At 41.1% G+C, this 144,179-nt stretch overlaps 3 protein-coding genes across 3 annotated transcripts; 2 read left to right on the plus strand and 1 right to left on the minus strand.

Annotated features, from left to right (window-relative positions):
* Nucleotides 1-12,389: 12,389 nt before the first annotated feature.
* On the minus strand, nucleotides 12,390-23,886 carry LOC307127990 (heat shock 70 kDa protein 12A-like). The gene is made up of 4 exons (XM_079819497.1): nucleotides 23,563-23,886; nucleotides 23,248-23,472; nucleotides 20,079-20,250; nucleotides 12,390-15,588 (listed from the first exon to the last, which is right to left on the minus strand). Exons 1-4 carry the CDS (start codon nucleotides 23,848-23,850, stop codon nucleotides 14,549-14,551), a joined length of 1,725 nt encoding a protein of 574 aa, XP_079675623.1. The 5' UTR covers nucleotides 23,851-23,886; the 3' UTR covers nucleotides 12,390-14,548.
* A 312-nt stretch (nucleotides 23,887-24,198) lies between these two features.
* On the plus strand, nucleotides 24,199-88,519 carry LOC307128008 (uncharacterized protein). The gene is made up of 13 exons (XM_079819526.1): nucleotides 24,199-24,269; nucleotides 32,123-32,188; nucleotides 32,292-32,336; nucleotides 32,817-32,876; nucleotides 40,138-40,194; nucleotides 48,112-48,165; nucleotides 60,570-60,614; nucleotides 79,982-80,029; nucleotides 80,824-81,037; nucleotides 81,130-81,231; nucleotides 81,355-81,441; nucleotides 83,210-83,369; nucleotides 87,904-88,519. The coding sequence occupies exons 1-12, from the start codon at nucleotides 24,265-24,267 to the stop codon at nucleotides 83,366-83,368; spliced, it is 942 nt and encodes a 313-aa protein (XP_079675652.1). The 5' UTR covers nucleotides 24,199-24,264; the 3' UTR covers nucleotide 83,369; nucleotides 87,904-88,519.
* A 32,085-nt stretch (nucleotides 88,520-120,604) lies between these two features.
* On the plus strand, nucleotides 120,605-122,288 carry LOC307136005 (uncharacterized protein; the record flags this gene model as incomplete). The annotated part of the gene is made up of 7 exons (XM_079832751.1): nucleotides 120,605-120,703; nucleotides 120,859-120,978; nucleotides 121,063-121,110; nucleotides 121,180-121,263; nucleotides 121,448-121,513; nucleotides 122,066-122,126; nucleotides 122,238-122,288. 6 exons carry the CDS (start codon nucleotides 120,605-120,607, stop codon nucleotides 122,102-122,104), a joined length of 456 nt encoding a protein of 151 aa, XP_079688877.1. The 3' UTR covers nucleotides 122,105-122,126; nucleotides 122,238-122,288.
* Between the last annotated feature and the right edge of the window lie 21,891 nt (nucleotides 122,289-144,179).

A 144,179-nucleotide genomic window follows, 5' to 3' on the forward strand; every position in this document is an offset into this window, starting at 1 on the left:
ACCTGTCATTCACAACATTGATGCCCTGGTTTCCCTTCTCATTGACCAGTTCACTCAAAATTGGGAGATCTCTCCCCAAAATCATGTCTGCCGGTAACGAAGTGACTACCGCTACATTCAAGAGATACATTTGCTCTTGCACCCCCACTAACACTTCTGCTTTGGGATATCGTTTTACATCCCCATGCACACATTGTATGTCAGTGGTATTAGCATAGTCAACATTAGAAACAAGACATGACTTAATTAGTGAAAGTGAGCTACCAGTGTCCAGCATTGCTTTTATCGAACGTCCATTCACTGTAATGTCCAAAAGCATATTGTTGCATTGCCCCACCCCTACAGAGTCCATCTCATTGTCCTCTTCCCTAGGAGCATAGCAAAACCCTGTCAGCTTTGCCTTACGCGCCGGGCACACAGCAGCTTTATGCCCCGGTTGCTGACATGAGAAGCAAATCAGTTTCTGTGGTGTTACAGTCTTAAATTCATGTGGAGCCTCTTGCGGTTTATCAGTATGTGCATGGCGTATTTTACCTTTAAACGGTTGCGTGCGCGGGCCAGAGCGATGAGCATTCGTGTACTGCTGGGCTAACTTTGCAGCTGCCAGTCCTGAGTCTGGTTCATGCTCCTTCACCCAGGTACGGCTGTCGTAAGGCAGTACTCGAAGCAGCTGCTCCAAGATGACTAGCTCTCCGATCTCCTCCTTGGAATGTAGATCAGGACGTACCCATCGCTGGTAGAGATTCCGCAGACGGTGGTATGTCTCTGTGGGTGATTCACCTTCTGGTACTGTTGCTGCCCGGAACCGCTGGCGGTAGGTCTCAGCAGAGATATTGAATTTTTGCAGCAAGGCATCCTTCAGGTGGTCGTAATCATCTGCAAGGTCCTCATCCATGGCAAGATATGCCTCCAACGCTTGTCCTGTTAGTAATGGCACCAACCGACAGCTCCACTCCCCTCTTGGCCATTGCCATGTTCGGGCCAGTCGCTCGAATCTTCGCAGATAGCTCTCGATGTCGTCCCCCGGCTGTAGGACTGGCACCGGTGTCTCTGCTCGATGTATCGGCGGCCTTGGCTGTGTCGGTGACCTGGTTGCTGCTGTGGATACTCTAGAAGGGCCAGGAGTCGGAAGTTCCATCCGCAGGCTTCCGAGGTCACTCGGGGTAGCTATAGTCGATCTGCCAGAGTGCTGTATAGATTCCCGAAGCCCTCTTAGCTCCTGCAGATATCTCTCCTCCCTCGCTTGCTGCGCATCGAGGAAGTCCCTCATCAGGCTTGCCATGCCTCCGCTGGACAATGTGGAAGGCCTACTGGTCTGCGAAACACTGGGTTTGCTCGACACTCCTGGAAGCTCTACTGATGCTGCCTCCTCTCCCTCCGATGTCATGCTGTCCCATGTCTCGTCCATGTCATCCTCCAGCTTTGCTTGTGAGCGCAGACCAGGCCTCTTCCCTTTCGGTGCTTTCTTACGGGTAGCCATCCCACCGCTGCCACCAAATGTGAAACAGTAGAGCGTTGGCAGGCCCAAACTGGGTCTCCTCCAGACTACTGTGGACGTATTACGGTTCAAAATGGGAAAAAATAAAATAAAATAAAATAAAATAAAAGATGATGGCTCAACCCGCAAGTACTCTTCAGAGTATGGTGGTGTTTATTAACAAGTGCACCAAAAATCCAATAGTCCAGCAGTGAAAATATTTACAAGTGTACAGTCCCAAGAACAAAGTACCAAATCAACAAAAATAAAACAACAAAATAAATGAAAGATAGATAACTATACATTTATGTACACAAAAACTCACAAGTATCCACTATATACGGAGGGTTTCTTTAGCTCACGGCACCGCAGTAGCACGTTTGCTCGACTTGGAAAACAAGTCCTATACTGGAGTCTGGCCACTGCTTTTAAAGGCCAAACTCCGCCCCTTTTGGGGCACTACCATCCACAGGTAAGTGTCAGGAGGTAATATCTTCTACTTTTAAATACCTTAATTTTCCTCCAAAAACCAAATGAAACAAAACCCAATGTTGTCCAATAAACCTAATAACATAATAAACCCGACAACACTAACTCACAATTCCATTTCGTTGCCAGGTTAAAACTTTAGTATCCCCCCACATAAAGACAAGACATGGTTTCGCCGGGTTCCGGTCCACTGTCGGTGCGGCGCAGTATGATGACGTCATAACCGCTCGCCCTACAGCAGTTCGAGTTTGCCGGCCCAGCTCCCAGCAACCCGGTTACACCCACATATAACACGCAATTTAACAATAAAACATGCAACAAACAAATAGTGAGTGTGTGTGATATGTCTGGAGGGAATAACAGAAGGGAAGTATAGAATGTGGAAAAATGTCTAAGTGCTATCGGGATCGCGTGTGCACCCGCTATACCAATAGCGACATCAACAGGTGAGGGAGAGCGTGTGGTGGTTGAGTGTGTGTGTGTGTGTGTGTGTCAGTGCTGCCGCTTGCAGCGGTGAAGATCACTTCTTCACAATTGTCCTTGTCAAATAAAAGAATAAATAAACAGGGACAAACTGAAGTGGAGGGAACAGAACTTACCTTCAATGTGGGAATAAAAACTTAATTGGGTTATTTAAAATAGCACAAATACACTAATAAATATTTCAGTAGGAGAAATAAATAAAAAAGATTAAAAAGCCGTATTTGGAGACAACAGGATGTTCTAAAATATGTTTAAAGCTTCTAAAATTTCACAGATACATGATGATACGATGATCAAAACAACGAGTAGATACACACCCCCAAAGCTTGTTCAGGCCAATACCTCTTTGTGGTTTCGACATTTTCATTAATGTTAAGCAGATTTAAATGCTGTTGAATGTTTGATCATCACATTAGCTTACTTGTGCATAAGCAATCTTCTATATGTTTCTTCCGGTTTATGCAGATCTTCTTATTTGTGTGTTTTTGGATCTGGAGATGCTGTACTGTTTCAAAAGATGCATAACATCGGCCCCTACCATATAAAATCTCATCAATGGTGGGGAAGCGGTGTATCATAAATGACAGAAAAGCTTGTCAACAGATACCCCTTTTCCACCAAGGCAGTGCTGGTGCTAGTTCGGAGCCAGATTGTAGTTTCAAATCAGTTCTTTGTCTTTCCACACCCAAAGCACCAGCTCCGAACCAGGAAAAGTGGTTCTTAAGTATCAGCAAAACATTGCTGGTCTAGAAGTAAGAACCGCTTGCATCAGGGGCTGGGGGCGGGGCTACCGTGACCAACAAGACGAACACAAACTTGAGATCCGCCATTTTTGAAATAGCAGCTAATGGAGCTAACACATGCTGCTCGTTTGTAATCTCCGTCTATACAAATTATGGCGAGCTGCACTAATGCGTTGGATTCGCTTTGTTTTGATGCCGATGTAGGATCGCAAAGCCATGTGAATCAATAGTAACGCAACGTTTGCATTGTTGATGGAAGGCTTGTTCGCAGCGGTGCTGTGCAGACCGATCGCCGTATGATAATGAGTCCAGCGAGAGCACATGACTCCTTATGCTTTTGATTCACTCATGCTGTGTTTTGATATCATACGCAGATCGGTTTGCGCAGCGCCGATGCATCTCCAACAAGCCTGGTGTGTGTGTGTTTCCCGCTGCCTCGCTAGAGTTGCTGAGAAAGATGAGACGTATACAGTGACATAAGACCTGACTCTGTTGTGGCTCTCAGCATGTGGTAAAGCAAACGGTTCTTAGAAGGCTCGTCAGTCGAACCAACTATGAACTGGGACTAGCACTGGCTCTGAACTAGCACCCGGTTCATTCTGGTGGAAAAGGGGTAAGAAAGGTTTAGTTTCATTGTACTTTGTCTTTTTTGTAATACAGCCTTTTTAGTAATTTTCGCAGATTTGTATCGGTGGGGATCATTTTGACAACATTGTCGTCTACTTTCAGTACATCCTTGTCCTGTAAACATTCCCTAAGATGAATCATTTGTTGTATTCCTCAATTGTAAGTCACTTTGGATAAAAGCGTCTGCTAAATGAATATATGTAAATGTGAATTGAAGAGCATTTCTTAAAATCCATCACATCTGCATGGGTCAAGTACCACAAAAACATTTTTACTTTTCACACAGCATGACTTTTTTTTTTTTTTTTTTAACAATGGAGCCATTATGCAAAACTGTCACATGTTCAGTAAACCAACTGTAAATATGAAAGCAAACCTGTTCTTCAGCATGCCGATTATGTATGGCTTTCAGCTTGTTTTGCCACGTCAAACCTAAGACCTAATGTGTTTTTATATTCAAGCAATTCTACTCGTATGAATATTGTTTTTCATTTTTAAAAATGTACAACACAGTCAGAGTTGCCTACTCAAGGTGTAGGGTCATCGTCATATGATTACTGAGCTCATCGTCTCCACCTGCTACCCTCATTAACCAGCCTTCTTATACATGCCTCTCACCTACACCTGTTGTCAGATCGTTTCAGTCTGTTTCCCTGTGCTGTTTGTGTGTGTTTGTTCTCCTCTGGTTCCTGAGTGACTTCTCCGTTCCGGTCTCTGGATCATCGCTGATCTGTGTTGCCCGCTGCTTCCCTTCGTCACAGCCTTTCCCGGACTGACCTGCCTGAGTTTGTGTTCACATCGGGTGGTTGCCTGTCTGCTTCACCTGGGATCTTCCTGACGATACTGCTGTCTACCTCCTGCCTCTGTGTCATCGTGTTTATTATAGTCTACGGACTATTATTGTTAATTCTCGCAAAGACTGCAAGAATAAAGAGTTTTCTGAATTCGCTATTGGATCCTCCTGTCTCTCTTTCAGTTAGCCTGACAGGCTCGTCTGAGCTCTCATTTTCTCAAAGTCAGAGCAGGACAGCCAGAACTTGGTTTACACCTATCAACATTTCTAGCCACTTAGGGACCATATAAAGGCTAATATTAATTTCTGAAACTCGTCTGAGACAAACTGTCATCCATTATCCGCACATATCTGTTCTGGCAACCTGTTCCTGGAGAATGTTGTTCTCAACACAGAAACCGTCTCTTCAGATGTAGTTATCTTCATTGGAACAACTTCAGGTCATTTAGAATGTTGTGTGTCCACGGCGATCAAGAACATGGATTCCTTGAATGGTCCAGAAAACGTCAATGTAGACTCTTTGCCATGGTGTTGATGGCCATTCCCAGGGATGCAAAGGAGCTAATGGTGGACATTTTTGGGTTCTTTGACATCCAGGACAAGCCTTTGCTAGATCCTCAATCTGATTGTCAATTCCCAGCCACCACATATAACTACGTGCAAGGTTCTTCATTTTTACAAATGTCCTTCATGCAGTGTGTCCATCATCTTACTATGCAATTTGGGGGGAATGACAACTCGTAATCCACACATCAGAGTTCCTTGACATACAGAAAGCTGTTCTTTTCTCGCTGAGAATTCTGGATATAGTGAGTTTCCATGTGCTAGCCATCCGTGTACGGTGATGTCATAGATTTTAGACAACGTCTGACAATCTGACTCCTTAATATTGTACAGTTCCAGACATGAAAGATCATCCGTACCTGAACTTGTGTTCGCTTCATTTTCAGTTACTTGATGTCCAGTGGCAGATTTACATTTCACTTTGTACATTTTGCTGCTCTGTCTTCCATTTTTTCTGTTTTGCACACTCTCTCAATGTGCCCTTTTTATGGCTCCTTCTGCACTCTTTGTCCTTGAACCAGCAGTCATTTCCATCATGAGACATTTTTCCACAGTGATAACATTTCTGCTTTCTCTCTGATTTCAGTGACAGTTTATTTGCTGCACATTCCATTGACTTTTGCTGCTGTCTCCATGGATATTGCTATGTTCAGTGCACCCTCGAGTGTTAATCCTTTTCTGTCAGCAGTCTTTTTTTGTGTGCTTTCATTGTGCATTCCACACACAAGCCTATATCTTAATGTACAGTATCTGCTAGTCCAGCTCCGAATTTACAATGCTCTGACAATCTACTTAAAGGGTTAGTTCACCCAAAAATGAAAATGATGTCATTAATTACTCACCCTCATGTCGTTCGACACCCGTAAGACCTCCGTTCATCTTCGGAACACAAATGAAGATATATTTGTTGAAAGATGATGGCTGAGAAAGGCCTCAGATAGGCCTCCATTGGCATTCATTGGCATTCATTGGCATTTTTTTTTTGTGCACAAAAACTATTGTCGTCGCTTCGTAAAATTATTGTAGAGCCACTGTAGTGAGATGGACTTTGTAACGACGTTTTTAGTGCCTTTTATGGGTCTTGTGAGTGTGAATGTACTGAATGCCAATGGAGGCCTATCTGAGGCCTTTCTCAGCCATCATCTTTTAACAAAAATATTTTCATTTGTGTTCCGAAGATGAACGGAGGTCTTACTGGTGTCGAACGACATGAGGGTGAGTAATTGTTTTATCCGCTGGCTTTTCGGGGGTTAACAAACTACGAAGTAGTCCATACGTCTTTGCTCCCATCACGCTCACCAAAACGGCCACTTTCTTTTTCAACAGAATTAGCCTCGCAGTATAGCTCCACTCTTTCCACATAAGTTCCCCAATCCTCAGCATTACTGTCAAATGCAGTGATAGTTCCAATCATTGACATTTGGGGAATGAACTGCCCACTATGCCACAACGAACCATGCCTGCCCTAGTGTGAAGCTGGAACCCAGGCACACTTAGGACGAGAGCACCCTAGCGCCTGGTGTCGCAGGGAGATGCAGACTATAGAACCTGATAAATGTGTGTGGGGTAGCCCAGCCGGCTGCCTCACAAATCTCCTGAATCGGGACCCCCATATGAAGGGCCCGAGAAGAGGCCATGTCCCTGGTGGAATGTGCCCTTGAGGCCAAAGGTGAAGGCAAACTACGCACCTGATAGACCAAGGCAATCGCCTGAACGATCCAATTACTGATCGTCTGCTTGGACACGGGCAGCCCCTTCTAAGGAGACCCGAAGCACACTAACAGTTGGTCCGATCTTCTCCACTGCAAAGACTTCTGCTGATAAATTTGCAGAGCTCCGACCGGGCAGAGCAAATTAAGTCTCCCCTCTTCAACCAACACATGAGGTGGAGGATGAAATGCCTGCAAGACCATAAGCCGTGCCACATTAGATGGCACCTTGGGCACATAGCCTGGCCTAGGATGAAGGATGGCCTAACTCTGCCAGGGGGAAAACTCCAGGCAAGTCGGTGTAATCGCCAAGGCCTGAAGGTCACCCACTCTCCTCAGAGAAGTGATAGCAAGGAGCAGCACCACCTTTAGCGTCAGAACTCGATCTGTCACAGACTCGAGCGGTTCGAAGGGGGCCAAAGCCAATCCCTTGAGAACCATCGCCAGATCCCAAGTTGGAACTCTGGAGCGAGTCGCAGGCCTCATCCTCCAAGTACCATGGAGGAAACGTACTATGAAAGGGTGCATCCCCAGAGGCCCATCACTTACAGGAGTGTGGAAAGCCACAATGGCAGCCCCGTACACCTTAAGTGTGGATGGGGTAAGCCCCGCAGAGAAACGATCTTGGAGGACTGAAGCCACTGGGCAGTTAACTGGGTCCACCTCACGCTCCCTGCACAAAGTGGAAAACACGTTCCACTTTAAGCTGTACAACCTTCTCGGGGAATGTGAGCTGGAACTGAGTATGGTCTCCACTACACCTGCCGACAAGTACTGAGTCCCCTCAGGGGCCAGACCCAAAGCTTCCACAGCTCTGTCTGTCTGGAAGTCTCCACTCCCCGGGCCTCAGCCCCTGCCTCGACAGGATGTCTGCTCCCTGGTTCTGGTCCCCGGGAATATACATCGCCCTGAGAGACGATCATTTCCCCTGGGACCACAGGAGGATCTGATGCGCCAGTCTGCATAGAGGGCGAGACCGCAGACCCCTCTGATGGTTCAGGTACGCGACCACTGACATGTTGGAGTGCACCAGAGAGGAATCTCCTTAGAGCCCTGAACACAGCCAACATCTCCAGCCAATTTATATGCCATAAATGATGATGGTCCTGCCACAGACCCTTGGAAAAGCGGCCGTCCATGACCGTGCCCCAACCAGTGAAGGAGGTGTAAGAGTGGACTCCTGTAGATGGTTCAATCTACAGGGTTGCCAGAAGACTAAAGAAACGTTATCAGAAAGATGGAAGAAAACTGTACATTTCTTGACTATTTCCACCCACTGCAACTTATACCAACGACGGAGATAAGCGCAGTTACAATAGCAAAATATGTGGGAGAGCGTTGCTATAATATGACTATATTGTATTGCAATAGGGAGCACTTCAAAGTCAATACTAAATCAAAACTAGTTAGCACAATATTCATAATAGAAAGGATTTAATGACAAAATCTGGTTATGGTTACACTTAAAATAGTTTCAAAATGGATGAATGAGATTATAAACTTATACCATTAATCGTACACAGCATGAATACAATGTTACCTGAGAGAGAGAGAGAGAGAGAGAGAGAGAGAGAGAGAGAGTGAGAGAGAGAGAGAGAGCAAGAGGGATAGAGAGAGTGGGGGAGAGAGAGAAGAGAGCAAAGCCAAGAAGCCCAGATGACTTCAAGAGCCAGAGGAAAAGAGAGAGCAACAGTTCCAATCCTCTTTTATCTATTCCTTGCAGGGCCGTGCAGAGAGTTCTTCAGAGGCAGGGGCTCAAATGTAAAAAAGGGGCAATATGTAAATATATATATTTTAGGGGTGTAACGGTAAACAAAACTGACGGTTCGGTACGTACCTCGGTTTTGAAGTCACGGTTCGGTACGGATTCGGTACAGCAGTTTTACAAAATTGCTTTTTATAAATTTTTATTCAACAGTGGTTTCATGAAAAAAAATTGTGTCTTTCCTTAAAATTAATTCAGTTATAACTAAAAGTTTCTTAAAGATAATGCTGTAAACTATATAGGGAGCCCTTACATATTGCTATTAAAGATTAACAACAGAGCCCAAACTATTAGCCTATATTCATTTGCTATTTATTTTTAGATATAATAATCAACACTCATAAGCTTCACATAAGGCAGTTTTTGCATTAATATCTAAATCTAATTATTATTATTTTTTCTCCAATTCGTTGTTGAAACATAATAATTTAGTGGCTGTAATTTTCATGACAGGTTTATTTAAACATACATTAAATAAACAAGACATCACTAACAGGCTAAGTGGTATATAATGAATATATATAGGCTAATATAACGAATATATAGGCTAATATAGTGCATGTATTCAGTGAAAGAGTTAATCTCTCTAGTGAACTCACAGCTGTGGACACTGAATGACTTCTGAGGTAAATGTGATTCTACATGACATTGTTTACAAGCTGTTTTATTGTCTTTCCGCGGTTGAAACACTGATTTAGCGATTACACAACATATGATACGTTTCAGTAAGTTGTAATGTATCCTCAACATACCTTTAGATATTAACTTCTTTAGGAAGAGATGATCGCGTTCACTCGCGCTGCCACTTGAAGTTGAACTGTAATAGATTGCATTCATAACCGTTCGGTACACGCGCGCACCATACCGAAAGCCCGAAACGTTAGTTCGTCTGTCCATGTAATTTTCAACCGATTTATGAATAAGAACAGAAAATTACCGCTCCTCTTCACATCGCCCAATGGAATTTGAACTTGCTTTGCCAGATCACGATTGGTTGGTGTATATACATGATGACAAACAGGCATTGGTGAATTGTGTAATACTTTAAAGGGGTGGTAAAACACATGCTTTTGAAGGCTTGACTGTGTTTGTGGGGTGCACTGTAACATGTGTTCATGCTTCGTTTAAAAAAAAAATTGCCTTATTTTTCATATATTTGACCTTTATTCTACACTGCTCTGTCCCTCCTTGTAAAACGGTCTGATGCTTTCCGGGTTGTATGAAGCCAGTCCCTCAAAAATACGCAATGGGCTCTGATTGGTTAGCTGGCCCAGTGTGTTGTGATTCGCTAACCGCCTAGTGCACGTTTGTCAGAAAAAACGTCACGCCCCTTACCTGGAGGCTGTGCTTTGGTCAGTATTAGAAACAACGGCGTCAATAAAACCATATGAGCCCGAATCAGACCCAGAACATTTGAGTGAAGATGATCGAGCAGAACCTGTTCAGTCCTCAAGAGTAAAGACTCGGATCTATAATCGCTACTGAATGGCACTTTAACTTTTGTATTTTTAGAACGATTATAGCCAAATATCTGTCACAAGAACTAACCCAAAACGAACACTAAGCACTGGCTTTAACTAGTAAGTTAGCCAAATCACACACAGAACCATGTTTAGCATGCCTGTAGATAAACAATACATAAAAGCTCTAATCAAAGAATCATTTACACTAATGCCAGGTTCGCTGTTGAGATTTTAATGTTAGTGTTTGTAACGTTAGGTGTTCGTCGGATAACGTTAAGTATGAATGAGCATTTAACAGACTGGTTTGCAGAACAGCGCTGTCATCTGTTTACTTCCTTGCTACAACGTACAATTAACCTATTACAGGAAAACACATCGATGAAAAATAAATCAGACTTACAGGTTGTGGCCCGTAAACAGCTTCTGTTTGTAAATCCAGCTTTCAGGACAAGCCGTTGTGCATATCCTGTATTGAACTCGCGAAGTTTGTGGAAGTTGTCCTCCGTGAAATATGTAGCGCGCGCGTCGTGCATCCACGCACCGGCAGTGTTTTTTTCACGCAGCTGAGGTTGTGCAAATCCGGCATTGAAATCGCGAAGACGGTGGATGTTTTCCTCTGTTAAATGTGCTGCAGGGAGCCCCGTGCGCGCCTGTTCCCCGCTGTCTCATACACACGTGCAACATGTTGTATGTTAAACGCTCTGCAACGCACCCCCGTCCCTATGAAGGCTGAACAGAGCAAGTACCCCAGACCTGCAATCCGGATGAAAATAACAGCGTTTCCTTGGCATCGCGGCAACAACACTCCAGCCTAACTATACCACAACAGCGCCGCGATACAAAATGGCCTCACCCCCCCTTATTTAATATTCTCGGAGGAGGGGTTTATGTAAATATTGAGCCTGGTAATGTCACCAACCCTGGAGGAATGCCTATAGTCGCCTACTGGCCGTTTGCTGTAGTTCTTGGAAACTGATTTATTTAAAAGCAAATATCTCCCTTTGCTTTAAACTTTGAACGTTGTAACTTTGCAGATGTTGTTTATGCTCAAGCAGCAACATTACACGCTAGCTAAAGTTAGAATAGTGAAATCGTGGTTTACCACCCCTTTAAAATATATAATATATACATTTGTAATTCAACACATTAGCTTTGATTATGGAAGGAAAAAAATATTGATTTACTTTTTGTCCCGTAAGGCCACACACTCTCTGAAAGGACCATATTTGGCTCGAGAGGCGCTTCCGAACAGTGGAAAATCAGCTGTCAATCAAAACGCACGCAACCCATAGCAACGCGTTATGGCAACGCCTCAACAGAAATTGTCCGACTTTTGAGCCATTCGTTACTATTGTATACATTTTCATCAATGTCATGTTATAATAATCACATTTATTTAGTTTTATTGACCACGATATTATCATTGATGTGTCTGAGAGGGGCACTTTTGATTAATTTTGAAAAAGGGCAGGGGCTCGAGCACCCAACCCCCCCCCCCCCCCCCCCCTGCACGTGCCTGATTCCTTGACCATGTGACTGAAACCAAATGTATTCTTTTAAACTGACCAATCAGACCAAACTCACACATAACATTCAAACTGACCAATCAGACCAAACTTCCCCCACTGTAAAAGGTGTGGCACCACAAAGGTGTGGAAGTCTTTTGTCTTCCAGGTCCTTCTGATAAGCAAATGTGTTGACAACAGTAAAGCAATTTCTTTGTTGGATTTCAAATATCAAATATCTTTGATTATTTTCAATCCCTTCAGAGGCGTCTCTCGAAACGGATTTCTGGCGACATTACGCTCCTAACACTGGCCCCTGGGACCAAAGTTTCTTCCATATTGATAGGGCATTACTAAACTAAGGCATCTGTGCGTTACCCTGATCATACGGAATGGATTTCCCCTCGGGGAAAACCCCTTGGCTTTCAACCACCACTGCAGGGGTCTCATGTACAGCAGGCTAAAATTTATTACGTTGGACGCAGCTGCCATGAGCCCCAGGAGTCTTTGAAGAAAAACCTCATAAAGACATAACTAATTAACCAAACTGGGTAGAAACAGAGTAACAGAATCTTAATCAAAACACACAAGACAGGGCATACATGTAACAGAATGGTTTCTGACAGTCTGTTCCAACGGATTGATCATTATGTGTTGCTCATCTATCAACTTTGTGTAAAGCGTCCTTGGATTCTTGAAAGATGCTATATAAATAAACGGTATTATTATTATTATTGCCAGTCTCAGAGCTTCAATAAACGAGTCTCAGTTGAGTGTACGCAGTATTCTCTTCCTTTATTTCTACCTGTTACACCCACATTGTTTTAAAGACTTTCTTTTCTTGTTGAAAATGGTTTCAGCCAGTGTCAGAATTAAACTTTTCTGAGGGTGATGTAACCCCTCCCCACACCCAGTAATGATGTCCATGTAAATCCAAAAGCATGTATTTGTATTTTTACACACGCTTTATTTTATTAGGGTTTACAAAAAGAAGAAATACACACCAAACAGATATATATCAAAACATAATTGACGTATATTAGCTTTAATCCTTGGTTAAATGATAAGTCCAGGTTCCATATTCAAATTAATAAAAAGGTAAAAGGATTAATGACTAGCCCAGGGTAAAGTAAACTAGTGTGCAATGTGGCCCAGCTGTGTTCTTCCACATTAAAATTCAATGATTTAAAAGAAGGACAAACAAAAAGAAAGTAAAGACAAATGTGAACAGCAACCTGATGAGAAACAGAAAATTTAACTCTGCCTTGTCAAATATTACAAATCACTGAATTAATCTACAAATCACTAATCTTTTTTTTTTCATCATTTTCACAATATTTGAATGGCAACCAGAACATTTTGCTGTACATACATGTGAACTAATATTATATAAAAAGAAAGAACAGAGCTTCTACTTAAAAAAAAAAAAACATGCATTATTTTTTATCAACACTTGTGGGCAAGTTTCATTAAAAAAGCAACGTTTTTAACAAAATGCTGAGAACATTTCTTTTTTTGTCAGATTATGGACTATGTCTGGATCAAGGGGCGTATTCACAAAACATTTTATCTTACCACTAAGAGTTCTCCTTAATAGCAGTAAAAGTTCTTAGCTAGGAGTTTAAAATAAAACTAAAGATTAAAAAAAAAAGGTTGCCATATTCAAATAAAGATGTATCACTAATTAAACAAATATATGTTCAGCTAATTGTCAGCCTCTTATATGTGTGCATCTCCAGAGATTGCAGAATTCAAGTGACTAATGATGTTTTATAAACAAAGTTCGGGAGTTTACTCGTTGACTCTATTCAATCATTTGTAAGTGTGAACTTTTGCTGTGAAAACAGCTGCCACAGGTAATCAGACATTATTTACTTATTTATTTATTCATTATTTATTTTTGGCGTATTATTAAACTCTATAAATCATAATCCCCCCGTTTCACAGACAAGGCTTAAGATAGTCCTAGACTAAAATGCATGTTTGAGCTGTTTTAACTGAAAGCAGCTTGCACTGGCATATCTTAAAATACGTCAGTGAAATTGCTTTATTCAGTAATGTTTTTTCTATGGCACGTTTATGAAATATTAATAAACTAAGGCCTAATCCTGGCTTAGTCTAAGCCCTATCTGTGACACTGGGGCAGTAGGCGGATTGTGGCAACGTCCATCAGGATTGTTTGTGATGTGGTCTTAGTGACTTAGAAGTCCTCTTGACTACTCCTAGCGTTTCACAGATTTAGGAGCTGGTTTTAACGCTAAAATGCTTTGTGAAATACTCTTAAAGCAAAAATGTAGTAAAAAATTTGGACTGTCACATCCATTATTTTTAAGAGTTTCTCCTAAACCTGCAAGTTAGGAGCTACTTTTAGCCTTAAGATGTTTTGTGAATGCACAGCAATGACCAAAACATAGATGGAATAGATTGGGTCCATGAACACCCCCAAAGCTTGCAAAGTACTGAACCTTTTTGTGGGTTCAACATTATTTGGTAACTTTAGGCAGTTTTGATTTAAATGATTGAGTGCGTCATAAATAATGCTTCTATTACTTGTTTGTTGTTCTTTGCCTGTGTTTTGATCCAGAGATTATGAACTCTAAAAAAAGAAATACAACTTTAAAAAGTCAACCATTGGTGGTTTTGTGTCAGTAAGTTGTAATGTATCCTCAACATACAGTACTTAACTGTACAGCGAGTCCAGAATAACAGTTCACCGGAAATGCCCAAGCTGGCTTATCAAAAACCATGAAGTAACCGTGCATATGGTAAATTAAAATATTAGATGGGTTCACTCCTACAGAAATGTAGGAACGTCACCTGTACTATAGGCTGTTATATATGTTTGCAATAATGCGATTTTTTAAAAACCTAAATATGTAGAATTGCAGTAGACGCTAGAGCTGCCTTGATTACTCTTTGTTTCAGCACATTCAATGTTGCTTGCTCATAAAGTCAAGTTTGATTGATTCTGTTTCTTCAGAATCAACATCAGTTGCAGTTGCCTTCATTTCAGTGGAGCCAAATTTGATTTCTAACCTGACCTCACGACTTAAGCCACCGCAAGTTTTGGGCATGCCCAGTATAATAGAGCCAATTAGCTCCACCCCCCACTCATCGACAAATTTGACTTTTTTATTGTTAGTGCTGTAAAACTGTAATGTTACTGCTGTTTGATTTGTGTCTGTTGGGAAGAAAGTGAACATTCGAACTTCTTCAGAGAGAACTGATTCTCCCTTGCCAACAAGTTTTTTAAAGCAGACATTGCAGTGTTCAAGTCCTTCACTGTTTACATATTTGCTCTTGCCCTTGTGTATAGATTCATCAAAGGGCGAAGATAAACAGAGCCCATACGTAAGGCCACTTACACGTGATTTCACCACTTTAGGCTGTTTGCCATACAGGATTGCTCCTTTTATTATTGCTACCTGGGGTTCAGCTGGGCACAGAACTTTGCATTTAGAGCCAAAGTGCTTCTTAATGAAGTTTCTCAGAATTACACATTCAGCATAACCTCCAACTAACAGCATGTACTCAATATTCAGCTCAGTATTTTTCATGATGTGCTTAATTTTTACTGCAGTCGCTCTGAGACTGTCATCAAAAAAGCTCCTCAGTTGCTGCTCTTTAATTAAGATTGCTCCATCATCCCACTCTGCTCCTTCAACACCATCAAAGTAACTTTCTATGCTCTGTTTCTTCCTGGCAAGTTCTTGCAAGGAGACTGGGCATGAGAGCAGCACACCTTCATCACAAGATTTTGACATAGCGATGTCATATTTTAATTTCAGGGCCTCTGCTGGGTATTCATGCTCAAATTTCATGAAAATTTCCTCTGAGAATATATCTTTTAGAAAAGAGATGAACTTCCTGTCTACTGTCTGTCCACCCATGCCATTTCCTGAAGCAGCATGCAATTCCTTCAGATGTCCCTCCTCCAGCACCTCATGTACTGTGATGTCAATAGTTCCACCTGAAAAATATCATAAATTATTATATCTTATTAAAAAAAAAATTAAACACAGTTACATAACATCTACTGTACATCAGTAACATCTGTAATTATGTACTTTAATTATATTTTTATAATTACACAATGAAAGAAAACTCTGTTAGTATTCCGAAATATATAACATTTTAATGTATTTATTATTATTATTATTGCTATAATTATTTTTATTATTAGTATTATTATTTAGTGCTTTCCACTTTATGTGTAACCCTGATTTAACATTCTCACATGTGGAACGTTTGAATAATAATATCTCTCAGCAGAAGCAGAAGAATGTTTCAAAGAATTTGAAAAATCATGATGATGCATTTTGGCTGCAGTTGTCACAATCACCAGTAATTACCACCTGAGGGCACTCCATCAAGGACTACATCTCCCATAATCCTTTGCCCGGACTCATCAGCACTCATTGATTACATCCACCTGCCCCTCATTACCTTGTTAGCTCACACTATAATAGCCTGGTCATGTCTATCATTCATTGCGAAGTCTTGTGTGTTTGTTATATACTGCATTTCAGAGCATTCTCCCTGGTTTTCTTGTCTCTTGGTCTTTGATTACTTGCCTATTCTATGGATTACCCTTTTGCCTGTCTCTCCTGCCTTGTTTGCCTGTTTGGACAGCTTGCCTGTGTATGACCTGTTGCCTGTTTTTTGACTACGATTGTGGACAGAGGCGAACCAACATTGAGTGGGGGCCCCAGGCAAAATGAATCAATGAGGCCCTATTAAAAACAAATTATGTTAATATATATTCATTATTTAATTTTACAATATACAAAAAGTAGTCAAAACACATTTAACAGAACCAATTTTTTTATATGACTTTAGCTTTTTGTTTAATTAACAAAATGTCAATCTTCATCTTCATAATAGAAGATACAATACAATATCTAAATACAGTACAACCATCAAATTTAAAACTAATTGTCACCTTAAAAACGGTGCTTTGTGTGGTGGTGACAGGAACAAGCAATTCTCTGACATATAGAAATATGTGGTTATCACTTTAATTTAATCTTTATTTCATTAGTTTATCAACTAGCCTATGTTAACTCAAACTAATTTAATGTAGAAGAGCTGGATATACTAATTAGCCTACTAATTAAATAATGTCAACTAAGTAAGTGTATTGATTAGAGCTGCCCCACACTTAAGATTTTTCTAGTGGACTAGTCATTCATTTAATCACACATTTATATTAGGCGAATTTAAGCTTGCGAAAAGCACCGAAAGTAATGATTATAAATGTGTCGGAAAAAAATATCAAGGAGCCATTTCATTTGTTTATTATTAAACTAGTATTTTCTGAGTCGGTGTCGGGTGGAGAGATGAAGTTGACGAACTTTTCATACATAACCAGAGAATATTTGTTTTCAATTTGAATTTGTTCGTTTAAAAGTAGAAATTTCAAGCTTTCTATAGGCTAGATATATTTCTCATATATGTGAGGCAAGAAGCATGATACACTTAGTTTCGGTTCATTTATGAGATGTGCTGCAGACTATAGGACGAAAGAAAGCGCTGGTCCTGTTTGTTTTCTTTATTTTACAAAAGCACAACTTTTTGTTGTTATTGTGAGTTTACAGAAATAAATAATGTATTACTCTTATCTGTATGACCATAAATTATGGAGTATTTTAAGTTGTTTTTCGCTGTTGTCAGGAAAAATGCCAGTGACCGCGCCGGAGCCTTCATGTCATGTAAGCGCGTTATAGGCTACTTCTGCTTCCACACTCCACACAAACACTTGGATATGTGCCGAATAATAACGCATATTTTTCTAGGTTAACATTAGAGCGAGCGGCCAAGCCAGACGGATAAGTTCTCTTCATGCTTAACAAATAAAATCCTGCATTTTCTACAGTTCGGCGGCCAATGCGAGGTGGCGAAAGCATTACCAGCGTAACGAGACAGGGGGGCCACTAAGGGGGATGCAGAGATGTCCGTGCATGTTTATATTACCATTTCTGATTGTTTAAATGATCAGCCCTCGGGGCCCCCTCAAAATGCGGGGCCCCAGGCAAGTGCCTGCCTTGCCTGCCCTATTGCGACGCCTCTGACTGTGGATTACCTTTTCAATAAAGCTGCATTTGGATTCTCAAAGCCTTCTGTCTCAGAGCAGTTATGTTACAGCAGTTCACATAGGGAGGACGTTTTAAAACTGTGGGTTCAACATAGTATCATTAGTCTAATTTTGTCTTGCTGATGTTAAGGGATAGATTGTTGTCTGCACCACAACTCAGGTTCCGTCACTGCCTCTCTGTCTCATTGTGTAAGATGAGGCCCATCACTGTTCTGTCATTAGCGAATATGATTAGGTTGTTCTGGTTCTGAGCAGTGCAGCCATGGGTATGTAGCATGAAGTAAGTCATGATCAGCTATTTGAAGCTCTTATTGATGATGGATTCATCGATACTATCGACCACAAAATTCTTTTGAGTAGACTCAAAATTTATGTAGGCATTAGTGGAATTGCATTGGCATGGTTTAAATCACACCTATCTGACTTAATCAGTTTGTAGCAGTAAATGAAGAGATGTCACAGCGATCACAAGTTCAGTATGGAGTACCGCAAGGCTCAGTTCTAGGACCGCTGCTCTTCACCCTGTACATGCTACCACTGGGAGATATCATTAGGAAGCATGGCGTTAGTTTTCATTGTTATGCTGACGATACTCAGCTCTATATTTCTTCACGCCCCGACGAAACTTACCAATTCACAATATTAACCTTGTCTTCCTATTGTATTTTCTAGTTTAATCTTAATATAGTTTAGTCTAATCTTAGTAATGTTAAATTGTGAAGATCTTGAGTTTTCGCTGGAGGGCGTGTGTGTGGCAGCCTGACAAAGTTTGATGTTTCGCCATTAAACAGGAAGTTGTTGTAACGCATACAATGTCCGATCTGCCCCAAACTTCACATGTTTGATAAGAGTCCTGGCTTGAAGACATCTACATGCCAATATTCAGTTACAGTCATAGCGCCACCTGTGGGCAACATGAAATGGCATTCTTTACACTGTAATTCACTCCTTGAAACACATTTAAATATGCCATGAAGTGCCAGGCATGCTTGATACACATTAAATCATTCAACACTTGGCTAAGTGCTAATGTATGCGAATTACTCCACGAAAAAGGAAGTTAGTACACCTGATTACACTCCGCCCATTGTAGTAGTAGCCATTTTGAAAAGTACAGTATTCCGTTTTTCACTACTTCTTCAAATTTTGTCCAAAATTGGCTCAGATGATCTCTGGACTGAGTCACATAGAAATGACTCAACCAATTTTTTTTTAAAATACATTTTTGTTCAAAAGATACAATGTCACAAACGTAATGAAGTTGACCCAAAATTGGTTCAGAGGCTGTATCTCGGCCAAACTTTGATCAATCAAAAGGAAAATTGGTGCGCTTTATTGGAACCATGATCTATGAACCAGGGTCCATGCCAAATTTGGGAACAGTGACACCTACAGGTCACTGAAAAATGGCTATTTTAGCTAACAACTTGAACAGTTTGCCAGAAGATCTTGGTGTCTCTGGATTCCTTGTGTCATACCGAATCAGTGGATAACAGTTTTGCCAGGATCGGACCAACCATGTGTCCGCCATTTTGAATTTTGTCATGAATTGCAATATATTTTAAAATATTTGACATATCTTTACAAAAGACAGCCTGTGTCCTGAAGACACCTGAGAAGTTTGAACAGAGCGCCACCTAGTGTTCCAGAGATATATATATTTTTTTTTTTTTGCAAAAACGTTTACATTTGTATAACTTTTACAATGTTTATAACTTTTGAAAACATTGTCTAAAATGTTAATTGTTTGTCACTATGTTCCTTGGTTCATGCCGATTTCAATGATATCTCTTTGTCATTTTCCAACAATGTTGTCTGCTATATTAAATCAAGTGATGTTTTTTTCGCTAATCCTCCTATAAATTTTGTCCAAAATTTGGACTGAGCCGCACAGACATGACTGAACAGATTTTTGATATTCGCTACCATTCCTGAGAAATGTCTCCGAAGTTGACCCTGCCTGTGATTTTGTCCCTATGCTAGTTAGCTTAGCATGCTAATTGGTTAACATGCTAACCAGTTGCCATTCTTTATAATGTGGCTCTTCAGCTGTCAGGTTAACCATAAGCTACATTAGCTAGGCATGTTAATTTGGTTAAGATGCTAATTAGTGCTTTTGTCTGCGGTAACTAAGTGGCGCAATCAGTAACACCACGTGCCAAGAGCCCTGACCCATTCAGGTCGTTGGTTCGAATCCTGTGTGGCACATGCCCAAAACGCAAGAGGCACTGTGGCCAGAAGTGGTGCAAAAGTGGCTTCTGATCCAGACATTGAGAATGATCTCATCTGAATTTATTAAATATAACATGTGGCTCATTTATATACAAAATCTTCAGATAGAAAACAACTACTCTATAGATGTGTACCTCCACAATCCACAACCATATACTGGGTTCCAGGATTTTGTTCCAGTGTTTCTTCACAGACCTCCTCTGCTATAAAGCCGTCACTTGGTAGTTGCTTACAGTAAACAGATGCAGCCTCAGGCTCCAAAGCAAATACAAGCTTCTCTGGCTCAGACTCTGTCACAAGACCGGCCTGGAAAAAAAGTTTAATTTTTTAAAACAGTAATTCATGAAAATGTTTTTAACTTACTGTCATGTTTTTTTTTTTTTTTTTTTGATTATGCAACACAAAAAGAAATGTGTAGCAGAAAGACCAGGATACTTTTTACCCCACATAACTGAAGTAGTCAATGTGTTTAACTATGAAATGAAACGTGGTTCGCTGCTATTGCTGCCACGTACACTTTGAGGGTGGACAGCTGCTTCTCCAGGCCTTCTTAAGCCGGGTGCACACTGTGCAATTTTGGCCACGATTTGCCCGTCTGAGACAAATTTAAGCAAATCCTAAAATATTCTTCCGATCCTAGGCTAAAATCTGAAGTCTTTGATCATTAGTTTGACGTTCACCAACGGCCGATTAATGACCGTTGTGATCAAATTTTACCTCGGACGAAATTCTGGCAAAAGATTTGGCGCACATTCCTGCAGTGAGACTTCTCCTATGACAGCCGTCAAATTGTCTTTGTTTTTCATGACAAACCATAACCAAAATGAGCGCTAGAGATTTCTTTGTTGCCACCGTCTCAATCCCGTGTGTAATGCAGTAGGGGTGTGCATTGGGACTGCCCTCACAATTCGATTCGATTACGATTCACCAGGTAACAATTCGATTCAATTCGATTCTACGATGCATTGCGATGCATCAGAATTCTACTGCACACAACAAGGCAAATTTTTAATCAGTCATAAGGCAATACAAGCAGTCAGATATTGAACAACAGATTTTATTGGCTGCTATGTGTGTATTATCACTCTCCTGCATCTTTGACATAAATGTCATAAAATAAAATAAAATTTTATGGTACTGGGTTTTGGATATGGCATTTTCAAACCTGAAAAAGAAAACATAAATCACTGCTTTCAGTGCTTTGAATGAGAAATGTTTCTCTTCTCTGCTTTAGAACCATTTGTAATTAAATAGAGCAATAATAACAGCCAACTTTTTCCAGCAGTGAACATAAGTGTTTTAATTAATCAGTAATCTCCCTCCGCCTCAGCCATCTTGATTGTTGTTGTTGTTATGACCCCGGAAGTAATTGAAACTTCACAACTTTATTGTCCAACTCAAGGCCAGAAAATAAACGATGACATAATCGATTATGGCACTTAGCCGCATCGATGCTGAATCGTGCATGCCCCGCATTGCGATGCATTGCCGAATCGATTATTGTTGACACCACTATAATGCAGTGAGGCAGTGTCTCGTTCCTTGTTCTCAGGGAACAGAGGTTACATAGGTAACCTGAGACGTTTTCTTGTGTGCATCCGTTTTTAACACGTCTTGACTATCATACAGTCTGACATTAATGATAACTGAGATTGTACAGTGTGACATGGCTTACAGCGGGGATCACATTCGTACAGTCTGACAAGCAACAATCGTAAAGGACTATTATAAATCGCACAGTGTGCACCCGGCTTTACAGAAAGGAAAGCACTGATCCAACTGTGCACCTTTGTGGATCCTCCCCCCATGAGGAACATAACGTAATTTCAAAGGTGCCATTTTAAGGCATACAACCGCATAGTAGAGGGGGTTCTAGTCTGCGTGATAGTGTGTACCATGGCTGTTGGCAGATTTTTTAACTCCAAATCTCATCCAGAGACCAAACATGGAGGTTCAGGAGGTCTTGGCGTGGGTGCTAGATTTTGCCCTGTCCTTGAGAAAGAAGGTCCTTCATCAGAGGAATTCACTAAGGAGGGGCAGATGCAATCAGCATTACCTCAGAGAACCAGAGCTCAATCTGGTTGGGCCAGTAGGGCGTAACCATTGAATTCTGCTCTCCTTTTTCCCTTATCTTGCACAGTATCTGTGCATTGAGGCTAACTGTGTTCACAATTGTGGACATCGTCTGACCCAGAGCCTGCGCTCTGACCTTTGTGGCATGGAGGGTGAAGTCAGTCGCTGATCACAGTTTCTGCACAAGCTCTAAAATAGGCACTACCCGTAGGCAGTTTTTTAATGGTATATATGGCCATAGCGTGCAGATTTGAGGTGGCCTGGCCTTGTTGTGAGAGATCTCGTTGTGAGGAAACCAATCATCATGCCGCGAGTGCTCGGGACAGGGTGGAGGGTTCCACTCCAGCCCGGTGAGATATTAAATTCACCACAAGGTGAATCGCCTACCGGACTGCAGGCAGCTGAGGTTTCCATGGCCATGCTCTGGCAACATCCACCAACGCTGGATCCCTCTTTACTCAAGGGAATTATCTCTTTTAGTCACTGCTGATGCACCAATAGAAACTCCACAGACTTAACTGTGCACAATCAAGAAAATGCGCTCTTTTATTATCCTGCGAGGTGAATGGAGTACCAATAATGCTTCTAATAAGATTAGATTCTCTTTTAATTCTCTTTTTTTATTTTGTCAATTCAAATACATTGGGCAAATCAACTGGATAAAAAGTAGTTCACTAAAATTAAAAATATTTTTACAGTGTGGATCACTTCTGTCTTTTTGGAACTTGATAGTTTGTGGTCACTGTGCTTCTGTCGCATGGGAAAAACCTATATGAGCAACAAAATATCTTCCTTTTGTCTTCCACAGAAAGAAAACAAAAACATCATATGAGTTTGGAATGATGAGCGGGAGTTTTTACATAATTACATAATTTTAGGTAACACTTTATTCCGATAGTTACATTTTGACATTCTACCAACTATAAGTAACTTTTGCAAGTACATGAAAAATTATTCTACTAACCCGGACAGTCTTCTTATACTCAACTAATACTTGTTGTAATACTCATACCACTAATTGAGAGTTTGTTGCATAGGTAGGTGCAGTGTTAACATTATCAACAGAATGTCTTAAAGGTACAGTCAAAATAAAGTGTATCCTAATTTTTATTTTGGGGTTAAACTATACTTTTAAATTTTACTTTACAAATGTATTTTTATTTACATACTGCCAAAAATGCTGGAATACCTGGATTTATGTATTGCTTGTATTCTACATTATCAACTGACCTCAATAGCTGCTTCTCTCATAAACTGTTTGGCTGCTGGATGCCAGATCGCAGGAACAGTCAACACCCAGGTCACATCAGATGCGATGAACTTCCTTCCAGATGTGTTCTCTTCAATCTTTTTTAGTGCATGATCCTTCAAATATCGCAGGCTCTCCGAAAAAACTGTCATTGCTTTCATTTGTGCTCCATTTTTTGCAGTTATCATCATATCCCGGTGGATTTCCTTCGCAGAAATACAATCAAAATATCAATAAAAAGTGCTATGGAATCTATCTTTTTTATGATGCTAATGATTAAAAAGAAGTAAACATACCTTATCATAGAGCTCCATTTTAAAATGTTCAAACAGATATTGTTTCTTTGCCTGAAGTTTTTTAGTTAAGCGCGTATATGTCACCATGGCATCATAACCAAATTCCAAGAACTTCTGATCTTCATCAAACAAAATGCATGTGGGGGTTTTAAAGGTTTTATGCCCATACTTTATACCCCAGGAAGGAATCCTAACTGGGTCTTGAAGCTGCTTTGTTTGGAAGCTGAAGGCATATCCACTGAATGATGTGCCAAAATCAATGGCTATATGAAGCACTGAATCTGTCATCGTTTCAGAACTTGTGAACCAGTTTGCTTTAGTGCCGTGTACACTGCACTCTCTTTCATTTATAATACTTTCAGTTTTGTAAACCTGCCCTCTTACAAAAAAGGGTGTAGTCACTGTGGCAATATAAAACAGAAACTCTTAACCGAATGTTCATATTAACTTCCACACAGCAGTGACATTGTAGAACATAAACTTAATTTACCTAGTTAACTAATTTACCTTGTGAATAAATCAGGATAATACTGATTGCAATTTAATTTAATTTAATTTTTACAAAGCCATATAAAAAAATCCTATGCCTATATATAAAAAAACATATATAATATATATATATATATAAAAAAACATAATATTTATTACTTTTGAATGTCCTCCTGCATTTTTATACACATTCAAACATAACAGGATACCAAAATGAGGTAAGACCAATTTCTTAGATTAATTTATTGCTATGTTTTAAAAAGAGAAAATTTAAAAACAACAACAGTAAAACAGACAGGTTTTTTATGTCAGGTATGTTTTGCTATTTTGATAAGCTGCAGTCTCCTTTTTTTGTGTAGACACCGCCTTTTGCAGATATGTGACTGCATAGGTCTGTCTGTTCTTAATTCAGTCCATCACAGCACAGTAAAGTTAGTTTTACGTTAGATATTTGCTTTTTTAGTTTTTTTTTATACAAAGGGAACAATATATATAAAGTTTTATAAAGATATAAATACTAAAGTTAGTTTAAATAATATTCAACAATACAAGTTACAATTTTGTCAAACATTTATATTTACATGTAGGCTACAGTTCTCAATTATTTATTTTAAATTCACTATAATTCATCTAACGTTATTATCACATTCCAGTAGTTGTAATATGTTTTCAGTGAAACACTGAATTTGCTATGAATGTTTTTGTTTTTGTTTTTGTTTTTTTTTGATTATGCAACACAAAAAGAAATGTGTAGCAGAAAGACCAGGATACTTTTTACCCCATATAACAAAGAAAAGTTTTGCTTTGAATATCTATTAAGTTGGTGCTTACTTTTTTGTTATTTAAATTTAAGTTGGCTTACTGAAATGCTATTTGAGATTAGCATATACTTGAGAAAGGCCTCATACTGATATACAAAGTTATGTCATACTTTGTACATAATGGCATGCCGTTCAGGAAATTATAGTATTTATAATATGAAGTTTGAGTATATGGAATGAATGTCTGAATATATAGAATGGGAATCTGAATATATGGAATGAAAATCTAAAACTTGCGAAGTAGCAGCAAACCTAAGTAATGATGAGCTACAGTAATGCATATACGTGTCTTCAGTACAATTCTACTGATGAAGAAATGCATTCACTATTTCATTGCAGAAGATTAAATGCCATGAACCTCACAGGCCTGGAATTTCCTGCTTATCAGGCAATCATTAATGCAGAAAGTATCATGCCTTCCACCTCACAGGGATCCCCCACAGAAGCCCCTGGAAAACCAAGATGGCGCCGCTGTGTTTGGCTAGCCGCTTGTTGCTTTTTATGTTATGGGCTTTGCTTAGTTCCCTTTCGAAAGGGAACTTGCGCTGCGTCAAAAAGATGCTATGGGGAACGCCTCAGCGTGACAGGTGTCTGAACTACTATCGAATCACGGCAATCCTATTGACCGGCGACATCCCATGATGTCATCAAAGTGCGACCAGGAAGTATATAAGGGCGCCTTGTGAACATGACACCTTCTTTTTCGTCTTCAGGGACTGTTCTGTCTGAATGCTTCGAGTTAAGGTAATCCAAATTCATTATTTTATGCTCACGAGCCGTGTGTTTTCTGCCTGGGATCAAGAGCATGCACAGTCAGCTATTATGGAGTTGTTTGTTTGTATAATGTGAGCATTTTGTCAATCCGAGTTCGCTCCTCTCTCGTCTGGCTCTCTTCCTGAGGGGAGAGGGTTTGGCATCCGAGACTCACGGGTTTCGTCACGGGTTTCTCGGATAGAGCTCGCTGATCGTCGCGGGAAGACGTTCTTCCCTCAGACGATCTGCCAGCTGACGAGACTTATCTGCAAGTGCTCTAGGGATGGCGGCGAGAAGGGAGATTAATCTTCTCAGCCATCCTGACTGTGTATGCTGAACCGTTGAATGTTATGGAACACGCTCCAGGCAGGCTGCGGCCGCCATGTTGGCACGTTAGAGGAGAGATCGCTCGTGTTGGATTAAACAATCGATTTCTCCCCGGCCATAAATCATCGGCTCAGTTGGGCTTTTCATTCCTTCCTGATCTTCCTATTTAGATTGAGAGGGCATGGAATAACCCATATTCGGCTCATATTCACTGACATCAGCGGTATGTCGCTGATGTCGGGAGGATAGGAGAATATGGGGATGTGTTGTCACTGTTTGCAATCTCGCATCTGGGTGGGCGAGGACACTGAGAGCTCTAACCCTGCCATTTAACCCTCTAGGCGCCATGGTCGAGTTTACTCGACAAGATGCGGTACTGAATAAAACGGACGATTTTGTCAAATAGGGTGTCAAATTTCGTTCGACCTTCCCTCCACTAGATGGCAGACATGTCATACTTCATCCCTGATTCAAAAAAACGTCATGCTTGTATACTAAATCTTCGAGCAAGAGGGCACTGAATCAGTGCGAACAAAAGCGGAGAGCAATATTGTCAACATCAGCAAGTATTTGCATTAGATTATTATTATTATTATTATTATCTAATGGCATCAATAAAGCTTACCCACAATGAAGTGTTGGGTCTGCTATTCGCGGACCCTGATTCTGAAGGGGAATATCTGCCTTCAGAAGATGACGGTGATTCTGAAAGTGAAAGTATAGCCCTACACCAAGCACAAATGGTGAATCCTTTTTCCAATGTAGATGGTCCTTTGCCCAATGTCAGTAGTGGGAACAATGTTTCCCGGGATCAGCGTGTTCATCGCGAAGTTAGCAGGCGTGTTAGTGCTGTGGGGAACGAGGCGGGAGATTAGCGCTAGCCATGAAGCTTTGACTTCTGACCGTGTGCCTCTCCGCAATTGCGGCGACAGTATTGTGGTGGAGACTTTGTCTAATGCAACTGGATATGACAATGGCAGTAGTCCGAATTGTGCACACTCGGCGGGCGCGCGCGGGTCTGTCTCTCGTCTTGTCTCGTCATTTCACTCATGATCTCTGCCTTGCCGTGGTGAGTGATCTTTTGAACTAAACAGGTCTTTTCTACTTGTGTGTGTGTCATATGAATAATATACATGTGCCCCATACATGGAATCAGAGTGCCTACTGTATGTAGCAAATGGAAAATCTCTACAGCAAAAGGCCAACCGTTACATGCATTCGGTTTGTTTCTACCATTTATTACTAATGATTTACACAGTTTGTTTATAATAATAATAATAATAACTTTAATTTATATAGTGCCTTTCACAAAACCCAAGGACACTTAACAAACAGCAAGGGAAGGGATGGACAATGGGGGGGATAAGGAGGGAAAAAAAAGAAAAAAAGGAGAGAAACCAGAGCAGCTATGGCCCATAGGCCTCAGTGAAGAGGTGTGTTTTAAGCTGTTTTTTAAAGGTTGCTAGAGATGATGCAGAGCGGATGGCATGAGGAAGCTTGTTCCAGAGTGAAGGTGCACAGAAGGCTCTATCACCAAACGTCCGTAGCCTGGACTTAGGGACAGCGAGCAGGTCCTTGTCTGAGGACCGCAGGGACCGAGCTTGGTTGTAAGGATGGAGTAGATCAGTCAGATACTGAGGTGCAAGTCCATTTAGATATTTGTACGTCAGGAGGAGGAATTTATATTTGATCCGTGATTTAACTGGCAGCCAATGAAGCTTCTTTAGGATTGGAGTAATATGAGATCCAAGTTTTGTGTAAGTAAGCATCCTAGCCGCAGAGTTCTGTACATACTGGAGTCTGTCAGTAACTTTGCTGGGCAGACCAAACAGGATACCATTACAGTAATCGAGTCGGGAGGTGATGAAGGAGTGGATTAGGGTCTTGGCTACAGAGTCAGAGAGGCACAGCCGGAGTCTAGAGATGTTCTTGAGATGGTAAAATGCCGTTTTAGTAGTGTGTTTAATGTGTTGCTGGAAGGAGAGAGTAGAGTCCATGATGATGCCCAGGTTGCGTACTTGAGGAGATGCTGATATTGAACAGCCATCCACATCTAGTATGAAGTCATCAACTTTTTTAGGAAGTGACTGTGGAGCAAACACTATGAGTTCTGTTTTGTCTTTATTGAGTTTAAGAAGATTACTGGCCAGCCAGAGCTTTATGTCCTTCAGGCAGTTGATAAGTGTCAGTGGTGGAAGAGGAGTGGAAGGCTTAGTACTGATGTAGAGCTGGGTATCATTGGCGTAGCAATGGAAATGTAATCCATGTTTCCGGATGATCATCCCAAGAGGCAACAAATAGATATTAAACAATAGAGGGCCAAGTACCGATCCTTGTGGCACACCGTGTAAGACTAGCGCCAATCCAGAGCAAATATCCTTAAGGGTGATGTATTGTTGCCTGTTGGTGAGATAGGATTTAAACCAGGAGTACACAGTACCAGTGAGGCAATGAGATTTGAGAGGCGAGTGAGAAGAATACCGTATTTGGGATACCATATCGAAGGCAGCAGAGAGGTCAAGAAGTATTAAAATGCTGACATGCCCAGAATCAGCTGCCATGAGAAGATCATTTGTGATTTTGTTTAGGGCAGTTTCAGTACTGTACTGTGTCCTGAAACCAGATTGAAATGGCTCATAGTTTACTATTTACTATTTACCTGAGCATTCAGTATTGTGCAATATAGCATACAGAAGGAGAGGGACATTTTGGGGGCAAAGAAGTGCTGCATTTTATTATTTAAACATGTAATTTTTCATGAAAATTCTATAATCCAAGATGGCCACCACCATATGACGTCATAATATGCAAATTAGATGGGAAAATGTAATCCCTACATAAACGTTGAGTCATCCTTAATATTTCTCTAATTTACAGAAAGTCTCTATCTTTTATCACTTTTAAGATATAGCCTTTTGAAATTAAGATGTCAAAATCGAACGTTTTAGGAAAAAACCTCTGGCGCCTAAAGGGTTATGCCTTCAAAACGATGTGTCGCTTTAATGGCCGGGTATAAACGGCAGTAGGTCGGCCCAGTGCTGCTTCTCACACCATGGCGGTGTTGCGTGTTCACCAGGCAGATTTGCTGAGGGATCTCGATCAGGGGATGGCGAAGCACTGGGCCCGAGGGTCAGCATCGCGGAGGCGCATTCGGCAGCGTCTGAAGACATGCATACCACTGTGATCCGGGTCCCAGGCAGGCGGGAGGCGTCACGGTCTGAGGACCGGAGACGGGGCCCGAGGGCCAGCATCGCCTCTCGTGCGCCCCCTCGGTCGAGGAGAAGTAGGAGCTGTGTATCACAAACCCACTCCTCTTCTTCATCGTCTCCCCAGGCACTTCTTACATCCGGCCTGGGGTGGGCCGGTGATGATGATATTCTAGGGCCCGCCTGCTGGTCTGTGAGAGCGCTCCCTTCAGGCCTGTAGTAGTGGTGCACCTAAGCATATATGATAGGCATAAGGCTTTTTGGTGTTGTCATTTGCATGCCGCAGGCGAGCCGGGAAGTCTTTTGAGGAAAAGATATTATTCATTTTTATGATTTTTGCTCCGTGTTTAGGGTCATGGGACAATCACATTGTCTGATTTTTAAAGAATTTATTTGCAAATTATGGTGGAAAATATGTATTTGGTCAATAACAAAAGTTCATCTCAATACTTTGTTATATACCCTTTGTTGGCAATGACAGAGGTCAAACATTTTCTGTAAGTATCCACAAGGTTTTTACACACTGTTGCTGGTAGTTTGGCCCATTCCTCCATGCAGATCTCCTCTAGAGCAGTGATGTTTTGGGGCTGTCACTGGGAAATACGGATTTTCAACTCCCATTTTCTATGGGGTTGAGATCTGGAGACTAGGCCACTCCAGGACATTGAAATGCTTCTTACGAAGCCACTCCTTATTTGTCCGGGCAGTGTGTTTGGGATCATTGTCATGCTGAAAGACCCAGCCACGTTTCATCTTCAATGCCCTTGCTGACGGAAGGAGGTTTTTACTCAAAATCCAACGATACATGGCCCCATTCATTCTTTCCTTTACACGGATCAGTCGTCCTGGTCCCTTTGCAGAAAAACAGCCCCAAAGTATGATGTTTCCACCCCCATGCTTCACAGTAGGTATGGTGTTCACTGTGCTTCACTGAAATCTGTCTGAGTGAAGCCATATAGGCCAACGCACTACATCTGCCGGGCTTCCAGCTGTTCTGAGCGGATCGCATCGTGGAACTAACAGGGAAAACGAGAGGTGTTGGATTGTGTTTCTACATTAACAAAAGTTGGTGTTCAGATGTTCAGACGCTGAAGATATGCTCTCCTAATCTAGAGGCACACTTCATAAACTATAAACCTTTCTACTCGCTGCCGGAGTTTTCCTCGTTCATTCTTGTGAATATTTACATTCCTCCAGACGCGTGTGTGAGCGTGGCGCTGCCAGAGCTGGCTGAACAAATAGCTGAAACGGAATAAAGGTACCCAGACTCTCTTTTAATCATTCTTTGGGATTTTAACAAAAACAAATCTCTCCCGTGAACTGCCAAAATACAGACAGCACATTACATGTCCCACAAGAGACAGTAAAATACTGGACCACTGTTACACCACAATAAAGAATGCATATCACTCTGTCCCACGGGCAGCTTTGGGGCTCTCTGATCACTGTGTGGTTCATCTTATACCGACCTACAGGCAGAAACTGAAATCAGCTAAACCTGTAATAAAGACTGTAAAAAGATGGACTAATGAAGCAAAGCTGGACTTACAAGCCTGCTTCGATTGCACTGATTGGACTGTTTTCGAAGCTGCTACCACTGATCTGGGCGAGCTCACAGAGTCTGTAACATCATACATCAGTTTCAGTGAGGATACATGCATTCCTACCAGGACATTCTTATCATTCACTAATGAAAAACCATGGTTTACTGGGAAACTCAAACAGCTTCGTCATGCCAAAGAGGATGCTTACAGAAGTGGGGATAAAGTCTTGTATAACCAGGCCAGAAACTGACAAAGGAGATCAGAGTTGCTAAAAGAAGCTACTCTGAAAAGCTGAGAAACCAGTTTTCAGCAAACGACCCGGCATCAATCTAGACACGCTTGAGGAACATTACCAACTACAAGTCACCACCCCCCCGATCTGCTGAGAATCAACAACTGGCTGAGGATCTGAATGCATTCTACTGCAGGTTTGAAAAGCCCAGTCTCACACCTGTTCTGCACTTCACACGTCCCCCATCACCTCCTGCACCCCCATATGTTCATAATCTGTAAATGTTTATTCTGAATAAACATAACTGGGACCTTATATTTTTTTATACTATTTTCATTTTTTATTCTTTGTATTACTATGTTCTTGTTGTATTTGTATTGTATATGTGCATTGGAAGCTTCAGCACCAATAAACATTCCTTGTGTGTGCAAGCACACTTGGCAATAAAGCTCTTTCTGATTCTGATGCTGATAATGTTTTCAGAAATATTTTGATGAACATGATTACTCATAAGCTTTAAGAATGTTGCAATAATGAAAATATGATCCTCGAGATGACGGGATGTAGACTCCAAACTGTAGACTCCAAACTGTTAATTGGAGTATGACCAGCTGTTGCTAAAACGTTTTGTAATTCAACCAAGTATTGGAAAATCAGAAGGCTATTGCTCTGATAACAAGGATATTACTAGCAATACATTGTTTATTATGTACTGTCAAATTTGCACTTTCATTCCATATATACATTCTATATATATATTCAAGTTTCATTCCATTTATTCAGAGTTCCATACCACATACTCAAACTTAATATTATAAAACAATAATTTCCTGAAAGGCATGCCATAATATATATAAATATATAAATATAATATATATATATATATATATATATATATAATATATATATATATATATATATATATATATATATATATATATATATATATATATATATATGCATATATGCATATATGCTGTTAGCACAACATTTTGTCAAGTAAAACAAATAAATAAAATGAAAAGTAAAGTAAATTTCACTTTTGACAGTAATTTCTATCATGGTGAATGTTAAACATGTTTGCATACAGACACAGAAGTGTTTTGAGTGTTTATATTTATCTGTTAATATGAATAATGTAATAATCATATATCATAACTGAATGTAATGCCTATTGATTATATCAAGCCAGGAGCATTTTAGTATCTCCAATCCCACCCTGTGCCTGCATTGTAAAAATGATGAGGGTCAAAGGTAATTCCTTAAAGAAATCTAAATCATCTCTAAATATTTCAAGTAAATACAAGCATGGATGAATATCAAAACACTAATAATCTCTAATATTGTTTGGCTGCAGATTCAAGAGAATGAACGAAATTAAGCAGTGGTATGAAGAAGAAAGGTAAAAAAGCATTACCTTTTTTAATTTGCTGTGATCTAATACAAACATGTAAACAATGATGCTTTACGTCTGTAACACTAGACTAAGAAAAGGAGATTGTATAATCCAAGTGCAGATGTTAGAATGCATCTGCCAGTGATAATCAGATCTGCACAGAGCTTGCTTATCCCTAAAAATCATAGATTGTTCCTTTTATTTGCTATTTTGAAGATATCTGTTGATATTTTGCTCTATGCTCACTGTTCTTATCAGTATATATATACAGCAAATGGTGCAGCAAAAAGCTGCCACTACCATTTTTACAGTTCTTCTGTACGGATTCCTTTGATCCTAATATATATGACAAAATCACACATTATCACAACAGAAAATTGCTATTTTATATATATATATATATATATATATATATATATATATATATATATATATATATATATATATATATATATATATATTTACAACTATGTGTTCCATTTTAAGGCAGAAGACATTCAACCAATGTCGACTGGATGAACTGCAAAAGAAGTTAGAAGAACAATGGTAATAACTGTTATATTTAATTTATTTTTAAATTAAATTTCTGAATTATTTCTAAATGTCATAATATGAAATATTGTGATATCTGCTGAAACCAATGATCATGGCAGTGTTTTAGTTTTAGATTACAGCCTGGAAAGTACAGCGCAAGTAAAACGAATTTACAGCATAACTTTCTGTAATTATAGTGTAACTATAAAGTACATATGTGTAGGCATAAGGAAACAATATGTAATAATCGGGGGAATAAAGGGGTAACTATCAGGAAAATGTGCTTATTATTTATACTGTAAGTATTTTTAATTAAGGGCCACTTATCAGTGTAGTTACAGTGATACACTTTAATTTACAGCCGCAGATTCACACTTACCCTGTAACTACACAAAACAAGAGGAGAACAAACACCACTTTAATTTACAGCAGCAGATTCACACTTACCCTGTAACTACACGAAACAAGAGGAGAACAAACACCACTTTAATTTACAGCCGCAGATTCACACTTACCCTGTAACTACATGAAACAAGAGGAGAACAAACACCACTTTAATTTACAGCCCCAGATTCACACTTACCCTGTAACTACACAAAACAAGAGGAGAACAAACACCACTTTAATTTACAGCAGCAGATTCACACTTACCCTGTAACTACATGAAACAAGAGGGGAACAAACACCACTTTAATTTACAGCCCCAGATTCACACTTACCCTGTAACTACATGAAACAAGAGGGGAACAAACACCACTTTAATTTACAGCAGCAGATTCACACTTACCCTGTAACTACATGAAACAAGAGGGGAACAAACACCACTTTAATTTACAGCCGCAGATTCACACTTACCCTGTAACTACATGAAACAAGAGGGGAACAAACACCACTTTAATTTACAGCCCCAGATTCACACTTACCCTGTAACAACATGAAACAAGAGGGGAACATACACCACTTTAATTTACAGCCGCAGATTCACACCTACCCTGTAACTACATGAAACAAGAGGGGAACAAACACCACTTTAATTTACAGCAGCAGATTCACACTTACCCTGTAACTACATGAAACAAGAGGGGAACAAACACCACTTTAATTTACAGCCCCAGATTCACACTTACCCTGTAACTACATGAAACAAGAGGGGAACAAACACCACTTTAATTTACAGCAGCAGATTCACACTCACCCTGTAACAACATGAAACAAGAGGGGAACAAACACCACTTTAATTTACAGCAGCAGATTCACACTTACCCTGTAACTACATGAAACAAGAGGGGAACAAACACCACTTTAATTTACAGCCCCAGATTCACACTTACCCTGTAACAACATGAAACAAGAGGGGAACAAACACCACTTTAATTTACAGCCCCAGATTCACACTTACCCTGTAACAACATGAAACAAGAGGGGAACAAACACCACTTTAATTTACAGCCCCAGATTCACACTTACCCTGTAACTACATTAAACAAGAGGGGAACAAACACCACTTTAATTTACAGCCGCAGATTCACACTTACCCTGTAACTACATGAAACAAGAGGGGAACAAACACCACTTTAATTTACAGCCGCAGATTCACACTTACCCTGTAACTACATGAAACAAGAGGGGAACAAACACCACTTTAATTTACAGCCCCAGATTCACACTTACCCTGTAACTACATTAAACAAGAGGGGAACAAACACCACTTTAATTTACAGCCGCAGATTCACACTTACCCTGTAACTACATGAAACAAGAGGGGAACAAACACCACTTTAATTTACAGCAGCAGATTCACACTTACCCTGTAACAACATGAAACAAGAGGAGAACAAACACCATTTTAATTTACAGCCCCAGATTCACACTTACCCTGTAACTACATGAAACAAGAGGAGAACAAACACCACTTTAATTTACAGCCCCAGATTCACACTTACCCTGTAACTACATTAAACAAGAGGGGAACAAACACCACTTTAATTTACAGCCGCAGATTCACACTTACCCTGTAACTACATGAAACAAGAGGGGAACAAACACCACTTTAATTTACAGCAGCAGATTCACACTTACCCTGTAACTACATGAAACAAGAGGGGAACAAACACCACTTTAATTTACAGCCCCAGATTCACACTTACCCTGTAACTACATGAAACAAGAGGAGAACAAACACCACTTTAATTTACAGCCCCAGATTCACACTTACCCTGTAACTACATTAAACAAGAGGGGAACAAACACCACTTTAATTTACAGCCGCAGATTCACACTTACCCTGTAACAACATGAAACAAGAGGAGAACAAACACCATTTTAATTTACAGCCCCAGATTCACACTTACCCTGTAACTACATGAAACAAGAGGAGAACAAACACCACTTTAATTTACAGCCCCAGATTCACACTTACCCTGTAACAACATGAAACAAGAGGGGAACAAACACCACTTTAATTTACAGCCCCAGATTCACACTTACCCTGTAACTACATTAAACAAGAGGGGAACAAACACCACTTTAATTTACAGCCCCAGATTCACACTTACCCTGTAACTACATGAAACAAGAGGGGAACAAACACCACTTTAATTTACAGCAGCAGATTCACACTTACCCTGTAACTACATGAAACAAGAGGGGAACAAACACCACTTTAATTTACAGCAGCAGATTCACACTTACCCTGTAACAACATGAAACAAGAGGAGAACAAACACCATTTTAATTTACAGCCCCAGATTCACACTTACCCTGTAACTACATGAAACAAGAGGGGAACAAACACCACTTTAATTTACAGCCCCAGATTCACACTTACCCTGTAACAACATGAAACAAGAGGGGAACAAACACCACTTTAATTTACAGCCCCAGATTCACACTTACCCTGTAACAACATGAAACAAGAGGGGAACAAACACCACTTTAGTTTACAGCCCCAGATTCACACTTACCCTGTAACTACATTAAACAAGAGGGGAACAAACACCACTTTAATTTACAGCCGCAGATTCACACTTACCCTGTAACTACATGAAACAAGAGGGGAACAAACACCACTTTAATTTACAGCCGCAGATTCACACTTACCCTGTAACTACATGAAACAAGAGGAGAACAAACACCACTTTAATTTACAGCAGCAGATTCACACGTACCCTGTAACTACATGAAACAAGAGGAGAACAAACACCATTTTAATTTACAGTAGCAGATTCACACTTACCCTGTAACTACACTGATAATTACCCCATAATTAAAAAATACATACAGTGTAAATAATGTTAATTATCCTGGTAGTTACCACTTTATTCCCCAAATATTACATATTGTTCGCTTATACCTACACATATTTATTTTATAGTTACACTATAATTACCAAAAGTTACTTTAAATTTGTTTTACTTACGCAGTACTTTCTTGGTTGTTATCTAAAGCGTTACCATTTTATCTATTCAGTAACATATATCGTTTGATTTAAGTAATAATATGTGATCCATGCTGGCAAAAAGAGTGGGAATGCGCACAGGATAATTTCGAACTAAAGGCAAAACTATTGAAAAATGGCGATTTTGAGGTTCTCACAAAAGGTTCGCCTCCAAATAGCAATTAAACATCTAAAAGTATCTTAATTTGTATGTGTTCTGGGCGGAGTACCTTTCCTTTGTCCATGAAAGCAATCTTACTCGCATTCACACACAGACGCCTCAGGGAGCAATCCCCATATACACATATACACAGAATTATAGTATTTCAAAGTATCTGTCTTGGCAAGTATTCATGGAAACATATCTTATGCCTTATGTGAACGTTTGGTTAACTGCTGGGGAAAACATCTGATGTTGAATATTTTTTATATATATATATATTTGATGTTGACTTGGTGTGTGTAAAATTTGGTGTTATGACCAGGGATTTTGTCACGATCACCAGTGAGAGTGCCCATGTAGTTCACCAGAGGGCACTCCACCTTAGACTATTGCCATATCACCACAGACTACATTACCCATAATACTCTCTGCCCGGACTCATCATCCCTGATTACATCCACCTGTGTCTCATTACCCTGTTATACCTCACACTCTATAAGCCTGGTTATCTCAGTCATTCATGGCGAAGTCTTGTTTGTTGTAAACTGCATTTCTGAGCGTTTTCCCCGATTTGCCTGTTCTGTCGATTACCCTTTTGCCTGTCTCTCCTCTCTTGTTTGCCTGTTTGGTCTAGTGATGGGCAGACCAAGGCTTCGTGAAGCACTGAAACAGTTGAAGCAAATGTGCCATATTGTGTCAGCTTCGATGTAAAAAAATAAAAAAACTAAAATAAAAAGTTTTTAAAGGTCCCATGGCAATTTAATTTGCCATTTTATGAGGCTTTTTAACATTAAAGGTCCCGTTCTTCGTGTTTTTTTGAAGCTTTGATTGTGTTTACAGTGTGCAATATAACATGTGTTCATGTTTCATGTGTAAAAAAACACAGTATTTTTCACACAATTTAGTTATCTGTATACTGCTGTTTTCACTGTCCTCAAAACGGCCAGAGAATTTCCTCGTTCTATGAAGTCCCTCCTTCAGAAACACGTAACGAGTTCTGATTGTGCCAGCGGTTCCCGTGTTGTGATTGGACAGCAGCTTAGGGCACGTTGCCCGGAAAGGTCACGCCTCTTACCATAACGGGGAGATGAACGCGCTCAAACTACTGCCCCTGAAGGCCAAACAAAGGTGATTTGACTCCGGGATGAAAATAACAGCGTCTGGACGACATGGCGACAAACGCAACCGAGCCGAACCGAACCGAACCGAACCGAACGCAACACTTCCTCTTCTCCACGAGGGAGCAACAAGACCACGCCCCCTTTTTCGCGTATTCTTGTGGGCGGAGGTTAGTCAACAAACTGTTCTAGGGATGGACACCAGGATGTAGTCCAAACCGGCCGTTCGCTGTAGGCTTTGAAAGGGAACTTCTGTTAAATAAAATATCTCGCTTGGCATTGAACTTTGAGCTTTATAATTTTACAGGTATTATTTATGCTCTAAGAGCAACATTACACACTAACTAAAGTTTGAAAAATGGGATCACGAAGAACAGGACCTTTAATATGAGTTCCCCTAGCCTGTATATGGTCCCCAAGTGGCTAGAAGTTTTGATGGGTGTAAACCGAGTTCTGGCTGTCTTTCTCTGCCTTTGAGAAAATAAGAGCTCAGACGAGCTGATCTGGAATTTTCCTGTTATGATGTCATACCAGGAAAGGTTACCTCCCCCTTCCTCTGCTTTGCCCGCCCAGAGCATTCGGAGAAAATGGATTCAGTTTGTCAGCACAGGCTTTACAAAACAGACTTTACGATATGGATTCGACAGCACTGCAACAAGTGAGTAACAGTGTTCATTAATGCCTGATCTGTGATCAGTGATTTCTGATGTGTAGCTATCATTCAAGTTCACACATACTTTCTTTCTAGATCATTTAATGATCGTTGTCTCGATGCCTTAAGCATTAAGATTCGTTCATCTCGACGGCTGTAATGGTACATTACATGTGTTACAAAGGTGGAAGACAGAGAATCGACGTGACTGGAACTGTTTATTCAGAACTCTCAGATACAAATAAGCTTGCGCTAACAGCACAGCGCTCTCAACAACTCAGTACGTTACAATAAATGTAGCGGACCCCGTCCGAATGATGGCTAGACTTTACTGATGTTTCAGGAGTTTATTGAAACCGTTTATCTCCAAAAATCACCGTAAGAGCTGAACAAAAAACAAAGAAGTGCGCATAAACACCTCGTACACAAACTCTCTCCATAGCATTATCAATAACAAACAATACAACGAAATACACAAACATACTCATTACAAATGACAGTAAACAAGCACATACACACCTATTGTCTTTTCGGGGGGTGCTAAACAAACTGTAAACTTTAAATCTGCTTAAACCAACTGAATGATGAACCGCAAGCTCTCAAGAGCTCTCCCTCTTTTTTCATATCGCTCATAGACTGCAACACCCGTCAAGATAAAAGTCCCTACTTATTTAAACGCAAAGAAATGTCAAAAATGTACACAAAAACAAATTATAAGATATATTACATTATATTATATATTTTATTGTATATATTACAATAAAACTTCCTCCAGCTCTCCATGGTTCACGAGTGCCCAGTCAGTCAGTCTCTCTCTCTCATGCGTGCCGCAACATAATCTAACACTTATTTCAAATGCAAAGATGTCAGCCAATCACAACAGTGGGCATTTTCAGTGAAGTCTCACAGCAGACACGCCCCTTGAAACAGAGCATTCAAGCCAGAGGGGTAATAACAGTATAGGGAAAATGCCTTTTATTTCTAAATTATGACATTTTTTAATGTAAAAATCTTACTAACAATATAAGTACACCTCAGGAAACATTATAAAATAATAGAAAAATGCCATGCCATGGGACCTTTAACATCTGTCTGACAACTACATGATCTTGTTATTTTTATCCTGTTGCCTACTCATTGTGAATAACTATAGGTTTTTTTTGGTCATGGAAAAATGAAGATTAATAAAAGATGGATTAACTTCACTTTTAAACTGAGGAATTAGGTTCATACAGATGTGTGACTGTGTGGTTTGTTCCCGCCCCTTTCAATCAAATGCAGTTTCGGCAGGCGCCACCTGATGAAACACTTCGAAGCTTCATTTAGCCATAGTCACGTGACATGGGTGTTTCGAATCACAGTTCAGAGCAGTGTTTCGAAACATCTGCGCTTTGGGATCTCGACAAAGCGCAGAGACGTCAGTTTCGCGTCAGTTTTGGACTGCTCGCATGTGTATGACCTTCAGCCATTTTTTTAACTACGATTGTGGATTATCCTTTAATAAAGCTGCGTTTGGATTCTCAGCCTTCTGTCTCAGAGCAGTTACGTTACAGACTTTAAGGTATGGTTGCCAGGAGAATTTGTTTTGGAACATTTAGAAAACTTTAACTTGATTTTTCTCTAAATTGACTTTACTGACTCTATCGACTTCAAACAGGTGTAGCTCAGTAATTTTTTATCCGGTTCAAACAAATAATACATAATTTTGAAGAGGTTTTATTAGAAATAACCAATAACTTATTTTTATTTTTTTTGCTCATTGCGACTCATTTTGGCAGCATGGATCACATATTTTTGAAGCCACCATATGCGGTTACATTGATCTATATTGAAAATGTAATGTTTATATATCTACAGAGCATCATTATATTATAATAATAGTGTGTGTTTCTGTTCACAACAAGCGAGTTGCTGGGAAATAATGCCCTATGCTTACATTGCAGTGACGCAAAAGTGAAAGGGTAAGTTCTTCTTGACCACATTTTCAAATGTAAATAACATTTGTAAATTCAATATGTAAATCAAAATAGTTAAATGTGAAGTACTGTGCGCAAAAATGAATATAGCTGAAAGCAGTGATTAATTTCAAGAAACTGCTAAAGAGTCGCATATTTTTCATCAACACATGACCCATTAATACTAACACTGATTATTCTATATCTATTAAAAAACAACAACTTGATATGTGTACTGTGCTAGACTAACTGGGACCGGTCATTTCACTTGCATATTTTGCATATTGTTGGTTTGATTGCTTCTATTGATTGCTTCTCTCCTCATTTGTCAGATGATTTGGATAAAAGCTTCTGCTAAATGACTAAATGGCTAAACAGCGGCATTTGAAGCATGTGTGAAATTACACTGTAACATAGTTCATAATTCAGGGAAGGAGGCAGGAACTGGCAAATGATCAACATAAATTTTAATTGTAAAAATAAAAAGAACAAAATGAAAGCAAACAGCAGCCGGTTCATGGCAATTTTAAATGTTCCAGGCCTGGGCCTCTCTCGTCTTCCACTATTGTTCCTCCTCCTTATATCCTTTTGGAGCTCCTCAGTGTGATTTCTTAGGTGTCCCTCATTAGCCTTCGGTCCCCCTGCCTTGCTCCACTCCCATGGTCCTGCCCTGCTCATCACATATCCCATCACCCTTCGTGGGTCCAATTTAGGCTTTAGATTATCTGAACCGTACTCTAGGTCTAAAACATACAGTTAAAAGATATCAAAGTTAAAGATTGTGACTCAAATCCATACAGTTTATTTTGTCATGATAGATCTAAAGGACACCTATTTCACATATAAATTTACCCAAACACAGAACATTTCTCAGGTTCACTTTCACTTTGCATCCCCGGCTCCTTTGTGACTCCAGGGCACCCATGTACTAAATTAACTTGAAGGGGTCAAAAATCGAGGTGTTGTTGCTTATTTAAGATTCATAGGTCTAACCTCTAGAAAAGTGTGCTTTCTCTAAAAAGGTCTGTTGAATGGGATTCAACCATGATGCAGACAACCTTGTCTCCTGCTTTTGTGGAGTTGATCCTTGCTTGTGTTGGCAGCTGCTGGGTGGGCCGGGGTATTCCAGCCAGCCTATGTGAAAGGCTTGTCGTTGTTTTGGCAGCATTACAATTGTAGCGTCTGGAGTGTCTCCCAACTAGGATCAAAGTGGTCAGAGATGCTTTCCTCCAAACAGCTCTGCATCTAAATTACATTTCTGGCCCACTGGCTCCGGCGTGTCTGAAGCCAAATATCACCTCCGACTGTTTAATGACCAGCTAGAGTGTGAACAGGGCACCTTTTAGATGGCCCTTTCTGAGCTTCAATCAGATGCTAATCAGCCAGGACAGTTCCCTCGCCCTTCAGTCCTCAACGGCCGGGGGGATGACTCTAATACACACTCTAACACAAACACACACACACACACACAAGCATTCCCCTCTATTTAGCCTTTAATTAAACTATCCCAGAAATTACGTATATGATAATTTCTTAAGTGTATGCATGCTCTCTATATTTCTTATGCTTGCGTGATGTAAGAGCTATCTTAAACGCTCCAAATTGCTCTGTATAGAAGATGCACTAACTTCATGTCTGTAAACCCAGGCATGTCTGATGTCTTAATGTTCCTTTTTCTCTGTCTTAGTCAATGGTACAAAGTATATGATTATGAGATGTACCGCTAATATGTGAGTCCTTTGGGGAGTGAAACTTTACTAGTTCTGGCTTCCAGCAACAACATTCCATTGAGTAATAAAGTCCGAACAAAGAAACTCTCTCCCGCCTGAAATTCGCACCAACGATTGGTGGCCGCAGGGAAAGTGGGCGTAGCTTAATGGATTTCAAAAGACAGTAACACGAGCATATCGGGGCTCAGTCACCTTGCAAGGACCCCGGACGAGAAAAATTCCCTTTTCCTCCCATCTCATCAGCGCGGCTCGCGGGTTTTCGACCTGCGAGCCGGCGCGGTCCAGCCAAGCTGATGTTTCCTTTGAAGATCGACGCGCTCCGCGGCGCAGTCAGCGGACGCACTTAGCTGGACGAGATGAACTTCCCTTCCAAGATGACACCTTTAAAAATCCCGCGGACCAACGAAGCTCTGGAAGAACCAAACGGAGAGAACGCTTCAGCGCGCAAACTCTCTGAGAAACGCCAACGCACGCATCTTGCTTTACACAACACCAAGAAACCATGCAAGTATCAATTCTACCGAAATTTAGATGCGTTTTAAAGATTGTACCCCTGTTTAAGATGATATTTCTTGCTGGCTCCAATGGTTTTGCCTGGGAAGGTGTCGGATCGGACACGATCTTACCCTCCTTCCTTTCCTTTCCCTTCCCCTCATCCTCCTCTTTACTTTCCACTATTCTGTAAATACATGTATTCTTTATGTAGTCATATGTAATCGTAGTATTAATCTTTATTAAAACCATGATATTCAGTTTTGATTGTCATTGTTTGCTCACGGAACACGAGTCCCTTTAATGTCAGATCTAATCTACGAGCTCTTATAAGCATCGTTGAATGCTTTAATTAATACCATAACTCGGAAAGTTTGTCCTTTGTGGCCAGAGGGATAAACTTCCCGAAAATTGGGTAGAAAGAATAGACCTGGTGAGTGGATAAGGAATCTCCGCTCGTTCTTTAAACGGAACGGAGAGGAATTTTGAATCAACTCCCTTGGGGTTATTCTGTGATTATTTAATATAGATATATCTGTAGTTAATTACAATAAATTGTTGTTAACCATATATATTATATTGCATAAATACCGAGGTGAGGTATTCCCATTTTGGGTGATTTTGGAGATTGGTGATTAGATTATAACCCGTTATGATTAATCATAAATCCCTAAATATTAATACCCACAATTCCCTATTGAGCTAATTTTTAAATTTAAATATGTACCTAAAACCCTGCACAATGGTGGCTCAAATTAAGGTGCTTTCATCCTAAGGGTGCTGCCCTCTGTGAGTCCTCTGTGTTGCTGTTGGAAAAAATCATTTCACAGACTCCCACACATACATAACTGAGATGTTATTGCACATTCATCTACATGTAAATGAGAAATAGCATTCTGAATTATTTCTCTCTCTCTCTCTCTCTCTCTCTCTCTCTCTCTCTCTCTCTCTCTCTCTCTATATATATATATATATATATATATATATATATATATATATATATATATATATATATATATATATATATATATATATATATATATATATATATATAGTGAGGAAAATAAGTATTTGAACACCCTGCTATTTTGTAAGTTTTCCCACTTCGAAATCATGGAGGGGTCTGAAATTGTCATCGTAGGTGCATGTCCACTGTGAGAGACATAATCTAAATTAAAAAAATCTAGAAATCACAATGTATGATTTTTTACTATTTATTTGTATGATACAGCTGCAAATAAATATTTGAACACCTGAGAAAATCAATGTTAATATTTGGTACATTAGCCTTAGTTTGGAATTACAGAGGTCAAACGTTTCCTGTAGTTTTTCCCCAGGTTTGCACACACTGCAGGAGGTATTTTGGCCCACTCCTCCACACAGATCTTCTCTAGATCAGTCAGGTTTCTGGCCTGTCGCTGAGAAACACGGAGTTTGAGCTCCCTCCAAAGATTCTCTATTGGGTTTAGGTCTGGAGACTGGCAAGGCCACGCCAGAACGTGCTTTGGGTCATTGTCATGTTGGAAGACCCAGCCTCGACCCATCTTCAATGCTCTAACTGAGGGAAGGAGGTTGTTCCCCAAAATCTCGCAATACATGGCCCCGGTCATCCTCTCCTTAATACAGTGCAGTCGCCCTGTCCCATGTGCAGAAAAACACCCCCAAAGCATGATGCTACCACCCCCATGCTTCACAGTAGGGATGGTGTTCTTGGGATGGTACTCATCATTCTTCTTCCTCCAAACACGTTTAGTTGAATTATGACCAAAAAGTTCTATTTTGGTCTCATCTGACCACATGACTTTCTCCCATGACTCCTCTGGATCATCCAAATGGTCAATGGCAAACTTAAGACGGGCCTGGACATGTGCTGGTTTAAGCAGGGGAACCTTCTGTGCCATGCATGATTTCAAACCATGACTTCTTAGTGTATTACCAACAGTAACCTTGGAAACGGTGGTCCCAGCTCTTTTCAGGTCATTGAGCAGCTCCTCCCGTGTAGTTCTGGGCTGATTTCGCACCTTTCTTAGGATCATTGAGACCCCACGAGGTGAGATCTTGCATGGAGCCCCAGTCTGAGGGAGATTGACAGTCATGTTTAGCTTCTTCCATTTTCTAATGATTGCTCCAACAGTGGACCTTTTTTCACCAAGCTGCTTGGCAATTTCCCCGTAGCCCTTTCCAGCCTTGTGGAGGTGTACAATTTTGTCTCTAGTGTCTTTGGACAGCTCTTTGGTCTTGGCCATGTTAGTAGTTGGTTTCTTACTGATTGTATGGGGTGGACAGGTGTCTTTATGCAGCTAACGACCTCAAACAGGTGCATCTAATTTAGGATAATAAATGGAGTGGAGGTGGACATTTTAAAGGCAGACTAACAGGTCTTTGAGGGTCAGAATTCTAGCTGATAGACAGGTGTTCAAATACTTATTTGAAGCTGTATCATACAAATACATATTTAAAAAAATCATACATTGTGATTTCTGGATTTTTTTTTTAGATTATGTCTCTCACAGTGGACATGCACCTACGATGACAATTTTTTGTGACGTGTCAAAGTAACATCCACATGGATGGAGGACCCAAGGTTTCCCAGCAGAACATTGCACAAAGCATCACATTGTCTTCCTCCCATAGTACCATGTGTTCCCCAGTTAAGCCACGCACATACACCCGGCCATCCACGTGATGTAAAAGAACACGTGATTCATCAGACCAGGCCACCTTCTTCCATTGCTCCGTGGTCCAGTTCTGATTCTCACGTGCCACTGTTGGTGCTTTGGGCGGTGGACAGGGATCAGCATGGGCACTCTGACTGGTCACCCATACACAACAAACTGAGATGCACTGTGTATTCTGACACCTTTCTATCAGAACCAGCATTAACTTCTTGAGTAGTTTGAGCTCCAGTAGCTCGTCTGTTTGATCGGACCACACTGGCCAGCCTTTGCTCCCCATGTGCATCAATGAGCCTTGGCCGCCCATGACTATATATATATATAAATGAATTTATGTTTTATGCCTTAATTTAATTACCAGAAAAACTAAAATACACAACACAGAATTTGTGTAAAAAAAAATTCATAGTGTCAGGGTCGTGTGCAGGTAGGAAGACGATGGGAGAAGCATGAAGTGCAAAAAAGGAGTTTAATCTCAGGAAAAGGTAGGTACACACAACATTAAACAATGGAAGACTTACACGAACGGTAGACGACGGAGATCAGACACAGACTGGGGAAAAAGGGGGAACTAAATGGGGAACCCAAACAGGAATGATGATACACAGCTGGAAGGGAATTAACTCATAATGACGGTGACCATGGAAACAGATGAGTGGCGGGAAACAGAACAAAGAATCAAGTGACAAATGAAAACACAGGAAGTCCATGAACAAAACATAACTGTGACAATATGCCCTTCCCCAGATCGGCATCGTGCCTTAAATGGATCAACAGCGGAGGGAGGGCGGTGGTTCAGGTGGAGGGTAAACAGTCTATCTAGGAGGACCCAGAGCGGAGCTGACGGTGGGAGGACCCCTGGAGGAGGTAGGACTGACGATTTCAGGGGGCCGACTGACAGAGGCGGAGCCAGTGGATGCCATGGTGTAGCCACTGGGTGACGCATCACAGCAACGCCAATGGCAGGGCCTGGTGATGACCTGTGCTCTGGCGACCGAGGCGATGGTTCGGACACAGCCGGACCAACCGAGCCCCGAGATGGAGTAGGAGGGAGTGAGGAGCCCAACTGAGTGGAGTCCCAAGGTGAGGGCGGATCGATGAGCGACCAAGATGACATTGGAGGCGAGAGGGAGACCAGCGGAACTGGTGGTCCAAGGAGGAGCAGAGGAAGGTGAGAGCCAGGGTATCATCAAAGGTTCGACGGGCTGAGGTGGAGTCCTGGTTGTGGAGGTCAGAGGCGGAAACCGTGGATTCATTAGCGGGCTAGCATACCCACGGCGACCACCCCACTCCAAAGGTGGATGGAAGGTGAGCGGAGGGGCTGACAGACAGTAGCGGAAGACAGGCTGGAAGGACGGCAATGAGCGGAGGTGGGAGAGGGAGGATGGGTGGGGTTTCAGGAGACCCTACCAGTGCCACTGTCCTTACAGAACTCCGGACAGGAGACAAAGTCTTTTTTGAGCTCTGAACAGGAGATAGATAGAGTCCTTACTGGACTGGAGACGGGAGGCGGAATCCACTCTGGACTAGAGACAGGCGATGCAGGCATGGCAGCCATCTTAGCTGGAGACGAGGGCTCTGGCGTGGCGGCGGCCATCTTGGCCAGAGACAAGGGCTCTGGCATGGCGGCAGCCATCTTTGGACATTCGTCATGGGCTGGTGTCCCTCCTACTCCATTAGGGGCTTTCATCGGACACTGGGGTTCTCACCGGGCTTGGGGAAGAGAACGGGGATGTCTTCGGGCTCATGACGGAGACAGGCAGTGTCAACGAGCTCTGGATGGATACAGGAGATTTCTCTGGGCTTTCGATGGAGGCAGAGGACATCTCTGGGCTTTTGATGGAGAGAGGGGATGTCTCTGACCTCTAGACGGAGACAGGGGATATCTCTGGGCTCTGGACAGAGACAGGGGACATCTCTGGGCTCTGGACAGAGACAGGGGACATCTCTGGGCTCTGGACAGAGACAGGGGACATCTCTGGGCTCTGGACAGAGACAGGGGATATCTTTGGGCTCTGGACGGAGACAGGGTGTATCCAGGACTGGGGCGTGATGCTCACCGGATTACCGCTTCTCTCCAGCTCAATCCCATGGTGTCTGGGAGGTCCATGTGATGGTAAGTGACCCGATCCTGAATAGCGCCTTCAGCGCCTTGTCCTCGAGATCGCTAGCAACGGCCACAGAGATAAACCGGGTGAGGAATGACAGCATATCTTGGCTCTCCTGAGCCAGGACGAGAATTGTTCACCGCTCGTCCATTTTTTCGGGCGGTCTGATCTTCTGTCAGGCGTAGTTGCAGGCAGGAAGGCGATGACAGGCAGATTCACAATCAAAGGAGCTTTTAATGAATAAGGTTCTCAGGTGAGCAATAACAGAGGTAGCAACACACACTTACACGAACGGTAGACGACGGAGATCAGACACAGACTGGAGAAACAGGGGGAACTAAATAGAGAATCCAAATGAGAATGATGACACACAGCTGGAAGGGAATTAACTCATAATGACGGTGACCATGCAAACAGATGAGTGGCGGGAAACAGGTCAAATAATCAAGTGACAAATGAAAACACAGAAAGTCCATGAACAAAACATAACTGTGACACATTATTGTAATAAAAAATATAAAATAAAAGTCAAAAAGTGATAATATTTAATAAACAAAATTACTGCATCCCACAAACAAAACCACTTGCAATTTAAACTTTTTTCCATGTCCTTGATGGCCTAAACCCTCACCCAAGAGGGATTCAATTTGCACCCTAAAACTATTAGGATAAAATGAATAAAGAAAATAAAAGTCACTACAAATGAAAGACAAGACAGAAAGAATGAAACAATACAAGAATAGAACAATAAACAAAAAATTATCTGTATTATGCTGCTATTTCAAAGAGGGCTGAGGGATTTTAAGTATTTTGCCTCTTTTTTATTAGTGCATAGACCTAATTTATATTCATACAAAAGAAACTTCAGAATTACATATTGTTTCTCAGTATTGCTATTTATTTTTATCCCCCCCCCAGGCATGAGGTGAATTGCTCACTCTGCAGTTCAGTTATACAGGAACTTGAAGAAAGGTAAGTAGGTGCTTTGTAAACTCTGCATTATATTTGCAAAATTTTGTCATGTTAGTATTTTGTATTTTGTTATTAACAGGTGTACCTTTGTCCAATGCCACACTAACCAAAGTTTAACAAAACAATATAAAAATACAATAATTTAATCTGCAGTAGATGAAAAACTAGAATAAATGTATCTCTTACCAAGGCAATTCTGTCTGTGGCTATAAATGTAGAGATCTTGTCATTTATTTACATATATTTTAAAACTTCCGTCTGAATAGCAGGATATAATTGCAAGTTTTTGACCACTCATCTTGTAATGTGTTTATTTGAATTGTTTCCATAGTCCTTGTCCTTCGTTTCCTAAATGTATAGACAAGACAAAGAAGAATGATAAACAACTATAGACTGTTTACTTAAAGTGATAGTCACCCAAAAATGAAAATTATCCCCTGATTTAATCTCCCTCAAGTCATCCTAGGTGTATATGAAATTCTTCTTTCAGATGAACACAATCAGGAAAACATGTCCTGGCTCTTCCAAGCTTTATAATAGTGACTTTTGGGTCATTTTTGAAGTCCATAAAAGTGCATCTGTCCATCATAAAATATGTCCACACGGCTCTGGAGGGTTAATAAAGGCCTTCTGAAGCGAATCGATGTTCCGATTTCGACCAGCTACTCTTGTCATACGTAGCGTAAGCATTTTTAACTGCAAGAGGCGTGGGTGCTACTCTTTTTCCGTAAGTTGAATAGGGAAGGCAAATGGCCAGAAGCTAGATAATTTACTTGATAAAGTTTTAAATATGGACCTGCTACCTGGATTACCCCTATGAGCCCATCAAGAGACCCATCATCAACCCATCTGGGCTAACCCATGTGGGGCCTCCATGGAAACTGAGGACAAAATTAGCTGGGTCCAGTTGGGCCCCAGATATCAGCCCATGAGCTAACCCTTTGGGCCTACCTAGTTGACCCAAGTGGGCCCCAGATAAGAAGCCCATTTTGAGCCCATGCCCACTCTGTAGCCCATGTTTAACCCATGTGGGCCCCACATACACGTGTTGGCTGGGTGGTGGACTCCCTAATTAGTATTGACAGTATAAATGACTATAAATTCCCATAAATTCCCAACGGTACTTTCGTAAAATCTGTCAGATACGGAGGCTTTAAAGTAAGCGGATCCACAACAGCTTTGGCGACTATGCTCTGTTATGTATTGTCATCATCGTCATTATCATGGGCGGCGCTAGGGAGTGGCTAGCAGGTGCTTCAGCATCCCCAAGAAATACCAAAGCACCCCCAAAACATTTTAGCTGGAAGCAATTATATACAGGCTGTATTCTAATTAATACATAGCTAAGTAAATAATTTACAACAACAACAAATGAAAAAAAAAAAAAGGAAACAAAGCGTGCGTAACATATGTGATGGGACGCGTCACGTGAATTGTAGCTACGCTGTTGCCCTTAATAATGTAGCATTTCATTTTTTCGGGGAAAAATGGAGCGGTTCCTTCTGCCAATTAAGCTATCTCGTGATTCTAATTTAGTTCCTACTTCCTAGTAAAAAGAACATAAACTTATCTCAGCCAGAGGTTGAAAACGGTTCAGATGTTGATTGTACAGAGTCTGACACGGAGCAGTCCGCTGACACATTTGCCGTGGATGCATAGATGGCAGCTAATCAATACACGAAGAGTGAAGGCTTTGGGTGTTCAACGTATCATTAGCCGCTTTTCCATTACCCTTCAAATTGCGCAAAATAGAAATTTTGAATTGAAAATATGCCCAATGGAAACAAATTTCACAATTTCACAAATCTCCCATAGGACTATATCGCAAAAAGAAACAATTCGACATAAAAACAACATATTTTTCTTGTTAAAACAACATATATTTTCTCCTAATAAGGACATATATTGTATAGTGATGTGTACAAAATCCTTTATCCACATTAGAGAATTTATATAGCCTATGTGCCTTTGCCACACTTCCATGTTTTTTGTACTCTATATTAGTATAACAGTATAATAATATAATAAAGTGTATCAGTCTGGTGACTAAAATTAAAAAATGTACTAGCCAATGGCGATTCTATTGCCAAGGTGTGCGTAGAAGGCTGTGCTCACTTTCATAATCAACAAATGAAATAAAAAAGGCCTAATATTATAGGCCAATAACAACAAAGGCCGTGGATTCAGGGAACTGAAAATTTTGCATGCACTCCACTCCACTCCACTCCAAATGCTGTCTTCATTTAACCCTTAATCGTCCCTTGGGGTCCAGCTGACCCCACTGGACTTTTCCTCCATTTTTTAAAAGTGTTCCCTTCATCTCAGGGCCATGAGACTCTGTGACTTTTACTACATAATCTATCTAAACATGCACAAAAAATCTGGGCTTGATTTGGTTGTTCTAAAGGTGTGTAAAAAAAAATTTACCGTTTAAGTCCCTCTGGGTCAGATTGACCCCACATTGAAAATGAATGGGAAAGTGTAAAAAATACATTTTTTTCACTTTTTTTGTCAAATATTTTTTACTAAATCCAGTATAAATCTGAAAATTTCCACATTTATATCAAGGTCTGGTCCTAGAGCATAAACACAAAGTAGAACGAACTTTCTGTCTCATACACACACATACACGTCTATATTACCAACAGGGGACCATCACTCCACACTGACCAAGAGGGGACCTGTGTTTCTAGTCATTTTGAAGAAACAAAACTTAGATACAAAATTTTGTTTTAAGGTCTTTTTTCATAATATAACTTCAAATAAGCATTTATTTTTTTATTTTTAAACATGCCAAGAGGGGACCTGACCGATGTCTACCTATCCAACAGGGGACCTCCATAGCCTGCAATGGAGCTGTGTGTGTGAAAGGGAAGAGAGCTGGCAGTCAAGTCTGTCTTCATTATTTAATATATATATATAATTATATAATGTTCACACAGGCATCAGGGAACACAATGAGCACACAACAGAGAAAAAGCCATGTTGTGGACATTACAGAAAAGAATTTAAGAAATAAAAAAATTCTTAAAATTAAGAGTTATCTTTAAGAAATTCATTCTCTGTTGTGTCTTCATACTTACAGTATCCGTCCACATCTCTCATTTAAGCTTATTTTCAAGAACACCAACACTGTAAAAAAAAATCAGGTCTCCAATTGAAAATTTTCTAGTGACCGATCACATCTAAATTTTTTAGTTGGCCAAATTGAATTTCTTGAATTTTAATTGAATTAAAGTGCATCAATTTACAGAAAATTTTCAATTGGAGACCCAAATTTTTTTTACAGTAAAGGTATTTCAATGTGTGACTTATTTTTGAATAAAACATGGACAAGCAGAAATTGTTCTTTAAGGTAATAATCACAGGTCATCACTTTATATAGTAAATAATGATTATGTTAAACACAATGACTCGGTCCCCTGTTAGATAGTAAATCACGACACCAGTGTGTTTAATTTGTCATTTCTTGCCATAAACACACTGTAGATATTTAGAGTTTTTATAGCAATAACTGAGTTTTAAGAGTTAAATCAAGCAGAAATAGTTCTCTAATGTATTAATTGCAGATCATCTTTGAATAATGATTATGTTAAACACAATGACTCTGTCCCCTGTTAGATAGTAAATCATGACACCAGTGTGTTTGCGTTGTCATTTCTTGCCATAAACACACTGTAGATATTTAGAGTTTTTATAGCAATAACTGAGTTTTAAGAGTTAAATCAAGCAGAAATAGTTCTCTAATGTATTAATTGCAGATCATCTTTGAATAATAATTATGTTAAACACAATGACTCGGTCCCCTGTTAGATAGTAAATCACGACACCAGTGTGTTTGCGTTGTCATTTCTTGCCATAAACACACTGTGGAGATTTAGAGTTTTTATAGCAATAACTGAGTTTTAAGAGTTAAATCAAGCAGAAATAGTTCTCTAATGTATTAATTGCAGATCATCTTTGAATAATGATTATGTTAAACACAATGACTCGGTCCCCTGTTAGATAGTAAATCACGACACCAGTGTGTTTGCTTTGTCATTTCTTGCCATCATAAACACACTGTGGAGATTTAGAGTTTTTATAGCAATAACTGAGTTTTAAGAGTTAAATCAAGCAGAAATATTTCTCTAATGTATTAATTGCAGATCCTCTTTGAATAATGATTATGTTAAACACAATGACTCGGTCCACTGTTAGATAGTAAATCACGACACCAGTGTGTTTGCGTTGTCATTTCTTGCCATAAACACACTGTGGAGATTTAGAGTTTTTATAGCAATAACTGAGTTTTAAGAGTTAAATCAAGCAGAAATATTTCTCTAATGTATTAATTGCAGATCCTCTTTGAATAATGATTATGTTAAACACAATGACTCGGTCCCCTGTTAGATAGTAAATCACGACACCAGTGTGTTTGCGTTGTCATTTCTTGCCATAAACACACTGTAGATATTTAGAGTTTTTATAGCAATAACTGAGTTTTAAGAGTTAAATCAAGCAGAAATATTTCTATAATGTATAAATTGCAGATCATCTTTGAATAATGATTATGTTAAACACAATGACTCTGTCCCCTGTTAGATAGTAAATCACGACACCAGTGTGTTTGCGTTGTCATTTCTTGCCATAAACACACTGTGGAGATTTAGAGTTTTTATAGCAATAACTGAGTTTTAAGAGTTAAATCAAGCAGAAATATTTCTATAATGTATAAATTGCAGATCATCTTTGAATAATGATTATGTTAAACACAATGACTCTGTCCCCTGTTAGATAGTAAATCACGACACCAGTGTGTTTGCGTTGTCATTTCTTGCCATAAACACACTGTGGAGATTTAGAGTTTTTATAGCAATAACTGAGTTTTAAGAGTTAAATCAAGCAGAAATAGTTCTCTAATGTATTAATTGCAGATCATCTTTGAATAATGATTATGTTAAACACAATGACTCGGTCCCCTGTTAGATAGTAAATCACGACACCAGTGTGTTTGCGTTGTCATTTCTTGCCATAAACACACTGTGGAGATTTAGAGTTTTTATAGCAATAACTGAGTTTTAAGAGTTAAATCAAGCAGAAATAGTTCTCTAATGTATTAATTGCAGATCATCTTTGAATAATGATTATGTTAAACACAATGACTCGGTCCCCTGTTAGATAGTAAATCACGACACCAGTGTGTTTGCGTTGTCATTTCTTGCCATAAACACACTGTGGAGATTTAGAGTTTTTATAGCAATAACTGAGTTTTAAGAGTTAAATCAAGCAGAAATAGTTCTCTAATGTATTAATTGCAGATCATCTTTGAATAATGATTATGTTAAACACAATGACTCGGTCCCCTGTTAGATAGTAAATCATGACACCAGTGTGTTTAATTTGTCATTTCTTCATCTCAAACACACTGTGGAGATTTAGAGTTTTTATAGCAATAACTGAGTTTTAAGAGTTAAATCAAGCAGAAATATTTCTCTAATGTATTAATTGCAGATCCTCTTTGAATAATGATTATGTTAAACACAATGACTCGGTCCCCTGTTAGATAGTAAATCACGACACCAGTGTGTTTAATTTGTCATTTCTTGCCATCATAAACACACTGTAGAGATTTAGAGTTTTTATAACAATAACTGAGTTTTAAGAGTTAAATCAAGCAGAAATATTTCTCTAATGTATTAATTGCAGATCCTCTTTGAATAATGATTATGTTAAACACAATGACTCGGTCCCCTGTTAGATAGTAAATCACGACACCAGTGTGTTTAATTTGTCATTTCTTCATCTCAAACACACTGTAGATATTCACTGTATATATTGAGATAACTCAATTTTATGGTGACTTGCATTAAAATGTTTATCCGTCTCAATTAAATTATGTGAACTGAATGACTTTTAACATTGACACTTTAGTTATTTAACCAACTGATGATTTTCAAGTCAGCAATCAACACACAACTGAGTTTTGACCTCCAAAATCTTATTATAGTGTATTTTTATGGTAAGTATTGGTGTTTTATGTTTTAAATCAAGCAGAAATCACTCTTTAAGGAAACAATTGCAGGTCACACTTTATACAGTGAACATGATTTCCTTAAATTGACTTAAGTCCCCTGTTGGATGGTAAAACACGACACCTGTTTGATTGCTTTGCCATTTCTTGCCATCACAAACACACTGTAGAGATTTTGAAGGTCAGAACTAAATTTTTTGGTGACTTGCATGAAAATCTTCATCCGTCTCAATTAAATTATGTGAACTGAATGTCTTTTAACATTGACACTTTAGTCGAAGATTTTCAACTCAACAATCAACACACAACTGAGTTTTGACCTCCAAAATCATTATACAGTGTATATTAAATTTAAATAAAAAATAAAAATTTCCTTACAAAACAGTTTGACTCAAGTTTGACTCTCTACTGCTTATTCATTATTGTTTATGTTACATGGTCCATGTTTACATTACAGTATAAAATTGTTCCTAAGTTTTCCCCTTTTATATAGATGGTAATGACTAAATATCCTCGCACACCGAAATTTTCACACGTTAAAAAAAAGATCAAGCACGTTTACACACAGCCTCTGAAACTTTCCTTCCTTCATCATAAAAAAAAATCTGATCAGGTTCAGTTTTCTGCATTTTTCGCATCCATAGCAAGCATTTAAAGAGGGGTTTCAAATTTCTGTGTTATTCATTTTTGTGTTAAAATTTTGAACATAAGTTGAACAGTTTAAAAAAGAAAGTGTGAACCTTCAAATTAGCCATTATAGTTCATAAAGTTTTGCTGGTGTTTGTATCTAATTGAGAAAACAATGAATGTAAATTGAAAGATGTCGTCATTGAACGCATTTTGTGCCAAAGCAAATAAATGATCCACAGTTTAGCCACATAGGCTGATGTGATCCCTGAGTGAAGAGTTTTGAAAAAGTGATGAGTATTCAGAAATGTGTCCTAGCAGATGTTTAAAAAACCCTGTAATATCACTATTAGTAAGGGATCACTGTATAATATCAGTCTTTAAATGTGAGATATTTAAAGTGAACCTAAAGTATACTTGCAATAGTGTGATTTTAGCACAATTAAATATACTTAATGGATGTTTCGCAAAAGCGTTGTTTAGTGATATTGCGTCCTTGTGTTTCTGCTGTACGTCATCAGCAACTGTCTAAGTTCAATTACAATACTCAAGAACATATGTACAGAGGATGCACAAAAGTACCCGGATGTTATAAGATATATGAGTATAAATAACTCCATACAGATCTATTGTTTTACAAAAATAATCTATTGTTTACAAAAGGAGAAAACGTGTGTACTTTAATGAAAACTTGGACCATGTGACATAAACTGAAGTTAACAGCAAAAAAATATACTATAATGCTGACTGTTGTTAGTGTTTTTTGTTGTATGAGTTAAAAGTGTATATGTTGGGTGAATCCTCATTGTGTTCTGGAAGAATTAGTTGATTTAAGACATCAATGAAGTGTTTTGGTAGTTTTAGCACATTTTGAACGTGAAATTAACTGCTTTGCTTTGAAAGGTGTCCTAGCGATTGTAGCTGAGAGATAGACGTCAAACAGACTCAAACAAAGACCCAGAATTCTGTGGTGTTACAGCACTGTGGCTGCTGTAAATGGCTGCTGTACGGTTTCTTTATGAAATAACAGGCACAATGGCAAAGATATTTCTGCAAAAACTCCAAAGTAATGTTCGGTTGCAGTGAGAAAGTCACAAGAGACAACTAAAAAAACTCATGCGTGTATTTAGCCTAGTGTAGATCTGTTTGCTTACACATCCCCCAAACTCCATTTACATATGAATACAGGAAAGGCCAAAGCCATTGTCTCACAGGTGAGGAACAGGCCTAACAGAGCTGTTACACCCATGTCACAGACACAAACTTCTCATCCAAACTAGAGAAAACGCTGGGATTTACCTGGGAAAATTAAATCAATGTACACTTTTTCCAATCCCTACGACACATTTTTCATATTTCTGCTTGATTTAACTCTTAAAACTCAGTTATTGCTATAAAAACTCTAAATCTCTACAGTGTGTTTATGATGGCAAGAAATGACAACGCAAACACACTGGTGTCGTGATTTACTATCTAACAGGGGACCGAGTCATTGTGTTTAACATAATCATTATTCAAAGATGATCTGCAATTAATACATTATAGAAATATTTCTGCTTGATTTAACTCTTAAAACTCAGTTATTGCTATAAAAACTCTAAATCTCCACAGTGTGTTTATGGCAAGAAATGAAAAATTAAACACACTGGTGTCGTGATTTACTATCTAACAGGGTAACCGAGCCATTGTGTAAATCATAAATAAATCAAAAGTGGTTTGTTTAAAAAACTCATAAATGTATAAGGTGGTAAGGTGGGCCTTTTACACCCCATTTTACATGGGGCAAAAGTCACACATTATTTATACAAATACTTGAGCTAAAATGTTTTTTTTTTAATAATGTCTTAACACTTGTTTAAAAGAATAGTAAAGTTTGTACTATTTTCTGTTTATTTTGATAAATACAATAATATTCAATGAATATAGGCTACTGTCATTAAAATATGTTAAAATAAAAAATACAAAAACAAAACTTCTAATTACATTCTGGTTGTTTAGATTTTTAAATCCTTTTTTCTTGGATTCTGTGTAGAATTTAATTGTAATGTAATGCAAAGTTTGAAACTAGTCAGGGTATCTAGTAAAGAGATGTAATGCTTGTTCCTTTAGTAAGCAGCCTGTTAAACAGCAGAGTCTCTCTGGGACAGCAGGCCATTCAAACAATAGAGGAGTGTGTGTGAACGACGTGTGTTTAAGAGCCCTTACAGTTCCTGCTCCAGCCTACAGGGGAGCTGCTGAGTATGACCTTAAACACACACACACACTTAGGTCCCCACTTGGTCATAAGTTTTAAAAAAATTACCAGAGTGTTTTTACTTAATTTTCACATGATTTAAACACAACCCACTTGTAGGTCCCCACTTGGTCAAAAGTAAAAAAAATCACCAGAGTGTTTTTTTAGTGTTTTTACTTGATTTTAACATGATTTAAAGTATGACCAACAGGGGACCTGAAAAATGTCCCCTCTTGGCTCAGAGGTCCCCTGTTAGTGAGTGTGTTACGACACCAAGGTCCCCTGTTAGATAGGTAGACAAGTACACACGCACACACACACACACACACACACACACAAACACACACATGTGTGTGACTGCAACAGAGAGCATTTTTATAGAAACTGGCAAATAAAATCAACAAAACTGGCATAAATCTGAAAGATTTTCCTACATAAATGAAGTACTAATACTAGAGCACAAATGCAATATGGAACAAGCATGTTCACTCACACGCACACACACACAAACACAAACACAGGCGTCTGGAGCATTTTTTTGGATTTTGGCAATGAATGGGAAATGTAAAAAATGCTTTTTTTTCACTTTGTTTGTAAAAAAAAATCAACTAAATCCAGTATAAATCTGAAAATGTCTACATTTATATCAAGATCTGGTCCTAGAGCATAAACACAAAGTGGAACGAACTTTCTGTCTCATACGCACACACACACACACACACACACACACACACACACACACACACACACACACACACACACACACACACACACACACACACACACACACACACACACACACACACACACACACACACACACACAAACACAAACACACACATGTGTGTGACTGCAACAGAGAGCATTTTTATAGAAACTGGCAAATAAAATAGACAAAACTGGCATAAATCTGAAAAAATTCCATACATAAATGAAGGACAAATACTAGAGCACAAATGCAACATGGAACAATCATGAGAAAGAGAGGGAAAAGGGCAAATAAAAGAAAGATGAAAGGCAGCTTAACTTTTGCATAACTTCCCTATGGACCTCTATTGGATAATGTGGTCATTGCACTCTCTTTCTCTTTAACTATAATTCCTAAAGTTTTTCCACAAACCTACAGATGGCGGTATTCTATCCCTAACACATAGAGCAATGTCCAAAAACTATTTATATTTATTTAAGATCATCATTCAAGTGATTTTTTCATTAAAAAATTATTTTTAATGAGCCAATTTATGACATAGTTAAGTATTTGTGCAGTAAATAGGTAAAAAACTACCAAATACCCACAAAAAAACAGCATAAATGTATAGTTGAGAAGTAAATAAAAAAAATGATATATAGTTTTCCATGTAAAAAAATTATATTTCCTTATGCAATCGCTCTGTAAAAGTTTGGGGTCTATCTGACCCCAAGGGACTCAAACGTAAACCCTACTTGAGGGGCGATTAAGGGTTAAAAAAAAAAATGTGTTTATTAAACGCAAAGTTTTTAATTTCAAAAGCATTTCTGAATTAATTTCAAATTTCCAACAAACAAAATTTAAAGCCAAAATAATGAAATGGTAAAAAAAAAAAGTTAATTCAAACATTTCGTTCTTTTAATTTTAATGAATGCTTGAATAACACGGATATGTCTCCTTCCATTAAAAAAATAGCCAGTGCGGTGGCTGGGATATACATAAAGCTAACAACATGCGTGGCATCATTTTTCGAATGACTTATCAGAGGGGAAAGGGGAGGGGAAAATTTTTTTTTGCTGCGTAACATCGGTTAATGGAAACAGCATCATTTCGCAATCGTTTTTTATCGACATTTAGAAAATATTGCTGTAACGCGGTATGTATGTTCAGGGAAGAAGGAGGCGGGAACCGGCGAACGTTCAACATACTTTTAATAAAATAAATGAACACCAAATGAAAGTAAAAGCGGGAGCCCCTCACGGACGACTGCCGCGCACATACATAAACAAAACACAAATTATAATCCAGGCCTGGTCCTCTCTCGTCCTTCACTGGAGCCGCTCGTCCTTATATGCCTCCGTACTCCCTCATGAGAGGACTCGAGACCGGTGTGCCTCGCAGGTGACGTTCATTCGGTGACACCGATCTCACTCGCTCCTCCCATGTCTCTCACTCGTCCACCTCGCCACAATTGCAAATCTGTAGGCCTAATTGAAACGCGGCTATTGATGCATTTTCCGTCAATCACAACAACATTCACATTGTCCTGATTTGAGACCGTAAATGATTGTTGTCCCCAATTTGGTGAATAGTGATATTTCCCCGGTGCTATGGGTGCTTTTTAATGACATATTGTCCTTGACTGAACTTTTGTTCAATGAATAGGCCAATACAAAATCTTAAAGAATATTTGATTGAATGATGCCTTTTGTGCTTGTTCAATTTAATACAATTAAAACTTAAATTGTGATAAATAAAGTAATTGAATGTTAAAATTATTGTCAATGATCTAGCACCCCCTGTCAATGATCTAGCACCCCCTCAGCACCTGAGTTCAAAATTCTGTAGCCCCGCCCCTGCTCATCACTGTCCCGCATCGTTGGAAAATTTCCCACCGGTTAATAGACATGTGACAATACCGGTATCACCGGTGGGGGACGTTGGAGTTAAAATCAAAACAATGGTGGGGGCCATTGCTGTGGTGGGCAAGTGATGTAACCATCGCAGCAAGCCTAGGTTGCTGACATATGGGGGATTTCATGTACAGGGAAAGCGGCCCACAAATCGCTCGCCCAAGCAGAAAAATTTGCCTTTGCTGCCCAATCTCGATTAAGGAAAATCACATTGTATTTGATACAAAACTAACTAGACTAAATCAAATGAAAAAAGTTCAAGGAAAATGTATTACATTTATAATTTATTTATTATGGTTAAAGTCATCAATTTGCATTAATTTAACTAGTTTTTTTTTTAAAGAAAACTTATTTTATTTATTACAGTTATATTTATTTTGATTATATTTTACTTATTTTATTCATAATAGGCTACTAATATTTATTAAATTATACTTTTTTTAAATTCTCAATAAAAAATTTAAAAAACTTCTGGCATACATTTAAAAGGGATAGATAATGAATATGTGCATGTGTGACCTGTTGCAATACATCAGCACATTTTAAATTTTTAGATAAATTGGTCACAATATTATTGTAAGTAAATTAATCCGTGTTAGAAAACTAGACTATATCACTGTTCCCATTTAGAGCAATCCACATATTAGTATTCAAATAGCTGGAGAAAAAAAAAACCATTTAGATTATATATATATAATTTAATTGACAGGTTTAATTGAGACCAGATGTAAAAACAAAATAAAAAAATGTTGGTTGGACAATGACATACATTTTTTAAAATCTTAATAATACAATAATAATAATAATCTGAAAGGTTATTGGCATATTATACTGTAAACAGCACTATACAAATGTACAAGTACACAGTGTATGAAAACCTTGACAAAATATATGATCTACTCATGGAAGTGATTCTCATTTACTTTGTAGAGAGCGTGCCATTGAAGATTACAAGAAGAAGTGTGATGAATTAAGGTAATTATTTCCTTTACATAATTTGATTTGAACTTGCTCGCAATATTCAATCACATGAGGTTTTTGAAGTCTATCAATTGTGATTCAGTGGCTGGATAGAGATTTCCATTTTTTTAAGAACTCAAAACTTCCTTGTTAGTCCAAATACATCTTTTATTCCAAGCTGCCAAAAAAAACTTGCTTCCTACAGGGTTTTTATTACATAATCAAGAGGGGGGTGGTGTTAGTTTTACCTACAGTCTACAAACTCTATACATTGATCTCATCATGCCGGACAACTTTCTAAGACACACAAAAATAGCCGTAGCAAACACTGGAAGCACCAACTGAAAGGGAAAGATCTCTGGGACCAAGATTCAAGGGAACTCGGAGGGAAATAGAAACACAAGATACATCCAATACAGAGGTACAAACAACAACAGCTGAGAAAACACAAGGGCATTTATACACAAGGTGTATAAATGTATTATACACATTTAAGGTGTATTATACACAAGGTGTATAAATGTATTATACACATTTAAGGTGTATTATACACAAGGTGTATAAATGGGCAAATCAACAGAAAAATTACAAGGGGACTACAAAATGGCAACTGGAAACAGGAAATGAACCAAATACAAACTAAACATAAAAGTCCAACTGAAAGACATTGTTACATACTGCTCAGAGACTTAAAAGTTTGAGGATCCAAATGCAGCTTTATTAGAGGGACAATCCAGATACATAATCCAAAGTACAGGCAACAGGTCAGACAACAGGTCAAAACACAGGCAGGCAGTCCAAACAAACAAACACACAAGGCTGGGAACAAAGGCAAACGGGTAATCCAAAGACAGGCAAGAAATCCAAAAACCAAGAGACATGAACCAGAAACACGCTCAGAGATGCAGTGTAACAACATACAAGACTTTAAAGTGAATGACAGGGTGAATAGGCTACATATAGGCAGAGGTAATGTGGTAAATGAGACACAGGTGTAAACAATAAGTGATGATGAGTCCGGGCAAAGGATAAAGGGTAATGTAGTTCTTGATGGAGGACAGTCCAGGGTGGTGTGCCCTCAGGTGGTAATCAAAGGCATTCTCACTGGTGAATCGTGACATAGCCCCCCTCTCAAAGGAGCAGCTTCCAGACGCTCCTAAAATTGTGCAGGTGGGAGGTGAAGCAGAGGCGGACCCAGGGGCGGGAGGGCCTGGAGACTGAGGCAGAGCAGGCAGAGCAGGCAGCCAGGGCGGAGAAGGCTGGGCAGATGACCAGGGTGGTGTAGGCGGCTAGGGCGAAGCAGGCCGGGCAGGGTGGAGCAGGCTGAACAGGCTTGAACCCCCCCACGGCGGAGCAGACAACCACCACAGCAATGCAGACAGGCTTGAAGACCCCCCATGGCCACTGTGCGACGGGATCCGTGGACCTATAGCTTTTCACAATACATATTGTTTCAAAGCAGCTTCACAGAAAAAGTGTCTACATTACAATTTATTTCTGAAATGTACATATACAAAGCACACAGATTAGCTAACAATGTATTATCAATCAATATAATAATTAATTTAGGCATAGAAATAAGTGAAATAGGAATACATGTTGTAACAATCATTAGGGTATATAGAAAATGAGCATGGGTGCGTGTTAATGTAGAGCTGCGTCATCTGAAGTCCTTGCAGGAGTTGAGTCGTCTCTTCACAGGTGATGGTCATCTGAAGTCCTTGCAGGAGTTGAGTCGTCTCTTCACAGGTGATGGTCATCTGAAGTCCAGCAGGAGTTGAGTCGTCTCTTCACAGGTGATTGTCATCTGAAGTCCAGCAGGAGTTGAGTCGTCTCTTCACAGGTGATGGTCATCTGAAGTCCTCCAGGAGTTGAGTCGTCTCTTCACAGGTGATGGTCATCTGAAGTCCTCGCAGGAGTTGAGTCGTCTCTTCACAGGTGATGGTCATCTGAAGTCCTTGCAGGAGTTGAATCGTCTCTTCACAGGTGTTGGTCATCTGAAGTCCTCACAGGAGTTGAGTCGTCTCTTCACAGGTGATGGTCATCTGAAGTCCTTGCAGGAGTTGAGTCGTCTCTTCACAGGTGATGGTCATCTGAAGTCCTTGCAGGAGTTGAATCGTCTCTTCACAGGTGTTGGTCATCTGAATTCCTCCAGGAGTTGAGCCGTCTCTTCACAGGTGATGGTCATCTGAAGTCCTCACAGGAGTTGAGTCGTCTCTTCACAGGTGAAGGTCATCTGAAGTCCTTGCAGGAGTTGAGTCGTCTCTTCACAGGTGATGGTCATCTGAAGTCCTTGCAGGAGTTGTGTCACTGGCCTCACTGTTTGAATTGATCCAGCTATCCAGCCGCTAAACACTTCCACAATAAACTCCACGGAGGTGCAATTTATGAAGTTTAATCATGAATAGTGTGAAACTACAAAGAAGAGAAAATACACATATCAATTTCACAAAATAGATAAATCATCACACAAGGCAAAGAACCAACAACAATACAGTATATCAAAAGCATAGACTCATACTTTACAAACTTGAGTAGAAAAGATAACAAACATGCTGAATTAAATGCTATATTACAAAGGTTACCAACACAGCAATAAAGTAATCATAATGTTCACTAGACAAATCAAACAAAGTAACTTACAGATATTGCATTTCGAAGGACTTTGATAAGCATGATGAAGCTGGATGTCTGCAACCACATGGAGCACCTTGCACAACTCAAGCACTCAAGAAATATGGCATACTTCCTCTTTTAAACAGGAAACCATAGGAAAACTCAGAAATAAGTATCAAAATAAAAGTCCTTGTATAAACCAAAGTTTAAAGTCCAGCACACTCCCCGTCTGGGGTATGTAAAGACCCCATCTTAACTATAATATTTTAGGGGGAGTAAAGTAGAACCACTTCTGATATGGGGCGAATAAAGGTTTTCTGCATGCCATCTCTGATAAATTTCAGCTCTACTTTTCGCACAAGACTATCTTTGCTTGGTAGTGTTTTTGCAATGATGGCCATAGGCCACTGATTTCTCTTGGCTTGGCCATCTTTCATTAACACAATGTCGCCTTCCTTGAGGCAAGGCTTCTTGTCTTGCCATTTCTGCCTACTCTGTAGAGTGGCAAGATACTCACGGCGCCATCTTGTCCAAAATGTTTCTGCAAGATTTTGCACTCTTTTCCACTCAGCCTTAAAAAGACCTTCATCGGTAAACTCGCCAAGTGGCGGAGGAATTGAACAGGTTTTCTGGGTCAGCAGAATAGCAGGGGTGAGTATCAAAGGAACTTCAGGATCCGAAGATACTGGCACGAGAGGGCGTGCATTAATGATAGCAGACACTTCAGCCATGAGGGTTACAAGAACGTCGTGTGTGAGATGCAGGGACTTTCTTTCAAGCAACATACAGTCAAGAATACGTCGGGCTATACCCACCATCCTTTCCCAAGCACCTCCCATATGTGATGCATGGGGAGGGTTGAATACCCATGTACAAGCATGTTCTTGTAGATACTTCTGAAGACCAGAGCCTGAAGTTTCTTTATTCATCTTGAGCTCCTGCACTGCTCCAAGAAAATTTGTGCCACAATCAGAGCGTATCTGCTTAGCAGGTCCCCTTATTGCAAAAAAACGTCGTAGAGCATTAATGAATCCGCTTGAGCTCAATGTCTCTACCACTTCAATGTGCACTGCTCTTGTGCACATACATGAGAAAATGACTGCCCATCTTTTGGAATTGGAGCAGCCTCCTCTGGTGCGGCGAGAAACAACCTGCCATGGCCCAAATACATCGACTCCTACATATGTGAAGGGTGGAGCCACTTGGAGTCTTTCTGCAGGCAAGTCTGCCATCTGCTGGAGCTCTGTAGGACGACGAAGCTTTCCACATGTCACACACTTGTTAAGTAGACTTCCAATGCATCTTTTGGCACTCATTAGCCAATACCCTGCTGCTCGTATTGCTCCCTCAGTAAAATGCCTTCCTTGATGCTTGACTGCTTGATGGTAGTGTCGAACAAGCAAGGTTGCTACGTGATGTTTCCCAGGAACGATCACAGGATTGCATTCTTCCTTCTCAAGACCTGCCTGAGTAATACGGCCTCCAACACGCAGAAGACCTTTATCATCCAGAACAGGACGAAGTTTCTGTATACTACTTTTAGGTGAGAGATTGCTTCCTGCTTTTATATCACTTAGCTCTTCGGGATAGGCTACATTTTGAACGCTCTTTAGGATCACAATCCTGGCTTTTTCCAATTCCTCATTTGTGGGACTGTTGCTACAGAGATGCCATCCACTACATCTTGGCTCTTTTGATAAATGGGAGAATGACTGGGAAATGTGGCTTAAATGAGCGATCGCTCTGATTAACTTACTCAAGCTGGAGAAGCGTTCAAAACGCTCAGGAGTCAGGAACTGATTAGGCACTGCAGTTAGACATGAAATCACTTGTGGTCGGATTTCTGGATCCAGTTCAAGATCAACAAGGTCATGGTTCTCTTGAAGGAAGGCATTTAAGGGTGGAGAGTTCAAAAGGAAGTCTGGCCCTGTAAGCCAATTTGTGCTACTGAGATAGTCAGCTGATACAGATCTTGACCCATGATCTGCAGGATTGACATCGGAGGGAACATAGTTCCATTGACTAGGGGTAGATGACTGAAGAATTCTTTGGATTCTGTTGTTCACATACACATAAAAGCGTTTTGTTCGATTATGAATATATCCAAGAACAACTTTACTGTCGGTGTAGAACTGGATACTGTTGAACTGCAAGCCTATTTCTTCTACAACCATGTCTGCGATCTCAACTGCTAGAACTGCTGCACAGAGCTCTAATCTTGGAACAGTCAGATCTGGCCGTGGTGCCAACTTTGTCTTTCCAAACACGAAACCAGTATCTATTTGGCCATTTTGAGATGTGGATCGCAGATAAGCTACAGCGGCAACAGCTTTCATGGATGCATCTGCAAATATACACAATTCTCTTGTCTGAACCTCTGAAGTAGGAAAAGATGAGTAAGTACGTGGTATCTTAAGATCTTGCAGGGTTTGTAAGGAGTTCCTCCATCTGATCCATTCGGGTTTTATGTCATCTGGTAATGGAGAATCCCAGTCTTCGGCCTGCATTGAGAGTTCCCGCAGCAACAGCCTGCCTTTGATGGTAACAGGAGCAATGAAACCACATGGATCATATAAGCTGTTTACGGTTGACAGTACACCTCGCCGGGTGAATGGCTTCTTATCATCAATAGCTTGGAAAGTAAATGTGTCTGATGCCAAGTTCCATGACACTCCTAGACTACGCTGGACTGGGGTATCTTCAAAGAAGAGGTCAACATCTTTGAAATCCACAGCCCGATCTTCAGGGTGAAATGCCTCAATTACTGCAGGTCGATTAGAGATTACTTTATGTAGCCTAAGGTTTGCTACCGCAAGCATGTCTTGAGTTTGCTTCAGAACACTAATGGCTGCTGTTTCAGTGGGGAAGGATTTCAGAGCATCATCAACATAGAAATCGTGCTCAACCAACTCTTTCACTTCACTGTTGAAGTTCTTTTCTTCCTCTTTGGCTGCTCTATGCAAACCATATATGGCAACAGCAGGAGAAGGACGATTGCCAAACACATGAACACACATTCTGTACTCCACTATTTCTTTACCTGGGTCATTGTCTTGATACCAGAGAAAGCGCAGAAAATCTCTGTGATCCTTTCTGACTAAAAAACAGTAGAACATATGCTGAATGTCAGCGGCAATCGCAACCGGCTCCCTTCGAAATCTTAGCAACACTCCCAGGAGGTTATTGTTAAGATCTGGCCCCTTAAGTAGGACATCATTCAAGGAGACTCCATCATAAGGTGCACTGGAGTCGAAGACCACACGGATCTTGTTTGGCTTCTTCGGGTGATAAACACCAAACAAAGGGAGATACCAGCACTCTTGGTCTTTCTTGAGTGGGGGAGCAATTTCTGCATGTCCGTTAACAAACATGTTCGTCATAAACTCAAGAAAATGAGCTTTCATCTGAGGACGTTTGTCCAAAGTATGACGAAGTGAGGAAAGACGGTTGTAAGCATACCCTCTGTTATTTGGAAGCCTTCTTCTAGGAACTTGAAACGGCAAAGGAGCCACCCAGCCATTGGATTCATCTTGGTAGAACTCTTTGTCCATTATGCTTAGAAACCTGGCATCATCCACTGACAGTGCAAGCTTTTGATCTCTGGATGTACGAACAAAGATTGATTGGCCCAGCTTCTCGCTTGCACATGTTGCTAAAGCACTTACACCTTTTGCTGTGAGATGATCTCGCAACTGAAGCTTGGCGCCATACTGCTCTTTTACATGGAACTGACTCTCACAGGGCCAGAAACAGCTGGGGCGACCACTTTCGAGTATGGAGGTCTTAAAAACATCTACACGAGCAGGTCGATGAGCACCTCCCAGACACACATCTCCAATAACTACCCATCCTAAATCTAACCTTTGAGCAAATGGAGCGTTGTGTGGACCATTAATCTGTTGACGGACCTTGTGGACCCTAATGAGGTCCCTGCCAAGTAGAAGGAGAATATTAGCATCTGGGTCTAGGGCTGGTATTTCCTCAGCAATATCCCTGAGGTGACTGAAATGACACGCTGCATCTGGAGTAGGAATTTCAGAACGAATGTTAGGAATCTGATTGCACTCTAGCAGTGTAGGAAGATGAAGGCTTACACTCTTATCCAATGACTCCACAATGTAGCCACTTGCTCTCCTTCCTGTGGTCTCTTTTAGTCCAGCACATGTCTTGAGTGAATATGGAAAAGAAGATCCTTTGATTTGAAACTCTTCAAAGAATTCTGTTCTTGCCAATGAGCGATTGCTCTGATCATCCAGAATTGCATACATTCTTCTGGATTCTACCTTATTACCCACTGGATAGACGTTAACCAAACAAATCTTGGAACATGCTCTGGCACTCACTCCAGCTCCACACACTTCAGTACACTTTGATGTTACCTCTTGATCGAATAATTCTCTTTCCTCCCCGCCATCTTCTAAGACAGGAGAGATGGTTTTCCTCCAAGGTGCTGGACCTGGATGTAGAGCTGACACATGATGATCACTATCACATTCAGTGCAATGGATTTGAGCTTTGCAGTTTTTTGCCATATGATCTGTAGAGGAGCAGCACCTGAAGGATACAGAATGTTCCTTAAGAAACTGTTTGCGATCTTCAAGACTTTTTGCTCTGAAGCCTCTGCATCTTTTTAGTGGATGAGGCTTGTCATGGATGAGACAGTATCGCTGAGGGTCAACAGTCCTTATCCTGTCCGTAGCATCTCTTGTCTCAAACATGTTAACTTGGGTTTTATGCACAGCTATAGAAGCTTGCCTGAATTTATCTGATCTTTCCCTTTTTTCTTGTGGTGCTGAATGAAAAATGGTAAAGCTGGGGTCTGTTCTTGTTCTTGCTTCTGAACGAATAAAGTCGGCAAACACAGAAAATGGTGGGAAGGCCACAAGATGCTCTCTCTTGTACTTTGATCCATACGATATCCATTTTTCTTGGATATTATAAGGAAGTTTTCCTACAATCAGGCTCAATCCATGAGCGGTGTCAAGGTAGGACAACCCAGGAAGATACCCATCCAGCTTGGCTGCCTCTAACTCTGCAAGCAGATCTCCAAGATCACGCAGCCTATACAGATCTTTACCTGATATTTTAGGGAAGTTTTCCAATTTAGAGAAGAGAGCTCTTTCAATTGCCTCTGATGAGCCATACATTTCCTCTAACCTCTCCCAAGCCATTTGTAAACCATTAAAAGGGTGCCTAATATTCACTGATTTTATTCTTCGTACCTGTTCAGATGATTCTCTTCCGAGATATTTGATGAGCAAATCTATCTCTTCCTCTGGCTTAAGGTCAAGGTCTGCAATGGTACTTTTAAAAGATGATCGCCAAGCCCAGTAGTTTATAGGTCTATCATCAAAAGAATTCAATCCAGAAGTTACCAACTGACTGCGTGCAAGGTATTTGGCCAGGCTGTAAGTGTCTGACATGTGCTCAGGACTGCTTCGTGCATTGCAGCTAGTAGCTTGATGTCTTACATAGTCTGCAGTGCGTTGGAGACTGATCTCTTTGGAAACCTCTGATGCTGATACATGGTCTACTTCTGTGAAGGCTGCTGCTAGAATTTCTGCTTCCGCTATAGCCGCATCTTTTTCTTTCTCTTCCTGCAGTGCCTCTAGAGTTGCTTGAAGTCGGGCTTGTTCCACTTTAAGCTCAATTTCTTTCTTTGCATGAGCCGCTCTTGCCTTGGCTGCCTCTGCCCTTGCACAAGCTTTCGTGATGGCTAAACTAGCCGTAGAACTTATTGATGAGGTAAAGGATTGAGAATTTGAGCAAGCATCATCACTTTCTTTGTGCATGCGATGGCGCAGTGATGATTTAGATTCTCTTGAAGACATGATCTTTGTGCAGGCTTACAGGCAGAGGTATTACTTTATCCCTCTTATAGATGCAGTTGTTAGACAGACATCCCATTCATCTTTCCAATTTGTTGCTTATCTTTTCACTGTCACTGGCCTCACTGTTTGAATTGATCCAGCTATCCAGCCGCTAAACACTTCCACAATAAACTCCACGGAGGTGCAATTTATGAAGTTTAATCATGAATAGTGTGAAACTACAAAGAAGAGAAAATACACATATCAATTTCACAAAATAGATAAATCATCACACAAGGCAAAGAACCAACAACAATACAGTATATCAAAAGCATAGACTCATACTTTACAAACTTGAGTAGAAAAGATAACAAACATGCTGAATTAAATGCTATATTACAAAGGTTACCAACACAGCAATAAAGTAATCATAATGTTCACTAGACAAATCAAACAAAGTAACTTACAGATATTGCATTTCGAAGGACTTTGATAAGCATGATGAAGCTGGATGTCTGCAACCACATGGAGCACCTTGCACAACTCAAGCACTCAAGAAATATGGCATACTTCCTCTTTTAAACAGGAAACCATAGGAAAACTCAGAAATAAGTATCAAAATAAAAGTCCTTGTATAAACCAAAGTTTAAAGTCCAGCAGGTGTTGGTCATCTGAAGTCCTCCAGGAGTTGAGTCGTCTCTTCACAGGTGATGGTCATCTGAAGTCCTTGCAGGAGTTGAGTTGTCTCTTCCCAGGTGATGGTCATCTGAAGTCCTCGCAGGAGTTGAGTCTTCTCTTCACAGGTGTTGGTCATCTGAAGTCCTCCAGGAGTTGAGTCGTCTCTTCACAGGTGATGGTCATCTGAAGTCCTCGCAGGAGTTGAGTCGTCTCTTCACAGGTGATGGTCATCTGAAGTCCTCGCAGTAGTTGAGTCGTCTCTTCACAGGTGATGGTCATCTGAAGTCCTCGCAGGAGTTGAGTCGTCTCTTCACAGGTGATGGTCATCTGAAGTCCTCCAGGAGTTGAGTCGTCTCTTCACAGGTGATGGTCATCTGAAGTCCTCGCAGTAGTTGAGTCGTCTCTTCACAGGTGATGGTCATCTGAAGTCCTCCAGGAGTTGAGTCGTCTCTTCACAGGTGATGGTCATCTGAAGTCCTCGCAGTAGTTGAGTCGTCTCTTCACAGGTGATGGTCATCTGAAGTCCTCGCAGGAGTTGAGTCGTCTCTTCACAGGTGATGGTCATCTGAAGTCCTCGCAGTAGTTGAGTCGTCTCTTCACAGGTGATGGTCATCTGAAGTCCTTGCAGGAGTCGTCTCTTCACAGGTGTTGGTCATCTGAAATCCTCCAGGAGTTGAGTCGTCTCTTCACAGGTTTTGGTCATCTGAAGTCCTGCAGGAGTTGAGTCGTCTCTTCACAGGTGATGGTCATCTGAAGTCCTCGCAGTAGTTGAGTCGTCTCTTCACAGGTGATGGTCATCTAAAGTCCTCGCAGGAGTCGTCTCTTCACAGGTGTTGGTCATCTGAAATCCTCCAGGAGTTGAGTCGTCTCTTAACGGGTGATGGTCATCTGAAGTCCTGCAGGAGTAGGAGTCGTCTCTTCACAGGTGATGGTCATCTGAAGTCCTCGCAGGAGTTGAGTCGTCTCTTCCCAGGTGATGGTCATCTGAAGTCCTCGCAGGAGTTGAGTCGTCTCTTCCCAGGTGATGGTCATCTGAAGTCCTCGCAGGAGTTGGAGTCGTCTCTCCACAGGTGATGGTCATCTGAAGTCCTCCAGGAGTTGAGTCGTCTCTTCCCAGGTGATGGTCATCTGAAGTCCTCGCAGGAGTTGAGTCGTCTCTTCCCAGGGGATGGTCATCTGAAGTCCTCGCAGGAGTTGGAGTCGTCTCTTCACAGGTGATGGACATCTGAAGTCCTCGCAGGAGTTGAGTCGTTAATTCATAGGTTATGGTCATCTGAAGTCTTCGCAGGAGTTGAGTCATCTCTTCACATGTGATGGTCATCTGAAGTCCTCGCAGGAGTCGTCTCTTCACAGGTGATGGTCATCTGAAGTCTTCGAAGGAGTTGAATCGTCTCTTCCCAGCTGATGGTCATCTGAAGTCTTCACAGGAGTTGAGTCGTCTCTTCCCAGGTGATGGTCATCTGAAGTCCTCGCAGGAGTTGAGTCGTCTCTTCACAGGTGATGGTCATCTGAAGTCTTCGCAGGAGTTGAATCGTCTCTTCCCAGGTGATGGTCATCTGAAGTCCTCACAGGAGTTGAGTCGTCTCTTCACAGGTGATGGTCATCTGAAGTCCTCGCAGGAGTTGAGTCTTCTCTTCACAGGTGATGGTCATCTGAAGTCCTCGCAGGAGTTGAGTCGTCTCTTCACAGGTGATGGTCATCTGAAGTCCTGCAGGAGTTGAGTCGTCTCTTCACAGGTGATGGTCATCTCAAGTCCTCGCAGGAGTTGAGTCGTCTCTTCACAGGTGATGGTCATCTGAAGTCCTGCAGGAGTTGAGTCGTCTCTTCCCAGGTGATGGTCATCTGAAGTCCTCGCAGGAGTTGAGTCGTCTCTTCCCAGGTGTTGGTCATCTGAAGTCCTTGCAGGAGTTGAGTTGTCTCTTCACATGTGATGGTCATCTGAAGTCCTCGCAGGAGTTGAGTCGTCTCTTCAAAGGTGATGGTCATCTGAAGTCCTCCAGGAGTTGAGTCGTCTCTTCACAAGTGATGGTCATCTGAAGTCCTCGCAGGAGTTGAGTTGTCTCTTCCCAGGTGTTGGTCATCTGAAGTCCAAGCAGGAGTTGAGTCGTCTCTTCACATGTGATGGTCATCTGAAGTCCTCCAGGAGTTGAGTCGTCTCTTCACAGGTGATGGTCATCTGAAGTCCTCCAGGAGTTGAGTCATCTCTTCACAGGTGATGGTCATCTGAAGTCCTCGCAGGAGTTGAGTCGTCTCTTCCCAGGTGTTGGTCATCTGAAGTCCTTGCAGGAGTTGAGACGTCTCTTCACAGGTGATGGTCATCTGAAGTCCTCCAGGAGTTGAGTCGTCTCTTCACAGGTGATGGTCATCTGAAGTCCTCCAGGAGTTGAGTCGTCTCTTCACAGGTGATGGTCATCTGAAGTCCTCCAGGAGTTGAGTCGTCTCTTCACAGGTGATGGTCATCTGAAGTCCTCCAGGAGTTGAGTCATCTCTTCACAGGTGATGGTCATCTGAAGTCCTCGCAGGAGTTGTGTCGTCTCTTCCCAGGTGTTGGTCATCTGAAGTCCTCGCAGGAGTTGAGACGTCTCTTCACAGGTGTTGGTCATCTGAAGTCCTCGCAGGAGTTGAGTCGTCTCTTCACAGGTGATGGTCATCTGAAGTCCTCTCAGGGGTTCAGTCATCTCTTCTCAGGTTATGGTTATCTGAAGTCCTCCAGGAGTTGAGTCGTCTCTTCACAGGTGATGGTCATCTGAAGTCCTCGCAGGAGTTGAGTCGCCTCTTTACAGGTGCTGGTCATCTGCAGTCTTTATGAGAGGCTGGATCCACACTGGAGCTGACACTCTAGTTAACTCGGGATGGGCGTCCCGAGATAAAACAGAACAGGGAAATAATTAGTGTAGCTGCTGTTCAAAGCATTAAGCACATACGATCATGTGCACTGATATAACTGGAGTATAAGGTTAGGAGATGCATCATGTGAATGCCTGGCTAAAGAGATGCGTCTTTAATCTAGATTTAAACTGGAGGAGTGAGTCTGAGCCCCGAACATTATCAGGAAGGCTATTCCATAGTTTAGGTGCCAAATATGAAAATGTTCTTCCTCCTTTAGTGGACTTTAATGGACCTAGTTTTCTAGGTACCTAGTAAGAACTCTAGCAGCTCATTTTGGACTAATTGTAGCTCGTTTATTGAGGAGGCAGAACAGCCAGCTAGTAGTGCATTACAGTAATCTAGTCTAGAGGTCATAAATGCATGAACTAACTTTTCTGCCTCAGAGACAGATAGCATGTTCAGTAGTTAAGCAATTTATCTGAGGTGGAAGAAGGCTGATTTTGTAGTATTTGAAATATGATTTTCAAATGACAAGTTGCTGTCTAATTTAACAGCCAGGTCTTTAACTGTAGCGGATGAAGTAACAGTACACCCTTCTAAATCCAAATTATATTCTAAGAGATTCTGTGTACAGGTTTTTGGCCCAATAAGTAATACCTCAGTCTTATCTGAATTCAAAAGGAGAAAATTACAGGTCAACCTATATTATATATCTTTAACACACTCTGTCAGCTTGGGTAATTTAGAGATTTTATCTGGTCGTGCTGAAATATATAACCGATTTTCATCGGCATTACAGTGGAAACTAATTCCATGTTTTCTTATAATATTACCAAGTGGCAGCATATATATTGAGAATAGCAGAGGGCCTAACACAGATCCTTGCAGCACTCCATAATTTACCAACGTTATCTTAGATGGTTCCCTGTTTAAATAGACAAATTGGTAACGCTCTGATAGATACGATCTAAACCACTTTAATGCCTGTCCCTGAAATACCACTGTAATTTTGTAGACGAGCTAAGAGTATTTTATGATCTATGGTGTCGAATGCTGCACTAAGATCAAGTAAAACTAGTATTGAGATACAGCCTTGGTCAGCAGCTAATGTGTGTTTAACATGCGCCGTTTCTGTGCTATGATGGGCTCTGAATCCAGACTGAAATTTTTCATAGATATCGTTTTCTTGTAAGTAAGAGCATACAGAAATGGAAGATTTGAAGTGGGTCTGTAATTTGCTAATTCATTTGGATCTAGTTGTGGTTTCTTAATGAGAGGTTTAGTAACTGCCATCTTGAAAGGTCTTGGGACATGACCTAGAGCAGTGTTTCCCAACCGTGGTGCCACGGTGGGGCATGGGTGCCGTGTAAAAGTCTTTCAAATATATATATTTATTTATTTATTTATTTTTTCAAATAATTCTCTCTTTGTAAACTTTGTTCAATGCATGAGAGTGCTGCCGTATGTTCGAATATGACCAGTCATTTTCGCCGTCATCACCCGGGTTTAGTGCCAGAAGACTGAGAAGCCGCGCGCGCTGTGAGAAAATGTGTCTCTGTGCACTCATCCAAAAGCGTGCACACGTCTCACAGCACGCAAATACTGAGTTCTCTTTCAAGTCTTGCTCTTGAACGGACAAACTCACACAAAAAGTATGTCAACATGTCCATTTTGATGAGTATTCTAGCAGACATAGTCTGTATATGCCTTAAGTGAACTTAATATAGTCGAGAAAGACAACGCATATCCGAGCATTAGGTCTTAAAGGGGCAGTTTTAGCTTTGCAAGCTATCAAAGATACGCAGAGCCAAGATTGCAGCATGAGACCAAAACAGTCGTAACTTTTATTTAACTTTTAACGCATCAACAAAACTCTCTAGCTCTTAAAGGGGAAGTCCCAAGTATGTATGTGTGTGTGTTTGTCTGTGATATGTGAATTATGGATCAGTGATGATGTGAGGGTTGTTTGTATCTACCCTCTGTCTGTTTAATGTCAAACAACAAAAGACAAGGACATCACTCACTGCTCTTGATTGAATAGCTTTTGTAAGTTTAATAGGATTAATCTTTAATTTATACACTCAAATATGCAATGTTATTTTACATTTGATAAATTTCTGTACCTGAAAACTAATGTTAGACGTACCTGAAAAACCTGAAAAGCATAGTTTATTTTATTAGTAGGCCCATCTTTGCTCAATAGTATTTATTTGTGCTGCTGCTTGTATTTAAATGATTTGTTCTTATTAGTTTCTTTATTTTAATTTGACAGTAGTCCCTTTTTTCCCTGAACATAGCAAATACTGAACCCGAAACCGTGAACCTAAAACCGTGATACGAACCGAACCGTGAGCAATCTGTACCGTTACACCCCTATAACGTGTGCGAGGGGGTGCCACAAAATGGAGAACATTTTCAAAGGGTGCCATGGCCGAAAAAACGTTGGGAAACACTGACCTAGAGTAATGCTGATTTCAGACTGCACGATTTTCAAACTCGTCGGATCACTGCTTTTTTCACACTGCATGACTATCTGGGGTACTGCTGTGTTTACATTGCACGATGGATCGGCGACAGGTTTCACACAACATGACTTTACAGTTGGAAGAATCACTGACAACTCTCTCCGGTTGAAACTACGTTTCACAACAAACACACGGGAGATGTGACAAGTAAACAACATGAGATCACGCATGTGTCAGACCGTAGCTCTCGTGCGAGACTAAAATTGTTATAAAAAATGATAAACTGCAGTAGGTTTGTGATCAAAATAGTCTGTGCACTGATTTGCAGTGAAAAGGAGAAAAAGAAAAAAAGATTATGGCAGAGGAAATGGTTGGGGAGACACAGGGAGCAAGGATTGTCTTCTGCAGAGAGAGTTTGAGGTAAATAAATCATTTTGCAATGTGCTGCTGCTGCGGCTGCTCAAGCAAATGTTTGTGCTTTGTTTCTGTTTGATATCATTGTAAATACATATATCTATTAAAATACTGATATTCTGGTCTATAATTCCTCCCTGAACCTCCCGCTGCCCTGTATCTTGCTCTCTCATTGGCTGTAGGTCATCGTCAGTGTTATTTTCAGTCAGAACACATTTCACACAGCAGGAGTTTGAATCGCCGACAAGTCCAGATATTTAGTATGGCAAATATCTCACAGGCGTCTGCAACTCATCTGCGATTCTCTCTGATCGCGTCTTTGATAATTCACACTGCGTGATTGTCACTCACGTGCACGAGCACCGATTTGCCTATGATCTCGGCCATTTGTCGGCAATTTTGCAAAACCTGTCGACGAGTCAAAATCGGGCCTAAAATCGGGCCTAAAATCATGCGGTGTGAACTCGGCATTAAAGATGAATTAATAATATTGAGAAGAGGCTCTTCTGCTACAGGCAACAGCTTTTTCAGTACTTTAGTTGGTATTGGATCTAATAAACATGTTGTTGGTTTAGAAGCAATGATAAGTTTATTTAGCTCTTCCTGTCCTATAGTTGTAAAGCACTGCCGTTGTTCTGCAGGGGGGATAATTAGGGGTGTAACGATATATCGTTAAACGATATATATATCGCGATAAAAAAATGTGACGATATGTATCATTGATAGAAACGATATGATTCGCAATATAGAGTTGTTTTATCCAAGGGTCAACTTGCTGTAGTAGGCCTCATAGCGGGAGAGGCGGGACATAGCGAGCACCGGAGAGTTGCGAGCATGGAGAGAATGCTGCCTGCATTGAAAGCGTGAGTACTGCGTGAGGGGAAAAATGTTTAGTTTCAGTGACATTATTACATTAAATGACTATATATAATGTTGAATATAATGTATAATAATGCAATGGGGGAATGTTGTGGGTCCTGATAATAATACACTAATAATAATATTATTTTAATAATACTAAAAAAGTAAAAAAAAAAGAAGTCTTTATCGGGATACATATCGTATCGTGAGTTCATTATCGCGAATTATATCAAATCGTGACACAAGTGTATCGTTACACCCCTAGTTAAAATTGAGGCTGAATCATAAAACGCTGTCAAATGTTGTACATTTATAATTGTATTTCTGATGTTTTCGATTTTTTTAGTGAAGAAATTCATAAAGTCATTACTACTAAACTGTAATGATGTGCATTTATTTGTTAACCTGGCCACTGTACTAAATAAAAACCTGGGGTTGTTTTGGTTATTTTCTATCAGTTTATGGTAATGCTCAGCCCTTGCTGCTTTTAGAGCCTTTTTATAATGGGAAGTGCTGTCTTTCCACGCGATTCTAAAGACCTCTAAACGTGTTTGTTTCCATTTGCGCTCTAGATTACGAGTTTCTCTCTTTATAGCGTGAGTAATATTGTTGTACCACAGTGCAGTACTTTTCTCTCACCTTTTTTAATCTGATCGGTGCAACCGTTTCTAATGTACTAGAGAAAATGGTGCTCATACTGCTAGTCATTTCCTCTAGTTCATTTGTGTGTTTGGGTACACTGAGCAGCTGCGATAAATCTGGTTGGTTATTTGTGAATTTATCAATAGTGTTTGGGAGAATTGTTCTTCCCGGTCTATAACGCGGAGCAGAATGTAAAATATCAGCAGTGCGCAGTGTGCACGTTACAAGGTAGTGATCAGTGACATCATCACTTTGCGGTATGATGTCTATATCAGTAGGATTGATTCCATGTGATATAATTAAATCTAGTGTATGATTAAAACGATGAGTGGGCCCATTTACATTTTACTTGACCGCAAAGGAGTTTAAAAAATCTGGAAACGCAACCCCTAGCGCATCGTTTGTATTATCTACGTGAATGTTCAAATCACTGACAATCAGTGCTTTATCGACAGTAACCATTAGGTCTGATAGAAAATCTGCAAACTCTTTTAAGAAATCAACATAGGGCCCTGGCGGTCTATATATGGTAGCCAAAGCAAAAGATAATAGGGATTTTTTTCTTATATCTGAGAGTGTGACATTTAGCACAAGCACTTCAAATGAATTAAACTTGTGTCCTGTTTTCTGAGTAACATTAAGAATATCTATAGATAGTTGCAACACCGCCGCCAGACGGGGCTTTTGCGTATAACAGTAACCTGGTGGAGTAGACTAATTTAGACCGAAAAAATCATTAGGTTTAAGCCAGGTTTCAGTCAGACAAAGTAAATCAAAGCTATTATCTGTGATTATTTCATTTACAATAACTGCTTTAGGTGTGAGTGATCGAATGTTAAGGAGACCTAGTTTTAGAGAATGTTTTTGTTCATTTCTTTTAAGATTATCTGGTTTCTCTAGATCCTATAGAGGATTTTGAGCTAAATATTCGTGGAACAGACAGTTTCTATACAATGCACTACAGAACAAGAACTGTCAAGTGTAGCTTGACTTACTAGTCATACGGTGCGTAGCGTCTTGGAGATGTTGTCCGACAGAAGATCTGCTCCAATCATGCTGGGGTGAAGGCCATCAGCACGGAAAAGCCTAGGCCGCTCCCAGAAAAGATTCAAATTATTTACAAAGAGCAGCTTCTGTTCATTACATCATGACATTAACCATTCATTTAGAGCAAATATCATCACTACAGTGAACAGGGAGGGGACCAGCACAAAGAAATTAACATGACATTGTACATGCGAGTTCACACACCTCTTTAATGTTTTTTTTTTTTGTGATCTCCGACTGGCCAAGTCGAACATCATTTGTGCCAACTTGAATAATAATTGTAGAGAATTTACGATTAGCATTAGCCAGCACTTTTAAATTTGCTTTGATGTCAGGCGCTCTTGCAGCAGAGTTAGTGCTGAATACAGTGAAAATCAGACTTTAGCCTTGAAAATGTTACAAGTAACAGAAAAAGCACAAATGTCAGGGCATGTCAAAACATCCAGGGCCCAGAAAACAGCTCAGGGCTCAGAGGGTTAAAATGATGTATGGCACTTGATGCTGACTGCTAGAATGAGTTAGAAAAACAAATAAAAGGTGCCCCAAAGCGTTTTAGGTCTTTAGGGGTTAAAGCCTGTTTAGTTAAATTATCTAAAGTTGTGCACTTAATACAGCCACCAGAACTACAAAAGACGGAACCCAAAACATATTATGGAATTGATAGCAGTCCATAAGGGAGCAGGGTAAACTCAGGCACCACACAAGGAACTTTTTACAACTTGCGTGCCTCACCAACTTCCCCGATCGCTCCCTGTGTGTGTTTTATATAACCAGTTTAAACAAGCGGACTAAAGCACGCCTGCCCAACGATGGTCCTCCAGGGACATTCACTGCATTTTTGTAGTGGGTGCTGGTGAACTGCGGGTCTATTCACCATCTGCCCCTCTAAGGAGGACAGCACCATTCTGGACCCAGGGCCCAGCCAGCCACCTCAAATGCCTATAACGAACCTGCTGTGATGCCTACGCCAGACCTCATAATTCCACCTTGGCCTGTTGACCTTGGCTTCTCCCTCCCTCATCTCCACCTGGGACTGACGTCCTTACGGCTCTACCAGGCTGCCTTATCCCTCCGGCTCTGCCTTGGTCAGTTATCACTCTGCCTGCAAATGGACTTCTCGGCCTTCAGCTGCGCTTCACTCCTTAGCCGGCACCTTAGCCCTCGAGCATCCTGGCTCTACTTCAGCCACTCATCATTGCAGCTCTACCTTGGGCTCCACGATCTATGGTGTCTACGTCTCCATGGCTCCACCTGGGTCTCCAACTCTCCTGGCTGCACTGCTGGTGGTCATACTTCTGACACCACCCTGGCTCCTCCCATCATCGGTTTCGTTGGCTGTGCTTTGGGTCACCTGTATCCTCCCTCCCTCAACTCTGCCGTAGGCCTGCGTCTTGGGATTCCTGCTGGGGGTTCCACCCTGGATCCATCCACCATCGCCTCCCTGGCTTTTCCCCCCAGTCATCTCCACCGTGGACTATCTGTCTGCACGCTCCTCCCAGTTTCCACCTGCCTCCAACTCCTAGTCCTCCTCCAGAGCCCCCACGCTCCCGCCCTCCTCCGTTGGACTTTATTTAGTAATGGCATGAGGACGCACCTTCCGGGAGGGCGGTGTTATGTTATGAGTCTGTTTCGTTTCATTGTGCTTTAAGTTTTGTTTTCCCTGTTCCTGTGTTCCCGGTCATTGTTAGTATCCATAGTTACTCATTAGTTTTACACCTGGTCCAGTTTTGTTAATTATCTAGTTCTGTGTTTGTAATCTAGCCCTTGGTGTCCTTAGTTATGCTAAGATACACAACCACATTTAACATAGATGAGACTGAAAACTGAACAAAGTCTTTTCTGGATGTATTCCATCAATTGCTGATGGTCTTGTTTAAATATAAGTTCCTTTTGATTTGATCAATTCCAGCATTACAGGTGGTATTCAGCAAAGCATATGTGACATGTTGACAAAACCATTGATAATTTAGAGCATTATTGTTGGAGAAATTACAAAAAATACTACATTTATGTCTCCCAGTCGTCAAGCAGATATCAACAAGAAGAAGCTGGATGACTTCAGAGACAGGTACATTATGGCGATATTGCAGAAACAGACTAAAGCAGAAATTATTTACATGTCTTTCACTAACAATAATACCATTTAGTTTAATTTATATATTGCTTTTCCAGCTCAAAGCACTTTAAAATCAACAAAAAGCATGTCAAATACAATAAACAATACAGTGTACGCATTAAACACCTCATACGATAGTACAGGGTACTGTATGAGCAGTAGAGCTGCATCTCAAATGCCACTGAGCCCAAACAAGTGCAAAATCACATCCTTTATTGAAACATTTTGACTGAACCACTCACTTTTTCTGCTGCATGATATTAGAGCCCTTTTATAATTTTTTGGGTCAAGAAAGAGTCTGAGTTTGCAATACATTTCTTCCTCCCTTACAGAAAACGCTCGCTCTGTCTGGATTCTCTTAAATCCACAGAAAGAACGCATTCCTGTCATATATCACGCATGTGCACTTCAGCCGACAGAAAGCAGGTTAATCTGTTTATATAATGTGCGAAATCGGCGTAAGGGACAAAAAACTAGCTGTTTATGCTGTTTATGACCTAACTCCGATAAAAGAAAATGTGTTAACGCGTTTACATGATCACATATTTTGTCAGCTTATTAAGCATAATCAAATTAATAATTCAAATTAAACAGACTGCAGCAAATAACAATTTGTCATTACCTCTAGTAAATTGTTATTGTTTAGTTGTCTATTCAGAATTGTGGGAGAATTGTGATCTCTATTTTAAATAAAATGTATTTGTTTAATTTGACACATTCTTTCACCCCCCCACCCCTTCTTTCAGGATGTCGGTTGAGGCGTCTGCTGAAATTGCATGCAGCAGTGAAACATTTGAAGATATATATAATCCTTGCAGAGAGTCTGAGCTAAGAAAGCGTTATGAAATGTTGAGACTTAATAAATGGTCAAAGTGCCTACAGAAAATTAAAGAAAACAAGAGAAGAGGAGAAACTACTGATGAAAAGAAAGAAAAGGAAACCGTAGAAAGAATGATAAAGGTATCACGTCATCCTCCAGCAATATTGATCATACATGATAGAACATAAGAGAGTGAAAATACTAATTTTTGGAAAATGTCCTTTTTTTATAGAAAGTTTTTGACAAGGCATCGACAGATATGAAGAAAAAGAAAGAATTATTGCATACTTTTTTCAAAACAAGTGATAGCACAAAATCTGTCAACAACAAAAAGGTGCAAGAATTTATTGTATTCTGAGTGTAATGGTATATATACTTTTATACACATTTTATCATAAAAGTAACCATCAATCAAAGGCAACATCATCAAAACATAACACTGGTCTGTATATTTTAGATATCACAGTGCATGGACATGGCTGTTCAAAATCTGCAAATGATGATACTGTATGAAAACTGTACCCATTACCAGGATATGAATGAGGTATGTTAACATACAAAAACAAATACGGAGTGTCTATTCACACCAAGTGCAAATAGCGTGCCTTGTTGGCAAGTGCTATTCGCATTAGCTCTGCCTAACAATGGCTGGCTGGGCCAAACAACATTTAAAAATGTGCTAGATTTGTGTCTTCAGTGGTGTAATCAGTAAAGTGTATGGCTAATGGATCTTGATTTTGACGCGATTGACTGGGTTCGAATCCGCCTTTTGCAGAGTTTGTTCTTAACTCTTTTCTCATCACAAATCACATCAGAAATGCATTTATTTTCAATAAAAATTAAGAAAAATGTTCAAAATGTGGAAATAAAGTGCCTAACGAAATGTTTAATAATAATAAAAGCATTTATTGTGTTGGGTTAGGGGTTGGTGTAGGGAGGGCTTTTATTGTCCCATTAAGGCGGCATCCATTTAATAATTGTAATAAATATAATTTTTACACTCTATGTTATTATTGCATCCTGTTAAAGTACAACAATACTGAGGTGCAAATAGTGTGTATCTGCAATATGTGTAAATTACATGTAATTTATACTTTATTTTGACAAAGACCTGCTACTTTTATATGGTGTAAATAGAAAATATATCAACTTAGTATGCTATTTCACTTAGTAGTGTAAATATCATCTATCGCTAAACTTAGTGTAAGTAGCATCTATTGCTATTTCTCTGATTTCAAAATGCTTACGCTACGCCTGACAAGCGTAACTGGTGTGCAATGTCGTCAGACGTAGTGTAAGCATTTTGAACTGTGAGAGGAGTTACACTTTTTCCCGTAAGTTGAACATAGAAGGCGATTTAGAAGTTAATGCAAAAACTAAACTGTGAAGTTTACATGTTTTCATACAATGTGTTATTTGAGTTAATTTTTATATCTAACCATAAATAGCAACTGAATTTAGGCTAATAGTTTCGCCTCTATTGTTAACCTTTAATATTACATTCTTAGTGCATATCACCACCTAGTGGGTGGTTTTGTATAATTTGTATATGTATTTATGTAAATCTTATCTTTTTAATCCTTATTTAATCAGTTTTTTATGACTTTGAACAAGAATATATATATTTTTAGTTTGATGCTAAATATATAAATACAAAAAAGAGATGATTGACCTTTTAAAATGGGTAAATCTTATAAAAATATTTTTTATTCTTCATTTTCTTTTCTGATATACTCCAGTTCTTGTTAGAACACACTAGACACGCTTATTCTGTGCATTTTGGGCACTTTTTGTGTGAAATCATATTTATTTTGTCCATCAAAATTGTGCTTCACTTTAATTGAGCATCAACAGCGCAGCAAAAATAGACTCAGCACTGAAACCCCCGCTTCACTGCTGCTCACGCGGCGCTCCTGCTCCCAGTGTGGATGCACTCATTGCTTAGCATGCACGCCAAAAACACGCATATTTGCGTCTTTGGAAGACACAGCCCAGAACATTTACATATTGCATTGCCATTTTGCATAATACATTTCAAATTTAATATTGCTACCCATATGCTTCCATATGGCCAAGGCATTTCCGAATGACCAAAATAACATTTGACATTGCAACGAGATCAGTCCACTAGGTTGTCCAGTTGTCCAAAATCACATCTTTTTTGATGGGCATAAAAACACATTTACCAAATAAATGTACTCAACGTTATTGTTTTCTTATATAAAAAGTTTATCTGCCTCAGTTTCAGAAAATATGGCAGAAACTGAGATTATTTTCTGATGCAAGTTTTAATGGATTTCGATTCATTTCAGGAACTTGGACACAATGAACCAGACTATCTGTGTGAACTCGCTGACGATTGCTACAAGCAGGCCTGCCTGATGGCTTTACATAATCCACCTTTGACTCTTGACTGGAGAAACAAGGAGAAACCTAACGGATGTCCCTTCCCACCAATAAAATTAGGATAAGGTATATACAAACCATATAAACAGGTGCTCGTCATATAATTAGAATATAATCAAAAAGTTGATTTATTTCACTAATTCCATTCAAAAAGTGAAACTTGTATATTATATTCATTCATTACACACAGATTGATATATTTTAAATTTTTTTTTTTTTTTTTTGATGATTATAACAGACAACTAAGGAAAATCCCAAATTCAGTATCTCAGAAAATTTGAATATTACTTAAGACCAATACAAAGAAAGGATTTTTAGAAATCTTGGCCAACTGAAAAGTATGAACATGAAAAGTATGAGCATGTCCAGCACTCAATGCTTAGTTGGGGCTCCTTTTGCCTGAATTACTGCAGCGATGCGGCGTGAGGAGATCAGTCTGTGGCACTGCTCAGGTGTTATGAGAGCCCAGGTTGCTCTGATAGTGGCCTTCAGCTCTTCTGCATATCGCATCTTCCTCTTCACAATACCCCATAGATGTTCTATGGAGTTAAAGTCAGGCGAGTTTGCTGGCCAATTAAGAACAGGGATACCATGGTCCTTAAACCAGGTACTGGTTGCTTTGGCACTGTGTGCAGGTGCCAAGTCCTGTTGGAAATGAAATCTGCATCTCCATAAAGTTGGTCAGCAGCAGGAAGCATGAAGTGCTCTAAAACTTCCTGGTATTCGGCTGCGTTGACCTTGGACCTCAGAAAACCCAGTGGACCAACACCAGCAGATGACATGGCACCCCAAACCATCACTGACTGTGGAAACTTTACACTGGACCTCAAGCAATGTGGATTGTGTGCCTCTTCTCTCTTCCTCCAGACTCTGGGACCCTGATTTCCAAAGGAAATGCAAAATTTACTTTCTTCAGAGAACATAACTCTGGACCACTCAGCAGCAGTCCAGTCCTTTTAGTCTTTAGCCGAGGTGAGACGCTTCTGACACTGTCTGTTGTTCAAGAGTGGCTTGACACAAGGAATGCGACAGCTGAAACCCATGTCTTGCATAGGTCTGTGTGTAGTGGTTCTTGAAGCACTGACTCCAGCTCCAGTCCACTTTTTGTGAATCTCCCCCACATTTTTGAATGGGTTTTGTTTCACAATCCTCTCCAGGGTGCGGTTATCCTTATTGCTTGTACACTTTTTTCTACCACATCTTTTCCTTCCCCTCTCCTCTCTATTAATGTGCTTGGACACAGAGCTCTGCGAACAGCCAGCCTCTTTTGCAATGACCTTTTGTGTCTTGCCCTCCTTGTGCAAGGTGTCAATGGTCGTCTTTTGGACAGCTGTCAAGTCATCAGTCTTCCCCATGATTGTGTCGCCTTCAGAACTAGACTGAGAGACCATTTAAAGGCCTTTGCAGGTGTTTTGAGTTAATCAGCTGATTAGAGTGTGTCTTCAATTTTGAACCTTTTCACAATATTCACATTTTCTGAGATACTGAATTTGGGATTTTCCTTAGTTGTCAGTTATAATCATCAAAATTAAAAGAAATAAACATTTGAAATATATCATTCTGTGTGTAATGAATGAATATAATATGCACGTTTCACTTTTTGAATGGAATTAGTGAAATAAATCAACTTTTTGATGATACTCTAATTATATGACCAGCACCTGTATATATAGAATTTAAATGCAAAAACCGTTTTCTTTTAAATTAGCATTTTTTATCAGGCTCCTATGTTTAGGCTCAGTGATTTCACTTTAAAGGTCCCATGGCATGGCATTTTTCTATTATTTTATAATGTTTCCTGAGGTGTACTTATATTGTTAGTATGATTTTTACATCATAAAATGTCAATTTAGAAATAAAAGGCATTTTGTCTATACTGCTGTTTGCCCTGTGGCTGAATGCCCTGTTTCAAGAGGCGTGTCTGCTGTGAGACTTCAGTAAAAACGCCCACTGTTGTGATTGGCTGACATCTTTGCATTTGAAATGAGCGGAGGGGGCGTGGTTTAACGAGGTCTACGACGCACGAGCTGCTGCCAGAGAGACGGATGGACCTGAGTTCACTTCTCATCAGTTCTCTCAGCATGTCTCAGTTCAGGGTGAATTATTGTAGTTACTAGAATATACTTCAGGTTATTAGTTTATTTCTAGTCGGAGGGACTGTCACTCATGTCAGAAAGTTAGTAACTTTAGTAAATTATGGATCAGCGCTGACTCGAGACGCGAACCGTTTAGAACGATTCACTCCGATTTGGTGAACTGGTTCGGTTCACTAAAAAGAACCGATTCAAAAGAATGATTCGTTCGCGAACCGGACATCACGGAGACGGAGCGATTGCTAAACAAAGTTATTTATAGTAACTACTGAGTTATGAGAGCGCTGTCAGTCAGCGCGAGTTTATTGTGTTTGTATCTGAGAGTTCTGAATAAACACGAGTCCCAGTCACACCGAGTCCTCTTCATCATTATTCTACCAACTTTGTAACACATGCAATGTACCATTACAGCGAGATGAACGAGTTAGTAAGTTTGATTGAAGCATTATTTCTAGATATGTTCCAATCATATGAAAAGCGTCAGCGCGTGCATTGAGTAAGGTTACACAGCGCAAACAAAGACACAACAGCAGTAATCGAATGTAATCCAGTTTATTGTGGGGATAGCTGGCTAGCCTAGCCCAGATACCCTCACGCTTACCCCCCTTCTGCTTAATCTCGCGCCGCGTTTGGTGCCTCCGCTGTGGGCAGATGCAGTACTGGGGGTCGGGGATGTTGAAGGCCGAGCTTCAGCGTGCGTGAGGTTTATCTCTATAGATGTGGCTCTGCCGATGTTAAACAGAAAAGACTGTATGCACATTTTAGAACAGATAGACGCGACGAGGACGTACAAAAACACTGACTCACAAGATAGAAAACACGAAAACACCGTTCTGTCGGGAGAGAGAGAAGCCGCAGCGTGTGCATGAATAATAAATAATTAGCTACACATCAGAAATCACTGATCACAGATCAGAAGGAACTGAAAAAAGACTTCTGTTTTCATTTGTACATCCAAACACTGAGAAACTGCCAGCGTTCACTCGTTCACAAGCAATGATCTCTCGAGCGTTTGCATGGGCGTGCCAGATTCTCTGGGCGGAGGAAAGGGAGGGAACCGTTCCTGCTTGGACGTCAAACCAGGAGACTTCAGGATTGGCTCGTCTGGCCTGTCATTTTCTCAAAGGCAGAGAAAGACAGCCAGAACTCGGGTTTACACCGATCAACATTTCTATCCACTTGGGGACAATATTCAGGCTAGGGGAACTCATATTAATGTTGAAATACCTCATAAAATGAAAATTTCATGCCATGGGACCTTTAATGGCAATGAAAAGGTTATTAGTCAGTTATTAAAATTTCTTATTTTCAAAAATGTCACTTTAAAAGTGACTTCCACATTCATTTCTGTTGCTGTTGCTTTTCCATAAACCTAGTCGTCACAGTTCCTATAGCTACCGAAAGCCCCTATTATTGTACCACGCATATATATTTTTATTTATTTAAAGAATAAACCAAACCAATGTATAGTTGACACGAGGCTTAATGCTATAGAAAAGCAATAGATGAGTGTTTTTTTTTTTTATGAAACTAGGACATGCAGTTGCTTCAAACAATGGTATAAAGCTATTCAAAACAATGTAAATTGTGATAATCGTAATTAAAGGGTTAGTTCACCCAAAAATGAAAATTCTGTCATTAATTACTTACCCTCATGTCGTTCGACACCCGTAAGACCTCTGTTCATCTTCAGGAAAACAAAGGAATATATTTTAGTTGAAATCCGATCTTTCAGAAAGGCCTCCATTGGCACAATGCACGGTCCACTCTCAAGACCCATAAAAGGTACTAAAGACGTCGTTACAAAGTCCATCTCACTACAGTGGTTCTACAATAACTTTATAAAGCGACGAGAATAGTTTTTGTGCGCAAAAAAACCCTAAATAACGACTTATATAGTGATGACCGATTTCAAAATAATGCATCATGAAGCTTCAAAGCGTTATGAATCAGCGAGTCGAATCATGATTCGGATCGCGTGTCAAACCGTCAAACTGCTGAAATTACGTGACTTTGGTGATTCAAACGGCTGAATCGACTCACTGATTCATAACAATGAGATGGACTTTGTAACGACGTCTTTAGTACCTTTTATGGGTCTTGAGAGTGTAAAGTGCATTGTGCCAATGGAGGCCTTTCTGAGCGATCGGATTTACACTAAAATATCTTCAGTCTTACGGGTGTCGAACGACATGAGGGTAAGTAATTAATGACAGAATTTTCATTTTTGGGTGAACTAACCCTTTAAGAAATTGCAATTACACGGGAATAAACGACAAGTATGATTTTTGTCATAATCGTGCAGTCCCAGGTGTTTCGCGGTTTCTGCCAACCAACCGGTATTTCTGAATGGGCTAATGCTGAGATTTAGCGGATTCGAAGTGAAAGCATTCACTCTATATCATTATCTCATTTTGCATCTGAACTCTTCATACATATATAATATCTCAGAGTGACCTGCATATAAGTACTATATTCTTATTGATTTTCTAGTTCTTTTGTTTCAGGTCATGATGGTGATTCCACATCAATTACCACAGATGTATTGATTCAATATGATGATCTTGAGAGGTGAAACTGTGCTGAAATTAGAACATAACTGTAGCTACTGTATATTTGTTTTGGCCATAATGTTGTTAGAAAGAAACAGACAATGAAAGGATATCTTAAATCACATTTTTTTTTAGTTGGTAGAGGTACTCTTTAAGCATCATTACATTTTCCTGCATTAAAAATTAGTACTGTAAATAAATAAATATAATAATACATCTAAATTCAGTTATATCATTCATCATATTAAGTATTGTGTTATTGTTAAATAAAGACATACATATTTACATTGATCCTGTGAATTGGGAATATAGTAATTTGTTCCAATGTGCATTTGTTTTTTTTCTTAATGGTGTCTTGATAACGTTGGACTTTTGACTCATCTTAGACAACAATGGCTCTGGCTTGTACTTTAAATCCATGTTTGAATTTGATTAGTATATCAGGATTGATTTGTCTGTGATGGTTGTGCATTCCTGTGTTTGTCTGTAAATGTTAATTCCCTTAGCCTAATGGTGTCTTTATATACATTTATACATCAAATTCAAATTAAATCATAATACATTGTTTCTGAATTAAGATGGTCATTGTGTTCATTTAATTGGAAGTTTTACCTTGAACTATCTGGGGCCCGTTTCAGAAAGGAGGTTAAGTGTAAACTCTGAGTATGTTAACCCTGAAATGAGGGGAACTCTGGGTTTTCTGTTTCAGAATGGGAGGTATGTCAAACCTGAGAAAGCAGGGTAAGTCAAGTCCATATCTGAAAGAGAGGTAACTTATTCTCACAGTCAGTTACCATTGTAAATTACTCTGTGAACCTAACCTGGTCTTGAGCAGGTTTTCTTCTGTAAACCCAGAGTTTCAAAATAAGAAAAATGCACTTAAATGAGTTCCTTAAGAATCTTTAGATATTTTGACTGGAAACAACCAGAAAAAAATACAAAGTAAGAAAAGCATTCTTTCCAGTGCAGGGACATTCATTCATTGCTCATATTTTCATCATGAGGACACTGTCAAAGTGACAAAAATGGCATGTCCTTTTATACAGGATCCTGACATTCACTTGATAAACCTCTAGAATTTCCTATAGGATTTCCAGTGGTTGGACGCATTGATGACATGTATATTCCATCATCACACTTTCTGAAAACGGATTACTGTATGGAAGGGAAGGATGTCAGATGATAGTCCGAGATATATGCCATAACCATCACCACCACAGCTGTTAAAATAAACATAAATTATTCACAATTTATATGGCCATCTTAATTTCCTACAAATACTTATTCTTTTTCCTGTTGGATGTTAATATTCTTCCTCCATCTCCTCTTCATCCATCAGTGGTGCTGGTGTTTTGCAAGCTTCTTCCTTCTTGCTGTAGGCTGAGTAGAAGTCAAATGTTAATTTCATTACCCTGATTCACAAATGTAACGGTGGATTAGAGAACATTTAATTATGTGAAATTTGGGAAAAGCTGCTGCACATTGAAATAGGCACGGAATGATATTTATTTAATATGTTAAATGTTTGTAAAGTCATTAAACTTACACCCATGAACTTTTTATGCTTAAAGCTTTACCTGATTGAATTATGTTTTTATACTTCATTTTTAGCATGTGGGATAGCATGAAAATTAAACTAATTAAGAATTAAACTTACATATTGACCCGGAAGTATGCAGACATCTTTTTGTTGGGTGCTGTTGCTATGGTGAATCATAATCTCGGAGCTCCATTGATCATGGCTTTTCATAGTTGTGGTGTACGCGCTTAACTCAGAGGCTGAATCCGAAGTTGCACCCTATACCCTTAAATAGGGCATTATTTGAAGGGACAGTCATTTGTAGTGGTGTCCGAAACCTTAGTGGACGTTATTGAATGCACTCATTCAGTCCCACAATGCACCGCAATAACGAGTGTACATCCGATGTACACACAACAGGTGTCCGACTTCACACACTCATTCTCATTCAATCCTTCAAGTGAACTGTATTAGTGGACTAATGTAGGGAATAGTGATTGAGGGTTTAGGGGGCGATTCCGGATTCAGCCAGAGTCAGGCCCTGTCCACACGAACACGGGTATTTTCAAAACCGCAGCTTTTTCTACGCTGTTTGGCTGTTCGTCCACACGCAACCGCAGTATCTGGTTACTGAAACCGGACTTTTTTGAAAACTCCGGCCAGGGTGAAGTTTTTTAGAAACTCCGGTTACAGCGTTGTCGTGTAGACGGTGAAACCGGAGATTTAGGATTGTTAAGTCGAAATGTGCGCCGTTATTGCTTTTGTTTATACATGAGTGGAGTCTATGCGTAACTTTTAATAAACGCTTACAGCGCTTATTACATATATACAGATACATGCACAGTTATCTCATTGTATTGCAGAACAGAGGCGCCAGAATACAATAATACAACATAGTAAGGCAAGTGTGTGAAGCTTCAGTCCACTTGAGCCCTGCCCCTGTGTATATACAGTTACCTGTCACTGATTCCAAAGTAAACTTGTTGAAGGGTTTCACTGAGCCCATGGCATCCCTCAGTGCATCGGTGCCGTGGATGGGACCCATGTGGAAATCAAGCAGCCAATCATAGCGCGGTTTTGCGATTTCATATGGACGGAGATTTTATTAAAACCGTGCTTGTGTGGATGCGATTGTTTTTTAAAACGGAGGAGGAAAAACTCTGGTTATAAAAATACCCGTGTACGTGTGGACTAGGCCTCAGTCTACTCAGAGTTGATTGAACTAACTCAGTTCAGCTGTTCTGAAACCCAAAACTGAGTTTCCCATCTCAGTGTAAGTCAACTCAGAGTTCAAGATTAAACTTGCTTAAATTCATTTTAAAGAAAGGTAACAGACAAATGGACAAAAAGAGTGAAATCTGGTGGAATTTCCGGCGGCAATTGAGCAATCCCGGAAGTGGAACGTTGTGGATATAATAACAATCGTCTTTCCAATGAAAGACCAATTTTTGTATCATAAACTTCAATCCATCGCATGCTCTCTCTTGTCCATGAGCCCCTGTTTGTTCTCTGTCTGTCTCTCCTTCTCCCTTTTTTAATCCTTCTGTTATTGTTGTTAGAAACAAGAAATAGGGCTTTTTCATTCAACGTAGGGAATGAAACACAGGGAGGTAGATGTCTGCATTTTATTTGAATGACAATCCGTTTTAAGTGCGTATGACATCTCACATGTGGCTTTGATTTACAACTACATGTTTAGCCAATTTTCATACAAATACCAAGGTATGATTTTGTATCCATATCGCCAAGCCCTAACGTACAGTCCTGCTCCTTACTCAACTAAACTCTGTCAACCACCAAATGAAAACAAATTGGGGACACAAGAAAACCAAAGCTGAGCTGAACTAACATGATCAATTGTTCTGGTCAAATGTTTAAAGACCTATGTCTGTTAAGTAAATGTGTAAATAAATACCTGTCCAGCACTTTGTGCGTGCAGTCCTTTAACCAACAAGCATTAGCATTAACGTTAACTACTTGTCAACCAGCACATTGTAGTAATGTTAAGCTGGATCGATATTGAAATGCATGGGCGTCACTAGGCCTTTTTTAGGTGGGAAATCACTGCTGTGTCTTCACGACAGGGACATGAAAGTGGCTTCATTTAGGTTGTGTGGGACTCAGCAGCGCACCAGCCAGAGAAGAGTCATGGCAATGCGATGCTTGCACATGTCTGTGACTTATCACCCACAACCTACCTCATTTCCAGTTCTTATCTTTCTCGTACATTTCCAGTTTCTCATCTTTTCTATGGACTCTTTATAATGTAAATGTATTCATCTAAATGTATTTACATGTTAAATATGTAAAGAAACTGAAATTAAATTAGTTGTTACAACTATTTGTTATGTAATTGTTTTCAACCAAAGAACACTGATTTTGCACAATTCTTCCTTAATACAGATAAAGGAGGCAGAATTTCATTCAGTCTTTGTGTATTTTATTTACAGACATGGCTAAAAATCATTACATGTGAGAAGAGACATTACAAAATCTTTTGGAAAACAAAAAAAACATTTACATATTAGATGTGAGCATGGTGTATAATTCTAACATGACGGCTTCACAACAATACTTGGACACATATTGGTCAAAGCACAGCACACAACCACAATTTTATCAAGCAAAGTCTTATCCTCCCCCTCACAAGGCACCACAAATCCCAGGCGTATTGTGTCATTTAATATGTTAAACTTAGAGCGCATACACCCTATCACTCGCTCCACGTGGATCCTGACATGAGCTAACTCCCTGGTCTCTTCCACATCTTTTGCATTAAGTTGGCTGTGGCCCCTGGTGAAGGCAGGTAATATCATTGTAGCACCCACAAGGGCAACACTTTCTTTAATATCAAATCCACGGTCCGCTAACACTAGGGCTCCAGGTGAGCTTCTGAAGAAAGAAAGTTCAAAAGAACAGCATTTATTTAAAATAGAATATTTTCTAACATTATAAATGTCTTTACTGTAACTTTTGATCAGTTTAACTCATCCTCGATGAATAAAAGTATTGATTAATTTTATTTCTATCCCCCAAAAATAAAATTCTTACTGACCCCAAACTTTTGAATGGTAGTGTTTAATGTTACAAAAGATTTAGATTTCAGATAAATGCTGTTCTTTTGAACTTTCTATTCATCATAGCATCATGAAATAAAAATGTAAATAACTGTTTTCAACATTGATAATGATCATAAATGTTTCTTGAGCATCAAATCATCATATTAGATTGATTTCTGAAGGATCATGTGACACTGAAGTGGACACTGGAGTAATGATGCTGAAAATTCAGCTTTGATCAGAGGAATAAATTACACTTTACTATATATTCACATAGAAATCATCTATTTTAAATTGGAATAATATAAATAATAATAATAATAATCTTTATATCAAAGCGCTTTACAAGCATAGACAGATTAAAAGCACAAGATACATATAACAAAAACAAAAACAAAAAAATCATATAAAAGCCATTCTGAAAAAATGTGTCTTAAGAGCAGATTTAAAAACAGTAAGAGAATCTGCCTGTCTGATCATCATTGGAAGAGAATTCCAGAGTTTAGGTGCACAAGTGGAGAAGGCCCGGTCACCCATAGAGCGTAGACGGGTAGAAGGAACAACTAAAAGGCCCGCATCAGAGGAGCGGAGATTACGTCTAGGCGTGTAAACAGTTAAAAGTTCGGATAAGTAATGAGGCGCCAAGCCATGAAGGGCCTTGTAAGTCAGCATAAGAATTTTAAAATCAATCCGAAACCTGACAGGAAGCCAGTGCAGTGACTCTAAAACTGGAGTGATGTGTTCGCTAGTCCTGGTGCGTGTGAGAATTCTAGCGGCCGAATTTTGCACTGACTGTAATTTATTTAAGGTAGTTTTAGAGACCCCATTCAGAAGCGCATTGCAATAATCAATGCGAGAAAATACGAAAGTATTAATCAATTTTTCCGCAACAGGAACAGATAGCATGGGGCGTAGTTTTGCAATGTTTCTGAGGTGAAAAAATGAATTTTTGACTGTATTTTGGACATGAGGGTCAAATGATAAATTTTTGTCAAATATCACCCCCAAGTTTTTTAATTTAGTTTGAAACTCCAGAGCAGAGCCGTCAATTTTTAGAGCAAAATGACTGGATTTGTTGATTTGCAGGGGTGAACCGATAAGCATTACCTCGGTTTTATCACCATTTAGACACAGAAAGTTTTGTGACATCCAGATTTTTACCTCAGATATGCAGTTTTCTAGAAAGCTTATGGCTGAATTATCATCCGGTTTAGTGTGGATGTAGATCTGGGTGTCATCTGCATAAAAATGGAACTTAAGACCGAGGGATCGTAAAAGCTGGCCAAGAGGATAGATGTACATGCTAAAAAGAAGGGGGCTCAAAATTGAACCCTGTGGTACGCCAAATTGAACTGAACCAACTTTAGACTGACGTCCATCAAGGGAAATAAACTGGCGCCGATCTGAGAGATAAGACTTGAACCAGTTTAATACAGTGTCCGTTACCCCAAAGATGGTTTTCAGGCGAGTGAGTAACAGAGCGTGATCCACAGTGTCGAACGCTGCACTTAAATCGAGAAGGATCAATATTGAAAGACGGCCAGAGTCCGCAGCAATCAGTAAGTCATTAGTAACCTTAACTAACGCCGTTTCCGTGCTGTGGAGTTTGCGGAAACCAGATTGTAGGGGTTCAAAGAGATTGTTCGCAGTGAGATGGGTGTGCAATTGGGACACAACTACACGCTCAAGAATTTTAGCGAGAAATGGAAGATTAGAAATGGGACGAAAATTGTTGAGGTTGTCAAAATCCGCACTCGTTTTTTTTTGTACCGGGGTTACAGCAGCAATTTTAAATGCTTCTGGCACAGCACCCGTACTCAGGGAATCGTTTATTATACACAAAACAACAGAACCCACAGAGGCAAAGCATGATTTAAACAACTGAGTTGGAATAGGGTCTACTATGGAGGTGGCTGCTTTCATTCGTGAAACCTCCTTAGTGAGAGATTCCAGATCCAGAGAGGAAAATGTAGAAAAAGGTGTGCCGGAAAAGTGAGGGATAGTAAAAGAGGAAACAGGAGAGACTGCAGTGATGCTTTTGCGAGCATTGTCAATCTTAGAGCTAAAATGGTCAAGAAATCTGTTACAAAGGTGATCTGAAACGAACATATTAGAAGTATTGTTGACTTTGAGCAGTTTATTAATAATATGGAACAATTGACGGGGATTTTGTTGGTTATTGACAATGATCTGAGAAAAGTACTGGGACCTAGCGGATACTATCTCAGTTTTATAAATAAGTAAATGGTCCTTCCAAGCTTGATGGTGCACATTAAGACCAGAAATACGCCACCTACGCTCCATCTTACGACAAGCTGCCTTCATAGAGCGCAGCTCGTTAGTATACCAGGGAGCGGAGCGGACAAAGTCCACTGTGCGAGATTTTATTGGTGCAAATGTGTCTAAGCCAGAGGAAAGGACTGTATTTAACAGAGAAATTTTATCCTCCAAAGGAGCTGCTGGTGAAAAACTATTCAGTGAGGAATTTATAGAAGCAGAAAAATCGGGGAGATTGATAGATTTCCATTTGCGAAAATTAACCGTTCGAGACAAAGGTTTACTTTGATGTGTCAAGACCATATTAAAAACAATTGCCATATGATCAGACAACCCAAAGTCAGATACGCATAACTGAGACAAAAAAGAACCATTGGTAATGACCAGATCTAAGGTATGTCCCTTGACATGAGTCGGACAGTCCACCAGCTGATTCAAATCAAAACAGTCCAATAGGGACAAAAAGTCCTTCGTCGTTGCAGCGTCTTTATTGTCTATATGGATATTGAAATCCCCCATAATGAGCATTCTTTCAAACTTAGTGCATAGCATCGACAGCAAGTCGGCAAATTCAGATAAAAAATCCTCTCTTGATTTAGGAGGTCTGTATACGGTAACTATGGCCGTAGAGATGGAAGTAGAGACGTTCAGGACGAGACACTCAAAAGATTTGAACTGGGGAACGACCACAGGGCTTATTTTGATTTGTTGATTGTAAATCACGATGATGCCCCCACCTCTGCCAGAGAGACGCGGGGAATCGAACAGTCCGTAACCAGTTGGGGTCAGTTCATTAAACAAAAGTCCATCAGACTGTTTGTGCCAGGTTTCCGTTAAAAACACCAAGTCGAGTTTCTCCTCCATGATAATGTCCGATACAAGTACAGCCTTGTTGTTCACAGATCGTGCATTAACGAGCGCTGCTTTTAGCGGGGGCATAGAAGATGACAAAGGGCATTCCACTCGGTTGAGCGCTGACAAGTTGCTTAAATCAACATCGTTAGAGAACGATCTGCGGGGTTTCCGATCAAATATGGGCACACAAATGGCATCCGCTGAAGAGTGAGTAAACCTGCGCCTTGAAGCGCGATGTATATAGCGAGTAGGTCGCAGAATTCCGACATCACGGCACAGTTCATAGGTATCACTCGCTAAGTAATAATTCCCATTTAAGGTCAGCAGTTTACCAGCGGTGTACCTTAGATCCATAATGCCAAAGTCCACGTCAGCAACAGTCTTGTGGATTTGTAAATCCAGGGCCAGGCCACAGTAAGGTTGATTCCAGCAGACATAAGTCAGAAGTGCAGACAGCAGGCAGAGGATTTGCACGTAGTTCCGCATTTCAGATATGTGTGGAAAGAGGGGTTCCCTTTCGTTCAGTCACTACGACGTACGTTAGTGACTAACGAATGGGGGTTTCGCTTAGAAGCCAATTATCTTCTTCGTATTCAACAGCGCCCAATGGCAGTGCCAATGCCATGGGCATGCGGAATTTGCATGCGTAACTCCGCCCCACCTCGTGGGTATATCAGGAAGTACGCTGGCAACATCGCATTATGTTTCTGCTTTGGAGCCAAGAGGATCTCTTCACTCCTACAAGCCTGATCTGAGTCTTCGACAGCTTTTCGAGACGAGCAGCTTTCCAGAGGCGTTGGTGTTACGGCGCGTTCCAGTGATCATCATACTGCCTGCCTGCTGATCTGCGCAGTGGTCCGCTAGACTGGCAGCTAGCGCTTCGGCGTTCTCTGCGAGGCTTTCCTCTCATAAAAGAGCTTACACGTGACGCGTCCTTTTCAGGATGTCTCGTCCGTGTACTTCTGGGTGTGGTCGGTTGCTTTCCTCCTCTGATGGGCACGAACACTGTCTGGTATGTTTGGGCTTTCAGCATGCTCAGACAGCGTTCGTGGATGAGTCATGTTCTCACTGCGGGAACATGACCATCGCAGTGTTGCGGTCAAGACTCCATGACCTTCGTACTGAAGTGAGAGTCCCCTCTACCACACCCCGATCTACTGAGTCCCAGAGGCCCAGTACTTCGGCTGGTGGTCAGGGTGACTTGACGGTTACGGTGTGGAACAAAGCCCCGACGCTCATGCCTCGGGCCACACCCCCGTCTTGCACATTGCAACACGCGAGCGTTCAGATGCAGATCGCGGGGCCGGCTCCGGCCCCCCCGCGCATCTCGTTTGGCGCTCCGGAGGAGGATGCGATGTCGATCACCGCATCACAAGGTGGGCTCGAGTCCTCTGGAGATGATGACTCGGCTGTGCTGCCGCCCTCGGGCGTGCCAGCATTGCCCGAGTCAGATCCAGAGCTGACAGCCATGTTGTCTCGGGCAGCCGCGAGCTTAGGGATCGAGTGGAACCCTCCACCCTGTCCCGAATGCTCAAGGCTCGACGATTGGTTTTTGGGGGCTCGCGCTGACACCCGTCAGTCCTTGCCCTCAATACCTTTCTTTCCCGAGCTGCATGAGGAACTCACGCGGTCCTGGAAGTCCCCGTTGTCTTCCCGCGACCGTTCGGTGGCTTCCTCCGCCTTCTCCGTCCTCGATGGGGCGGCAGCTAAAGGGTACACTGGGATCCCTCCAGTTGAACGTTCTGTTGCGATGCAACTGTGTCCTCAGAGCGCTTCAACCTGGCGTGGTGATCCTAAGCACCCCTCCAAAGCCTGTTGGTTCACATCAACCTTGGTGTCGAAATCGCACAGAGCCGCGGGGCAGGCTGCCGCTTCGCTGCATGCCATGGCGATCCTCCAGGTCTACCAGGCCAGGATCCTCAAGGACATGCACGAGGGTGGAGTTGATCCGGGGCTCTTAAATGAGCTGCGTGCCGCCACCGACCTCGCTCTCCGGGCGACGAAGGTGACCGCACGCTCCCTGGGTCAAGTGATGTCCACAAATGTGGTCCAGGAGCGTCACCTATGGCTGAACCTGGCCGATATGCGGGACACCGAGCGGACCCGGTTCCTCGATGCCCCCATATCCCAGGCCGGCCTCTTCGGCGGGGCGGTTGAGGACTTCGCCCAACAGTTCTCAATCGCCCAGAAGCAGACTGAGGCTATCAAACATGTACTGCCCCGGCGGCCAGCTGCTGCCTCCACCCAGCCGCCGGCACAGTCGCCTCAGTCTGCTCCACGCCGAGGACGCCCTCCTAAGGCTCCCGCCCCTCCCACCCGGTCCAAGCAGCAGCCTTCACCCGGGCCGGGTCGCGGAGGAAGCCGTAGGAAGGCGTCCAAGTCCCCTCAGGCCGCCCCGCTAAACGCCAGGCCAAGCGGCGCTCCTGAGACGGACGGCTCAGGGATGGGAAATTCTTTCGAGGAGATGGTAGCAGGACCACTCCTTCCCCCGGTGGAGGGCCGGGGGAGAATCCTTTGTTCAGCTGCTGGCCCCCGGGTCAGCAGCACCCTATGTTGGTCAAAGAAAGAATTAACAATCCCATCCCTGAGCCCCCAGAGACCGGTGATGACAGTGCGCGCCACCCACGGGTCCCGCCACTCGCATCCCACTCTGTCGCCAGCCTCCTGGCAGAGCAGACCCCAGTGGAACGTGCGTCCTTCCCTGGTCTCCTCTGTCAGGACGCAGCTGTCAACCGTGCCCCCGCACCGGGACGCCCCACAGCCTCCCATGTCCGGGCCGGTGACGCTGCATCGCTGCAAGCCCACACCGGGTACGTCTGTACACCGTATGACCCCGCTGGTGCAGTTTCTGGATGTCTGGCTTCAGCTTCCAGGGCTGTCCCGCTGGGTCGAGCGGACCGTCAGGCGCGGCTACGCGATTCAGTTCGCGCAGGTTCCTCCCTGCTTCCGGGGAGTCCGTTCCACCATGATCGGGGCCAACGCCCCCGTCATGCGAGCGGAGATTGCCACCCTACTGGCGAAGGGTGCGATCGAACCTGTCCCTCCAGCCGAGATGAATTGCGGGTTTTACAGCCCGTACTTCATTGTACCCAAAAAGACCGGTGGGCTACGGCCAATCCTGGACCTGCGCGTCTTGAACCGTTACCTTCACCGGTTTCCGTTCAAGATGTTGACAGCGAAACGCCTTTTCGAATGCGTTCGTCCACACGATTGGTTTGCAGCGATCGACCTGAAGGACGCCTACTTCCATGTCTCCATTTTGCCTCGACACAGACCGTTCCTACGGTTTGCTTTCGAGGGGCGGGCATACCAGTACGCAGTTCTACCATTCGGGCTATCTCTGTCCCCTCGCGTCTTTACGAAGATTGCCGAGGCAGCCCTTGCGCCCCTTCGGCAGCACGGGGTTCGCATCCTGAACTACCTCGACGACTGGCTCATACTGGGTCACTCTCGAGAGCAGGTTTGCGGACACAGAGATTTGGTGCTCCATCACCTAGCCCGTCTGGGCCTTCGGGTCAACTGGGAGAAGAGCAAACTTTGCCCCGCGCAGAGGATCTCTTTTCTCAGTATGGATATCGACTCGGTCGCCATGTGCGCGCAGCTTTCGAGCGAGCGCGCGCAGTCTCTGCTGACTTCCCTTCGACAACTCGAGGGCAAGAGTGCGGTTCCACTGAAACACTTTCAGAGGCTCCTGGGGCATATGGCATCTGCAGCCGCGGTAACGCCGCTCGGATTGCTTCATATGAGACCGCTTCAGCACTGGCTACGCGATCGAGTCCCGAGATGGGCATGGCGGTCTGGCACGCTCCGGGTACAAGTGACTCGGGCCTGCTTACAGACACTCACCCCGTGGTCGAACCTCAGTTTTCTACGGACCGGAGTGTCCTTAGAACGAGCTTCCAGGCATGTTGTTGTGACAACAGATGCATCATCCACGGGCTGGGGTGCCATGTGCAATGGACAAGCAGCCGCGGGCTCCTGGACAGGACCCCAGCGCCTTCTGCATGTCAATTGCCTCGAGTTACTGGCAGTACGGTTCGCCCTGCACCGCTTCCGAGCGTTGCTGAGGGGTCAACATGTGCTAGTCAGGACAGACAACACGGCCGTAGTAGCGTACATCAACCACCAGGGCGGTCTACGCTCCCACCGTATGTCTCAACCCGCCCGCCATCTCGTTTTGTGGAGTCAGAAGCGCCTGATGTCCCTTCGTGCTGTCCACATCCCTGGAGACCTGAACTGTGCAGCCGACGAGCTCTCACGGTTTCAGCCTCTCCCCGGAGAGTGGAGACTCCACCCCCAGACGATCCAGCTGATATGGGAACGGTTCGGCGACGCACAGGTAGATCTGTTTGCCTCCCAGGACTCTTCCCATTGCTCCCTGTATTATTCCCTGACCGAGGGCACCCTCGGCACGGATGCACTGGCGCACAGCTGGCCGTCAGGGCTACGCAAGTATGCGTTTCCCCCAGTGAGCCTTCTTGCACGGGTACTGTGCAAGATCAGGGAGGACAAGGAGCAGGTCATCTTGGTCGCCCCGCTTTGGCACGGCCAGACCTGGTTCCCAGAACTCTTACTCCTTGCGACAGCCCCTCCCTGGCCTATTCCTCTGAGACCGGACCTCCTTACTCAGAGACGGGGCACCTTTTGGCACCCGCGTCCAGCGTTCTGGAAGCTCCACGTGTGGCTTCTGGACGGGACACGGTAGGTTTGAGTAGCCTTCCACCTGCGGTGGTCGCTACCATCACTTCCGCTAGAGCTGAGTCTACACGACGTCTCTATGCGTTGAAGTGGAACTTCTTCGTCACATGGTGCTGTTCCCGCCAAGAAGACCCCTGGAAATGCCCGATCGGGTCCGTGCTATCGTTTCTCCAGGAGGGGGTGGAGCGAAGGCTGTCTCCCTCCACCCTTAAAGTGTACGTGGCCGCAATATCTGCCTACCACGATCTCCTGGGAGACAAAAAGGTAAGTCAGCACGACCTGATCATCAGGTTCCTGAGGGGGGCGAGGAGACTGAATCCTCCTCGCTCTCCTCTCGTTCCCTCTTGGGACCTCTCAGTAGTCTTAAGTGCTCTGCAGAGGCCTCCCTTTGAGCCTTTGCGGTCGGCCGAGATTAAGTTCTTGTCTATGAAGACGGCTCTGCTGACCGCATTGGCCTCGCTTAAGAGGGTCGGGGACCTGCAAGCATTTTCGGTTGACGAAGCGTGCCTTGAGTTCGGGCCGGCTAACTCTCACGTGATCCTGAGACCCCGGCCCGGATATGTGCCCAAGGTTCCTACCACTCCGTTCCGAGATCAGGTGGTGAACCTGCAAGCGCTGCCTTTGGAGGAGGCAGACCCAGCCTTGGCATTGCTCTGTCCAGTACGCGCTCTCCGCGCCTACGTAGACATGACGCAGTGTTTCAGGACCTCAGACCAGCTCTTTGTCTGTTATGGTGGAGAGCGGAAGGGAAGCGCTCTCTCAAAGCAGAGGTTGTCTCACTGGATAGTGGACACCATTGTTTTGGCATACCAGCAGCAAGGCCGACCATGTCCCCTTGGTGTGAGGGCACACTCCACCCGGAGTGTGGCCTCCTCTTGGGCTCTAGCGCATGGCGCCTCGCTAACAGACACCCAACACATTCGCCAGATTCTACAATCTCCGAGTGGAGTCAGTGTCCGACTATGTACTCGCCCCTACGGGTGGCCGGTAATGGGCCAGGCTCAGGTGTCTTCGCTTGCTCGCCATTCCACTCCAAGGACTGGATACGTGCAATATTTTCCTCAGGTGAGCTCCCCGAGAGCCCTGAGCTCCTCCAGCACTGCTTACGCCGACATCAGTTCAGTCTGCCCTTTCGAGCCCAGACCCTCATGTCCGGCCAGGTGCTCCCTGTGCATGGTTCCCCTCTGGCGACCCCCACACGAGTATTCCCACCGTAAGCCTCCTCAGTGAGCAGGTGTCTTTCCCTTGGCAAGTCCCTGCCACCCCTAGGGTTAAAAATCCACCTTCGGCTGGTACCCTAGAGATCTTCCATATGCAACCCTCAGCGGGTCATATGTGTATTCTCTAAGTCCTCCCTACGGTAGGCATCTTGGCATTCCCTCACTGGGATATGCTTCCCAGTGTACCTTGGTAATCCTGTGTTAAGTGGGAGTCCTACGGCCTTAAGTGGCGGGTCTCACACTTACGCAGGGCACTGGATGACAGCCGAGTGGCGTTGTTGAATAGGATCCCCCATTCGTTAGTCACTAACGTACGTCGTAGTGACTGAACGAAAGGGAACGTCTCGGTTACGTATGTAACCCTCGTTCCCTGAGGAGGGAACGGAGACGTACGTTTCCTTTGCCACGTCAGCTGTGCTGCCTGGAACGCGGAGTTCAGTCTTGGCTCCTGCAGCAGTAACATAATGCGATGTTGCCAGCGTACTTCCTGATATACCCACGAGGTGGGGCGGAGTTACGCATGCAAATTCCGCATGCCCATGGCATTGGCACTGCCATTGGGCGCTGTTGAATACGAAGAAGATGATTGGCTTCTAAGCGAAACCCCCATTCGTTAGTCACTAACGTACGTCTCCGTTCCCTCCTCAGGGAACGAGGGTTACATACGTAACCGAGACGATTTCCACAGTTCCAAGAACCCTCATTTACACTTGTCGCTAGCCGATAAAAACACTAAAAGTTCAGTAAAAACGGGAGAGAGGAGCGGCAGCCAAACGCGCCAGCGTTCCCTCAGCAACCACCGCCGGGTCAGCCTCTGACCAAACTCCAGCAGCGCCGGGTCGGCAATCCGAATGATCCGTACAAGCCAAACAGTAATATTTCCCAATATTACTGTTTTTGTTTGTATTTTTAATCAAATAAATGCAGCCTTGGTGAGCAGAAGATACTTCCTTTAAAACATTAAAAATCTTACTGACCCCAAACTTTTGAACGGTAGTGTATATTGTATTCTTTTACTATTTACCCTGGTATAAAGGTGCTGCATTATCCAACTCAGCCTCAGGACCAGTGTTGTCAGTGCCTAGCGATGGGTGTTGCTGTTGTGACCTCGTCGCTCTTCTCCTAAACCGCTTGAACCGGTCTGTGTTCAAAGCTTTGACCTCAGTATGGCCGAGGTACAGAGAAGGGGCCCAGTCAGGATCACACTCCAACATTTCATAGGCAGGTTTGCCTGCTAACGTATGTAGCCTAGATGTACAACATTTAAAACTGATTAACGTTACGCTTTAGTACATTGGTAACTTAAACCTCTCGAGTCGGAGGTCGCACCGACGCGATCGGCTCTCTTTTTTTCTTATCAGTGCCAAAGAGACTCAAATAACTCATTTTAGATGAGACGATAGATGTCAGTCACCCACGAGCTACTTCATTATCCACTAATGCGACCACGCCCACGGATCGCGCGCTCTATTGAGATTCAAATACTGACGATCCAGAGTCGACGCCCACATCAACTCATACAAACACATCTAGTGAAGCGCTGTAACGCTACTTCAGATACATTGTTTTGACACACGTTTGAGCAATAATCCTGGATTTATTCTCCTCATGCAAAGCTGTTCATTTATGAAAGCAAAGGACTCCGCCGCTGATTGCAAGGTCAGTTTATTCTGTTAGCATCTGTGAATATTAAATGCAAAAAGACAGTTTAAATATGAATCCTGCTGCAACATTAAATGTCATACACGCAAGACTGTTTAGACAAGATTTATTTGGCCTGTTTTGGACAGATTATAATGTGTTTATAGTAAAAGAGCCTAGTGTCACACCAATAAAGCTTTTATTCGCAAATGTCTGTTCAGATGCTATAAATATAGTACCAGTCAAACGTATTTTGCTTCATATTGATGTTTAAATATTATAGCCTAATGGTATTTTTTTTTTAATTTAATATCAAAGTTTGTCAGAAATTATTCTGGAGTTTTGTTTTGTAGAAAGTGTTTTTTTTTGTTGTTTTTTTTAGAAAGATAAAAATCTTTCTTTAAAGTGAATTTCGTTTTGTATAAATTGTATCTTAATCTTAATTATGTATTTATTTATTTTTTAGCATGAGATTACTTTTAAAAACATAAAAAAATTGTCATTTTTGTCTTGTTTCTAGTGTAAATATTTAAAGTGAAGTGAAGTGACAGGTCAGATCCTTTGAATATTAAAATACGTTACAATTGTAACATGAGTTTGCATGTTTTCACTATTCAACCAATGATAGTGGCTTCACCAGGGAAAAACTGGAGTGAGGACTCAATAGCAGAGAAAGGTGATTTATTGACAAAATAATAACAAAAACACAAAACAAAAACCCACGAGGGGAAAAATCAAACTTGTAATATCAAACCAACTGGAATATTAAATGCAAAAAGACAGTTTAAATATGAATCCTGCTGCAACATTAAATGTCATACAAGACATTTTAGACTGTTTAGACAAGATTTATTTGGCGTGTTTTGGACAGATTATAACGTGTTTATTGTAAAAGAGCCTAGTGTCACACCAATAAAGCTTTTATTCGCAAATGTCTGTTCAGATGCAACTGGAACAGAACATGAAGTATTCCGGGGAAAACAGGAGACGAACGACAACAATCCGACACAAGACTACAAACATGAGGAAACTATAAAGGGTGATAATCAGGAGGGAACAGGTGGGGTTAATTAAACAATAATGAGATGACAAGAAGGGTGGGGTCCAAACCGAAGCCAAGAGGCTTGTTGGACTTCACCCAGCGATGCGCAGGCCGATCGGCGGCCGACTTGAAGCAGTGCATGCCGGTTAGAAATTTTGTCCGACTTGAGGCAGCGCCGACGCCACGTGACTGTGACATATGTCGACAAAGTACCGCAAGAGCGATTCGAGAGCAGCCGGTGCAGTTTCTCTAGAGCGGCTGCACGGACTCAGATGACGACACAGCTGTTCCACGATTGGCCAGACTCACTGACGACAAAAATGACATGCGTTTCAAGTTTATTCAGACACCTTCAGTTCCACTAATTCTAATATACAAACATCCAAAACCGTACATTTCACTCTTCACGTCGTCTTCATCTTATAAATCATGTTTATGTTTTTTTTTTTAACTGTACTTTATTTGATTTATATCGTTTATATAGGTTTTGTTGTGTATAGGTTTATGTTTGACTTTCGCCTGAACCCCAAACCTCAGTTTTGTGAATCCACAGCCACCATCAACCAGCCAGTGCCCCATTACTAAGACTAGGCCCACTGTACCACCACCATCAACCAGCCAGTGCCCCATTACTACCACTAGGCCCACTATACCACCACCATCAACCAGCCAGTGCCCCATTACTACGACTAAGCCCACTGTACCACCACCATCAACCAGCCAGTGCCCCATTACTACAACTAGGCCCACTGTACCACCACCATCAACCAGCCAGTGCCCCATTACTACCACTAGGCCCACTGTACCACCACCATCAACCAGCCAGTGCCCCATTACTACGACTAAGCCCACTGTACCACCACCATCAACCAGCCAGTGCCTCATTACCACCACCATCAACCAGCCAGTGCCTCATTACTACAACTAGGCCCACTGTACCACCACCATCAACCAGCCAGTGCCTCATTACTACCACTAGGCCCACTGTACCACCACCATCAACCAGCCAGTGCCCCATTACTACCACTAGGCCCACTGTACCACCACCATCAACCAGCCAGTGCCCCATTACTACAACTAGGCCCACTGTACCACCACCATCAACCAGCCAGTGCCCCATTACTACGACTAAGCCCACTGTACCACCACCATCAACCAGCCAGTGCCTCATTACTACAACTAGGCCCACTGTACCACCACCATCAACCAGCCAGTGCCCCATTACTACCACTAGGCCCACTGTACCACCACCATCAACCAGCCAGTGCCCCATTACTACGACTAAGCCCACTGTACCACCACCATCAACCAGCCAGTGCCTCATTACCACCACCATCAACCAGCCAGTGCCTCATTACTACAACTAGGCCCACTGTACCACCACCATCAACCAGCCAGTGCCTCATTACTACCACTAGGCCCACTGTACCACCACCATCAACCAGCCAGTGCCCCATTACTACCACTAGGCCCACTGTACCACCACCATCAACCAGCCAGTGCCCCATTACTACAACTAGGCCCACTGTACCACCACCATCAACCAGCCAGTGCCCCATTACTACGACTAAGCCCACTGTACCACCACCATCAACCAGCCAGTGCCTCATTACTACAACTAGGCCCACTGTACCACCACCATCAACCAGCCAGTGCCCCATTACTACCACTAGGCCCACTGTACCACCACCATCAACCAGCCAGTGCCCCATTACTACGACTAAGCCCACTGTACCACCACCATCAACCAGCCAGTGCCCCATTACTACCACTAGGCCCACTGTACCACCACCATCAACCAGCCAGTGCCCCATTACTACGACTAAGCCCACTGTACCACCACCATCAACCAGCCAGTGCCCCATTACTACGACTAAGCCCACTGTACCACCACCATCAACCAGCCAGTGCCCCATTACTACCACTAGGCCCACTGTACCACCACCATCAACCAGCCAGTGCCTCATTACTACAACTAGGCCCACTGTACCACCACCATCAACCAGCCAGTGCCCCATTACTACCACTAGGCCCACTGTACCACCACCATCAACCAGCCAGTGCCCCATTACTACGACTAAGCCCACTGTACCACCACCATCAACCAGCCAGTGCCCCATTACTACAACTAGGCCCACTGTACCACCACCATCAACCAGGTAGTGCCTCATTACTACCACTAGGCCCACTGTACCACCACCATCAACCAGCCAGTGCCCCATTACTACGACTAAGCCCACTGTACCACCACCATCAACCAGCCAGTGCCCCATTACTACGACTAAGCCCACTGTACCACCACCATCAACCAGCCAGTGCCTCATTACCACCACCATCAACCAGCCAGTGCCTCATTACTACAACTAGGCCCACTGTACCACCACCATCAACCAGCCAGTGCCTCATTACTACCACTAGGCCCACTGTACCACCACCATCAACCAGCCAGTGCCTCATTACTACAACTAGGCCCACTGTACCACCACCATCAACCAGCCAGTGCCCCATTACTACCACTAGGCCCACTGTACCACCACCATCAACCAGCCAGTGCCCCATTACTACGACTAAGCCCACTGTACCACCACCATCAACCAGCCAGTGCCCCATTACTACCACTAGGCCCACTGTACCACCACCATCAACCAGCCAGTGCCCCATTACTACGACTAAGCCCACTGTACCACCACCATCAACCAGCCAGTGCCCCATTACTACGACTAAGCCCACTGTACCACCACCATCAACCAGCCAGTGCCCCATTACTACCACTAGGCCCACTGTACCACCACCATCAACCAGCCAGTGCCTCATTACTACAACTAGGCCCACTGTACCACCACCATCAACCAGCCAGTGCCCCATTACTACGACTAAGCCCACTGTACCACCACCATCAACCAGCCAGTGCCCCATTGCTACCACTAGGCCCACTGTACCACCACCATCAACCAGCCAGTGCCCCATTACTACCACTAGGCCCACTGTACCACCACCATCAACCAGCCAGTGCCTCATTACTACAACTAGGCCCACTGTACCACCACCATCAACCAGCCAGTGCCCCATTACTACCACTAGGCCCACTGTACCACCACCATCAACCAGCCAGTGCCCCATTACTACGACTAAGCCCACTGTACCACCACCATCAACCAGCCAGTGCCCCATTACTACCACTAGGCCCACTGTACCACCACCATCAACCAGCCAGTGCCCCATTACTACAACTAGGCCCACTGTACCACCACCATCAACCAGCCAGTGCCCCATTACTACCACTAGGCCCACTGTACCACCACCATCAACCAGCCAGTGCCCCATTACTACCACTAGGCCCACTGTACCACCACCATCAACCAGCCAGTGCCCCATTACTACCACTAGGCCCACTGTACCACCACCATCAACCAGCCAGTGCCTCATTACTACAACTAGGCCCACTGTACCACCACCATCAACCAGCCAGTGCCCCATTACTACCACTAGGCCCACTGTACCACCACCATCAACCAGCCAGTGCCCCATTACTACGACTAAGCCCACTGTACCACCACCATCAACCAGCCAGTGCCCCATTACTACCACTAGGCCCACTGTACCACCACCATCAACCAGCCAGTGCCCCATTACTACCACTAGGCCCACTGTACCACCACCATCAACCAGCCAGTGCCCCATTACTACGACTAAGCCCACTGTACCACCACCATCAACCAGCCAGTGCCCCATTACTACAACTAGGCCCACTGTACCACCACCATCAACCAGCCAGTGCCCCATTACTACCACTAGACCCACTGTACCACCACCATCAACCAGCCAGTGCCCCATTACTACGACTAAGCCCACTGTACCACCACCATCAACCAGCCAGTGCCTCATTACTACCACTAGGCCCACTGTACCACCACCATCAACCAGCCAGTGCCTCATTACTACCAATAGGCCCACTGTACCACCACCATCAACCAGCCAGTGCCCCATTACTACCACTAGGCCCACTGTACCACCACCATCAACCAGCCAGTGCCCCATTACTACAACTAGGCCCACTGTACCACCACCATCAACCAGCCAGTGCCTCATTACTACCACTAGGCCCACTGTACCACCACCATCAACCAGCCAGTGCCCCATTACTACGACTAAGCCCACTGTACCACCACCATCAACCAGCCAGTGCTCCATTACTACCACTAGGCCCACTGTACCAGCACCATCAACCAGCCAGTGCCTCATTACTACAACTAGGCCCACTGTACCACCACCATCAACCAGCCAGTGCCCCATTACTACGACTAAGCCCACTGTACCACCACCATCAACCAGCCAGTGCCCCATTACTACGACTAAGCCCACTGTACCACCACCATCAACCAGCCAGTGCCCCATTACTACCACTAGGCCCACTGTACCACCACCATCAACCAGCCAGTGCCTCATTACTACAACTAGGCCCACTGTACCACCACCATCAACCAGCCAGTGCCCCATTACTACGACTAAGCCCACTGTACCACCACCATCAACCAGCCAGTGCCCCATTACTACCACTAGGCCCACTGTACCACCACCATCAACCAGCCAGTGCCCCATTACTACCACTAGGCCCACTGTACCACCACCATCAACCAGCCAGTGCCTCATTACTACAACTAGGCCCACTGTACCACCACCATCAACCAGCCAGTGCCCCATTACTACCACTAGGCCCACTGTACCACCACCATCAACCAGCCAGTGCCCCATTACTACGACTAAGCCCACTGTACCACCACCATCAACCAGCCAGTGCCCCATTACTACCACTAGGCCCACTGTACCACCACCATCAACCAGCCAGTGCCCCATTACTACCACTAGGCCCACTGTACCACCACCATCAACCAGCCAGTGCCTCATTACTACAACTAGGCCCACTGTACCACCACCATCAACCAGCCAGTGCCCCATTACTACCACTAGGCCCACTGTACCACCACCATCAACCAGCCAGTGCCCCATTACTACGACTAAGCCCACTGTACCACCACCATCAACCAGCCAGTGCCCCATTACTACAACTAGGCCCACTGTACCACCACCATCAACCAGCCAGTGCCCCATTACTACCACTAGGCCCACTGTACCACCACCATCAACCAGCCAGTGCCCCATTACTACGACTAAGCCCACTGTACCACCACCATCAACCAGCCAGTGCCTCATTACTACCACTAGGCCCACTGTACCACCACCATCAACCAGCCAGTGCCTCATTACTACCACTAGGCCCACTGTACCACCACCATCAACCAGCCAGTGCCCCATTACTACCACTAGGCCCACTGTACCACCACCATCAACCAGCCAGTGTCCCATTACTACAACTAGGCCCACTGTACCACCACCATCAACCAGCCAGTGCCTCATTACTACCACTAGGCCCACTGTACCACCACCATCAACCAGCCAGTGCCCCATTACTACGACTAAGCCCACTGTACCACCACCATCAACCAGCCAGTGCCCCATTACTACAACTAGGCCCACTGTACCACCACCATCAACCAGCCAGTGCCCCATTACTACCACTAGGCCCACTGTACCACCACCATCAACCAGCCAGTGCCCCATTACTACGACTAAGCCCACTGTACCACCACCATCAACCAGCCAGTGCCTCATTACTACCACTAGGCCCACTGTACCACCACCATCAACCAGCCAGTGCCTCATTACTACCACTAGGCCCACTGTACCACCACCATCAACCAGCCAGTGCCCCATTACTACCACTAGGCCCACTGTACCACCACCATCAACCAGCCAGTGCCCCATTACTACAACTAGGCCCACTGTACCACCACCATCAACCAGCCAGTGCCTCATTACTACCACTAGGCCCACTGTACCACCACCATCAACCAGCCAGTGCCCCATTACTACGACTAAGCCCACTGTACCACCACCATCAACCAGCCAGTGCCCCATTACTACCACTAGGCCCACTGTACAACCACCATCAACCAGCCAGTGCCCCATTACTACCACTAGGCCCACTGTACCACCACCATCAACCAGCCAGTGCCCCATTACTACAACTAGGCCCACTGTACCACCACCATCAACCAGCCCGTGCCTCATTACTACCACTAGGCCCACTGTACCACCACCATCAACCAGCCAGTGCCCCATTACTACGACTAAGCCCACTGTACCACCACCATCAACCAGCCAGTGCCCCATTACTACCACTAGGCCCACTGTACAACCACCATCAACCAGCCAGTGCCTCATTACTACAACTAGGCCCACTGTACCACCACCATCAACCAGCCAGTGCCCCATTACTACGACTAAGCCCACTGTACCACCACCATCAACCAGCCAGTGCCCCATTACTACCACTAGGCCCACTGTACCACCACCATCAACCAGCCAGTGCCCCATTACTACGACTAAGCCCACTGTACCACCACCATCAACCAGCCAGTGCCCCATTACTACCACTAGGCCCACTGTACCACTTACCCCCACTATCAAGGACCCACCGTCTGCCACGCTGCAACCTGGTGCAATGTGTGGAAACCCTTCAGAAGCTATTCAAACTTCACCCCCCTCCATTCAGTCAGAGAGGCATGAATCACAAGGTATTGCATCAAACACTGCAAGAAAGATAAATGTCAATGCTATGGTTTAAGTATTTTTTGTGTGTGTGTGTGTATGTGTGTGTGTGTGTGTGTGGTTATAATTTCTCTCCCCACCCCCGCCATTTTACAGCAATAACACCTAAAATGACCTTATTCCTACTGAACCTAACAAGAACTCATCAGCAGCTCTACTTTAGGAACAAAATGGCTTTCTATAAGAAGGTACAAACAGCGTTCTCACAAAAGGGGTACAACTAGGGTTGCCACCCGTCCCGTAAAATACGGAATCGTCCCGTATTTACAAGCAAAATTACACCGGTCCATACAATGCTTTATGAGAAGCATTTCAGTGTCTTAAAGCAGCAGCGCTGACAGACCGGTCTATGTGACACACACATCCGTGCTTTTAAAGGTATAGGCCTATAGTTTTTTTTTTATGGATAATATATTAATATAATATTCCATACATTAGAGCTTGGCAGACAGAATTATTAATTTTTAGACCGGTTAATTAATATATTAGAGCCTAATAAATATTATTATTAATTTATAATTTAGCTAGGCTATATTAATCATACATAATAAATAATCCTGTCATATAAAGTTTATGATATTTAAAAAAAAAAATTGAAATTCAAAAAAGTAATAACATGTTCAGAATGACTGCTTAAAGGGATAGTTCACCCAAAAATGAAAATTCTGTCATCATTTACTCACCCTCAAGTTGTTCCAAACATGTATACATTTCTTTGTTATGTTGGACACATAGGAAGATTACTATGGAAGTCAATGGTGCCCCAAAGCAGCCTGGTTACAAACTTTCTTCGTAATATCTTCTTTTGTGTTCAGCAGAACAAAGAAACTCATACAGGTTTTTACTCTCATGAGGGTGAGTAAATGATGACAGAATTTTCATTTTTGGTGAACTGTTCCTTTAAGCAGTCATTCTGAACCAGTAATCACTTTTTTTAACTATCCCTTTAAAGTGCACCACAAAGGCTACTAAAGAGTTCTTTAGAAATAAATAAAATAATAAAATGTAAAATAATATAAAATGTGTTCTGTTGCAAGTTCACATACTTGATCTCATGTTTTCTTATGGTTTATTGTGGAGCTGTCAAGTTGTCAATGTTGAAATAATCATTTCGTGATGTATTCTTAATTTCTGTCCTTTAGGAATTGATTTTTAGGTTTTTTTTGTTTGTTTTTTGAGGGGGGGGGGGGGGTAGTCGTAAATGGGTGTCCCTTATTTTGCCACACTGAAGGTGGCAACCCTAGGTACAACTTATCAAGTGAGAGAATTCGGAAAAAAACTAGCAAACATGTTAACGACTTAAAAGCGCATAAAGGACCGACGGCGTGCAACTGGTGAGGGGAAGCACACCTGGGAGTACTATACAGTAAATTTAAAACCGCATTATATTACTTATTTACAAGTATCTATAATAACATTGTCATGTCTTACAAGACTGAAATTCAGTTCATTGTACATTTGACATGCATTTTTTCCTCCCCACAGCTAATGGATGAGTTATTTGGGTCATCTGGGATTGGTACTGCACCACCTGGCACGATATTCTCGACTCCTCTTGGTTTGGAAGAGTCAAAACAGGCCAAAACAGGCCCACAACTCCTCAAGACCAGCCAACAGGTGCTGTCATGGACGAACAACCTGGAACCTCTGCCATGCAAAATGCAAACCTCACCAGCAGGCAGAGCAGTAGCAGTCCACAAGTCCACCAGCAGTCCACAACCATCTCACTTTCTGGAGTCTTATGAAGCACATGCAGAAAGAAGGACTGCTGTGCTTGAGTCCCTGGTGAGGCCAGACCTGGAGAGATGAAGGCGACTAAAGGAGCGGAGTAGACAATCTTATGAAAAAAGATGTTGAGCAGCTTGGGAACAATTGTGGAGGAGCTGAAAAAAATGGGAAAACGACAAGATGAAATTATACAGCTTTTACAAAACCAACACGAAACTCAATACAATTATGATTTAAAGCTGTAAACGCTTTCTCTTTTGATTTACACCTTTCCACAAATTCTGAAAAATGTTTTACTTGACAGATTTTTTTCCACCAAGTTACACCATTTCTAACGATAAACTAATTCAATCAAGTATTTATTTGTGAGTTCATTTAATATACATTTCTCTACATTTCAACACAAATCCTGCCATTTATCTCTGTTTTGAGCATGTTAAACGTCCTTTATAACTGCTAAAGTTACAAAGTGAAAAGTTATTTTACAAGCAACAAGATAATTGCACTGAAACAACTGCATGTTGGTAACATTCAATCTATTGTATTTCAAAGCTAAAGTTATGAATGAAAATGGGAAATCTGTTTAAAGTGCAGGGAGATACAGGCATCCAAAAAGACTTGTGTCAGATTGTGTATCATTTCATCCAAGTGTTTAGTCTACCGCAGAGGTGTAAAAAAAAAGTCCAGTTTAAGAAATCTGATGTTCAGTATTGACCTGTCTGCATGTTTAGAATAGTGTTCATTTTGTCACCTATTTTTAATTTAATCTTAGTCTTGTGCCAAATGTCCTTGTTAGTTTTAGTCATATTTAGTCATTCACATATCTTTTTTTGTTAGTCAAGTTTTAGTCGACTAAAAGTTTCATTGTTTTAGTCAAAAGACAACTCAAGGTATCTTAGTCAAGTTTTAGTCGACTAAAAGTCTCGTCATTTTAGTCAAAGGAAAACTCAATATATTGTGTGGCAAAATAAGTTACATAAAATATATATAACCTGCATAATGGAGACACGGGTAGCTGCAGCTTGGAGTAATGGGCGTGGCAAGAGGTAGGGGCGTGGCAAGAGGTAGGGCGTGGTAAGAGGTTTCTCATTGGTCAAAGGAGCTTCCTCCTGGCAACTGCGTTGGCCAATCAGCAGTAACCATAGTTATACGTAATTTCCTCTAGCTAAAAAAAAAAATCGTTATTTCCTTTAGGAGGAAAAAAGATGACGGGGGTAATATATGTGCGATATAATTTGTTGGTCTCTTTGCTTGACATTTTTCCGCTTTGGTAATTATTTAATTGTTGTTGACAGACGCATGTTACAGTGAGAAGAATCAATGACTGCATTTGCATCGAAGACATCAGAGTCGGCGATTTATATCGATGTCCGTTCTGTGCTCTCAGTGTTTTTAGACCTTGTGAATATCACAAGATACACAGCCATTTGCAAAGCCACAGACTTCGCGCGGTTCGCCATGAACGTAAGTATAAGTTAAGTTGTGATATGCAAGCATGTTATAACTTTTTAAGGTTAAAGATATTAACGTGAATGGTGATGTTACGTATCATAATTGGAAATTTATGACAAACATGTTTTGCTTTATATATGATTTTTTTTTATTGTGTTTGATGTGTATGATTCTTATAGGTTTGATCATCTTTGACTGCCACTTGGAATGCAGACAAACCAAACACTTCCACTGCTTCCACTGCTCAAAAACCCTAATTAAAAAGTCTGATTTTATAAAGCACATAAATATGTGCAAAGTAGTCAAACAGACAGTGCCTTTGTCTCCTCCCAGTAGTGACACAGCTCCAAAACCGGTCCAGTGTGCGTCTTTGTCTCCTCCCAGTAGTGACACAGCTCCAAAACCGGTCCAGTGTGCGTCTTTGTCTCCTCCCAGTAGTGACACAGCTCCAAAGATGGTCCAGTGTGCGTCTTTGTCTCCTCCCAGTAGTGACGCAGCTCCAAAGATGGTCCAGTCTGCATCTTTGTCTCCTCCCAGTAGTGACACAGCTCCAAAGATGGTCCAGTCTGCATCTTTGTCTCCTCCCAGTAGTGACGCAGCTCCAAAACCGGTCCAGTGTGCGTCTTTGTCTCCTCCCAGTAGTGACACAGCTCCAAAGATGGTCCAGTCTGCATCTTTGTCTCCTCCCAGTAGTGACGCAGCTCCAAAACCGGTCCAGTGTGCGTCTTTGTCTCCTCCCAGTAGTGACACAGCTCCAAAGATGGTCCAGTCTGCATCTTTGTCTCCTCCCAGTAGTGACGCAGCTCCAAAACCGGTCCAGTGTGCGTCTTTGTCTCCTCCCAGTAGTGACACAGCTCCAAAGATGGTCCAGTCTGCATCTTTGTCTCCTCCCAGTAGTGACGCAGCTCCAAAACCGGTCCAGTGTGCGTCTTTGTCTCCTCCCAGTAGTGACACAGCTCCAAAGATGGTCCAGTCTGCATCTTTGTCTCCTCCCAGTAGTGACGCAGCTCCAAAACCGGTCCAGTCAGTTAGTTTTCCTGCTCAAAGAGACAACACCGCTCCGCAAGTGACAAAAACGGTGTCTTTTGCACCTCTTTGTGTTCGTAGAAAACAGGGGAAAAGATTATGTTGTCCCCACTGTAATCTGTGCGTTTTAAAAAAAAAACCTCAAGAAACATATACAAAGGGCACACTTGAATATTGAACCTGATATCACTGCACAGTCTCACCTTCAAAGTCAGTGTATTGACCCAAAAAATGGAGTTTTTGCTGTAGCAAAATCATCTAAAGGCCCTTGTATACCCATTCATGTTATCAATAAAACATGGGGCATTTCACACAAGGTGACTTGTGAACTTGATGTTTGCAATTCTGTAATGGATTTTAAAAGAAGAAGTGGCATGCGATCTTGTCAGTGTACACACTTAAAATCAGTGGATTACTGCAGATCTGATGCTGGAAATGCTGTCCTGCATGAAGAAGCTTTAAGAGAAATGGTACAGCACAAATGGTTTTCAGAGGAACGCAAAAGACAGTGCTTAAATGCTCAGAAAAAAGCTGAAGAACAAAATGTGTGTTTTGCGTCCTATGTGACTCTTGGTGGTCCATCCTATATGCACTATGTGTCTGTTTTTGAGCCAAAAGTTTCATTCTATAACCGATTGGAAAGAATCATGGTTGTTTATAATGCAAAAAACAACACATGGCATTGCCCTTGTACTCGGCCAAGACGCTCCTGTATACACAAGGCTGTGTGCAAATGGTATCTTTTCCAAACCAACAGAAAAATGTTCCAAAGAGTGAAGAGCACAGAGGTGGACTTGACCTGTAAGACTCCATTGCCAGTGGACACTGGACTTTCTGATTCAGAAAAAGATTATACTGAGAACATTGTGTACCCTCCAAAAACTGAGAACCTTAAAGGTCCCATGGCATGGCATTTTTCTATTATTTTATAGTGTTTCCTGAGGTGTACTTATATTGTTAGTATGATTTTTACATCATAAAATGTCATAATTTAGAAATAAAAGGCATTTTTTCTATACTGCTGTTTGCCCTGTGGCTGACTGCCCTGCTTCAAGAGGCGTGTCTGCTGTGAGACTTCAGGAAAAACGCCCACTGTTGTGATTGGCTGACATCTTTGCATTTTAAATGAGCGGAGGGGGCGTGGTTTAACGAGGCACGAGCAGGCACGAGTCTGCCAGAGACAGATGGACCTGTGTTCACTTCACATCAGTTCTCTCAGCATGTCTCAGTTCAGGGTGAACTGTTGTAGTTACTAGAATATACTTCAGGTTATTAGTTTATTTCTAGTCAGAGGGGCTGTCACTCATGTCAGAAAGTTAGTAAATTATGGATCAGTGCTGACTCGAGGCGCGAACCGTTTAGAACGATTCAGTCCGATTTGGTGAACTGGTTCGGTTCACTAAAAAGAACCGATTCAAAAGAATGATTCGTTCGCGAACAGGACATCACGGAGACGGAGCGATTGCTAACAAAGTTATTTATAGTAACTACTGAGTTATGAGAGCGCTGTCTGTCAGCGCGAGTTTATTGTGTTTGTACCTGAGAGTTCTGAATAAACACGAGTCCCAGTCACACCGAGTCCTCTTCATCATTATTCTACCAACTTTGTAACACATGCAATGTACCATTACAGCGAGATGAACGAGTTAGTAAGTTTGATTAAAGCATTATTTCTAGATATGTTCCAATCATATGAATAGCGTCAGTGATGCGCATTGAGTAACTTACACAGCGCAAACAAAGACACAACAGCAGTAATCGTTTATTGTGTGGGGAAAGCTGGCTAGCCTAGCCCAGATACCCTCACGCTTACCCCCCTTCTGCTTAATCTCACGCGCGTTTGGTGCCTCCGCTGTGGGCCAGATGCAGTACTGGGGGTCGGGGATGTTGAAGGCCGAGCTTCGGCGTGTGTGAGGTTTATCTCTAAAGATGTTACTGCTGATGTTAAACAGAAAAGACTGTATGCACATTTTAGAACAGATAGACGCGACGAGGACGTACAAAACACTGACTCACAAGATAGAAAACACGAAAACACCGTTCTGTCGGGAGAGAGAGAAGCCGCAGCGTGTGCACGAATAATAAATAATTAGCTACACATCAGAAATCAATGATCACAGATCAGAAGGAACTGAAGAAAGACTTCTGTTTTCATTTGTACATCCAAACACTGAGAAACTGCCAGTTCACTCGTTCAGAAGTAACGTTAATGATCTCTCGAGCGTTTGCATGGGCGTGCCAGATTCTCTGGGCGGAGGAAAGGGAGGAAACCGTTCCTGCTTGGACGTCAAACCAGGAGGCTTCAGGATTGGCTAGTCTGGCCTGTCATTTTCTCAAAGGCAGAGAGAGACAGCCAGAACTCGGGTTTACACCGATCAACATTTCTATCCACTTGGGGACAATATTCAGGCTAGGGGAACTCATATTAATGTTGAAATACCTCATAAAATGAAAATTTCATGCCATGGGACCTTTAAGAAAATGGTGCAATATATCTTTTCAAAGAAAACAATACCTTCTTCCCTACCCATCTCAGCAACCAATTTAGATGAAAAGGAATTCCCAAAAGTTTTGGTTCCTGATGAAATGCACTGTTCATCGTGTTCGGAACCCCTTAGTGATCCTTTGCTCATCTCTAATAAAGCTAAAATTGTCACAACAGTTGGAATAATTGAAGGTTGGTATTTATTTATTACTAGTAAATTCTTACTTCAATAATGTGTGTTAAGATTAGCTGCTTATTTTGTTTGTTTTTGTTTTTAGGTGTTGAAACCTATTGCAAGACATGCCCAGTGTGTGGACTTGCATATCGCTATCAAGAATGGAGCACTGGTGTGCATAACTATGATGACCACATCATACTCAGTTTGAAATTTTGTCTTATGCTTCGCAGTTTTTTGCAGGTATTGTGGATTGCTTTATTTATTGCGGGTTGTCCAAACTCAGTCCTGAAGGGCTGCTGTCCTGCAATTTAGCTCCAACTTGTCTTAAAACACCTGCCAGGAAGTGTTTTGTATTCCTAGTAAGAACTTGATCAGCTGGACCAGACTTTATTAATTAGGTTTGGAGCTGAACTCTGCAGGATAGTGGCCGTTCAGGAGCAGGATTGGCGACCCCTGCTTTACAGTGTTTAATGTTATTGTCACAACAATGTCTAATACGTAATTTGTCCTCTTTAGTCTCACACCGCTGTTGAAAGAGTCTGTAAAGCTCTTTCAATATCCAATGGAGTGGTTTACCCAAGTAAAACAGTGCTTTCTGCTTATTTGCACTTTGAAGCATTAACTGATCACAACTACCAGTTTTCCTGCTTAAAGTGTGGATTCCATCCATCTGTTGTTATCATGGATGCTCATCGAAAAGCAGCTTTTAGCATGCCAGGTATGATACAGATCTAATTACAATTTGAAATATCCTGACTTGCATGTAACTTATTAGAATCAATCATCAATTGAAGTTTTTAGTTGAGCTGTCTTTTATTCATCAAATAATCCTGAAAAAGTATCACAGGTTATTAAAAATAATTTCACGTTGATAAGTCAGAATAAATTATACTTATATCATGTGACACTGATGACTGACACTGAAAATTGTTTTGCATCACAGAAATATTTTTTGATAGTATATTAAAATAGAATGCCATAATTTTAAATTGCAATTTCTGCTCCAATAAATGCATACTTGATGATCATAAGAGACTTTCTTCAAAGCATTAAAAATAGTGATGTTTCATAAGTTTTGATTTGGCACTGTATTTGTAATTTTATTTTGTTTAGTCAGTGAAATAGAAGAACCACCAGCAAACTTTGATGGACAGGTGGATGTGGAGGCTTTTTGGAATTCACTGCGATTGGAGATTATTGCTAGAGGTCTTGTGGAGAGTAAGTTATTTTAATCATTTGGATCAAAGTACTACACAGACACGGGCATTTGTTTTATCTTGTATTATGCCTAAACTTTTACACTGGGAGACATTACACATGGATGCCACATGCACACACAAATTTGAGAAAACATCCCAGAAACAACTGCTATGAGTGTATCTCATGACATTATCAGTAATTACCTAATAATTAACTTTTATTTATGTATAACTTTTTGTTGTTAAACTTAAGAAATAAAAGTTATCACTGGCAACAACTTTAACGTTTTGTTTTTGCAGCTGGAAACTCCAATCCTTTTGCAGTTAAACCAAGTTATCACCTTTGGGCTCCCTGGATTGGACCAAATACTAGGAAGTCTGGCTCTGTCTTAAATACTGAATGGGAGAAAGTACATTCATCAAATCCTAATCCTGCAGCTGAAGTTCCAGTAACTGAGGAAAGGCTTATTGATGAGCTGATGTCACTGAAGGTGTAGTGTTGTTTTATTTACGTTTTTGTAACAGTATTCTATTGTCATTGTTTATTTCTAATAAATTCTGAGTTTTTTTGTTGTTTTAATTCATAGGTGGCTGCTGTCCGACAGTTATGTGCATCATGTGGGTTAGATAACAAGGGATCAAAGATGGACCTAATAATGAGACTGAGGAGTGAAATGCAAAACAGATCAGCATATGACAAAATTTTTCAAAAGGTTTGGGGTGCATCAGGTTTGTATGCACAGATATATCTTAATTTATAATAGAAAACACATTTCTTTATTTTTTATTTTTTTTAAAGTGCTGCAATCATTAATTTTAAACAATCTATCACTTAGGTGGCTGGGCAGTTGTTATGTGCCCCTGCGGGGTCGTTAACAGCATTAAAGTCCTGGTGCGAGCTGAAAGTCCAAGGGACTTCACTGACATTTTGCTGTCCTGGAAACACCTTCCCAACGTAATAATTTATGACTTTGCAAGAGGACTTTCCACTCATGCAAATCTCCGTAGTCCAAACATGATTCCCTTCAGCCCACATGAGGGTCGTCTTTTGGAGCCAAATGATGCCAATATTGCAGCAGCAGAAGAGGGAAGACTTAAAATTTCATTGGAATGGCTCAAAGAGAAGAAAATACCTGCTGATGTGAATGGGCATCCATTAACTGGCTCATCTGATCACTATGTACTTTCTGACAGATTCCATGAAAATAACACAAAGGATCCCCGTGATAAACTTCGTAAAATACAGCTTGTGTCTGAGTTGGCTGGAAGAGTTAATTCTCAGTGTGCGGAGCAGTTGTTTTCTCAAATGAGAAAAAACAATTACTTCCTAAATGTTATGAAGCCAACAAATCACTTGTTTCTTATGCGAAACCTGCTGCACCACTACAACGTTGCAATTAACACTAGGTTTACAGAACAGCTTACCAAGGCTGTTGGTTGCACTCAGGTTGTCCTGGATGAGCATGGCCAAGCACTTGCAGGTAAACTTAATTTTTCATAATGCAATTTAATGTCATTATTTTGGTTCTCCAGAAATGTTATTTGACACTGGGGTTAGATGACTCACATGCTTTATTGCTAGGGACTTTAAGTAAAAGCACAGTCGAAATGGATGATGAGCCAAGTACAGACAAGGCCTCTGTGACATGGCTGAAGGATGTAATGCCCAACAAGACTGGATGGGAGCAGCCATTCAGCGAAGAAAAGGTGATTTGCTCCTTGAAGGTTGAAATCTTTTAAAGGAATACTTCACCGCTTTTTCATATTAAACTGTTATTCCCTTGACTAATACGAGTTGCAAGCAGCCTCAAACATTTTGTAATGTATGTTGATAATGTTTTTTTTTTTTTTTTTCTAAATAGCTCACACATATTTTAGACACAAAGCAAAATGGGCGTGAACATGTGGCACGTGTTTATTCTACAACCCTGATGCGAGAAGATTTTCAGACCTTGGGATTGGAACGCAATGTGGAGGCAACAGTTAGGATCATCTTAAATTTCTTTGATCCAATTTACTTTTCAAAAATGTTCCTGTTTTTAAGTGAAGCTGTGATATCTTAACAGATTCTGAATTGCTGTTTCAAGAAAATTGAAGACCTCAGCAAATTGCAGGTAAAATGTCATTGCTTGTATAAAATGTAAAAAGCTATTATGAATAAATGTGTATGTTTCTGTAATTAGGGCATCCAAGTCTGGACATCTAACAGCTATGTGAATGCAACGCTGATTCCACCACTTTGTGTAGATCCCATGTTACACATCCCTGTAAGCAATTATATATATTTTTCCAACAGTGTAATATTGTAGTTATGATTTATTGTTTAGCATGCATACTTTGGATTTCATTGACTGTTTCGATGTTGTTAGCATTCTTTCAAAGCGGCCAAAAAGATTTCACAGAGCAAAATAAACATTGTGCACCATTTTGTATTATATTTATTTGTGATAGGTTGATGCTTCTACAAAAGACTGCATTCTATTTCCATCGTGGATCGAGTCACACTGGATGCTTTGTGTAAGTCATCAAGACATTTTTATCCATGTCAAATTGATTTCTGTATTTTGTTTTTAACAACCATTTTCAGATTTTGCGTCCAAAGCTGAAACGGATGTTTTTTCTTGATTCACTCTGCCCGAGTGGTCTGAGTGATGGAAGATACAGTCAAGTGTACAGGTCTTTTACATAGCTCAGAAGTTAATTTTCAGAAGTTCCAGTTGAACAGTTCTTGTTCAAATGTTCTCAGCTGCTGTATGGTGGTTCAGTTCTAAACCATTCAGCATTTTCATTTTTTCATTTTTTTTCATTTGTGATGTTCGTGTTTTTGATGTCTGATGTGAATTATATGAGGTCATTTTATTAACGTTGAAAGTACCAAAACATTTATAACCAATCAACAGTAGGCCTAAGGGGCATACACAATCAAAATGGGGGACTGTTATGTAGTGTGTTCATAAGTTTAGCAGCAGAGTTATAAAGACAGATGACAGTGAGATAACTTTTGAAAAGGGGTGTTTTTTGTTGATTTTGAATTTCAACATATCTCAACTTCTAAAAATCACTTAATAGGAGGGTTGCTCAGACTGTTATTCCTGGCCATTGGACTGAGATCTCCTGTAAGGATCTTCCAGTAAGTTTTTGAATCATTCATCACTTATTCTTCTAGCACACAATTCAATTCATTACTTTCTTGCTTACTTGCTTTTTTCCATTTCTTGATTTTCTTGCAAACCTTATCCAGGAGATTCCAATGCAGCATTTGTCCAATAATTGTGGAGTCTTTGTGCTCATGGTGAGTTTTTATATGACAGTAACATCAGTTTAATTTAGAAACAAAATAATAAAAGGTCTAAATAAGCTTTTGCATTTCAGTATGGCCTGTACATTTCTCTGGGGGTGGCTTTTGACTTTTCAGAGGTGAGTCTTCTGATATTTGTTCAACACATTTGTTTTGCAAGCCAGCATAAAAACAATTTTAAACATTGTAATGTTTTTTTTGTTTTTTCAAGGCTAATATGTCAAGAATAAGGAAATGGTGGTGTGTACTGCTACTTGAAGAATCAGGGTAAATTCTAATTCTAATATAAATATAAGGTAATGACATTTTAGCATTTTGGAAGTCTCTCTCTCTCTCTCTCTCTCACTCACTCACTCACTCTCTCTCTCTCTCTCTCTCTCGCTCTCTCTCTCTCTCTCTCTCTGAGTGCATGCTGGGAGTGAACGGAGCGTGGTGAGTGCGAGTGCGTTTGTGGCTGAGTGCTAAAAACTTTTCTATCTTCTATCTTTGTTTGTGTTTGTTTGTATGTGCTAAACTTGTTCGTTCAAAAGTTTGAAGGTGTTTAAGCGTCTGCAACCAGCGTTGTGCTGGGAGGCATGACGAACCCAAACACAATGAGTTTTAAAGATTTAACCCGCCGCCATGGAGTGAAGGTGGAGTCTAGGGTTAATGTGGAGCAGTGTTGTTTAGCGGTGGGAGAGATTGTGGGGCATGATCATATTGTCTCGGCATCGCGAATGAACAGTGCAATTGTTATTTTTTTTAAAACGGTTGAAAAGGCAAATGACGTTGTGCAGAGCGGCGTTGTGTTGAATGGTTCACTCGTGACGGTTTTACCTTTGAGTACCCCGTCCAAAAAAGTTATTCTGTCCAACGTACCTCCGTTTATCAAAGATGAAATACTGGTGCAGGAGTTATCTAGGTATGGAAAACTGGTTTCCCCTATAAAGAAAATCCCTCTCGGGTGCAAGTCCCCTTTAGTGAAGCATCTAGTCTCGTTCAGAAGACAGGTGTTCATGGTGCTAAAAAATGGAATTGATGAGATCGATCTGGTTTTTAAATTCAAAATTGATGGGTTCGATTACACAGTGTTTGCAACATCTGACACGACAATTAAATGTTTTAGTTGTGGTAAGATCGGACACTTAGTTCGAGATTGTCAAAAGAAAGCAGACAGTGCAGGTGCGAGCACTAGCTCGGGACAGGGCGCTTCTGCGGTTCCCACGGCTGAGATCGCGGACATGTGTGTGGTCGAGGCCGGTGAGAGTGAGCTCGGGCCGATCGAGAATAACCCTGAGACAACTGAGATTGTTACCGAGCCTAGTAAAAGTCTCGAGGAACAGTCTTCGATGTCTGAGGAACAGACTAATCAGGCTGAAAACGCTTGTGTGGCTGATGGAATTGATGTGGAAGACGATGTTGATTTTGAGAAGGAAGCCAACTTGGTCTTTAAAATACCAGTTAAGAGAAAGAAAAAAAGCAGTGGAAAAGCTTTTAAGCAAGTAAAGAAAGATGAGGGGGGTAGCGAGAATGTGGGATCTGACAGTGATGGCGATTCCTCTGATTCAAATGTGTCTCAGTGTTCTAATCCGTCTATAAGTTCTCAAAATGATAACTTGATCTGTTTGTATAGAGCTGATGACATTAGTAAATTTCTGCAAGAGACAAAGGGATTGAAAGGAGTGCAAGTTGAAGATTTTTTCCCTGACCATAAACAATTCATCAATGATGTGAGGTTTTTAATTAAAGAGGGAGCCTTTCAGGATGTGGAGATTTATCGTCTTAGAAAAATTGTGAACAAACTAAAAAAAAAAACCAATACTAAAGATGAAGAGCTTGTCAACTTCTAAAAATCTGCCCAAAAATATTTTTTTGGCAGCTCTTCTTATAATTTTTGTTCTGGTCTTTAAAATAAATATGACACATTTTAAAATCGGAACTCTAAACTTAAATGGTGCCAGAGATGGTCATAAAAGAATGATGTTATTTGAGTCTTGTAGACAAAAGCAAATTGATATTCTGTTAATGCAAGAAACACATAGTGATTTTAAAAATGAGACTGACTGGAGAAGAGAATGGGATGGACAGATTGTCCTGAGTCACAAATCTTCTACTAGTGGAGGCGTGGCTGTTTTGTTTTCAAAGCAGTTTTTACCTTTGTCTTGTGAAGTTGAGGAAATAATTGGTGGTCGTTTTTTAAAGATCAAAGTGAAATTTGAGAAAACCACAATGGTGCTTTTAAATTTATATGCACCTACAAAAGGGTTAGAAAGAGTGATTTTCTTAGATAAGGTGGATGCTGTTTTGAAAGAGTTAAATCCAGAAGACATGTTTTTTTTAGGTGGAGATTTTAATTGTACTGCTAATGACAAGTTGGATAGGAATCATTTAGAACCACACGCTGCTTCTCAGAAAATACTTCTACAGCTCATTGAAACTCATGATTTATGTGATGTGTTCAGAAGTATGAATGAAGATGTTAGACAGTATACTTGGGCTCATAGTACTGAACATAGCATCTCTTTGGCACGACTGGACAGAATATATAGTGTTCAGCACCAACGTAATCTTTTTAAATTTTGTCAAATTATTCCAGTGGGATTTTCTGATCACAGTTTAGTTCTGTGCAGTGTTTTAACCAAGTGTGTCAAATATAAAAGTGCATACTGGACTTTTAATACTTCATTGTTAAATGATAAACATTTTATAGATAACTTTAATTTTTTTTGGGAAACTTTTAAGCAGCAAAAGCATTTCTACACTTCTTTACTGCAATGGTGGGACTGTGGAAAAGTTCTTATTAAAGACTTTTGTCAAAAGTACACTGTGAATGTTACTCGAGACACAGCCCAGTTAATGAAGACTCTAGAAACAGAAATTAGTTTTCTGCAGGATTTATTAGCATCTAAAAAAAATAGAAAACATATTGATGACTTGAAGGAAAAAAAAGCCATTTTGTTAGACCTGTTGGGAGTTAAAGCACAGGGAGCTTTAGTCCGTTCACGGTTCCAAACTGTAACACAAATGGATGCTCCCTCAAAATTCTTTTTTAATTTAGAAATGAAAAAAGGTCAAAGTAAAATGATGCACACGTTACGTTCAGCTACAGGGCAAGAACTAACTGAGCCTGCTGAGATACGTAGTCGTGCTGTAGATTTCTTCTCAGACCTTTATAAATCTGAACTGAGGGAATGGGGTGCAGATGCTGAGAGTTTCTTTCAAGGACTGCCAAGGGTGGATGAAGAGTCCAACAATGAACTACAACAGACTCTGTCACTAAAAGAGCTTTATACCGCCATGATGAGCATGGAAAATGGTAAATCTCCATGAATTGACGGGTTACCTGTTGAGTTTTACAAGACTCTATGGCCCGTCATAGGAGAAGATCTGCTGACAGTTCTTAATGACAGTCTGGAAAGAGGACTATTACCTCTAAGCTGCAGGAGAGCAGTCATCACACTGTTACCTAAGAAAGGTGATCTTCAGTGTATCAGCAATTGGCGCCCTGTTTCGCTCTTATGTTCAGAATACAAGATTTTGTCTAAAAGTTTGGCTACAAGACTTAGTAAAGTATTAAGTAAGTTAATACATTCTGATCAGTCTTATTGTATTCCCAACAGGTCTATTCTTGATAATATTGCTTTAATTCGAGATGTTTTAGATGCTTCTAAACTCCTGGGAATCAACTCTGGTCTGATTTCTCTTGATCAAGAGAAAGCCTTCGATAGAGTTGAGCATTTGTTTTTATGGAACACTTTAGAGGCTTTTGGGTTTAGCCATGCTTTTATATCTATGATTAAGGCTGTGTATTGTAACATTGAGAGTGTTCTTAAGATTAATGGTGGTTTGTGTGCTCCGTTTAAAGTTGAGAGGGGAGTTAGGCAGGGATGTGCCATGTCTGGCATGTTGTATTCCCTTGCCATTGAACCTTTACTTCAAAAGTTACGAGTTCATCTAACAGGTCTGACTTTCCCTGGTTGTAATAATTCTTTACATCTTTCCGCTTATGCTGATGATGTTATTGTTTTTGTAAATGGAAAGGATGATGTTATTATGTTAGAAAAAATTGTTAATGATTTTAAATGTGTTTCCTCTGCCAAAGTAAACTGGAAGAAAAGTGAAGCTTTACTGGTGGGAAACTGGAGTAGAGATCTTCCCGCATTACCTGGAGGATTGATTTGGAAAAGAGGAGGGTTAAAATACCTTGGTGTCTATCTAGGAGATGAAAACTTCATTAAGAAAAATTGGGAAGGTCTAATTGAGAAAATAAAAGGTCGATTGGATAAATGGAAATGGTTGCTTCCTCAGATATCTTATAGAGGACGTATTCTTATCATTAATAATCTTGTGGCATCTTCATTGTGGCATAAACTTGCTTGTGTCGATCCTCCGAATGGACTGCTTGTCAATATTCAAAGAGAACTGGTGAACTTTTTTTGGGACAAATATCATTGGACTTCTCAAAGCATTCTGTTTTTGCCCAAAGAGGAAGGAGGTCAAGGACTGGTAAATCTCGCAAGCAGAAGAGCCACTTTCCGTCTCCAATACATTCAGAAACTGTTAACGGGACCTTATTCACTTGCCTGGAGACCGTTGGCTTTGCACATCTTGAGAAGAGTGAGCAATATGGATATGGATTTATCATTGTTTTTAATGGATCATAAAAGATGGACTTTTACTGGAATTCCTCCTTTTTATCAAAATTTGTTTAAAGTGTGGGGTCTCTTTAAACATCGCTGGATGGAACCAGCAATTTCTCTTTATTGGTTGTTGGAAGAACCAGTTATATTTGGAGCTAAGTTTGATACTTCAGGAGATGATGTTCCTGGGTTAACAGAAATATTATGTAATAGTAAGGTTTTTAAGCTAAAAACTATCATAAATGAATCAGGATATAATTTACTGAAAGCTGAAAAAGTTGCTACCCTTCTAAGAGTTAGATCAATACGTTTTGCTCAGAAGGTTCTCCATAAACTAACTACAATTTTAACTGTTGAAGAGAAGGCACTTTTAGAAGAGTTTGGTGCAGGGACTTTAATCCCTGATAGTAAAGATCTTTTTCCAGATCTTGAAATCTGCCCTGTTATAGAAGAGTCTTGTTTTAATAGCCCCCTGTTAAAATGTGGATTTAATGAGTATATTGATTTTTGTACAGCAGAAGGGAAAACATTGTATAAATGCATTGTGAAAGTTATTAATCAACGTAATTTAAGTATCAAAACAGATACAGTATGGAGAGAAAAATTAGGAATCAACACTGAAACTAAACCTGTCTGGAGAGCACTTTACAAACCACCATTAAAGAAAAAACTTGGGGATTTGCAATGGAGGATTTTACATGGAGCCATCGCTGTAAATGCTTTTGTATCTATTTTAAATCCAACTGTAAGTGACAAATGTCCTTTTTGTCTGGAACGAGAGACAATTTTTCACTGTTTTATGTACTGTAGTAGACTCAATCCTCTTTTTGATTTATTAAGTGTTTTTTTGGATTCGTTTAATATTTGTTTTTCAAAGCAAGATTATATTTTGGGTTTTTTTTACAGTTCAAAACAAAAGTTCAAATGTCATGTTGTTAATTTTATTGTGGGACAAGCAAAATATCCTGTCTATATCACTAGGAGAAATAAGATAGAAGAGAAGTCAGGACAAGATGTTGTATTAGTCTTTAAAAATATGGTAAAATCTAGAATTCTTATTGATTTTAATTTTCATAAATTGATGAGCACGATAAAAGCTTTTGAAATTCAGTGGTGTTGTAACTTTGCTTTGTGTTCAGTTGACAATGAAGAAATTGTTTTTGCAAGAGAGTTGATGTAATTTCTATTTATTTATTTTTTATTTTTTTATTTTATATTTATATATATATTTTTTTTTTTTTTTTTTTTTAGGTGTGTGTAAAATTATGTAAATGTTAACAAACATTTTAATAAATTGATTGTAAAAATCAAAAAAAAAAATCTCTCTCACTCTCTCTCTCTCTCTCTCTCTCTCTCTCTCACTCACTCTCTCTCTCTCTCTCTCTCTCTCTCTCTCTCTCTCTCTCTCTCTCTCTCTCTCTCTCTCTCTCTCTCTCTCTCTCTCTCTCTCTCTCTCTCTCTCTCTCTCTCTAGGTCTCCTACAGATCAGAAAAGGCACAGAAAAGACGCTGAGGTTGAAGGCCCATGTGAAGTCAAAACTGGTATGGTAAACCGTTTGAAATAACACGTAAAAAAAATGGCCAGTGAAAATTAACTCTTTTTTTTTGTTTCTTTCTTTCTTTTTTTTCAGCCATGGACCCAACAAGAGGCCTTGCTGATGTACTATTGAATTTTTTTTTTTTTTTTTTAAACAAATTGGAGTAAAGTAATATTTTAAAATAGTTTTTCTGTATTCTCATTTCCAGCTACCACCAGAGGTGCTCAGTCACATTCTTCTTGATGTTGTTTATGAAGAAGGAGACAAAGCCATTCACACTTTGTCACTAGTGTGCAAGAAGTTTAATGAAACAATCCACCGTCCAGGTTTCCTTAAAAAAGCTCACTTTGCCTGGCTGGACAGTATGTACTTTATGAAACTAACAAGTTAAGCTAATATATTAAATAATTTTTTTGCATTAAAAATTCCTTTTTTCTTTTATCTTGTAGGTATCGTTGACTGGAAGTCAGTCAATCCGGATGTGAGGGAGGAATATAGGGTGGAGTTTAAGCTTACCAGATGTGATGCCTGTGGAGTCCTCTATAAAAACACCACTGGATATTGTGGCAGTGTGAAGGGGGTCTTCACTGCGTTCTATTCAGATAGACAGTTTGATGGCTTCTGTTCAATGGACTGCTACTATAGTATGAATCCGTGAAGGAATGAGTTTTGACTTCAAACACAAGCCTTTGATGACAAATTACATGTAAATTCAAGTAAAAATGACTTGTGAATAAATGTTTTTTGGATAAAATGGTCTTTGTTTTGCTTAATTGATTAATGTCACTCAAAAGAAGTTTATTAAACTGGTTTTACTTCATTTTATAATTATATGGTGAGTGTTTGATCAAACACGTATATATATATATGCCTTTATACAACAAAAACATTTGCTGTACTATTATACAAATAACATTAGTTTTAAAAAAAATAATTAAAAAACAAATTATTTTAATTTTACTATTACAGACATTTCAAGTATAATGCAATAAAAACGATGAATACAAAGCATTGTAAATACAGCTCAAAATGTATAAATCAGAGAATAACAAGTATAAAATGAACAATACAAATAAATACAAAAATAAAAGTTTATGAATCAAGGTAGAAAAATGTTTTGTGATCTCATGTTTGAAAGGGTTTCAAAGTATACTGTGAGATCAGTCTTATTAAAGGTAATATAGGAGGGTTTCTTTTATTTGTGTCATGCATATAAAACTTTATAAACTATAAAAATTTAATTATATTTTGTTTTTCAGAAAAATATGGGTTTTGGAAATGTCAAGAGGTTCTAAATTCTAATAGGAACTTCTTTTTTAAGAATATCTATTTTAAAGTCAGTCCAAAATGAAATAGAAAAAGGGCAATACAAAAATAAATGTTTAAAATCTTCAAGTGATGTGTTACAAAAAGTGCATTTATCACAAACAGTATGAATGTTTTTTATGATTGATCCTAAAAAAGTCGCGGTGGTGATGACGTCACGTAACCCGCGCCATACAGAAGGTTTCGAAGGTAACATACTTTTGAATGTATTCTCAATATCATTATTGGGTTTTTTTTCAATTAAAGAAATGTATTTTGTCTTGTATAATTATTTGTGTAATTATAGTGATTAAGTTTATGGCTCGCTTTTATGCGGATCAGGAAGCTTTTCGCGTCCAATTGAAAAGACCTTACGGCACGCCCCATTCCTCATGGCACGCCCCATTCCTTTCCGACCTTATGGCACGCCCATTGCTCCAGCCTGCAGTTACCTCTACTTGGCATAATGTACAACCCCAAATCAGAAAAAGTTGGGACAATATGGAAAACGCAAATAAAATAAAAAAGAAGTGATTTCTAAATTTACTTTGACTTGTATTTCATTGCAGACAATATGAACACAAAATATTTCATGTTTTGTCTGGTCAACTTCATGTCCCCACATCTGAGTCACACATTCCGATGTCGGTGTCAAAGTCTGAACCATCAGTGGTCACACTGGTGCTGTGGTCATCAGTATTGCTTCCACCATCATCATTTATTGTTTCCTCTCTGTCAATTGTAGTCACTGCGTTGTCGATTGTCACCGCGTTGTTGTCGTCAGACTGGAGAAGTTCACTGATGTCTGCTTTACGTTTTCTCCACATTCTTAAATAAGCCATCTGTTACCCTAACAAAGTTGAAAATGTGAAAACAAAATTAAAATCAAATATTTTGCGGGCACACACACACACACACACACACTAGAGATGCCTCATCCTGTTTTTATACGCAGACACCGATTTTTGATCATCAATTAGCAATATCTGCCGATAAAGGGTTTATTGGTTTTGTGTTGTTTTGTTATAGCAGCTATGTATACACGTATGTTTGTCTACCATATACACTCACCTAAAGGATTTTTAGGAACACCTGTTCAATTTCTCATTAATGCAATTATCTAATCAACCAATCACATGGCAGTTGCTTCAATGCATTTAGGGGTGTGGTCCTGGTCAAGACAATCTCCTGAACTCCAAAACTGAATGTCGGAATGGGAAAGAAAGGGGATTTAAGCAATTTTGAGCGTGGCATGGTTGTTGGTGCCAGACGTGCCGGTCTGAGTATTTCACAATCTGCTCAGTTACTGGGATTTTCACGCACAACCATTTCTAGGGTTTACAAAGAATGGTGTGAAAAGGGAAAAACATCCAAAATGCCTTGTTGATGCTAGAGGTCAGAGGAGAATGGGCCGACTGATTCAAGCTGATAGAAGAGCAACTTTGACTGAAATAACCCCTCGTTACAACCGAGGTCTGCAGCAAAGCATTTGTGAAGCCACAACACACACAACCTTGAGGCGGATGGGCTACAACAACAGAAGACCCCACCGGGTACCACTCATCTCCACTACAAATAGGAAAAAGAGGCTACAATTTGCACGAGCTCACCAAAATTGGACAGTTGAAGACTGGAAAAATGTTGCCTGGTCTGATGAGTCTGGATTTCTGTTGAGACATTCAGATGGTAGAGTCAGAATTTGGCGTAAACAGAATGAGAACATGGATCCATCATGCATTGTTACCACTGTGCAGGCTGGTGGTGGTGGTGTAATGGTGTGGGGGATGTTTTCTTGTCACACTTTAGGCCCCTTAGTGCCAATTGGGCATGGTTTAAATGCCACGGCCTACCTGAGCATTGTTTCTGACCATGTCCATCCCTTTATGAGCACCATGTCCCCATCCTCTGATGGCTACTTCCAGCAGGATAATGCACCGTCACAAAGCTCCAATCATTTCAAATTGGTTTCTTGAACATGACAATGAGTTCACTGGACTAAAATGGCCCCCACAGTCACCAGATCTCAACCCAATAGAGCATCTTTGGGATGTGGTGGAACGGGAGCTTCGTGCCCTGGATGTGCATCCCACAAATCTCCATCAACTGCAAGATGCTCTCCTATCAATATGGGCCAACATTTCTAAAGAATGCTTTCAGCACCTTGTTGAATCAATGCCACATAGAATTAAGGCAGTTCTGAAGGTGAAAGGGGGTCAAACACAGTATTAGTGTGTGTTCCTAATAATCCTTTAGGTGAGTGTATATCTGCAATAAACATTATTTGAAAAAAAATAATTTTGTTGTTAAATATATCTTGTGCATCTGTGGTGTGGTTTTTATTATTATTAAAAAAAATATTATAAAAAAATAAAAGGCCTATTTGTTATTGCAGAGAAATATTTCCCTAATAATTTGCCTTTTCTCTTAGCCTGACAAGCCAGACATCAAGATGTTGGGTCAGGAAACTCACCATTGACAGGGCTCAATCCGAGGGGCGGGATAAACGGCTGTCTTTCAAATTCCCTCTGCACGCAATTGGATAGCGCCATGACCGCCACAACCAATCAGAGCGAAGAAAAAGGTGAAGCCGAGCTAACGTTAGTTGATAGACTTTCGCCGTATCCGGTAGGCAAAACTTCGAACATATCTTCCTTTCTTAAGAATGACTTCAGTGCCGTTCTTTGTTCTTTTCTCAAAGAGAAGCTTAACTCCAAGTCTTCCAGAGTAGCGGCCAAAACCGATTCAAAAGACCGCTGTTCGTCAGCTTTGTTTACGAGTAGCACGCAGAACCTCCGCAACTCTGCCGTGACGTGCCGTCATTATGTTAAGCACCGCCCACCGACTCTACACACGCTGTGATTGGCCTGACCAGAGTTTGGTTTTTCTCTCAGCTCTACCGAGAGTTGCTAGACTACACTCGCGGCAAAATAAATTGTCTGCCGCTAGGGTGCATCTAGATTTCTAGGCTACTTTTCTCTGTCTTTGTAAACAAATTTTACTTAATAAGCTGAACCTACAAACACAAAGTAAAACTACACAAAGTACAAACACAAATAAAGTATGATCTTCATACAAATGTAATGTGTGTCAAACAAGGGTCTAGCCAATGGTTCAGTTGAAGTGCAACTGTCACTCAAGGCTGTCACCAAGGGGACAGTGACCCTTTCACACCCATCCCCCTGTTGTTTTGCACAAAGTGAGGAGCAGAGAAGAGAGTCAGAATTTTAACACATCAGGAGAATGAGCACTAAAAAGGTGTGATGTTTGGATTCATTTTGTGACAACTTCAGCCACTGAAGCAAAATGCAACACGTGTAACAGATGTTATATCAATTTATTAATTTCACAAAATCTCTCTCTTTATCAATGTACACAATTATTTTGTATTCTTTTAATATTATTTTCTGTTATTTGAGCTGTTTTCTATGTTTCTATATGCATTTCTAAAGTGTTTGTTGTAATTGTTGAATATGGTACGTGTCCCCTTTAAGAAATGAGTTCCGGTTGCTTTCCTTCAGTTCGCGGTAAGCGCGGTTGGGGAAAGGTGAGTTTTGTTTGAGCTCTCTCTAAGAAGCTAAAATGAGTTTTTTCTTGCCATTAAATAACTATTTTTGTGCTAGAAATGAAGTTTAATCTTATTGAAGGCTAATAGAACATATGTATTCGTTTTGAAAATGTGTTTTACCAAGATCTGTGGCTAAAATTATCTGTTTTGACTGACAGGCCAATGGTGAAACGGTGAAGGCCTCTTTTTCACGTGTCTTTTTTTATTCACCCAGGTATGTTTTACATCCATGTTTCTGTTAATATTGTTTTGAATTTAAGAAAAATGTTAAATATTGTTAATCTGGTCATATGCAATCTGAAAATTGTAATATGAAGTGCAGTTCGCGGTAAGCGCGGCTGGGGAAAGGCCAATGGTGAAACGGTGAAGGCCTCTTTTTCACGTGTCTTTTTTTATTCACCCAGAATAAAAATTGGTCTGAGGAATTTCTGTTGTCCGGTCTGCTTTAATTGCCAACACAACACAACGCAGAGCGACGATCCAGACCGGTCACACATGCAAGAAAGTTCTTTCAACTAAAGGAGGAAATACTTCAAATCTGAGGAGACACTTTAAAACCTCACATCCAACTGTGCTGTTAGAACAGAGAGTAAAGATGGTGGCCCTGCAGCAGCTGGAGCTGTTTCCTCCACCAGCACTTCTTCAGAATATTCCACTACTTTGGCTGACAGGTGGACTACATCTACGGCATCCAGTATACCAGCAGCACCCACCACCATTCAAGGAGCAGTTAGGCCAAGGAGGATCCGTTAAAACAAAGCAAACTAGATGAGGCTCTGGTCAAAATGATTGCTTGTGACTTTCAGCCATTTTCTATAGTGGAGGATAAGGGCTTTAAGGTATATTCACATCTTCTGGACCAATCATACAGCCTACCTAGCAGAAAAACACTACTATCAAACACTGTAATGCCTAGGCTCTATGACAAGTTAAGAGCTGACATAATGCACAAAATCAAGAGTGCATCTGCTGTGTCTCGCAACAGACTGCCGGACCTCTGTGACTACCACAAGTTACATGGCTGTGGCTTGCCATTTCATAGAGGATTTTATGATGACCTCCTATCTCCTGGACTGCTTTGTCTTGACAGACAGACACACTGCTGCTCACCTGGCAAGAGAGCTGAGCAGGGTTACAAATGAATGGAGTGCCGGTGACAAAATTGTTGCTTGTGTTACAGACAATGCCATTGTTTCAGCCCTGAGAGACCACCTCCACTGGGATCACATGCCTTGTTTCGCACATTTGCTGAACCTTATTGTGAGAGCTGCACTGAAGGAGGTCCAAGCTATATTACAGAAGGTGAAGACAACCGTTGAGTTCTTCCATAGAAGCACAGTTGCTTCAGATAAGCTGAAGGCCACACAAAAACAGATGGGTCAAGAGCAGCTGCACTGAAACCCGGATGGGGCCACAAGGTGGAATTCAACATTTTTCATTTTGAAAAGATTTATTGAAATCAAAGAGCCTATCATCTCTACCCTGGCTCTCACTAATGCCAACCTTGTCGCCAGAGGAATGGGAAATTGCCAGAGAAATCGGGGATATTATTAAAGGGGTCATGAACTGGCTTTTTAAAATCTTTTTTATACTGTTGTAACTTATGACATAACTTGACATTCGCGTGTTTTTACATTCAAAAACATCATAATTAATAAGTAATAGGCTATTTTCTACCCTGGTTTTGAGGCTCTCTCGTGAAACAATCTGTTTTTATGGGCGTGCCGCACTGAAGACTTGGAAGAAAACACGCCCACAGCTAGGATTGGATAAGCTTTGCATATTTAATGAGCTTCAGCTCCCCTGTCAGTACATGTGGGAAATGTTTTGAAAGTGTGTGGGGAAACGGCAACCGGAATGAATCGCCCACAGTGCTCGCAAAATGTCTTTATCAAACAAACACAATGCTTTATCTCTCATCCACCCACGACTGATTGGAATGTTATTATGTTATTGTTTTATTACTTGCCCGATCAGTGAATATAACCGCGAACCGCACACACACACACACACACACACACGCACGCGTGCACGCCCTTCAAATATCAAGTCAAGAGAGTGAACATCGCACATCAAGAAAGGAATGTTATTTCACTATTTAAGATAAGAAAAGTTACATTTTGGTAGCCCGTCTGATAAACACAGAATCACATAGCCCCGGGACGTTGGGCTTTGCGAGCCCTGCCCCATACATATCCGAATCTGATCCAGAATCGCAATGAATCAACAACACCACAAATAAAGGATTCTTCAGCCTTTGACAGCGTGCTAAGCATGCTTCAGCTAGTTACATACACATAATCAATATGATCTGTAACAATGCAATACTATCACATATATATTCATTCATTCATGTAATCTCATCCTGTCTGCAAATCCAGTCTCTTGTTTACAAACGAATCCCTGGTGAAATGAAGGAACAGACGCACAATGTCTTCCCCACGTGAGCTGAATATTCATTAAAAATAAAGTTCATCCATGCATTCATAATATTGGAATCCGAATGAAGCTTATGTGGTATGTTTACTACTTAGAAGTTCCATCCGGTTTAGCTCTATGTAGGCCTATGTCATGTCAGGCACGAGTCGGTGGGCACGGCAACAGAATAACGTGTTGTTCTTCTTCTGTTGACGTCAGTGATCTGCATATTCTGAGATCTCTCGTTTGCTGGGCCTGGTGTCAATAAAAGCTTTTCTTTGACTAACAACGAAGGTTTTCAGCTCTGAAACTTACAGGATATTCTTATATTACCATGACCTTTTATATATCAAAAGCTCAAGGGAAAGTGGATTTCTCAATCCATCACCCCTTTAATCCATTTGAGGAGGTCACCACCGAAGTGAGTGCAGAAAAGTACAAATTTTTTAATTTGCGATTAACATTCATATAAAACCACATTTTAAACTCTATATCTCTTTATAATATATGTTTTCATGTAGCCTTATTTTTTAGAGAGAAATATGTGTAATATTGGTTTTGTTATATGTACAGTATGTAAACAATTGTACATTTTTGTTTGGCAGAGTGGAGTTCATTGAGTAGCTTCTCAAAAAGCACCACCTGGCAGCAGAAGAGATAGTGAAGAGGGTTACAGCAGCTGGAACAAATCGCTCTCTAGGACAACTCGTTATTCCCGAATCATATTAAAGATTTGTTTAAAAATGAATGAATCGTTCATGAACGACACATCACTAGTTGACAAGTGCTCTCAAAAAGTCTGCATAATTTTATTTAATATTAGATTAGATTCAAGTTTATTGTCATTACACATGTACAAGTACAATGCAACAAAATGAGTTTGGAGCAAGCCTCCGAGCCGCAGCTATTTAAAGCGCCGCCACACGCTCTCCAGAGGCGATGCTTTTGCATATGGGGAATTCTTCTAATGCTGTTTCATGATTATATTTACATGTACTGTATATTTGGCCCAAGCTGGACCTTTGTCAACATCGTCAGTATTTTACACCGCCAGGTGAAGGGTTTTGTTCATTTTGAAAGAAATGTCTTATTCTTTGTTCAATTTATTGTGTAAACATGGTAAAACATCAATGGAACTATTCAATTCAATTCAAATTTATTTGTATAGCGCTTTTCACAATACACATTGTTTCAAAGCAGCTTTACAGAAAGTGCATTTCATAAATGTACATTGAAAAATCTTAGAAAGAGAATGTTAAAGACAAATATTAGAAAAAGTTAATCAATCATGTATTAATTTAGGCCATAACAACGCTGGCGTTGAGTCGTCTCTTCACAGGCGTCGAGTCGTCTCTTCACAGGTGTTGGGGCATCTGAAGTCTCCATGAGAGGCTGGATACAAACTGGAGCTGACGAACTAGTTACCTCGGGACTAGTGTCCCGAGATAACAACAGAAAAGCAGATGGGAAATAATTAGCATAGCTGCTGTTCAGAATATTAATGCTTTTGATCCGATTTAACTGTAGTATAAAAGGTAATTATAATGTGAATGCTTGGCTAAAGAGATGCGTCTTTAATCTAGTTTTAAACTGGGACAGCGAGTCTGAACCTCAAACAATATCAGGAAGACTATTCCAGAGTTTAGGAGCTAAATGTGAAAATGCCCTCCCTCCTTTTGTGGACTTAGATATCCTAGGAATGACCAGAAGCCTCGAGTTTAGTGATCTTAAAGAGCGCCATGGATTGTAGGGCGATAGAAGATCCGTTAAATACACTGGAGCTAAACCATTTAGGGCTTTATAGGTCAGTAGCAATACTGTGTAATTAATATGGAACTTAATAGGTAACCAGTGTAGAGATGATAAAATTGGTGTTATATGATCATATTTTCTTGACCTAGTAAGAACTCTAGCAGCTGCGTTTTGGACTAACTGTAGCTTGTTTATTGATGATGCAGGACAACCAGCTAATAAAGCATTACAGTAATCTAGTCTCGAGGTCATGAATGCATGAACTAACTTTTCTGCATCAGAAATTGAGCGTCAGCGTCAGTTCTGGCAGGCCAAGTAGTCAAGACGCTGCTAACGCTATAAGCCTTTATCACAGAGGAATTGAATACCGGAAGTGCGCGTCGAAGCAGTGTGCTGATTCTTCCGGTTATGCATGTTTTCAATGTGCTGTGAACACCTAGCTGAACAAACGACCATTAAAATAAGCATCTGGAGGATGATTTAAAAATCCGGACATTTTCCGAGACCGGAGAAGAGATAAACTGATCATTACTGTGTACAGGATTTTCCAAACTCTGTTGAACTTGTCGTTTTTTAATCCGACATAAGCCGAGGGTCGTAAACATACGTGATTATTTCACCACACGGTGTCAGTGCACGTCTAAATAGTGTCCGCGATTAAGTGTGTGTGAGACCTGACGAATAAGATCTGAATGAACATATTGATTTGTATTAATATTTTAGTCATTGTTCTGTCACTTTTCAGTGACAATCATTTCACTGTAGCCTACAGTATATGTAATTCACACATTTATGCCAAAATTCAGTCACGCTGTTAACGTATTACTGTTTAAGATTAATTAAATGCTTAACATTGTGTAACCGGTGTTAGGGCCGAGGGACGATTACCACACTCCGGAGGAGCAGACACCTGAGGATACCAAGAGGCGGACAACAGAATGACTTTCAAAGGTAAGTTTTTTTTATTAATTTAAAACAATAAAAACAGTGCTGAGAATGTTCGTGGCTGGAACCCGATTTGGGAAGAGGAACTGGGGGGGGGGGGGGGGGGGGGTATTCCTCTTCTCTACTGACTCGTGGGTGGGACAGTAATTTCTTCGACTCGTCAGAAGGTGCTTGTAGGACGGACAGAGGCTTCTTCTCGCCTTCAACTCTCCCCACGGACAGAGCAGGTAAGTATTTGGCCCGTGAAGGTGTTCTTAGGACAGCCGATCGAATGAACAGTAGCTTCCTCACCTCTTCTGAGGGACAGACAGTGACGGTGCTCAGACTCGGCTTGTGGATGTGTTCATAGAACAGCCGATCGAATGACAGCAGCTTCCTCACCTCTTCTGAGGGACAGACAGTGACGGTGCTCAGACTCGGCTTGTGGACGTGTTCATAGAACAGCCGATCGAATGGCAGCAGCTTCCTCACCTCTTCTGAGGGACAGACAGTGACGGTGCTCAGACTCGGCTTGTGGACGTGTTCATAGAACAGCCGATCGAATGACAGCAGCTTCCTCACCCCTTCTGAGGGACAGACAGTGATGGTGCTCATGGAGTGTGGTACTCGGGGTGCGTTGAGCTCTTTCCCTCCACACCGTACACTCAAGTGGGAACCTGGACACAGCTTTAGACAGATCAATTTGAAGGGATCTTCACAGTCATAAGTCAATATTCATCCATCAAAGTTTCAGAAGAAACGCAGTCGTTTGATCTCACCACACTTGTGCATAAATCACTCTTATAAATCTTCACACGTGTGCACTTCACTCTTTCAGACACTGCAAACTCACTTCATCTCCACAGTGATTAATAGACTCGTTTCTCTTCTCTCTGTAGGGTGGATGACTCGAGGAATAACGTTTTCAGAAGATCAGCATGAACACAGCAACGATCCTCCCAGCTGTTCCAGTTACTACGCTTTGTTCTGTCAACAAGATCACACACACTGCCCACAAACAAAGGTTAGTTGCACTCTGGTGATGGTCAATCTTCAACTGTGGTTTTCTCAACGGGCAATCAAATGAATGGTGCACTTAACTTTTCCTCGGTGAGTCACTCAATATCCTGCAGTGGTTTCCTCTCTCACTTACTTCATTACGTTGCTGTTCGTGGTTTCTTCAGAAAACTCACTAAATGAGCATGCCTCGGGGAATCTCACAGTAAAACTCCGATCCGGCATTAAACGGTCAGCCTTCCTCTTTCACCGCCGCTGTCAGAACACACACTGCTGCCTACCCGTCCTCCCACACTTCTTCTTCTTTTGGCTTTTTATGGCGGTTGGCAAACAAACGATAGGTGCATTCCCGCCACCTACTGGACTGGAGTGTGGCCCATTGATGAATATGGAAGAACTAAGTAATTAAATCAATAAATTATAAAAAGAGAGACATTTAAAAAAAAAATAAAAATAAAAAAAAAATAAACAAATAAACTTTACAAAAAAAAACAACAACAAAAAAACATTACCTTTTAAATCCTCTTAAACACATCTACCTTTCTTAAGAAATCCATTAATGCATTGTATATTCTATGATGGTTTAGTCCATTATTCAGCATTGTTTTAAGTGTAAGTTTGCCTATGCCCAATTCTTTTCATTCTTCCAATAGAAATACTCGTTCATTTTCATAAGCATTACAATATAATATTACATGCTCTACAGTTTCTGCTGATCCACATAAACTACAATTCCCAGACTCATGTTTACTCATTATATAGAGAGAATAATTTAAAGCCGTATGCCCAAGGCGAAGTCTGGTAATAACTGTATCTTCTCTTCTACTACCAAAATTAGCTCTTTCAACCCCTACTTGATTTTGAATACTAAAAAGATGTCTTCCTCTTCCCTCCTCATTCCAAAATTCTTGCCACTTTCTTTTAATTTCTGTTCTAATTTTAGCCTTAACTTCGTCTTTACTTAGTGGTATCTTGATTTCTATATGTGCAAATTTCAAAGCCTGTTTTGCTACATGATCAACTTTTTCATTTCCATCCACTCCCACATGTGCTGGAACCCACAGGAAACACATCTTAATTCCCAACTTACTCACTCTATACATACTTAAAAGAATTTCATATAAAATATCTTGTCTTGAGGATCTTCCACTAATCAGACTTGATAATGAAGAAAAAGAATCTGAACATATCACCACATTCATTGGCCGATTATCCTCCATCCACCTGATAGCCAATAGTATTGCTACCATCTCTGTTGAATATACTCCTACTTGATCTGATACTCTTTTGCCCATTTTAACTTGAAAATGTGGGACATATATAGCTGCTGAAGCTCGACCTGTTTCAGGATCTTTGGAACCATCAGTAAAAATTGTGATCTCGGAGTTATAATTCTGCTCAATATACTGCTTAACCATAACATCCTTTGCCATTACTCGACTTCCATCATTAATCATTTCTTGCAAATTAAAATCGACCAATGGCAAAGGGAATAGCCAAGGGGAAATGGGTGACACTACTACTGTAGGACTCAATTCTATATTTATTATTCCACATGAATTGGCTACTTCCTCTGCAATCCATCCAAAACTACTTAACTTGGCCGACTCATATTCCCAACGGTTTTCTAACACCTTTTTAATTGGATGATTCTCATAATGTCCCTTTACCGAAATCCAATAATTCAACATTAATTTTAATCTTCTTATATCAAGAGGCATGTCATTCATTTCTACCTGTAAAGCAGGAATAGGAGAAGATCTGAGAGCACCACAACATATCCGTAATGCCTGTGACTGAATCATTTCTACTTTGTGTAGCAAAGTTTTGGATGCAGCCCCATATGCTATACATCCATAATCTATAGTTGATCTAATTAACGCACTATATATTCTTTTCAAAGAATGACGTCTAGCCCCCCAATCCACCCCAACTAAACATCTTAAAATATTTAAAACTTTTTTGCATTTATCAACAATTTTTTGAATATGAATTGCAAAAGTCAGTTTTGTGTCTAACCATACCCCCAGATATCTTATCACATTTACTTGTTCTAATTGTTCGCCATATAATTGTAATCTTATACTTGGACATTCTCTCTTTTTTGAAAAACAAATAACCTGTGTTTTCAGCACTGACAAACGAAATCCCCATTTATCTGTCCACTTTTCCACCTCATTAATTGCATTTTGCATACTTTTAACCACATGCATAACATTCCTTCCTCTCTTCCACAGTGCTCCATCATCAGCAAACAAAGACTTTTCAACTCCTGCACTAACTTGGGAAAATATGTCATTAATCATTACATTAAATAATATAGGACTACAAACACTTCCTTGTGGAGTACCATTTTCAATATAATATATTTTGGAGTATGTTGATCCTACCCGAACTTGAATAGATCTATTAAAAAGGAAACTATGAAACCAATTAAACATTCTTCCTCCAATACCCATCTCATCCAGTTTAATTAGAAGCCCCTCTTTCCATATCATATCATAGGCTTTCTCCACCTCAAAAAAAACCCCTAATAAAACTTCCTTATTAACTTGAGCTTTCCTTATGTCAGACTCTAAGCATAAAACCGCATCCATAGTATTCCGACCTTTTCTAAACCCACTCTGGAAAGGAGACAAATATCTTTTACTTTCCATCACATGATTTAATCTAAAAATAACCATTCTCTCCATAATTTTACACAGATTAGACGTTAATGCAATAGGTCTATAGCTAGACGCTTCTGACTTATCCTTTCCTGGTTTTGCAATTGGAATAATTATCCCATGTTTCCAAGTATTTGGTAAAATCCCCTTTTCCCATATTTTATTAAAAAGACGTAACAATATGTATAGCGAATTATCTGAAAGATGCTTTACCATTTCATAACAAACTTCATCCTTCCCTGGCGAAGTTTAACTCCAGAAATAGCCCTTTTTAGCTCATATAAAGAAAACTCATTATCTAATGTAGTTTCTGACGATCCCCTATGGAATAGTAACTCTGACTTTTCTCTTAAACAACTCTCTCTACACCTTCTCATAATTCCTGAAATATTATCATTGCTATGCACTTTGAAAAAGCTGAAGTGTTAGCCAAAGCTTTTGTTAATGTCCAAAACAGCTGGTTTATTTTCACTTATGATAACTGGAATGCTATTATTTCTTTGTATCCCATTCATCTTCTTGATCATTCCCCACACTGAACTGATTTCGGTCTCTTCTCCAATACTGTCACAATATTGTCTCCAATAATTTCTTTTTGCAACTTTAATCATTTTCCTAACAACTGCTTGTTTCCTCTTATACTCAATAAAATCATTAAAAACATACGTTTTCCTAACCTTTTTTAGTGCTTTATTACGAAGTGCTATTGCATTACTGCACTCATCAGTCCACCAAGGGACTGCCTTCTTCCTGCTACTTATTATACCTTTACCAATCACTTCCTCTGTGGCTTTACAAAGACAACTACTTATTTTATTATTCAGTTCTTCAATATCCTCTACAGATTCTTCTATTTCTTTCATTAAAAACTCACTTATCTCCTTATATTTATCCCAGTCAGCTGACTTAAATTTCCATCTAGGCATTTTACCCTCTACATTCACCTCCAAATCAATTCCTATCTTGCAAATAATTGGAAAATGATCACTACCTATTAAATGTTGATCCAATGTATCCCACAAACACCTCCTTGCCAGGTTTCCAGTAACAATGGTTAAATCTATTGCAGAAAACTTCCCTTTTGCTAAATCAACTCTTGTTGCCCTTCCATCATTTAAACACACTAAATCACACCCATCTAACATATCTTCAATGACACTTCCATTAAAATCATTTTTTCCACTCCCCCATAGCGTACTATGCCCATTAAAATCTCCACACCAAACCAGACTATGATCATTTACTCCCCTAATTTCCTCCAAAATTGCTTTGCTTAACTTTTCACATGGGTTATAGTAGTTTATAATTCTTAAATTCTGTTCCCCAACCCACACCTCTACTTCTACTACCTCACATTCATTTCTTACTTCTACCCTTCTAAATTTTACTCCTTCCATTATAAACGTAGCCACTCCCCCTCCTACTCCAATAATCCTATCCCTACGCACATTATTATAACCCTGCACTTTAAAATCCAAATGAGGCTTAAGCCAAGTTTCCTGAATACAAATTACATGTGGCTTGTAATTCTGTTCATCAATACATTTTTTAAATTCTTGACCATTCGCAATTAAGCTCCTTGCATTCCACTGCAAAATCAATATCACCATTAAGATCCACCACATGGTTCCTGCGAGCTTGCCATTTGCATCTTTAATTTATCATTAATCTGTTCTACTGATACCCCCTCAGCATCCAAATACTTTTCTGCTGCTCTAATAATAATTTTAATCCTTTCTGTTCTACTCTCGGTTTGCGCGGAACAGTTAACTACCTCAGCCAAAAATGAGACAAATGCAATCTTGTCAACTACCATTAGTTTTTCATTCACATTTACTTTACTGGGGACTGACTCATTAACTGGAGAACTCAGTTCAATTCTATTATCTCTCTTGGGTTTTGATATCTGAACCTTTTTGAGAGCCTCAACATAAGTCAGACCTTCTGTCGCTCTCACATTCTGAACTTTCACAGCTTCTTTCCTGTACTGGCAGCCCCCATACCCTGCACTGTGCTCCCCACCACAATTACAACACTTTGGCTTCACATCTTGTTCACATTTGCCACATTCATGATTCCCTC

The sequence above is a fragment of the Gobio gobio genome (genome assembly GCF_949357685.1).
Source record: "Gobio gobio genome assembly, chromosome: 1".
In the NCBI taxonomy this organism is placed as follows: Eukaryota; Metazoa; Chordata; class Actinopteri; order Cypriniformes; family Gobionidae; genus Gobio; species Gobio gobio.

Excerpts from the sequence above, each read along its gene's own strand:
- LOC307127990 (XM_079819497.1), bottom strand. The coding sequence starts at position 23,850 with ATGACAGATTCAGTGCTTCATATAGCCATTGATTTTGGCACATCATTC. Across the intron at positions 20,251-23,247 it reads TGAGAGAAGCAGCTATTGAG|GCCGGTCTTGTGACAGAGTC; the intron begins GTCAGTTGATAA and ends CTTTTTTTCCAG. Across the intron at positions 15,589-20,078 it reads TATGGTTGTGGATTGTGGAG|GTGGAACTATTGACATCACA; the intron begins GTACACATCTAT and ends GATATTTTTCAG.
- LOC307128008 (XM_079819526.1), top strand. Across the intron at positions 60,615-79,981 it reads AAGAAGTGTGATGAATTAAG|TCGTCAAGCAGATATCAACA; the intron begins GTAATTATTTCC and ends TATGTCTCCCAG. Across the intron at positions 81,038-81,129 it reads CCGTAGAAAGAATGATAAAG|AAAGTTTTTGACAAGGCATC; the intron begins GTATCACGTCAT and ends CTTTTTTTATAG.